This window comes from Hylaeus anthracinus, unplaced genomic scaffold, assembly GCF_026225885.1.
Source record: "Hylaeus anthracinus isolate JK02 unplaced genomic scaffold, UHH_iyHylAnth1.0_haploid 12002, whole genome shotgun sequence".
Taxonomy (NCBI): Eukaryota; Metazoa; Arthropoda; class Insecta; order Hymenoptera; family Colletidae; genus Hylaeus; species Hylaeus anthracinus.
In genome coordinates this window covers 15220491-15355453 of record NW_026534349.1, presented here as the reverse complement: position 1 = coordinate 15355453, position 134963 = coordinate 15220491, and the positions used below count along the sequence as shown (strand labels likewise).

Below are 134963 nucleotides of genomic sequence, written 5' to 3'. Positions count from 1 at the left end.
TTAGAAACTGTTAAAGCATTCGGTTTCAATAACTGGAGATTATGAATTCTTTGCAAATTGTTTAAAAGTGTAACTAAATTCATCGACGGTATCAATGCGTTCCAGACCTACGGATAAAAATTACAATATATACGAGATACATCGGATACAAGAATATCAAAGAATTCTTATTTTCATTCTGTAGTTTTACCTCTTTAGACTTTAACAAATGTCCAGGTACATGATCTAACGTTAATTTATATATTTCCAAAAGACCTGCCGCTTGAATTTCGTCTCTACAGTGTTTAAAATCTTCGACGTGTTCAATGTATTCTACTATTTCTGTAAATCTGGAATCTTCTCTGTAAGTTTTTTTTATCTCATCCACACCACGTACTACATACTTGAGGACCACTTCTATCGCTAATTAAAAATATATAAAAAATTCATTAATGGTTAAACGCGACGATCTACTTGACGATTACATCGCGATAAAATACGTACCAGGATTATTGGGTACAGGATGCGACAATTTTATAATATCTTTATGTTTCCATCCATATCTGCCTTTGTACCTTGTCACACATTTTGCTAATTCCATTGGAGTTTTCGATAAATACCAATTATTTACAGCTTTTCTTAAGCCTTGGCCCCATCCATGTTTCGTACTACCAGCTGCATCGAGTTCCTTTTGTTTACTTATTTGGGAAGCAAATTTTATGAACAAAATAAAATGTTGCGGCGATGAACAGATTTTATCTACAGCTGCGTATGCTGCATGTCGTAAACCTTCGCTTTTCATTTGCCTACAGCAAACAGCAAGAGCAAATACTAACGTTTCTGGATTTGGAACAATGTTACTTTCAAATGCCTAAAAAGCAAAATATTACCAATATATATCATTTACATGTAACGTTTTCCATAGATTCTAAAATCTTACCTTCGTGATTATTTGAACTGGTAATAACTGTTTCTCTGTATTTTCGGCTAATTCTTCTATAGACGGAACATTTCTAGCCAAAAAGTAATTGTGAACAAACCAGTTTCCAGGTTGATAATCCGGATATTCTTTCCCAACATAAAGAAACTGTGCTAGTCGTATCTCAGGATCGTTTGGATCCAACTGTACAGCCATTTCTTAATTCACAGTTCTACAAAATATAATTTATAAACTTTGACACAACATGCTTTTATTATTTTGTTCCTATTATTACTATTACTACTGCGTATAAATTTATTCACAGATAGTTAGAACATATTTATTTGAAAAGCAGACCAGGTGTTCATGACCACTTTAAATATATTATTTTAAATCCAAGATCTTTACACGTTCAATTCATAATGGAATATACAAACAGATATCACTGGATGACCTGATAAGGTAACATGAAAATACGGAATACTAATGTACGATCCAGTTTTGTATATCGCACATACAACTACATATCGTGCACAGTTAGAAAAGCCTTTTGTCATCAGTTGTTGTCACGAACAATCGATCCCTATTACCTTTTGTCAATCGAGAGGGGAACAATTTGAAATACAATCATACAAAGCGACGTTTATGACGTGCAAAAACGTACTTGAGCATGTACCGACGGAAGAATTTACACGGTCCGTGAAGATCTCAAGTCAAGTAACAACTGGTAACAACACAAAAGCTCATTGACCCCTAGAAAGCCGTGAATGCTTCGACAACATAAACGCTTTTGAATTCTCAAACAAGATTATATATTTCTCATGTTAGCTGATATTTTGCATCTCGATATCGTTTCTTTTTTCTTCTTTTAGTTGAAATTCGGTTGATCTTTTAAGTACTTTCAAATAACTTTTTTTTTGCCACAGCAGTAACAAGTAACAACAGTCTTTACGATACGTATTCTATTCACCATAAAGCAATAGTGAATATTCGCTACATGCGTATACACGTTTAACGTTCGTGTAGTTACAATGAATATTCAAATGTTACTCTTTTTTTAAGAATTCTTTAAATGACTTCGCGTGTAATACGATAAGATATTTTTTTATGGAAGTATACAATCATAATTACAAGATATTTGTATGTATGAAAGAAAAGTTACCAGGTTCCTACACTTTGGGTGCATCTAGAAAGACCACCGCTCACTGAGCGGCTCAGTGAGCGGGTTTTAATATTAGTGGCGGTAAACAGTGATGGGCAAAACCCTAGACTTCGAATAAATCTGAAGTTTGCCGATATGTTTGTCTCGTTTCCTCTTTTGAACATTTTCCAAAGAAGGAAACGAGACAAACACATCGGCAAACTTCAGATTTATTCAAAGCCTAGGCGACCTAGGGTTTTGCCCATCTCTGGGCGGTAAAAGACTTTCTAGCGGATCTAAAAGAAGAATGTTGAAATAGTTTCAAAGAAAAGGCAATGGAAACAAGGAGAGAGAAGGGAACTCTCTTTATGAGAGAAATAGGACCAAATTACAAGAGAGCAAGATATAAACCTAGGTTTATAAAATACAAAGATAAATTAGATAGACCAACAATAAGAACTATCTCAAGGATCAGGTGTAATCACTATAATTTAAGAGCATCGCTTCCAAGGAAAGAGATAGTAGAAGATTCAACTTGTCCATGCGGCTAGGAATATGAAGATATAGACCACGTCTTATTTGAATGTGGGCTATATAATGTGGAACGAAACATCATATGGACAATATGGACAATATGACAAGAAATTGAGAAAGTGGGGAAGTCAGCAATCGAGTTAATAAAATGACATAAGGTTAAAGTATACAAAACATTGAACACTTTTCTAAAAAGTATCAATAAGACGTTATAAAAAAAAAAACCAACAAACAAAAAAGGAAGAGTATTGGATACTCAAAGAAGCATGAAACTGCCAAACACTACAGAGGAAGCGTGATAAGGGTATACTAAAATAAAAGGAGTAACCAAAGATTAAAAGTACAAAGAAAGTTCCTATTTAAAATTAGTCTTGAAAAACATATATAATAGTAAAATCTAGTAGAAAATTTAAGGCATATACAGTATTATATATGTACATTTAGAATAAAAAAAAAGGAGATCAACATGAAGACTGAATAGTACTAGGTTAAAAGAAAAAGTACATAACTTTACAAAAGATTATATATATACCAATTATATATATATCAATTAGAAAGTAAACCAATTTTATATATATATATTATATTATATAGTAACTTAAATTATGCATATATATATATATATATATACAAAATATATATATATATATATGCATAATTTAATAGAATTTATATATATATATATATATACAAAATAGACAAGTTACTATTCCTATATAAATTCTATTAACATAATATAATAAAGAGTTTGACAACCTCGACTTACAAATTAAAAAGTTTATTGTTTCGTTATTCCTTATTGCGATTAGTTTTGAGAAGTATATCAATTAGAAAGTAAACCAATAAGAATAATGATTAAGTAATATTATTGTAAAAAGTTTAGGAGAAAAAATGTACAAAGAGAGCAGCACATGGTAGTGCAAAGTACTACTCCGAATGTACGCACTTTAATCCAATAAAGTCAATAAACAAACGAACATATCAGTGGCGCCATCGGTGGTAAAACGCCCAAGTTTGTAACGAAAATAGTTTTCACTCTTGCTGCTAGATGGCGTCACAAAATAAAGGGTCGATAATTATTACTAACCAAATAATTGTTTAATAAAACGATCTATTTGACGTATTAACTAATATATTGTAGTGCTATAAAGCAAAGAATCGTAGTAATTATGCATTTACAAGAAGTAAAGAATAATTGATTAAAATGTATCGGTGGCGTCATGTAGCAGCAAGAGTGCCAACTATTTTCCCTACAAGCTTGGGGGTTTTCTCACCGATGGCACCACTGGTACTTTCTTTCTTTCTTTCTTTCCTTCTTTCTTTCTTTCTTTCTTTCTTTCTTTCTTTCTTTCTTTCTTTCTTTCTTTCTTTCTTTCTTTCTTTCTTTCTTTATTTATTTATTTATTTATTTATTTAAGGTGTTCTAGACACTAGGGGTCTATATTACACCACAATGCGGTACAAAATTTCCATCGGTAGTAAAATCTGCTCTCAGATCAGCTAAACGAGCGGTTTTCCTTTTCCAGATGCACCCACTGCAACGCAACATAATGGTGTTGTTTTCTTTCAAAGGAAGACGCTAGGGACGCCGCTAAGTTTGAGAAAATAAATTTGCACACCCGGAAAAAGTGAATAATAGATTAATATAAAATGTATATCAATAATTCTCAGCATAAATACTACTAATAAGAATCCGACGTATGTAATAACAAATCGTACTTTCTCTCGATCGAGACACTTTTGCAATTCCATTTTCGACGTTCGAATGAATCGTAATGCATTCGAACGAAATACGTAGTTTGCGTTTGAAGTTGTAATAAAAACTGTTTAAATAGAATCGATTTTTTGTTCTCATTTTAATGATCGTGTTTTCCGTCTTCGCGCAATAGTATAGAGGGTGTCTCGTGTTGCGTGATTTTCGGCGTTGATTTCCATTGAAAATTGGGTATGTGAAACACAGTTTTTTTAATGGTATTATATATAGTAATATACAGTGGGTGTAGAATGTATTCGTACACCGATCAATTTCCCAAAAAACTTTTGTGTGAAATTGTAGTTTCTTAACTTCTTTTTTTATAATCAATGATATTTTACATATTCTCGGAAGTCTCTAAGATAGATATAGTCCAAACAACATTTACTAGTTGATATAATTTGTAAAATTAACAAAAGAATGCGAAAAGTGGGTAAAAGTATAGAAGCAATCAGTATTTGTACGATTCTTATGACGAACCATTTACAGTAGAGTTTGTAACGTAAACACATTAGTTTATTACTCCGTACGAATTAGAAAACATCAAATTTCCAGTAAAGCATTAGGTTGTCCCGAAAGTTTCTTTCGTTTTATTAATAATTAATATATACATAATATTTTATGTTTTATGTTACATTACTGATTTGTGTATGATTCATTTTGCTTCATTACTGTTACAGCATCAATGTCTAAGCAATTAGATTGTCTATTTATATAAACACTGCCACAGAAAATAATTTAATGTAACTCACGAAAGAAACTTTTGTGACAACCTAATACTTTTAACAATGGCTCTAATAGAGGAATGGTAAAAGATTCCACTTCGAATAACTAATAATTTAGTTAATTTAATGCTTAGAAGAGTTACAATAATTATAAAGTCAAAAGGAAACCCCACGAAGAAAGTATTATATACTTGTAAATTAATGTAAATTTCTTTTTTTTTAATGAAGTTTTAAAAATTAAACAGTTGTGCGAATACTTATTGCTTCAATATTTCTATCGATTAATTGTTTTTTCCTTGTTAATTTCGCAACTTACATAAATAGCTAATTTTTTTTTGTACTCTATCCATTCTAGAGATTTCCGAGAATATGTAGAATGTCATTGTTTATAAAAAATAAGTTAATAAATTACAATTTTACATAGTTTCTTTGGAAATTGATCGGTGTACGAATACTTTCTACACTCACTGTATGCCTTGGTAATTTTCAAGAGAAGTTATCGTTCCGTATATCACATAATATTATATAATTTATTATCTAAATAGTACATAATATGCAATTTTTGTATAAGATTAAATTATTTGTTTTTTCCGTCGAATTTGCTTTAATCGAGTTCGATTTCTCTCCGAACAGGGAATCACTTCCATAGGAACGTAATTTTATAAGGACACCCTTGCGATACGTAAATGCGTAAACTGTCACAGCGTGTATGTCAACCGGGTCACTGTCAGCAAGGATGTGACCACGTCAGTATCGATTCACCCTGGCACCTGCTATGTTGTGCCGTTAGATTCCATCTGCAAACTTGGAATCGTCTCTGTCGCATTACAGTGTAAAAAATACAAATGTAGTCTTGGTTTTCATCGAAGGATGCTCTTCTCCCGCGCTTTACTTGTTGCAACGGTCGTCTGGTTGCAACACTGCACCCGTTGCGTCGATAGTCAAGGTACGCGGTTACTCGAGTTCGCTTTTCAAACGTAAACGATAATTCAACGACGCGTAAAAAAGAAAAGAAAAAAAAAATTACACAAACGAATTAATTCGTTCGTATTTATTCGGCGGTTGTTCGCTCGTAACAATTACACTGGCGAGTAAAAAAGACTTAAAGGCTTATAAGCATCGGGGCTAGATAACGATTCGAGGTGCCGATGATAAGGAAAGCAGAGAGATGGAGAAAGGAACGTATTATTAAATTTAATCGGTCGAGAAAATATTATCAAATTGAAAATAATTTGTTCCTTAAGCATTTGTCGAAATTATTTTAGTATTCGTAGACTGATATTTAAGTCCCCCTCCCCCAAGTCCACAGCCTTACTTATTGTTAATCTATATCTACATTCGTATTCTTGTTCATAATTCGTAGCCATTTTCATCCAGATGAAAAGGAGGGTGTTAAGAAATGGCCATTTTTGGCATCGCCTGGAAATGAAAAATTCATGGAGGATCTTTTAGAGTGTCTCCCAAGGAACAAAAAATGTCGGTATCACTTTCCCGAGAAACGATGGAAAAGTTGTCAAAAATACGTTCAAAGTATGAATGTGATGATAACGGAACTTGCGTATATTTTACATTTCGTCGTCTTCTTCTTCGGATATCGAACCGTCTTCGAAATAAGTATTAAGGAACTCAGCAAATCGAGCAAATCCAAAGTACCATATAATCATGGCTACATGGGAACAGCAACCAACAACGCGTACTCCGACTTTGCATCCACATGAGTGTGCAAGTATGGCTTCCAGTGCGGTTTTACTTTTATCAATTAGTACATGTACAAAGTATTTTAAACTATTTGAATGTCGTGAATGCAGTTTCGTTTGAAGTAAAATGGCGTTAATTGGTTCCACATCAATCTGGTATTTTTTTAAATCAATATTGTACGATGGTACTGCGACTTGAAATTCAAAATCTCCGCTGTCATTTATATGGCCGGCGTAATAACCAGATGCTTGGTTATTCATTTGGTATGTTCCACATGCGTATAAGTATAGATCGTTGTAAGTTAATCTGGGGAAAAACTCTAATTCTGTAACCTCCATATGTTGGAATTGTGCCAAAAAAGAAAACAGATCTGATTATTTTAGTTACAATATCTCTTTTCTCTGATCTTTTCTTTGACAACTTTCATTTAATCCTATTATTTATTTCTTATATTATATATATTTTATTTATTATTATTTATTATTCTTATTAATCATTTTTAAGACGTTTCGATACTCTCGAGTAAGTTACTTTGAACCGGGTGATATTTCCCTTGCGGATCGGTGGCTTTCGATTCTCTGTAGTGGAAACTCGGAAACCATTAACAGTTGAACAAGTTAATGAATTGAAATTCATTAAAAAATATCGATATAATGTCGGAGTAATCGCAGGACGTATAAAAAGTCGTTAAATATTTCGAGGACAGTTCGATATCCGAAGAAGAAGACGACGAAATGTAAAATATACGCAAGTTCCGTTATCATCACATTCATACTTTGAACGTATTTTTGACAACTTTTCCATCGTTTCTCGGGAAAGTGATACCGACATTTTTTGTTCATTGGGAGACACTCTAAAAGATCCTGCATGAATTTTTCATTTCCAGGCGATGCGAAAAATGAGCATTTCTTAACACCCTCCTTTTGTCCGTTCCTGTCATTTCATTTGCAACGCATTTGTTCTTGCACTTTTAAATAATTAGGTAATGTCGCGAACGAGGCGGACGATAAACCAAAGACTCCGATACCGTCGCACGTTACGGTAACGTCCTGGAATGTAAGTTTCGTCGTACGAAAATTGTACAACGACGATCTTTATTTAAATCGATATCGGCGCTGATATTAAGCGAATCTCAAAGTTGTTCTTGTTGCAGGACATGCCGTTCTCAGGGATCGTCGAAGAGAACGGAAAATGGATTGGTAAAGGATACGCATTTTATATCCTCGATTTGCTCAGCTCGAGGTTGAACTTCTCGTACACCATTATTCCGCCAAGAGAGCATATACTTGGCAATGAGAACAGCGGCGTTCTTAGTTTACTGTACGAAAAGGTAACGAACTTCCGACGAAACATCCTCGTTCGTGTAAATCGTCAATATTTTTTTGAATATTCGATAGCTATCGAAGCATCGTATAAAAATCGGCAAATTTAATGAATGTTTCCTTGGAATGGAATGAATGGAGTAATTGCGAAAGAAGTATAGTAAATAACATTACTTTATGAAATAAAAAGAAAAAGAATGTACATTCAATGCCACAATTTTTTTCTTATGTATTTTGGCCCGCTAAACTCGCAAATCGCAATGAAGAATTTTTCTATGGATAGATTTTCGAGATATGAATTTTTGAACTGGAGATATTTGCCCCTAAAATGTGAATCTCCCTCAGAAAAGAATCGAAAAAAGGATTAAAAAATTCATATCTTGAAAACCTATTCGTAGAAAAAATTTTCATTGCGATTTTCGAGTTTGGCGTTCCGAAATACACAAGAAAAAAGATAGCGACATTGAATGTAGATTTTGGCTGCGAACTAGCGTAATTACATAGTTACATTTAAGCAGAAGGTGGACATAGCTGTCGCGTATCTTCCGGTATTGCCGGAAATGCGACGATACTGCACGTTCAGTACTTTCCTGGACGAAATGAAATTAACAGCCTTAATGAAGAGACCACACGAATCGGCTACTGGTTCGGGTCTCTTGGCACCATTCGAAAGGACCGTTTGGATTCTGGTTCTGGCGTCGTTGGTCTTCGTGGGACCGGTTATTTATTTCTTTGCTTATATCAGGTGTTTACCATAAAACTAACGAAAGAAACGAATTTTCGAATCTTCATCTTCAGCGAAATGTGTACCGATCGATCGTTACTATTCGATCTCGTGTTGCAGATCAAAATTATGGCACGATCCAGACTCTGAGAGGTTCAGTTTGACCTCCTGTTTCTGGTTTGTTTACAGTTCCCTTTTGAAACAGGGGACGAACATCGTCGCTACGACAGGTAAAGTACAGTTTGTCGCTGTACAGCGAGTAACTTTAACATTCGGACACTATAACATTTTTACATCATCACATCATAACTTTGTTTCTAACAAAACAAGCAAAAAACATAATCATGTATTATATCAACGTATATGTTTAGTAAACAATAGTATAAGTATTATTTACGTAACTTACCGTAGTTGTTAAATAACACGATTTAAACAAAACATTGTCTGATTTTCGCGTTACTTTAATATTCGGACACTTTTAGAAACTGCAGTGGGTGTAGAATGTATTCGTACACCGATCAATTTCCCAAAAAACTTTTGTGTGAAATTGTAGTCTCTTAACTTCTTTTTTTATAATCAATGATATTTTACATATTCTTGGAAATCTCTGAAATAGATATGGCCCAAACAACATTTACTAGTTAATATAATTTGTGAAATTAACAAAAAAATGCGAAAAGTGAGTACAAATACTTATTGCTTCTATACTTTTACCCACTTTTCGCATTCTTTTGTTAATTTCACAAATTATATCAACTAGTAAATGTTGTTTGGACTATATCTATCTTAGAGACTTCCGAGAATATGTTAAATATCATTGATTATAAAAAAAGAAGTTAAGAAACTACAATTTCACAGAAAAGTTCTTTGGGAAATTGATCGGTATACGAATACATTCTACACCCACTGTACCTTAATATAATACTTGATTATGTTTTTTATTTGTTTGATTAGAAACGAAGTCATTATGTAACAAAGTAAAAATCTCATAGTGTCCGAATATTAAAGTTACTCACTGTAATAACTAAGATTGACACGGTGTCACTTTCGTTAAATTCTAGATTCAACGCGAATGCTCTTTGCTACTTGGTGGATTTTTATATTGATACTGACATCTTTCTATACGGCGAATCTCACGGCGTTCCTTACGAAGCCTCAGTTTACCTTGTCCATTAGTTCTTTACAGGATATCGTTCACAAGGGTTACAGTTGGGTCACTTACAAAGGACGTACAGTTGATTTTCTTCTTTCCCAAGTAAAATCTCGGCCAATGTCTACCGGCAGTAAAGTGTTTCGAATTTTGTCTAATTTTCTTTTCTTTTTTTTTCAGAACCATTACAACGATTTGAGCTTGTTGAATGCGAGCAAACGACAAGGAAAAGGTGTTTTTATATATTACGAGCCGTCAAAGGCCATTTTAAATTCCGTTAGCACGAGTATGTATCGAATATCGAGTTACTCGAACGAGTACGTTCTTTTACTTTCTTTATCTGTTTTTAGAAAGGCTATTCCTGGGAGAAGCACACTATCTGCAAACTTTAATATTCCAAGATTACATAAACAAAACTCGCAGACACTTGGATCATAGCCTGCGCTGCACTTACGTTATAATGCCTGGAAACATCTTGGTGACAAATCGTGCATTTGGATTTCCTCTGAATGGTTCCATCATTGAGAACCATATTAATAAAATGTAAACTCCGCCTACAACTATCAAGAGAGGAGTCTGGTCCAGCTAATGTATTTTTCTAATGCATATAATTTTCAGATATAAGTAATTTTTGTTATTGAAACTTTTTTTTACGTATAAAGGAACTTTCAAAGAAGAAAATTTGACAGTGTAGATTTAATTTGAATGTATTCGTATACAGGGTGTTAAACAAAAAGCATTCAATATTTATATGGTGTATAGGGCACACTGTACTGAGTAAAAAAGCTGTAGCAAACATTTAGTGTCATGATTGACTTACTTGCTTCCATCGCATGCGATGTTTATGTCAGCGTTTATAAATTGCGTTCTGAATGTTTCCATTCAAGTGCCGATAATTTCGTCAATTTCATTTCTTCACTTTCGTGTACAGAAGTGAGCTCTGTATCACTCAAATGAGTTCTCTATCTTCTCAATCATGATACTAGCAAACAAAAATGTTTATATCTCAGAAACGGTTGACCTTTGGACCTATGTTTACTAAAGCTTCTTTACTCGGTCCAGTGTGCCCTATCCACCATATAAATATTGAATGCTTCTTTTTGAACACCCTGTATAGATATAGTAGTCGCAAGGAAAGGATTCGGTCAAAACGGTGGGACGCATAGCTCATCAAATTTTTATCCGATTCACTTGATTCAACGCTTAAATTGAAGGTAATTAAGTTTATATGCTTATGAACCTCGACTCTTAATGAATTATTATTATAGCATAAAGTTATTGCAAAATAACGGCCGACATGTATCGTTCACTTTCATGTTTTTTGCCGCCATTTTTGCAATTAACAATTTTTTTTTGCAAATTGAGGTTCATACGCATTTTACGTACCTACTAATGAAAAACATTTTCTGATTTTACCTATTAGATGTTTTCCCGGTGCTTCACGTATCCCACCGTTTTGACCGAATCCATTCGTTGCGGCTACTACATCTATCTATGTATACATTCAAATTAAATCTACACTGTCAAATTTTCTTCCTTGAACGTGCCTTTATATGTAAAAGAAGTTTCAATAACAAAAATTAATTATATCCGGAAATTATATGCACTAGAAAAATACATTAGCTGGACCAAACTCCCCCCTTAATCGAAGGGATAGTTATTGTAGAAATTTGAATAACCCGTGTATAAAATTAACGAATACCGTCGTATAATACGTTCCTTTCCTAATTTCAGGTTGCTTAGATTAGTAGAGACAGGTATTATACAACACAGACAAGAAGAGGACCTACCGTTAGCAGAAATTTGTCCGGTTGACCTCCGTTCGACCGAAAGACAACTGCGGAACACCGATCTCCTTTTAACGTACAAAGTCGTCGTCGCAGGATACGCGATCGCCTCGATTATTTTTCTGTTTGAAATCATTTTCGCGTTTATATGGAGCCGTATAAAATACAGCAAGCAACGAGACACGCGCAACTCTCTTGCTCTGAGAGTAAAATCGGATCATTCGAAGAAAAATAGTTTGCGTCAAAAGCGGATAACATTCTTAAAGGGTAATACGCCGGACATTTATCAACCCCCAGAAAACATCTTGATGCAAAGAAAGCAAGAATTAATTAACGGAAGAAATTACTATGTAGTCACTGACAGCGCCGGCGATCGAAGATTAATTCCTATAAGGACCCCTTCGGCTATTCTCTTCCAATATGCGAGTTAATTGAACGCAATATTCATATTGATGACAAAAATCTGCTGTTTATAATAATGTTTAATGAAATCTTATATTATCTTCGCCATATGTTAATAAAGAAATAAGGAAAAATGTAATATTCACCTACCTTTCTCTTCGTGTCACCGAGCCGGAAGTCAGCGCCTCTATCGGGAAAACGATCAAGTTTGTCATAAAATAGTTCCTCTTTCTACTGGTAAAACCAAGTCTAAATACCGACATAGGATATTATGGTCTCATTACCCTATTTTGGTATTTGTGGAGTTACACACATTTATCGATTTTTACATGTATAGTTCTTCACACATGTATCACACTTCACACATGTTTCACACTTCAGACATGTTTCATAATTCACATTGATAATTGTTTATAATTGGCTATTGCGTTTGAACGTAGCGGATTTTAATTACGTTTTCTTTTGTCGCGTAATTCATTTTTCCGTTAGTTGCAATTATTTTTAACATTCTACAGTTCAAACGTGTTTCCAACCAGCTCCTTGAATTCAAATTGTTAATCTTATTTTATTGTTCTTGTTTAAATAAATTATCTTGTTGTTAAAGTTCGGTTTTAGTTCATGTTCGGAATTCTTTTATGTAGAATCCCTACATATATAGACCTAGTGGCGCCATCGGTGAGAAAACCCCTAAGCTTGTAGCGAAAATAGTTGCCACTCTTGCTGATAATTGGCGCCACCGATACATTTTAATAAATTATTCTTTACTTTTTATAAATGCATAATTACTACGATTCTTTGTTTTATAGCACTACAATATATTAGTTAATACGTCAAATTGATTGTTTTAGTAAACAATTATTTGGTTAGTAATGATTATCGACCCTTTAGTTTGAGGCGCCATCTAGTAGCAAGAGTGGAATCTATTTTCGTTACAAACTTGGGCGTTTTGCCACCGATGGCGCTACTGATATTAAAACCCGCTCTCTGAGCCGCTCAGTGAGCGATGGTCTTTCTAGATGCGCCCAAAGTGTAGAAACCTGTTAACTTATTTTTCATAGATACAAATATTTTGTAACTTTGATTGTATACATCCATAAAAAACACCTCATCGTATTACATGCGGTCATTTAAAGAATTCTTAAAAAAAGAGTAACATTTGAATATTCATTGTACCAGTATAATTACGCGAACGTTATTTCCTACGTCAAATGTATCATCTATGAATAGTTATAATCAATAAACAACAAGTATTGTAATAGACCCATTAGTTATAACTAATATTACTATAGTAACGCTTCAATTTTAATTTTAAGGATATATTAAATATTAGCTACACAAAACTATCGCCCTCGTAACCTTAAGGTTACTAATTAGTAAGTAGTACTTACATTCTATTCTGAAACAGTATTTTCATTCAACATTATAAATATTAGCCAACAGGACATTATACATTAGTAATTTTTCAGTTATCTCTTTAATTTTACAGCATGTAATCTATGATAATGAGTTAATTGATAAAAAAATATTAGTAAATAAGGAAAAGAAAAAGACAGGATTAAAGTATAGCAATGTTCAATATAGATATAAGATAATTTTACAATAGTTTACAAATGTATATTTATATAGTGTTCTTTTTTGGAGAGATTATATATAACTATAACACTAACTAGTTATAATTATAACTCTTTGCCTTAATTAAGACAAAGATTGTTAATTCGATGTATCTTGACAGTGCAAATTGGAGCTTACCATGCACTTTAATATTGAATTGAACTGAATTTATTTAAAAGATCATAGGCTCTAAGTCGAGCCCATAGACCGAGTACATTTTAAGGATACAAACATATGTTTATATTGTTAAGCTATCACGTGAACTTAGCTTCATGGCATGTAGCGCCACGACGCGGAATAGCTTAAACACTACCGCATGTAGTATATATTTATATTCAAATTAGGAGCGGAATTCAAATGGATTAACGCATTGAATCAACGAACCGCCACGTACATTGTTAAAACATTCAACGTGGGTAATCAAGCGTGGGAAAGTCGAAAGGTCAAGAGAGAAAAGGGAACGTTCGCTGAAAATACTTAATGGATTCATTATAGGCCCTGTCGAATCGCCGTTTCCGTTGGAATGCATTTCTTTAGAATTCGAGTCGAGTTAGCTTTTGTTCCAGCTCGTAATATCCTTGAAAATAATAGACTCGCGCTGTACCTCGGTTCGCGTTTCCGGCGACTTCTTCAAGAGGGTAATAAATTTCCTTAAGGGTTGCTGTGTCTCGCTGGCGCGTTTTCTCTCTCTAGAGCTCCGCGCTTTCCCTTTTCACATGTAGCCTTGCACAAACATGGCCGCGCGACTCCCACCTCCACCCGACTCAGGGGTGGATACGAGATCGATGAAGATCACCGATAGAAGGATTAGGGCGCAACCCCCGGTTGGACCAGGACAACCCCAAGGGAGGATCGAGAATCTTCCGAAGAAACAGCAGATCGAGCAAGGATTTTTCCGGAGAGTTCAATCGTAATCGAACCTCTGTTAACGAACTACGAAACGATTTAAAACCAAACGAGTCGATGGAATAAACGTCTTTGCTTTTTCCTAAAAGTATTTCGAATTTTTTATTTCACGCGCTTCTCCGGGCAGAGCGGTTCAGCGCTCCACGGGCACCTTATACACGTCAGAAAATTCCCTATCACCGCACGACGCGTTCCACAACAATATATATGACATGTATATATTTACATATGCTTACGTGAATATCAGGTTGAATTACTAACAATAATATGCATGATACACGTGCAAGTTCTAAATATGCACTTTAATAAAAAACTGCACTGAACTGAACTAGTTAGTAACGCCATTTAGCGTAAACAGTGCCAACTATTTTTTACTACAAACTTGGTCGTTTTGCCAACGATGGCGCCACCGGTGTTAAAACCCGCTCACTGAGCGGCTCACCGAGCGGTGGCCTTTCCGGATGCACCCAGTGTGTCACGTTCAATTTGGAGGGCGCATCCTCTGACAGTGGTTCTCAATGATAGGTTGAGATGTTAGCTGCATTAATGGTGGACAGAAAAACGACAGTAGCCCGTGCACTGGAATGACAACAAGTGATTGATATTATTGACGACGGTAGAATGTGAGGTGCGAGAGGAAAGATATTTCGGCGCGAACGGGAGCGCACTTTGTTGGTAAGTAGCCCGACAAAGCATCCCGTTCGTGGAAGTGATCGTGCATTCGGGGCTTTCATTCAAGGTGTAGGAAAAATTCGCTACGAATTGCCGTCGGTGAGTGCAGGTTATGTGAGCTACGAAACGCGTCGTCATTAGCCGTTTCCCTCGAATGCTGGCCAGGATGGGCCAGGGTACGGACACCTGCACGGACAGGCCTACCGAAGTCAGCGTCATTAGATTTGTATCGAGGAACCGCACCATCGAGGAAATCGCCCCAAAAAAGGTAAAATCGCCGGAGCCATTTAACGGGTTCAATGACCCCTAACTCAAAACAAATCATACGGCGTTTCTCCACCTTCACCGACCTATCGCACTTCCTTTCTTTAATTATGCCGCTGAATAGCGGATTTTTGAAAATGATCGACTATATTTTTCAGGAAATATATACTTGCAAACAACGAGGTTGCGGTAAAGTATTCACTAATCAAGATGAATACAAAACACACGAGGCTCTTGAAGCCTTAAAAATTAGGTTTATGTAAGTTAATTTCTCGTTTTAGATTACAAGTGTCAAAGACAATTGTTAATTTTGAAGAGCAAAGATCGGAATACGGATCGACTTTAATCGTATAATTATATTCGCGAATACGATGTTTTCATTGATGCGATTCCTATATTTATTTATTTATTTATTTATCTATTTATCTAGCTGTCGGGAACCGGGATGCGGAGAGGAATTGTCCGATCCTGGAAGTATGTGGCGTCATTATCAAGAGTGGCATAATAACGAAACAAATGTATTTATATGTCCGTACACAAACTGTGGATCTTTACATTCAACCAGTAGTAATCTAGAAGAACATATCGAAAGCTGCCACAGACAACCGCCAACACTGCCAACTGAACCAGAAGTAATATGTTTTGAAGACCTTGAAAATGCAATGGACGAAGAAGTCGTACAGAGCACAGAAGATTGCTATGAAAAGAGAACGAGCGAAACATTTGCAATTAAGGGACATCAGTACGACGATAGTAACGAGCAAAGTATTCGTAGAAGCGACATTATACAACAACAAGAAAAGGAGGTCCCTCACGATCGGAATATTCCAAACGATAACTCGAACAAGGAAGACTATTCTTCTACTGGCGAATCCTTGAAAGAATCCGATGGATATCCTATAACTGAAAATCTAATTTTAAATACAGAAAATTTTCTATCCAAGTACGAAGGCAATATGAACAAATGTTCAGAACTACAAGTAGAACATTCCCAAGAAAAAAGTAACGTAGTTTACGTGAATGGTGATATTACCATTACAAAGAATTCAAAGAACGAGGTGTGTAATATAAATTCCAGGAATCAAGACCACAGAATAGAATTGGATAATCTCGAAAGAATCTTCAGAAGCGACCACGATCGCGATTCTTCGAAAAATGAAGAAAATACCTTGGAAACGAATAGTAACTGTTCAGACGACGAAGAGTATACTCCAAAGAAACAACGTATGTCCAGATACAAACAAGAAATCTACAAGTGTGCCACCAACGGCTGTGGGAGAAAATATAAATACATATCCCATTATCGTCATCACCAGGACAGTCATAAATTAGTAGCTAATACAATTAATTCAAATTCTAGCAAACCGATAGTCAAACTAAAACAAGGGAAAGCTTCGACTGTCAGTTTTTTCTTGTAAGTACGAATATTTCTAGTATACTCGTGTTCTAGATCGATTATTTTTTGTTAACTTATCGTCTATTAAATAGATGCAAGATTCCTGGCTGTGGAGCACAAGTGAGTAATGTGACTGGTCTATGGAAACATTACCAGGACAATCATGCTAATTCAAAACTGCCAGTAGTACAAGGAACTAAAAATAACGAAGTATTTCGGTAAGTCTTATGACTGTACATTCAATTCTTACGTTTCATAATTAATACTAAAAAGAAAATAACTGCTATTCTTCCTTATATCATTGATGTGCTAAACTTTTCAGTAACGTTTCTGAATTTGTTACTGTACAACCGTTTTGACACAGCTTTAATAAAAAACATGTTTTAGATGCAAAATTCCAGGATGTGAAACAGAGTTCAGTACAACGGTAATGTTATATAAACACTTCAGTGAAGTGCACTCAAATGGTACTGGCAATAATGCTAGCACAAATACAAAGACTGGAAATGGGAGTAGTTTTCATTATACTGAAATGTTCAAAGATGATGCTACCAGCCCGCAAGTAAACTTTAAGACTGACTTTAAGGCAAAGCATAATATTAATGTAAATGATTGTACGAAAAATACTGATGAACAAAGATTATCGTCAGTCGTTAAAAAGGAAATTCGAGATTGATTCGAGATGAACTAGTGTCTTTAACCGCGATGATAAATAATTGTAGCAGTATAAAGCAGAGTATTTCGCCAGGGTCGTATGTATTCGACTTACAAAACGAATTGTTTTCCTTCCTCTTAATCAACTCGTCTATTCCTTTTTAGTCTTTATCTCGTTGACTAGTCACTCTTTGTTACGTTTTCATTACGATTTTGAATACAATGGCCCTTGTTAGATACTCACATTTTTATGATTCTAACTCTGAATAAAATAGGAAATGCGAACTAAAGAGATCAAACTCAAGGACTGTCTGAATTTTGTTTCCACGAGTTCGAATTATCAAACAAATGATACTATTATATATAGTAAAAGCTTTCTAACTTAATTCACAGAGAATATTTGAACAGTATTCGATTTCTTTTTGTATTTTAAATAACAACAAAAAAAGTATTCAATTTTTAAAAAAGGAATTTACATGCATTTCGTTCTTAAAAGTACAAGAGTTTAAAGGTAACTCTGAACTACCTTAAAAATATGAAATGCAATTCAGACAGTCTCAAGAAGTAAAGTCTTGTACGTACACTCGATGAATGCAAGCATAAATGCAAATACAATTACAATTTCGTAGATTGACAGGCCTGGTTTGGCAAACTTAAAAATAAAGTGCAAAAAAAAAATGAAAGGACTTGCTGCAATAATTTGCGCGCATGTTATATAAAACTCTTAACTTTCCATACTGATTTTTACTATTTTATATTATTGTATCATTTTGATGTAATTTATATTACACATGTCATTGTAGTTATTATACTAGATATTGTAGAATTGTAAGTATTACACAGCATTTTCATTTGTATGTCTGTACGTTGAGAAATAAAGTGCAATAGCGAGATAAAGATATGAGTAAATTTTTAGCTTGTACCTAAAATGATCCATCCAATAAAAAATTAAAATAGTCTTAAGATGCATCGTTCGATCCACTTATTGTTAGTTAAATTCGAACGAAGATGTCTTTCACATAATCGTGATCAATCGCACCGGAGATGTTTCTCATATTTTATCTTGTGATTTCAATTAATTTGTGCATCGCGCAAAAACAAAATTTTCTCTTGATAATCATTGACGATTTGAGAACATCTTTGGGGTGTTACGGCGATGCAAAAGCTTACACACCGAATATAGACCGATTAGCTCGGGAGTCTGCCATTTTTTCCCAAACATTTGTTCAGGTTAGAGGTTAAACAAAGTGGAACACACTTGTATCGGAAAATTAGCAATCAGAATATTAAATGGAATATTAAAATATTATAGACATCTTACAGATGAATACGTAAAATATATTTTAGAAGAAAGTAGTACAAAAATACTTGAATAATAAATTGTTTCAGCAAGCTTTATGTGCACCAAGTAGAAATTCATTTCTAACAAGTAGAAGGCCAGATACGCTCAAACTTTACGACTTTTATAGTTACTGGCGAAGAGATGTTGGCAATTTTACAACATTGCCGCAACATTTAAAAAATAACGGATACATTACTAAATCTATAGGAAAAGTTTTTCATCCAGGTCTCTAGTCCTTACCATCCGTTATAATTATAATTATTCTACATTCTCGTTAATTTTTCACAGGAATTAGTTCGAACTATTCCGACGATAGCCCTTACTCGTGGACAGAAATACCTTTTCATCCGTATACAGAAAGATATAAAGATGCTCCAGTTTGTCAACCAAATTTGCGATTACTACCTGCACAAAATCTTGTAACACTTGACAATTATTTTAACAGACTAATATAATAAAATAGCAAACATATGAAACGACTTGAAATCTACTTTTAGATATGTCCAGTTCAAATTTCATCAATGCCAAATAAAACATTGCCAGACATAGAAATACTCAAAGAAGCTAAACGTTTTATACAAGACCAAGCAAGGAGCTCTAAACCTTTTTTTTTAGCAGTTGGGTTTCAAAAACCACACATACCTTTTAAATACCCTAAAAAATATCTAAGTAAATTTTATTGTAATTACCATTTATGACAATTACAATAATGGAATATAAATACTTGAAAGTCACACTTATAGAAAGAATTTTACAGAATATCATCCGCTACATAAATTTGAGGTACCCACTCCGTATAAATGGCCAAAGGACATTAGTAGCATTGCTTATAATCCATGGATAGATTTGAGAAAAAGAAAAGACATAGAAGCTTTGAATCTTAAATTTCCATGGGAAAAAATACCAAGTACTGTCGAAATTTATCCAGAAGTTAAAAGCATTACACCTCTATCTCTTTGCAATTTTTAGGATCTTTTGGCAAATTAATTATACAATCCTATTATGCAACCGTAACTTATATCGACAAACTAATTGGTAAACTAATAAATCAATTGGAAATTTTATCTATTCGACAAAATACTACTATAATATTAACGTCTGATCATGGTAAGTCAAGCGTTCTTGAATAAGACTTGAAAATAACGGTATACTCTCAAAGTATCAATTAATATTTATTTTACTACTAATCAAAATCTACCAAATTAATACTCGAACAGGATGGTCATTAGGAGAACATGCGGTATGGGCAAAATATAGTAATTTCGACGTTGCGCTAAGAGTACCTCTAATAATATCGATTCCAGGACTTACATTAAATACAAAACATCTAAGAAAAAACAATTCTCTGGAAGAACATTTCCTGTATTCCAAGAGAAAACTGAAAAATATGCAAAGTAAATATGGTATCTTTGATGCACTCGGAAAGCAAATAATTATAGATTCGGTCGTGGAATTAGTCGATCTATTTCCAACCATCGCAGATTTAGCAAACATTTCGATACCTATTTGTTCGAATGAGAAGAATTTTCCTCGTACAGAAACAATTTGTAGCGAAGGAATTTCTCTTGTGCCACTTGTAAGAGCTGCTTTAAACGAAGAGGTAACGGTAATTAAGACTCATTGTTTAGTGACCTTAATCTTTCGTAGTGACATGTATTTAAGTAATTAGATACCATGTTATAAACAGTGTATTAAAAATTTGAATTTTCGATATTTATATTTATCAACTTACAGACCCTAACATGGAAAAAAGCGGCCTTTGGACAGTATCCAAGACCAAGTGTCGAACCTTCGATAAATCCAAACAGCGATGAACCACGTTTGAAACAGATTAAAGCTATGGGATATACTCTCAGGTCAAATAGATATCGTTATACTGCTTGGCTACCGTTTAAACCTGAAACGAAAGCACCAGATTGGAATAACGTTATAGCAGAGGAATTGTACGATCACGAAAAATATGAGTCTGAAATTCGAAATGTCGCAAATTCGCTAAAATACGAACATATAAAAAAAGAATTAAAAATTTTGCTGCAACGTGGCTGGAGAAGCGCTTTACCTGAAATGTTCAAGTATTAAATTATTTTTCGATTTCTTTGTTACATTACTAACATTAATCTATATTAGTATAAAAATCTCTTCTAACCGTTGTAGTAATATATCAAATATTTGCACACTCATAATTACGTACTTTTATATATAATTTTTTTTAACTTAGATATACTTAATAAAAACACAAGGTTTTAGTAATAATACTATATTACAATAATACTGATACTATTCGATATACGTTAAAAATTATTACTATCCTTAGCGATGGTAAAGCTTGTGTAATACATATAATGTCTATGTAAATGAAAAACTCCATTAATAAAAAAACTCATGATCTAGCAACAAAAACTAAATTTTCAATATACATAGAACAATACAACATGACCATTGCGATTATCTAGTTTACTAACATTTATTTTGTTCACGCTGTTCACTCTTCTTGGGTCTTATTTGTCTTACTAACTGCAGTTGAAGTGATCTGAAATTATAGAGTAATTTTTTTAATTGTCACAAATGCAGATAGTTTTTACATACTTTGATCCCTTCTATTCTGTAAATTCTTTCTAAATAGATTTATCCAGAATTTCGTTCGTAGTATCTATATTAAAGATAAGCACGACCAAGTATCGAAATTCGAATAAAAGAATATCAACGCATGAATGTTACCTCTACAACGTCGTCGTCACCATTCCTAGATTTAGGGCCATTACTTTGATTAGTAATCGGAAGCTCATCCCTTGTTTGACCATTGATATTTATTGTATTAAGATTCTGTAAAAGTGGCATTCTACTCAAATTCGGCACTTGTGTTCTCAACTGTGTTGGCATTACTCCTGCGTTCTGTAATTTATGATACTTCAATTAAATATCAATCGAAAGATAATTTAATACTTTTAAATACCTGATAAGTCATTTGATTTGAAGAAGTATTCTGGAAAGTCTGTCGTTCCCAATAATTGTACATGTCCGTTAACGCCTTCGCTGTCATCATTTGTTGAAACTCTGGTGTTGCATTGGGATACTGTAGTGTAAATTACAATGAGATCATACCACATAAAAACGGACAATTTTCGAGAGTAATAAACAATAATAGTATACTTACGTCTTTGCGAATGAGTTCTCTAAACTTTTCGTAATCTGTACCAAGATGTCCCGATGCTGGCAAGCCATAATGATTTAAAAATGCGCTATTTGAAATAGGTGCCACCATTGGATACATTTGCATCGGTTTTCCTTTCTTCTCTTCCTCGTATTCTAACCAAGCTTGCTTTCTCTCTTCTTCGTCTAATTCTTCTTCAGTCTATGTAAAATTAATTTACTTTAGCAAACAAAGTTTTATCGACATTTTATCGATGAAAATATGCCAAGACCTTGTTTTCCAGAAGAGAATCATGTTCATGGTAATTCTCCACGAAATTTTTATATTTCAAAAATATTTCTGCTAGTACTCTGTCTTTCGGTAAATTTAAAGTTGGTTTTTCGCCAGACGTATTCGGTTCGAACTTATACAACTCGCTTAAATCGTTATTGCTATAATGACGTTCTATTTGTTGTTCGTCAACAACTCTGCAGGAAAGCGACAACTTTGTCACTTGTCGATTATATATTTTTTCTTCCATTGTTCCAGCCGCTAAAAACCGATAGATGTAGCACGGTTTTTTCTGCCCGAACCTGTGAATCAAATGTATTATAGAAAATCATTGTAAAGCATTTCTTCGATGAGCTAATACGTCATACCTATATACACGAAATATACTTTGAACGTCGTGGGAAGGATTCCAGCTTGCATCGAATATAATGACACGATTGGCAGCAGTTAAATTGATTCCTAATCCTCCTGCTCGCGTCGATATCAAGAATAATCTGGCTCTTGTGTTCGATGGTTTATTAAATATTTTACACCATCTATTTCTGTTATCGGCAGAGGTTTGACCATCCAGTCGAAAATAATCCAAACCTACCGTCCAACTGTCTCTGTGTCCGTCAAGGTATTCCGAAGATGTATCGTTTTGCGTTGCATCATCGATTTTTTCAAGAAACTGCTCAATTAAAGTCAATGAATATAAAGACTGTGAAAATATCAATCTGAAAGATATTTTTTAAGTAATATACATATATAATTTGTTACATTAAAATTTCTGATTAAGGAAGAATGTTAAAGCAATATATGAAAGACATACACTTTGTCACCTATTTGTCCGCATTCCTTTAAAATACCAAAAAGGAGCATCAATTTAGCAGAAATCCTCATGTCATCGAAATCTTCGGGTTGAGTAAACTGTAACCACCATTCCTCTTCTTTCTTTTCGGGTTCCTCTAGTTTCAAATCTTCTTCAACGTCTGAACATAACAATAGTTTATTTGTTACTCGATGTACAATTGAAGTACTTGTAACAACGAATTGAAACCATACCTATGTTATTATTTCTTGTACTTCTCGTATTTTTTGCCGAATAATTGGAATTGATGCTTTTAACGTCATCGTCCGTCGTATTACTTGAACTACTACTATCAGACTCAGAGTTACTACCATCATCAATGAAATTCCTCAAAGAACCTTCGGTATCAGTCGAAGAATATTTCTTTTCTCTCGCTTTTTCATTCTTTTCTGAGTTTAAACGTAAAACCATGGGATGCGTCCATATTCTTTGTAATACTTGAAAATCTGCAAAAAGTGATCCACCAGCGGCACGTTGTTGTCTAGACAAAATAGCACGTATTAAAAAAAACTTCGATTAAATGTTATAGATTAAAGAAGATTGTCTTACTTACCTCGCAAAGTTATCCAAATAGTGCTGATACATTTTAATTTGTACATCGGTTAAACTCACAAAAATTACATATTCATGTTTCGGTGGTAGAAAGGGCATTAATACAGAGTAATCAAATCTCTGTACACTCCCTTTCAACATTTTGTGCAAAACGTAAGCACGTTTTTTCATTAGTTTAACGTCACTTTCGGTAGAATCATCGAATTGGCCATTGGTTATCGGATTTGCAAATCTGTTTAAAAATTCCTTCTTCGTTCCTAAAAGGTTAGGTTTTATGAATTGTACCATACAATGATCTGTAAAACAAAAATGATTTAGATACATGAATATCGGACGTTCTTCAATTGTGAAGATACTTATTATTCGATATTATTATTAGCTACTTACATTCTATTAAATTGTTCTGCAACGGTGTTCCCGTGAGTACAATTCTTCGTAACGTTTTAATACGCTTGATAGATTTACTAAGAGCGCTATCTTCATTTTTCAATAAATGACCTTCATCGCAAACTATCAAATCTGGACCAGGATCAATCAAACACTGTAGGATTTCTTCTTTCATAGCTTTTCGCATTCTATTATTGGCTCCGCTAAGATTTCTGAACATCTCGTAACCAATAATAAGTACACCACCAGATCTCTGCCAAGATTTTAGTAAAGTTGCTCGTTCTATATTTTGTTTGTATCTGTAACAAAATTATGAACAAATTACTGTAATTGAATATGTACTCATATATTGTATGCAAGTTAATTCCAAAAATTACTTACTTAGTCAATTCAAAAATATCAATGTCCCCGTTATCAACGTCCTTTAGCCATAAATTAAATTCATTGTACCAGTTAAGTACCGTAGATAAGGGACAAACGACCATGATAGTGTTGATACCAGTTTTTTCGTGTGTTAAAAGCGTATGTATTAGAGCAATTACTTGAAGAGTTTTTCCAAGTCCCATGCAATGCGCAATTATACATCCAGATCCTGAAGAAGTTTTCATCCTTTCAAGGGATTCAAAACAGGCGTCCCACATAAACTTTATTCCTTTTGCTTGATGTGGTTTCAAACGCTTTACCAAATCCTTGTGAACACTTAATAGTTCTTCTTTTGTTTCAGGATCAAAATCTAACACCAATTTATCTACTTTTTCCTCGCCAGCCAACCTTGCTTCATACATTTCATTGTACTATATTTGAGAAAAAGAAAGTTAATACTCGTTCTTATACACAAATTCTAGTAAAACTTCGAACTAATTGTGCGCAGTCACAAATACATACTACTTTTTGTCGTTCAGCGATGCGTCTAAGTCTCTCCTCTTCTTCCTTTGCAGCTTGTTTTGTATCGTCTGCAATGTGTTTATCTTTTAGTACTTTCCGAATGTTTTTACGACCTTTCTTCCCAGGTGTTCCTTGAGAGCTCATAAGATCATCGGAATTATCTTCGCTATCGCTGTCCATATTTCTAATACGTTTTCTCTTCTTTTTTGGTCTAAATATGTAAATATGTAAATATAATATTGTTACAAAGGCATTATCAAAAGTCACCGAAGTCCTCCATATTGACATTTCCTCCAAAACGTACCTCTTTTCTACAGGCGAAGAATCCGAATCAGAAGATTTATGTGTTTTACGTTTAGATATCTTGTTTTGTTTTCTTCCTACCGAAAAATCACTGTCCGAAGATTTATTATCTTTCACTATTATTAAACTACTGGAATCTGAATCAGAAGTCACTAACTGTAGGTCTGAATCAGAATCGACAATTTTACGATTTCTTCTTTTACGTTTAATAACCGCGTTCTCGTCCGAAGAATCTCTATTTTAAAAAATTGTTTAATTTATTCAATACGTTATTTTTGTTTAACTAAGAAGCATGTTAAGTAACCCACGTATGATTTTCTTCTTCTTTTTCTCGTAATTTTTGTTTTTTCTTCTCCAACTTCTCCTTTGCAACATCCGAATCGGAATCCGAGAACTTCATTGTCAATATTTTGTTTCGCCTCCATTTCCCTTTTTCTCGTTCCTCTTCGTCATCCTAATTACATCAACACAAAAATCGACATTTTTTCATACGAACAATGGGTGATTTTTTCAAACAACATCAAAATAGTATCGCGTATAAATTCTTACCTCATTGTTCGTCGAACTATTTTGTTTTGTTTTCTTTAATGATTCCTTTTTCTCATCGTTTGTTTTACCATCATTTCCCTCCTGTTCACTATTGTTGCTTTCCGAAGTCTTTTTTTGTTCTTCGAATTGAAAATAAATTATGTCTTAATATAAGCTTATAACCTTACACAAAATATAGTAAGAGTGAATATGAAGTGGCTCCAAATCTAAACAAAATTAATATAGAGGAAGAACTCATTTAAATAATCACCGTTATCCGAATCGGTAGAATCTAAAAGCATTTTTTTTGTAGCCATATCTGCTTCCTTCATTAAATCTTCGTTAGTTTGTATAGTAGCTTTTGCTTTTGTAGATAGATTCGTGCTTTCCAAATCCGAGTCTTCTTTAGAATTGTCAACAAATTCTCCGTTTTCCACTCTCTTTAAATGATCCAATAGAGTCTCTTCGGTTTCCTTTCCTTTAGTCTTTTTTACAAAAGAGGAATGACGCGAGGAATTTTTTTTCTTGATGTCTCTTTTAAGACTCTCTAAATTTGTAAGACTGTAAAAAACGTATTTAAATTTTTATTAAAAAATTATACCAAAAATATACTTACTAAAAATTGAAATATTCTTGAAAAACTTGTTACTAAAATTAATATGGTCATACTTTATATATTTTATACCTTTTTATTTCCTTATTATCTAAATCTTGTCGTGACTTCTCCAATGCACTTGCGTGCTTCTTTAGAATGTGTTTCGGTAATTTTTCAATAACAACATGACAACGCATTTTCAATTTTTTATCATTCTCTAAATCACATTTTAAGCTTAAACGAGTTCGTCTTTTCTTCACCCTTTCGCTGACACTAGTGTCAAATGTCGATATATCTTCAACTTGCAAAGAATTTTTTTTCCTCTCTTCCTTCTGTTTCTTCAAAGACAAATCTACGTTTGTATTTTGTAAACTGCAGTTGCTATCAGAGCTCAAGCTTTCACTGTCCGACGAAGCTAATAACGCTGCCTTTGCATATTTGTCCTTACTACTAGTATCAGAATTGTGAGTTTTATCGGACATTTCTTTTGAAGAAGATGGACTCATAGAATCATCTGAATTCGATTCAAGAAGAGCATGCTTAGCATATAATTCTGCATCTATATCCACATCCTCTTGTTCCATCGACGAATTGTCTTTGTCGCTGGAATTAGCTATTCTTTCATTTGCTTCTTCCTTTCTCGTGGACTTCATTTTCTCAAATTGTACTTTCGATTTATCATTTAGATTACCTTCTGTAGAAATTTGGATAGATTTTTCATTTGGAGATATATCCGAATCTGATTCTAACATTGCTTTTTTAGCTGCTTCTTCATCATTTAGATTATCTAAACTATTATTTTCCTCTCTTTCAATCCCAACTGTTGCAATCGATTCATTGTCGTCCACTTTTGATGTTAACGTTTCTTGAGAAAAAAAGGAGTCGGGTGTATTTGCTTTCACATTATCTACATCTAAATGTTTATCATCAGATTTAACACTCGATTCTTTAGTTTCCGGCAAAGTTTTATCTTCGTTAACGCTGGTTTTTGTAGTTACCATTTCATCGATACCTTTTTCTTGATCACTCTCTTTCTCAGATTCGCTTTTCTTTTCATTTGCAACGTTAACACCATCAACTTTCTCAGTTGATTCTTCAAATATATCTTGTAAAGAATTATTGACGTCAAGATTACTCGAATCTTCTTGATTATCCTCGGAAGTCTCCATGCGTGCCTCAACAATTTTTGATTTATCTTTTACATCTGATTTATCAGACGTTGCCTTTCTCTTTTTATCGACTAAAATAGGAGAAACAACCTGATTATCTTCCGAGGATGACACGTTTTCATTACTGTCACTCGCCGATCGTTCCGATGTTTGATCAGGCATCGAAACTTCCGCTTCCTTATTTTTGTCACCAGTTATTTCAGTACATTTTTTTTCATCACCAGAAAATATTTCTTCGCTATCGCATTCCGAAACTAAACATTCTTCCTCTAAGAATGATTTCTTCTTTGGCAAACTAGATTTTTTTTTAGAGTCTGTTGTTCGCGATACTTCATTTTCATTTGAGAAATTAGATTCGTAATCTACATTTCGTAATTTGCATCTTTTACTCCATTCATCATAGAAATTTACTAAATCTTTCTCTTGTGTATCAAGGTCACTTTTAAATTTCGTAATTACGTTCCTCGATTTAAGTATTACGTTATTTGCAGATGCTTGATTTCCTAAATCCTTTTTTAAATATTTCCATTGTATACGTTCCATAGATAGCTCGTATTCCGAACAGGCTTCCTTAAATCTATTTAAAATTTTAATAACACGAGACTTGAAAAGCAAACTTTGTTCTTTGCTTATTTCGGTTCTACCTTCTGCCTGTTTTTTGAATGTTAAACTTGACTTAGTAGATGACGTATGGTCCCCTTTGCCTTGAAATAACTTTCTCTTGTAACTAGAACTAATATGAGAAAATTTTGATTTCTGGAATTCTTCGCCAGAACTAGAGATGACATCCTCTTTAGAAAAGTTTATGTGTTCTTTTCTTGTTTTCCTAGTTTGCTTTTCATAAGTCTCAACCTCTGAATCGCTACTTTCCGATTCTTCGTTTCTGCTTTTCTGTTGTTTTCCATCGTTTTTAACTTTCATACTTTTTGTATTTTTTTTATGTTTGCTTAATTTTAATTGCTCTTTATGCGACATTTCCTGCTTTTCGCTGTCGCTGTCATTGCAGTCTTCCGACAACGAAACATTTGTCCTGTTTTGTAATTTTTTGATCGTATCATCATCAGTCAATTTAGATTTGTTTCCTTCCTTCGACTTTGAATTACACTCAGTTACAGTTTTGTTTTGTACTTCTTTTATTATTTTCTCATTAGCCAATTTAGATGTTTTTCTTTTCTTAGATTTTGTATTATCATCTGAAATTAATTTAGAATTTTGTTCTGCTGAACTATTACCACTTTCGCTACTGTTTTTTAACTTTGTTTCAGAGTGCTTTCGATTTTCTCTCTTTCTTTTTTGTAAATCCTTCAGGTCTACCATGCATAAATTCACAGAAGAAGGCCTAACTGAAGGTTGCGTCTCTTCAGCAGAACTAGAATCATCGCACACAGTACGGATCAACTTTTGAGTATCTTTCGCTTTATCAAGCTTAATCATTTGTTGTGATTTTGTTTTAATACTTCGTCTGAAATAAAATCGATCCGTTATCCTAATAATACGGTATGCATGAGCTGTATAAATTGAATTCCAATTCAATTAGAGTTCTATTCCGTTCAAATTAATTTTTTCGAATATTTATAAAACCTCTAGTAGAAAATATATATATTTTTAAATAATTACTTACTTGGAACTAGTAGACATAGCGGCTACTAAAATATTTACGAAGTTCTAAGCTGATTTTGTATTAAAAAAAAAACAAAACATTTTCATAGTTTGGCTTAGAAGCCGAAAGTAACAACAGAATTACATTACTCTGTATATGCGACTAGAAAGTAATTCGCATCCTAATAATATTCACATATCCTTAGTTTATACTAAATCACTTTCATTGGTACACCCCAGTGACAATGTTTGTATTGTGTTTTGAAGAATACACCTCAATTTATAGACAGATAACGATGATAGTTGATAGATTCACAAGTTTTCACTTGACGCTTGACGCCATTGTTAATTTTACAGTTCTCCCCTACTCTAATGTCCGGGAGAACGCGTATGCGCACTTCTCTATATTTTTGTATTCCAATTTTCTTACAATTTCCAACCATTTCCTACAGTGTTCTACGTTTAATAATATTTATTAACGCTAATCAATTTTTCGTATGTTTCCTAATGTATTACTTTCATATTTTAAATCTGTTTTTTGTTACAAAAATTTGTATAAAGTTAGGTCATGCTTGATCTCGCTTACAGTGTCTCTTTATACGTGTAATTGTATTAGTTTTTTAAATTTATTTATTTACATTTGTTAAATGGCTTTAAATTGACAGCGACGCGTGCAATACACATACAAGTCTCTACAAGTCTACGTGTTTGTAACATTTATTGGTTTAAAAAAGTGTTTTTAAATAAGTGCTCTTTTCATGCATGCGACATGCGCAGCCCGCCAAAAATGAAAACGGTAACGTACGTATTCAACCTTATGGAGTTTGCATTTATTTTTAAATTAAATATTTTATTTTGAGTTATATATAAAAGTAGCATTATTTTCATACAGTCCTTTACATCAATATTTTACATAAATTATATAACGCTTCGTAATCGCATTTGTACGTGTGTGTAACATTGTAAAGTTTTTATACATACAAATAAAGTCACTTTTAAATTTAAAAATGCATATATATGTATATTTTTGCCTGAGGTGAGATGATTTATCTTAAGATTCATCAGCGATTACCTCAGTTTCTCGATCTTCCAATGTCTCGAAAATAAAATTTTGTGGTCTAGACAAACTCTTCTCTATAGAGACGAAAGATTTCGAGCTTAATACCCGATTATCCTGAAGCACGGGTATATCACAAAAAAGACACCTTGTTTCTTCGAATTCGTGATCTAAACAAGGATGAAAGATTAAATCACATACATGACACATCCTATATCGCACTGTAGTTATTTGTAAAAGAGTAATAGCACATCTAGGTAGTATATGGCCCTGCAGACATTTTGTTACTTTCCAAGAAAGATCGTTTATTATTTCACCGCACAAATTACAAGTCTCGACACCGATCGAACTAAATTGCGATAGTTTTTGTAAAACATCTTTAACACGCTTTGAAAGCAGAGTTGGTTCTTCGTTTTCTTCTCCTGCTAGGTACACTTCCAAGTACATTCTTAATAAGTTTACAGAGAGTTTCTCTTCTTCGAGCAGTGAGGATTTATTTACAAGACATTCGAGATAATTACACGCAGTGTGGACAAAAATTAAAGGTTGTACTTCCGATATTTCTCCTGCTATACTTCCTATTCCTTGAATTACTTTTTTCTTCTCGCAAATTTCTATTATCACCGATACCCACATTGCTATTCGTAACTCGTGTAAAGACAAACATTCCAAATTAGATGGTACTTTTGGCAATACAGTTGAAGGTTCCGCTGCTTTAGTTGCTTTCATCCTAATTACTTCTAAACAGTCCCATAATTGTTCGAACTTCACTCCTTCGCTTTTGTTTATTATAAAAGATGGATCCCAATGTTCACCTTTTAAGCCAAACATACATATCTTGCTTGGTTCTTTTAGTATTAAATGGTCGTATAAACTATTTGGAGAAGTTACATTTACAAATATTACGTAACTTAAAGAGTGAGCTAGACCCAGATATCGTACATGAGCTTGTTGCAATCCATTTTTTACTTCGATTTTCGATAATTTATTTTCTTGTGTATCAATTCCAAACATCGAACTATTTTCTGTTGTAACTAGTGCGTAATCTGCACTTATACAAGTTACTCCTAAAAGTTATTAATTTCATTACATTGGTTATATGTATTTCTACCATTTTTCTATAAAAGAATTACATATCATTTACCTGAAATCATGAATCCTTCTAATTGTACATTTTCTATACTCATTAATGTTCTTTTCATCGTAAAATGTAATAAAAAGACGAAAGTTCCTTTTGAAATAAGAACTTTTATAATTGAATTAACTCGAGGAAATGTTCTTATAGCGCTAACGGGAATGCGATCTGCATAATCGTAATATTTGTCAACCGATTCAAGTTCAACTACTTCGTTGTGACTTTTAATTCTAAGACCATAAATGCGTCCATCGAAGTATCCAACAATAATCATATGTTCTTCTGTGTTAATTGTAATCCAATGCAAAGCATTTATTTTAACATTTTCATTTAGTCGTATTGTACCCGCAATTTTAGGTTCTGGTATTTTATCACAATCCGATATTTTAAAAATTTTATAAATAACTATATCTCCATTGCGATAAGCAACAGAAAGATACGCATGATCTACAAAGAGTATGCTCCAAGTCATGCAAGAAGCATATAGCATGTTAATGCAATCTTTTATTGTTAGACACGAATCATTATTACCGTTAATATTTTCTAGCTTTGTATTAATTTCATTCTCTACAGCTCTATAGCGTATAGAGGATAAGTCATGCGCGGGATACCAATCTGTCGAAATTTTGTGGATAACTGTACAAGCACCCGTCGATGTTAAAATTCCAAGACAGCATTTGCCTGGATGTATTAGATTTTCTGGTGACCACGTTAAATCAACTATTTTCGGTATCATGTCCTTAACGTTAGACATTTTTGGAGTTAGACTCTCTTCTATTAAAAATGAATAAAGATCTTCACGGTCCATGTTCCAGATTTTAGATTCTACTTTATTTATTACAACTTCTGTTGGATAAGTTGTTGGTGAATAAACAAAAGATCGAGAAAATTTTATAATCGAATGAGGAGACGTTGGCGTAGGTATTAATTCCTATATAAACAAAGAACAATACATAATTAATCAGATTTATGATTACAATTTTAAAATAAGATAAATAAAAAGATAATTTACACAAGACTTACAAGAATATGAATTCCCTTCTCTGTAATGATCGATACATGATTGTCTTGAGACCACTGAACTGCAAATCTTGATATAACGGGTGGAGCAAGTGTAAGGCTATAAATTTCCTCTGTCTCCATTGCTCGTAAAATACTCGTACCATATAGTATAATAATTCACAACATGTTGCTTGGCTTTATCTATTGAAGCTTCATATTCTTAAAATAGAATTCTACTAAATAATATCTTAGCTTGTGAAAACATTATATTCTCGTCTTACATATCGACAGTAACGCGAATAAAATATATATGTAATCTTATGAGAAAATTGGTAACGAAAACTAACCTATAATAATCTTTTGTTAAAAATAAACTTTATTTTCACATGTACGATCAATAATTTATTTGCTTTCTATCACGTATAAGGCTAAATTTAAAAAGAAACTAACCTGAAAATTCTAACTACGTCCTTCTTAACCATTGTTACGTTAATAAAAGAAGAAATTTGGCTAAATGACTACATGTTTATATAGTTGACAACATACTTAAAATCTGTTCTCATGGGATTCGTCGGTGAAGTACAAATGTAAATGACATAAAGCTACCGATACGGTTAAATTTGTTTACAAAATACAAAATTCATTGTTCAACGAAATATTTAAGAAAACGAGTAAATATTACGCTTATCAATCGAAGTAAAAATTTCATACAAATTTGAAATTATATGTATAGAGTACTACTACTCTGGATGAAATAAAAACTAGGAAAATATCGCGGTACTTTTTAAGACCGTAATTATCGCGACTAACGTGACCACGACAAATGTGCGTTTAGAAGGCTTTTTCAAATGACGAGCTGGCTCATTTTCTAGATTTAAAGAGTAGACAAAAATGATTTGTCAACGACTTCCACAGTAGGAGCGCAGTTCCTGCGTCGAACATGATTTTACGCAGCATTCCTGATGAATGCCCAGTGAATTCCTTCGGAATCTCAACATTTTCCTAGCGTTCTCGATAGATCTATACGGATGCATATCGTTACCGAGCGCGTAATAATCCATCTCCATTTCTGAAAAAAATTTCAAATCATTTTTTCTCCGATATTTGTTATAGGTCGATATGAATTTTAAATTCTCGTGATTTGAAATTACCTGGAGTATTTTTTTTGAACCGGGAGTTGTACACGCTACCGCAGAGCATTCGCAGGGTGCTCGAAAGACTACTACCGCAATATTTACGAGCGTCATTTTCTGCTTGTCGTTTTAGTCTATATTGAAATACAGCCGATTGCGCGTGCTCGGTATCTGACATTAGAATCGCTATTACGAGTATCAAACTCAAAAGCATGTGTAATCGGTATGCGAACATCTAGAAACAAAGCAATACTTTCAAGGTATCAATTGTTATTCGATCGAATTTGCAGTAATTGCATTCTTTAAAATGGAATAATAATTAATTTAAAAAGAATCAATATAGGGTAACGCTTCCATATTTTTTTTAATTCCGCGATATCCACTAGGTGATTCTTATAGGGTTCCTCGTCCTAAATACGAATCTGAAAGTGAAATTGCTCCATCACCCTTAGTTTTCGAGAAATACGAGATTTTGTAAATACGGTCGATTTTTAGAGAAAACGTAATACTACTTGAAAACTACGAACGCTAGAAAGTTCTATTTAGTATTAAAAGAGAGAGGAGCGTTTCCTGAATATGAAGACGTATTCCTTTAGAATTATCTGCTTTTTTGAATGCCTGTAAATTAACACCGAAGTTTAAAAAGTTGGCGACGCGAGTATTTTTCACGAAATACTTTTGTATTTTTATAAAAAGTTATTCGTCTAGGTCGAATTTACTATCAATTATAGGATTCTGCAAACATTTCTGAAGAGAAAACCACCCGCGGTAAATGTTGGATCGTTTTCTAGTTCGTACAGATCCAGAAAATATTAATTTAGAATGCACGAATTTTGTTTGCCGGCGCGCAGGCTTCGCTCGCTTTGCATCGGTGAATCAGGGCCGTCGTCATGCGTTCTGCACAATCGTCGCCACGCGCTTGAATAATAACCATCAAATTCTCGTAACTTTGTTAAAATTCACCCCACATTGACGAATAGAAAACCATTTTAAAGCTTAATGTTTCTACTTTTCGATACTTTCATCTTTCGTTATTTAAGTTAGTGCTTGGGAGGTAAACTCTGCTCTAAAGAGATATTTTTTATAGGTAGCAATTTTCATTAAAAATTAACAACAAAATATACAATTATAGATTGAATTAATTGTTAAATAATTAAATTTAGATTTAAATAAAGTTTGCTCAATACCAAATTAGCAAAAGTCGAATAATTGAAGATACAAAAACGGGAGATTAATGATTAAAATTTAAACAGTGGACAATTGTCTCCGTTTTGTTGAGTTGCATAAATGAAATATTAAAAATGTAATACAAATGAAATATTAAAAATGTAATACAAATGAAATATTAAAAATGTAATAGAAAAACCGATAGCGTGTCGCACCGATTAGGCGAATCCCATAGCGACGGCCCTGACTGACCGAAACATAGCGAGCAATGGCTGTACAGCGGCAAAACTCTGTTCATGCGTTCCGAGTTGACATTTTGTCGAACCGTATGGATTAGAAACCGTTCCAACATTTGCCGCGAGTGGTTTTCTCTTCAGAAATGTTTGTAGAATCCGATAACGTAATGTAAATTCGACCTAGGTGAATAACTTTTCATTAAAATACAAAAGTATTTGGTGAAAAATTCACGCATCATCACCTTTTTGAAATTCGGTGTTCATTTACAGGCATTCAAAGGTGCAGATAATTCTAAAAGAATATGTCTTCATATTCAGAAAATACTCCTCTATCTTTTAAGACTAAATAGAACTTTCTAGCGTTCGTAGTTTTCAAGTAGTACTACGTTTTCTCTAAAAATCGACCGTTTTTACAAAATCTCGTATTTCTCGAAACCTAAGGGTGATGGAGCAATTTCACTTTCAGATTCGTATTTAGGACGAAGAACCCTATAAGAATCACCTAGTGGATATCGCGGAAAAAAATCGTGTTGGACAGTGTAATAAATTTAAAAAGAATCAATATAGGGCAACACTTCCATAATTGAAGACGATTTGTCGATGCTACAGAGTATTCCGTACTCCTTGAGAGGGCTTCGGAGAACAAAATTATTTAATAAAGTAGAAAAACATTAGCAAATTGAAAATAATATTTTTCTTAAGTTTCTTTTAGTATTATAACAAATAAAGTTTCTCCGGTCTTTAGTACATCTCTGAGTGTCCTGGCGCAAGAAATAATTGTTGGTCACTCTTAGTTTTCAAGATATAATTATTACGATAGCTGTATTATTATCTTGAAAATAGAACGATATTAAGGGGTTTGGAATATCAAAAAATTAAAAAAAATTACTTTTTTTTTTATTAAAATTTAAGCGATTCTGAACAATTCTACGCAAAGAAAATTGAATTTAGGACACTAGAAGTGGTAAATAAAATTTGTTGACAAAAAAAATAGAATTTTTTTTTTACAATATTTCGTTTTTTCTCATAAAAAAAGTTCGACGACACGAACTTAGTAAAAAGAATGCGATAAACCTGTAAAAAATATAAGGAAGTACAACTGACAAACTTCTCGAAGCGAAAACAATGGCACAGTCAAATTTACGGAAGACCGGTGACGCGGTTACCTTGGTTATAACCATAGAGTATTGTTTTTCAGGTTAAAAAAGACGGTGAATGATCAAAATGACAGTGTTTTATCGATTTTGATAAAAAGAAATACGATTAGATAATATTTATATCGATAATCGAGCGAGACACACAAATTTTTTGTTTTTGCCTGTCCTGAAAACCTAGGTTTTTGGTATAACGGTACACTTTTCTCAGAAACGGTTAGTCCGATATGATCCAAATTTTTTACACGTATTTTTTGATAGTTCGGCCTAATTTACACCAAGGATTTATTCAATATTTTAAAATAAATTATAATTACCTATATTCGCGCTTCTTATTTAAGCGTCCCTAGCAACAGGCAACCCGGTGTTCACATGCGTCAGAACTTAGCCGCGTAAAGGCGCGAATACATCCTACATATAATTCAAGATTTTTTAGAATTATATCTTGAAAACTAAGCGTTTCTTTCAATTTGTTATCGAGTCGAGAACACCGTTAGATTAGAAAATTGTTTAAAGATCTTTTTAATTTGAAACGTAGAATGTCGATATTTTGCCAAATGTGTTCTGAATTACTCCATTATCAAAGTAATCGAACGTTTATTTATTTATTCTGAAAAGCACGTTGGGCACGATTGCTGTACGAGTAAATTCGAAAATCAAGCGTCATAAATGGATTCTCGAGTGTGTCTATTTAAATCACTTTCATTAACCTTTATCAGGACTTATCAATAATGATAATGATACCCCATGTTGCTTTCGCATACCAGTCAACCAGTAGCAACCTATTTTTAGATATCATTCGAGTAAATATAAATCTCGCGCTGTAAATCTTCCCTCGATGCAAACAATTTACAATTATCTCACGAATTTTAGACGATTTCTATTCTTTATCGTACAGGTTAAAGCGAAAACAATTTTAGGTATAACACCTTAAAGATGTTGACAAAATTTGGCGAGATACGTATGTATATCAACGCGGTGTATCGTTATTTTTTCAAAGATTACATTTACTTTTATTTTATCCCTTTCTGACTTACATCTATCGTACATTGACAAGCATCGATAAAGCAGAAAACATCAAAGTTTATCCCGTTCGGAAGATATGGGGCGCTAGTTGTTGGTAGATAGTTTTAGCACGAGTTTATAAATAGAGATCTAGGTGGAAAAACTCATACGAGATACGAACTGTACGTTTCACTTTTATAATGTTTACAGAATTATCATTCCGTCGAATGATTCATAACAATTGCTCGTGTATTGCCTTCGATATTCTTTTCTTCGCCCAGATTGATATTGTTTAACTACTATTTCGTGTAAACATTATTTATACGATTTTACGAGTAATTTATGATTCGCTATTCTCAAAGTACCGGTTATTTCAATGATTACTTATTAACTTATATTTATTACTGCAGTTGCTCTCCTATAAGGTAGTTGTAGCATTATATGAAATAGATAAACAATACAATAGTATCGCAATCAAAGAAAATATATGTAAGAGGATCACTTACTTAGTATGCGTCGATAAAACAGAGATCAGCAAATTTCATATATGTACGTATATATCTGTACATCACGATGTACTATCACAGTCTGGTACTTTTCTTTTTTATTTTTATATGTATATTGATCATTACATCAGCCGAAGGATAACATTCCAAGCACTCAAATTTTCGTCGTTGATTTTTATTTAACAATTCGATGAACGAGAACGTGTATTTTCATCGCGTGTAATCGTTCGCGCGACATATGCTCCGAAGAGTAATACAAGTTGAATAATAATCTGTTTGATAAATATGGTGCACAAAAAAAAACACATTATTATAAACATTAAACTTCTCGTGCCTTCTACTTTGATGAACTCTTAAGTTATATTTCAATATTGAAAACAGAATGCAATAAAAACGATAAGAAAGCCATAAAAAACACCGATAAAATAAAGTTAATATCGTAAGCGACAGGAAATTACACTCGAATGGAAAAAAAGTAACTTTATCCACAAATTTTCAAATATTTTTTTTTTTTTTTTTTTTAGACCATATCTGTAAGAAAAAATAACTTGCGTAGATTTGGAAAGTTACCCCTCGGTTAATGTTAACGACGATCGGAGAACTCCTCGGTAAATTCTAACATTAGGATTCTTTCGAGTACATTGGTATCTCGTTCGTAGTCTCTTCACCTTCAGATGCCTTCTCACAAGTTCTAATGTATCACGCCGTGAACAATCAACCGTTCACATTGTTTGTGAATTCGTTCGATTCGGAAAACACAATTAGGATAAAGTTGGAACACCTTCCATTCAATTGTTTGAGATGTGATCTCGTATGTCGAGCGCCACGTTGCTCCTCTTAACATTGGTTACGAAAGGGGCTTTCTGTGTCAGAAACTATTTACGCAAGGAACGAAAAAGCGTTTATAACGATACATCGTTCTTTTTTCCTTTTATTTGTCTTCATTTCATTCGATCAGTCGACACGGCTAGAAACGTTCGTACAGTCATAACTCGTGGATACCGAAAAGCTAAGATTGGCAACAACGATCTCGTACCCTTCGAACTTTTTAATATGTAAAAAATCTGTTACATATTATTGAATGGAACTTATGAGAAGATTTTCGGTGCACTGTATAAACACAACACTTGTTTCGATTACACTTCGTTCGTTAATTTTTCGCGGGAATAAGAGAAAGGCTGCGTAATCGTTTAGGTAGTAGGAGTCGCTGAAAAGATGTGATAAAAAAAAAAAACTATAAAAATGAAGACAAAACGCGAGATCGACACTCGATTCTTCGATGACTGAAGTTGTTCTGGTCCGTTTAAAATCAACAACTTGCATATTACGCGCTCGTTCGACCACTACTTAATGCAAATCGATCACAGAAAGTAAACGCGCGAAAACAGTTCGCACACATCGGCATTGCTCATTTCTCTTTTTCTCTCTTACCGAGTTACGCTCGTATTTCTAACATTATCGCACTACTTCAATATCTGTTATTACCGTTTCTCACTATTATCGTGGTACACGCTATTAACAAGGTTTCCACTTACAGTAACAGAAACGTAAATTTAGTCTTAACTTTAAACGGTGCGTATTATAATTTACAAACGGGGACAGGTTTATTATTTCACCAGAGGAAATCGTAAAGAAAAAGAAAAAGAGAGTTACACATTTTTTAAATATATTTTACAAAACGTTCTATTCGTACAGCATATAAAACAATACTCTGTATTTATTTTATATTCACATATTAGCTCTATACGGCTGTACCACCAATCTCTTTCGTTATACGTAGAATATAACTTTATACAATATTCGGCGGGTTTTAACGTCAGTATTATGAGAGTGCTGTGTCTTTTGTTTGACGCGTGGTTCCAGCGTGATTTCCGCCAAATTTCTCGGAATTAATTGTTTTGGTTGCACGTTCTCGGTCGATTGTCAATTCCGTCGCGTCCGCGCCCATGCTCTTGGTAAAGTCTCTTTCAGAGGAGAGTTCCTGTATATCTTTCGAACTTGAACTTGGGTTCGAAGACTTTTCGTTATCGTCGTATATGTTGTTCACTTCCGCTCTCGCGTCATTCAATGGAAGTCTTCCATGTTTCGACGGACCCTTCAGATGTACTATATTATTATTCAGCGAGTCCGTATTGCTTTTCTTATTCCCTATGTGATTGTGATGATTGGAAAAAACTGAGTCCGTTTGTCCCAGAAATTGGGTATCACTGTTAACCATGTTTCCAGGACCACCTGTGGCAACGGTATTCCCAGCACCATTGCTGCTAGAAATGTCGCCCATGTTAAAATTCCTTTCCTTCGGGCTTACCTGCCAGAAAGAATCGTCAAAGATTTCTGTATCGCGTTGTTCCGGAGGTAATCGATTGATTCGAGCCTTTACGATGGCAAGATGTCTGTGCACATAATCCTGCTGAGGTGCCAATGCTGCTGCGCGTTCTAAACATTGAGCAGCGAGTCCTAACTTGCCACGTTCCACCATTACAACACACAGATTATGTAAACCTTGGATATTTGTTGGATCCAACTGCAATATTCTACGATAACACTATAACCATTTCAAAGTTCTCAATTAATATTTGTATGAGCTATCCAAGACACGAAATAATTTTATTAATTAATTTTTGCTTACATTTTCAGCGGCATCCAAATCTTTTATGTTATTAATATAGATATCTCCTAAAAGGATTAATCCTTTGACGTGGTCCGGGTGAAATCTAACTAACTGGTTCAAGAAAGGTGCTGCTTCGAGAGGACGTTGCTCGTCCGCCAGTAAGAGAGCCAAGTTGAATAACGCGGATCGAAAATCTTCTTTTAAAGCAACCGCGTTACGAAACCAACGTTCCGCGCTTCCGCTGTCATGGTCATCCATAGCCAGCATTCCAAGATTGAAGTGTACTCGTTCGTTATTAGAATCCTATTTCATTTCGAATTAATTACAATATATATGTATACAAGTATTAATTCCGAATAATAACTAGGAAAACAATGTACTTTTCTCAAAAGTTTTAGAAGCCTTTCTCTGGCTACTTTTCGTAATTCCGCGCGTCCTAATTCCTGAAGCAATATGGCTGAATTTAACAATGCTTGTTCGTGTTCCGGATCGAATTCTAACGCTTTATCCAAATATGCCAGAGCTTGCGATGCCTTTCCCTGTTCCAGGAATACAACTCCCAGCTTAAAAAGTAGAAGAATAATTATTAGAAGATTTATATAAAAACAAATGTCAGCGTTGCAACTAAAATTTGTTACCAATACTTACATTGTAGTAGATATCAGGATTGTTACTATCGTAAAAAAGGGCTCGCTCGTAAACTTCCTGAGCTTCTTTCGTACGATTAAGTTTAACTAAGACATCACCGCGATTAATATATGCTTGCGTGTAGTCAGCACGCATACTAATGGCCTGTCTATAAAGTAAATCGGCTTCTTCTAACCTAGTTGCGTTCTTTGCTATTAAATTCGCTAAATTTACAAAAACATTCAAGTGATTCGGTGCTATTCGCGCCTGATAAGATTCTCCGGGTTTTGCTTTAGGTAGCAAAGATTTTGCCTAAACAAACAAGGTATACACTCTTAATTTCAATTATCTTTTATGATTTGCTAATTCGATGCATTCGCAATTTAACTATGTTACTTACTTTTAGGTATGCATCTTCGGCTTCCTTAAACATTTTGAGATGATTGTATGTTCTGCCTACGTTGATGTGTGCACCGATATCGTCGCCTTGAACTTGCACGGCCATGTTAAAGAAGTTCAGTGCTTCTTTAAATCGACCTTGACTCTCCAAGGCATGGCCTACGTTATTAAATAATTTGGCGTTGCGATCGTTTACTTTTAATCCTGACATAAATATAGAGTATTCATCCAACCAATCATAATTTCTCATAAAAGTCTTTGTGGAGTGAGCAGCCAGAAGTGTTATTAGTAAAAATAGCGATAATTTCTTGAACCTGTAAGTTAATAAAAAAGGTGGAATTGTAAAGTAACGAATGTATCTATAAGAATCCAGATATTTAAGAACGTAGAAAGTTTACTTTTTGTTGCATAAAATGCTCCATCCGTATCCAACGAGCATACAGAATCCCATCGATGGAGCATACAATACTCTTTCAGCAATAACGAATCCAACCGGGAAGAAGAGGTTCGAGGCAGGTAAGAATGGTAGTATCATCATAGCCAAACTCTAAACATAAATATTTAAATACAACGATACCACTTATAAAAAGAAATTTTGAAAAAGAACAGGTTATCGACATATATTTAATGCTAACCATTATGAGGATGACGGAAGTTTGTCTATTAGGTGTTAAAATTGCTGTTGCCAACAATCCTAGCACCATCGTATGAGTTGCTACAGTGGCGAAATTGCGAGGGTCTGTAAAACTGTATAGCAATGGTATAGTTCCCATAGTCCAATCACAGCACAAATCGCTTGGAAGAAACAGCAGTCTTAAATTAACTGCTGCGAGGTAATTATACGTAAGCTGCCTTACGGGCGTTGGTGCTACCGATGCAGGATTGTCAAATCTGAAATACGTTTATAGTATTATATTCTACCGTATTTTAACGTACGTTGCCGTAGAATCTTTAGTGAGTACCTGGTGAATACAGGTAACTTTGAGCCCATTACATGTAATCGGAGAATAAGTAAACTAAATGTGACGAGCGTAAGGGCAGTTAGTCGTTTTGTACCTTCGCTGGACCAGGCAAGAGATATTTTCTTTCCACCAAAAGCTCCCTTTAACGTCAGAAAAATATCCATCGCTCTTACCTAACCGAGCAGCATAGCATGCGAGTTCAAACACATATTCAATATCAAATAATTAACGTGTTATTCGTGAGTGGATTTACGAAGATATTTACCTTTTGCACAACAAAAATCTCATACAATACGCAAACTGCGGTAGCCGTTATTCCTTGTTCTTTGCACAACATGGCAGTAAAAACAAAAAACATAGATAATATCAACGATCTCCATTCTGTAAAAATTATAATAAATTTAGCATCTCTTTGTAACGAGTGCCAAAGTAAGGATGTGTCAGAGAATTTTCGGTATCTCACCTGTAGACCTTCTACTTCTGCAACATTTAGTATATGTGATTAAAGCTGCTAGATAAAATAAAGAGGACAATGTTTCCGCTCTTCCGACTACTCCTGTAACCTTAACACATGATTATCCACTGATAACGTATCTAAATACGAACTAGGAACTACGATGCGATCGATCGCTCGACGTCGACCCTTTGAACCTGGGTACAGTATCGAGACATTGTCGGCGAAGGGAAGAACAAAGACTAGAAATAATTATGAAATAGTATTCTTGTATAATTTCAAGGTAACGTCGATCGATTCGATCGATGAGAATACCAATCTTACGACTTACTGCTTCTGTATGTATAGGATGAACAGCGAACAGAAGGGACGATACAAAAGTTGCAGAGTCGGATAGAAACATTAAGCAAGTTCTGCAATAGCAAATAAAATACATTTCGTTAATTGTCGTTATACAAAATGTAACTAAGGAGAGCACTTCTGATGTTTCCAGTTTCATTATAGACGCACCTGAAATATAATAGGCATACTCCAACGTGTAGGACAACGTTAAGCAGGTGATATCCCATGGGATCCAATTGATGAATCAAGTAATTCCATCGAAATGTGAGAACACACAATGGCCTGTACGATTTGTGCGATTGCTCCTGTACAGAAAGATACAGTGTTTGTATTGCTTTGTATACTTGTATTTTTTATGAAAAAAAAGGAATAATAATAATTTGCATCGTTATTTAATATAATAATAAAAGAGAGCTTTCCCCGAATAAGAGAATCCTCTTCATAAATAAATTCGATTAAAGACCATAATGAAATCAAAGAAAATGCAGCTACTCGATGTGATTTACGAATAAATTATGGATTTATGCATAAGAAATTGAAAGAAATCCGCGTGGAAGGAGATCAAGTTAAGTTTGATAAGATTTAATCGAATCGAACCTAAATCGTTTCGGTAGGAAAAGGAGGAGAAGAGTTGAACGGATCAATACACAAGAAGGTAGACATGAGTGAAAAGGAAGGGGAAATCGGAAGCGCCTCTATCGTATCACCCACCTTGTGCATAGGAGTACCCCAAAAATCATTGTAAAAAACATTTTTCAAGGGTGTATGAGGCCTCAAGTCCCGATTATCCTTAATCGCTGAAATATCATCGAAAACGAAGCCACAATTAAGGCTGTTCAGATAGACGGCGAAAGCGCTTATGGCGACGATCGCCGCGAGTGCTCCCCGCGCAGGCACTCCCATCACAAATAAGACATTGATCGGCCGTCTTTTTTTCGCGATTCTTCGATTTCGAAACCCCGTCGAACAGTTTTCGAGTTCTTCCTCACCGTTCCTGTCACTCCCACGTTCTTCTTCTCGCGCTATCTACTTTCTATGGTACGTGTCTAGCTATTCGTCTGACGAGCCGAGAGTTTAACCCCGCGACATCCACAACGGACGCAGGTATCCCATCCCTAAGCACGTAGACATAGATTCGTTACTTTTCGTGCACATCGTGACACCTACGTGTCCAACGCTTCCAGATACGAGAGCGCTTTCCCACAGACCGTTCCCCAAAACTCGATTAAAGGCATATTAGCGGAAAGCGAGTTTTCGATTGCGAAAAACCTTTCCACTCCGAGCGAACGCCCGGCGAACGAACTAAACGATCACCTATTACCCGCGTTAGAATCGAACTGTCAAACGATAGATGTGTATTTACGATCGACAGCAGTGCACGCTACGTATCGTGATTCGAGGCACAACGCAAATACGACACTACGACGGCGACGACGCGGATTTGCTTTAGGCCGAATTCGCATGCGCAATGTTACGATGAGCGCGAACTACGTGCGGCCGACATATGCGTACCCCCGCTGTACCGGTTTCGTCATACTTTGAAACTTTGTTTTATTTCGTTGAATTTCACGTTCCACGCAACATTTACCACCTCTGTTCGTAACGAGGATTCTATTCGAGGAAGTTACAATTTTATTTTTTCATCTATCATCGAATAGAACAAAGAGGACGTGGTGCTATCAATCGAAATTTAACATCTGCCGGTATTTCTTCATTCTTGATGGCAGGGCCGTCGTGACCTTTTGCGGGGCCTGAATTCACATTCAAATCCTGCACTTCAATTTTACAACGAGGAATTATTTATTTACAAATGCTATATATTTTGTATAAGATCAATATTAAATAATAATACTTTGATCATTTTTGTTACTCCTTTCAATTTAATCATCGCTATTAAAAAAATGTCTTGCATCTCAGCAAAAAATTGCTTCCATACAAATTTTAAAACCTAAATACATTTTAATGAATCTTTAAACCTTTGACAATTATGTTTCATAGTATTATTACGTTTCGCTTCACTATTTACCTCATGGTATCTGAAATTAGTCACGTTGATCTATTTATCTTTTCTTTAATTTACGTTGTAATTCTTGTATTATATGACTTTACCAAAAGAATGTCTGCAATATCTAATGTTGAGGTTGTAATAATTCTGAAATAAACAGAAAGATGATTTAAATGTACAACAGAACTTTGTTACATTTGATTGTAGAAGTTATAAGTGTTTTATTCAATTATAAAATTCGCCCAGACAAAACTTTGCACTATTTGTTTTTAGGAAGTATGTAGACTGTAGCCACGTGTAGCCGTTCACGTAGTTTTTGCTTTTAGTTGCTTCTTTGTCAAAATTTAAGAAACATTTATAACCTCTATAATCAAATGTAACAAAGTTCTGTTGTACATTTAAATCATCTTTCTGTTTATTTCAGAATTATTACAACCTCAACATTAGATATTGCAGACATTCTTTTGGTAAAGTCATATAATACAAGAATTACAACGTAAATTAAAGAAAAGATAAATAGATCAACGTGACTAATCTCAGATGTCATGAGGTAAATAGTGAAGCAAAACGTAATAATACTATGAAACATAATTGTCAAAGGTTTAAAGATTCATTAAAATATATTTAGGGTTTGAAATTTGTATGTTTATTTTTTGCCTCAATGTCCAACACTTATGCAGGGTGTCCCAAAAATATTGTAACACCTTGAAAGGGGTGGTTCAGAAGGTGATTTGAAACAAATTTTTCCTTAGCGAAAATATTGTCCGAGGTTTCGTTAAGGAGATATTAAGCGAAAACCCCGACCAATCAGAGTGCGAGTATGCTGGTTGAGCGTAGGCTACGCGATAGGCGGCCGCACTCATACGCTACCGTGGCCGCTCCAACGGTATACGCGCGCTCTGATTGGTCACTGTTTTCCGTTAATATCTCCTCAACGAAGCCTCGGACAATATTTTCGTTAAGGAAAAAGTTGTTTCAAGTCACCTCCCGAACCACCCCTTTCAAGATGTTATAATATTTTTGGGACACCTTATACACAGTGTCGTCCCACTGTGGGCCGGATTCCGGCGAACGCGCTGAACCTGCCTTGCGCCGGCCCTGCTTGATGGTTTCAGGTATTTCAATTCTATATATATGTTTCCTGGTCTTTGCTTCAACTAGATTAAAAAACAAACGAATCCGATTAATATTCGCTACTTAAAAGTGTGAAAAGATGCGTTTTACTCAAATTTGAGTTTCGTTGTGTGGGTAACGTTCAAAACGAAGCGACTGCGCATGATCAGGGCCAGCCAATAGCAGCTTGGCATCGTGTTGTAAACTGTAGTGGAGGAAGACTCGTAGCGGAATCGTAGAACGACAGTCGAGGCAAGTCGAGGTAGGTACGCGGTGCGTTTGGCGTCATCCTTGTCGACATTCACCACTGTTTAAAACCGTTCTCTTCTAAAGCCTAAAATTGTAATTGTGTATCAGTTTTCGATCGATGAAGTGTTCGTTACCGGCAACGTGAACGCGCTCGCCTCGACGCCGCCTAGCCTTTCGAGGGGTTTTCACAACGCGACAGAAGAAATTCCTCCGGAAAATTCGGTGGCGTCCTTCTTCGATACTTCGAAAAGTGTGAGTGTTTACAAATTATTAATTACCCGTTATTCGTTATCATACGATTCGTACAACAAAGAAACAAATTGAACCGAATCGTCGGCGTCGGTGAGCCGATTGCTTCCCACAGAAGCTAAACTGAGCTAAACAAACAATTAAACATTTTTAAGCGTGTGTTTCAGTAGCAGTTGCTAAACGATATTTTATAACACGAGGTAGCAATGAAAAAAATCTGTGAATTCGCCAAATATAAGTAATATCTTTCTCGAATTCGATACGTATCGTCGCAAACAAAGGAAAGGGTAACTTTTCAAAGAATTCTATAACAAAGACGCTTTCCAACAATTAAGTATTTCAGCAAACCATGAGGTATTTCGAGTGAAGAAATTTGAAATAGTAACTAGTTAAGGAGATATCGAAAAGAACGTATTAAATCGTGTACGAACTGCGCCTCGCAAAAGAGAAAGTTGAACGCATTTGTTTCGGAACTGCACCGTAGTACCGATGCGTGAGATATAAATATAATATAAAGGGACCGAGAGCTAAGGGTGGGAGAGGGATAAACAAAAACGATTTTCTTTGCACCTTTAGCGGTAAAATTTGTTCGTTCGAATTTTCACATCGAAGCTTTCTGTCGCGATCTGCTCTATTCGAATACGATTTATTTGAATATTTTTTAATAAGAAGAACCATTATTATAGGCGAGCGAGGAAAATATATTTCGAAAAAGAAACTAGAATCGTTAATTACTTAAATAACCACCTATAGAACGAAACTGCTTAAGTCTATACAGCTTAAATGAAACCGAATGCACTCTATTTTAATGTTAATTTAATTACGGGGTTTAATTGCTCGCAATAATCGTCCATTCATCGATTTGAAGTTATCTCGACTTACACTTTTAATTTCATAAAATTGTATCGTACATTTCTCTGTAAATTAATTTCTTTTTTTTTCTTTCTTCCTTTTCATTTCTATACTTGCAGGCGATTTTTAATCGACGTCTACTTGTATTTACGGATCTATTTATTACGTAACTATTATTTTATTTATCGTATTGTACCAATATATGCGTTTATTTTTATTGTATCCAAAATTATTGTGCCTAGACAACGCTTAACGATACGGCCGTAGTTTTTTTCACTATCGGAAACGGAAAAATATAAGCCAGGTAGCTATGTACGACTAGACTCCTGGAGGCAATAGGCTCAGAGAGCGATGCCATCCGATCGATCGGTTTACGTCTGGGCGTCCCGACGCCAGCTGCAACGCTTATAAGTACAGGGCGATCCACATTGCGGTTTCCGCGCGCGTTTTCCCTGCGGTTCGGGTTTGTTCGAGCTATCGAGTTGGGCACAGCCCCGATGTTGTATTCGAGGTTTATTCGAAACCGAGGGTTTCGCTCACAGATATCCATACCATTTAGAATCGTTTGTACCCACCGGAAACGTGTTTCTTTTCGTTTGTACCTCAATAGTTTTAATTTTATATAGCAATTGTTGATCCGCGTAAGAGTGAAGTTCGTTAATTTTCAACTATTGAGGTACAAACGAAAAGAAAGACGTTTCCGGCGGGTACAAACGATTCTAAAGAATCGGGAAAAAACAGATTTTAAATATCTTAAAAATTAACGAACTTCAACTTCAGTAACGAACCTCTTACGCGGATCAACAATTGCTTGTAAAATTTGAACTATTGAGGTACAAACGAAACGAAAAGCGGTACAAACGGGTACATACGATTCTAAAGAATCGGGAAAAACCGATTTCAAAAATCTCGATGTCGGGTGATGACCATTTTTTTAATTTTTTTTTAATTATTAATTACGTACTAATTTATTTTAATTATTATCGAGGTACAAACGAAACTATTGGAGGTACAATCAAGTACAAACGAAATGCTATCGTTTTCTATAAAAAAAAATTAATTTTTGAAAAGTCAGGTACCAAGTTCACATAGCTTCTCGGAAGTCTCTAAGATAGATATAGTCCAAACAACATTTACTAGTTAATATAATTTGTGAAATTAACAAAAAAAGTGCGAAAAATGGGTAAAAGTATAGAAGCAATTAGTATTTGTACGATTCTTATGATTAGACTGCGGATTTTTATGCAAAATAAAATCTTCGCGAACGTGCCTACAAAAATTGTACCTAGATAAGAATTTATTTTATTCTGCAAATATTATAACATGGCCGTTACTTTTAATCTTTCTTATATTCTTGCATATTGTTTGCATTTTGTACTTTCTTGCACGTTCAAATTTCCTACAAATGCGTAAAGATCTGTAGTCTATTTATGACGAACCATTTAGAGCGGAGTTTGTAACGTAAACACATTAGTTTATTGCTACGTGCGAATTAGAAAACATCAAATTTCCAGGAAAGTACTTTTAAACAATTGTGCGAATACTTATTGCTTCAATATGTCTATCGAGTAATTGTTTTTTTCTTGTTAATTTCGCAACTTACATAAATAGCTATTTTTTTTTTGTAATCTATCTATTCTAGAGATTTCCTAGAACATGTAGAGTGTCATTGTTTATAAAAAATAAGTTAATAAATTACAATTTTACACAGTTTTTTTGGAAATTGATCGGTGTACGAATACTTTCTACACCCACTGTATGATATAACTTGAGATAATAAGCGACCCTAAACGTAAATGCAACTATGAAATCGAAGACATCAATCATGTGATTTGGTAATGCAGACTCTACTACAGTTCAAGGACCAAGCTAATTAAGAAGCTCCAAAATATGAAACTGTGTCTCCCATTTGAGGGGGTATTATTGTCTAGAAACTTCAAAAATTCGATTTTTTTTTCTTTTACATTTTCTTATCATTTGGTGTTTTGAGAAAGTGCCTCTAAAATATTAACTTGAAATTCGTAGAGCTCCCATAGTTACAGAGGCTTAAAGGCTGTTTACCAGTATTAGTGCTAAATGTATAGCAAACTTTAAACGCGTTTTTCTCGAAACGACATTTTCCAAGTCGGGGGTTCGTTTTTCTCGAAAACTATTGGACCGGCTGACTTTTAGTTTTACACACATTTCGAGGGCACCATCGCCTATGGTCTGAACTAGAATTATACCGATAGCTTGAATATTTTAGCCCTGCTCTCATATTTTAGTTGACAATTTTCCGGGATAATTAAACCTTAATTTTCAAACAGCTGCGATTCCGATAAAAAATTTAGTACTTACTTAATTCTAGTTCAGACGGTAACTACATTCATATAGATTGAAAAAAAAAATTTGTTTTTCTGTCTCAGACAACTAGAACCCGCCACGGCCTGTGCGCCCGATTGAACGAGCGTCTCGCGCCACAACCTGCATAACAGCGCATAACTTGTACAGATTTCAATGAAGTAATTCATAAAAATTTATGTTGTTAGTTGAAACGTGTTTTATTATGCATAAAAACGCCTGGTACTGTAGGTTTGATAGTTTTCGCAAAATTAATTCCTAAAAATTACTGAAAAAACAAACTTCTAGACGATAATATCCCCTTAATGTTGAATCGCTTCTTGCGAGACCTAATATTGCAGCTTGTCTATGTATTTTTGGTTTCTTAAAAGAATGTAAACTGCGGATATAATATACACGTAAACTGTACTATACATACCACTGTATGTATGAACCTCATCTGAGGTTCTCAAATAATTAAGTAAAAAAAAAAAGAAAAAGAAACATGTGATATAATTTAAACCGAATTGATCGATTTTTAGCGATAAATCATGAGCCAGGGGGATCAAGAGAAGAGCATGGATAAGAAGGAAATCGCCGAGGAGGAAAGGGAGAAGATGCTGAACACCGAAAATACCAAGCACGCGGTGGCATCGCCCGCGCCAGACTCGGAATCCGAAGAACAAAAGCCTAAAAAGAAAATCCCGATCGGTGGTATCAAGATGCCTGGCTTTTGTCGTACGAAGAGCAAGGAACCTTGCAAAGTAATTGTTTTAACGATCGCCTATTCTTGGTTGTTGATCAACGGTCTTTAACAGTTTAGTTTAGAAGCGACTTCGATTAATCGATACAACCTCTTCGATAACACTGTCCAACAAATTTAAACTTTTTTTAAATTCCGCGATATCCACTAGGTGATTCTTATAGGGTTCCTCGTCCTAAATACGAATCTGAAAGTGAAATTGCTCCATCACCCTTAGTTTTCGAGAAATTCGCGATTTTGTAAAAACGGTCGATTTTTAGAGAAAACGTAATACTACTTGAAAACTACGAACGCTAGAAAGTTCTATTTAGTATTAAAAGAGAGAGGAGCGTTTCCTGAATATGAAGACGTATTCCTTTAGAATTATCTGCTTTTTTGAATGCCTGTAAATTAACACCGAAGTTTAAAAAGTTGGCGACGCGAGTATTTTTCACGAAATACTTTTGTATTTTTATAAAAAGTTATTCGTCTAGGTCGAATTTACTATCAATTATAGGATTCTGCAAACATTTCTGAAGAGAAAACTACCCGCGGTAAATGTTGGATTGTTTTCTAGTTCGTACAGATCCAGAAAATATTAATTTAGAATGCACGAATTCTGTTTGCCGGCGGGCAGGCTTCGCTCGCTTTGCATCGGCGAATCAGGGCCGTCGTCATGCGTTCTGCACAATCGTCGCCACGCGCTTGAATAATAACCATCAAATTCTCGTAACTTTGTTAAAATTCACCCCACATTGACGAATAGAAAACCATTTTAAAGCTTAATGTTTCTACTTTTCGATACTTTCATCTTTCGTTATTTAAGTTAGTGCTTGGGAGGTAAACTCTGCTCTAAAGAGATATTTTTTATAGGTAGCAATTTTCATTAAAAATTAACAACAAAATATACAATTATAGATTGAATTAATTGTTAAATAATTAAATTTAGATTTAAATAAAGTTTGCTCAATACCAAATTAGCAAAAGTCGAATAATTGAAGATACAAAAACGGGAGATTAATGATTAAAATTTAAACAGTGGACAATTGTCTCCGTTTTGTTGAGTTGCAGTATAAATGAAATATTAAAAATGTAATACAAATGAAATATTAAAAATGTAATAGAAAAACCGATAGCGTGTCGCACCGATTAGGCGAATCCCGTAGCGACGGCCCTGACTGACCGAAATATAGCGAGCAATGGCTGTACAGCGGCAAAACACCGTTCATGCGTTCTGAGTTGACATTTTGTCGAACCGTATGGATTAGTAACCGTTCCAACATTTGCCGCGAGTGGTTTTCTCTTCAGAAATGTTTGCAGAATCCGATAACGTAATGTAAATTCGACGTAGGTGAATAACTTTTCATTAAAATACAAAAGTATTTCGTGAAAAATTCACGCATCATCATCTTTTTGAAATTCGGTGTTCATTTACAGGCATTCAAAGGTGCAGATAATTCTAAAGGAATATGTCTTCATATTCAGAAAACACTCCTCTATCTTTTAAGACTAAATAGAACTTTCTAGCGTTCGTAGTTTTCAAGTAGTACTACGTTTTCTCTAAAAATCGACCGTTTTTACAAAATCTCGTATTTCTCGAAAACTAAGGGTGATGGAGCAGTTTCACTTTCAGATTCGTATATAGGACGAGGAACCCTATAAGAATCACCTAGTGGATATCGCGGAAAAAAATCATGTTGGACAGTGTAACTAGTATTCTACAAAGAAATGTTTAGGAAAGGATATAGGGTTGGAAATAGAAATAATGCAAAGATAAGATAATAACTTGGCGGAAACGCGACAAGTAATAATATGCCCGACAGAAATCGACGAAAATTACATTGTCGCGGCTGGAGGGTGGCTCAAACATTGGTTTGAATGTTACTCGTTCCGTGTTGCGTGTCGCGAGTATAATAGCGTGTCCCTTAAAATTGGTATGAGCTGTACATCGGGAATACGCGTAACACACGAAATATAGGAGTACGTAAAAAAGAAATGTTGGTCGTCGCACGTGTTATTTGTCACGCAATCTTTGTCGGAGACAGTGCACCGAGCTTAATCTTAATGAAATACGATGGCCCGAGTTTAAATATTTAATTTGAACGGATGCGAATGAACGAGAGTGTTTCAAATACGCTGTTTCCTTTTGGTTGATTAACATCTGTTTACGACGAGGCGACTCCACTCAAAGAGCACAAGTTCCTGGAGTACCATAGCGTGTTCACGAGGGGTGACCATAGCCCCGTAACGATTTTTTTTTCCAACATTAAACCAATGGATGACGTCAGCTGAACAGTACACCTGGCATTATCGATCACGCGTTTTTAAATAATGACAAGAATCCCTTTGAATATCGATAACAATATTTGTTAGAAATAAATGTACGATCGATTCTATCGAATATCGTACAAAGATCCAGTATACATCGTATATCCTTTCTTTAATGATGATATTGTAACGTGCACGCGTAGGTGTGCAATGCAGGTATTACAGTTTTCCTTTTTATTATTATTATCATTATTATTTTTAGGACGATGAAAGTAAACCCGTTGAATCGAGTGATGGTGAAGTGACCGAGAAAAATGCTAAAGAAAACGAGCAAAATATTTCCTCGGAAAAGACAAACACGCCGAGCAAGGACGCAAAGGAGAAAGAAGCACGAAAGGGAATTCTCGACGCCATAAAGTTACCCTTAGTCTCTGTTTTCCCTCGAAAGAAGAAGGTTGTTCTTTGCATTGTTTATGAAAGCCCTTTAAGTTTCTCTTATGTTATACGTATATATTTTGTAGGGATTCTTAAAAGTTCTCTCGATATTACATACGAGGCTTAAGTGTTGAGATTTATGAAAAATATAGAGATCAATAGCTCGCCGGTACGGTTGCGTTTTACCAAGCGAAACCCTACAGAAACCCTTAACACTCAATTTAGAACACTCGAGCACGCTCAATCTTTCCTCGTAGTATGCTCTTATCTTTCCGGGTGTTACTTTTTCTTGTTTTAACGCATGGAACGCCGTAACAGAAATATATACTTGATAATCCACCGTACAAACAAAAAATAATTCCTATCTTATCTTACATTGAATTTAATTGGAAAAATAATCCATTTTAGGAAGGCGAAGTGGAATTGGGAACAACCGGTGCCGCCGGATTGGCTAGCGTGGAAACACTCGACGATGGTGTAGGTGAGAAAAATCCCATTGCCAACGAAGACGGTATGGAAACTGTTCGTCTCGACGGAGATGCTCCCGATGGTATCGAATCTCCGAAGCAACACTTTCTCGTTGCTTGCATATCCGCTGCAAGGATGAATTTGTTCGTGTTAGGTACGCAGTGGTTAATTTTCTTTATCATCTAATATTAAATTTTAAATATACATAGAGAATAGAATAATCGAATAAGAACAATTTATCTTCCAATAGTAGCGACGCTGTGTATCGTGATATCCGTCATCATCATCATCTGCGTTGCTTCTGTCGGCCCGAGAAAGTCTTCTACGCAATTAGTGAAGGATGGAAACTACGTCGAAACTGTTGCTTCTTGCGGTTCAGTGCAAGGGATATCGGAGGACGGTGCATTTGCATTTCGCGGGATCCCATATGCGATTCCACCGCTGGAAAATCGTCGTTGGCAACCTGCGGAACCATTACGAAGAATCGAACACTGTTGGACGAATACTTTCTTGGCACATAATTCTTCGGATGTCTGTTTGCAGCGAGATGCTTCCGGCGGTGTTATTGGAACCGAGAATTGTTTATACTTAGATGTTTTTACGCCTGAAATCAGATACGATTCTTCGCCTTTGCCGGTAGTCGTTATGATCGGTGCAGAGACCCTTACCAGCGGCTCGCCCGGTGTAATGCAGCCATCTGCGAAGCTGGCGCGTGTTCGCGAGATGGTTTTCGTTAGACCAAACTTCCGGTAAGGGTGAAATGTTTGTTGAATGGGTTATCATTTCCAATTGAAACATTATCGTTATCTCTTTTCACATTTCAGATTAGGAGTCTTTGGTTTCTTAGCTGCGGAACCACTTTCGCGAACAACGCATCCCCCGACATCTGGAAATTACGGACTCTCCGACATTATAGCAGCACTCCAATGGGTTCAACTCAATATCGAACATTTCGGTGGTAACAAGACATCCGTAACCGTATGGGGTCACCGAGCAGGGGGAACCCTTGTTACAACGCTAGTTGGCACTCGCCGAGCAAAGGATTTATTTTCGAAAGTTTGGATATCCAGTGGAAGCGCGATATTTCCTGGCAGAGAACTAGAGTTTTCGGAGAAGCTTAACGAACAGTTCCTGAACTCTGTAAGGTGCACGGACGCTGCCTGTTTGAGAAGTAAAAGCGCCGAGGAATTAATGGACTCTATTCCGGAGACTTGGCATTTGGGAAACGTTGGACTACCCGAGACCAGGGAAGCAACATCGAAAGATAGGAGACACGAGTGGCTCGTCCTTGACCGTGCTATTCTTCAAGAACCGGTTGGTAAGATTTGGGCAAGGGATGAATTTTCAACCAAGATCATGATGGGCAGTACAGCTCACGCTGGAGCTCCGCTTAAATACCTCAATTCGAACACCACCCTCAATTCCACGCAAGTCGAGAAAATTGTACGGGAGTCCTTGCTGGGAACCACTGGTTTAGCCGACATAGCTCTCAGGTTTGTCTAATATCTATTGTAATTTGATATTTTAAATGGTATTAACTCGAGATTAATCGTATCTTTGTTTCCTTTTTTTTTTCACTTTCAGACGTTACAATGCAACATTGAAGGGTTTGCTGAGCATGATTTCGGACATTCGCGTAATATGCCCATTGCTGACGGTTGCTCGAATGAAAACAAACATTCCATTTTACGTAGCGACACAACCACGAGGTCAAATCGCCGACCCGGACAGCGATGCTGCGGCGATACTTGGATCGTTCGCTGCGCGTACGACCGCGGAAACAAGGCATGTCAACGCGATGCAGAAACTCTTTAATCACTTTGTTTGGCAAGGCGTAGCAACTCAGGCGAATGGTGTGAAACGAGTTCTCGTAGTTGGACAAGATACGCTTCCTGAACATGACTATCCGAATTGCGACGTTTGGATAGAAAAAGACATAGTACCGTCTTACGGCCGAGTGGATTAAATTGTTCTTTTCGTTACATGTCTAACGGAGATTTCGGGGTATCTGTCAAGTTCGAGATACTCTTGACAAAGACAATTTGCTTTCGAGTTTCTCAAACTTGACGAGTTGTTCCTGAGACATTCAAGCCGCGAGATACGAATCGGACAAGCGTCGAAAGATCGCATCGACTGTCGATGTCGGATTGAACCGACGAAAAGGGGAGGGATTTCTTTTATGTACGTATGGCTCGTTCTAAAAAATAGAACATTCCGATTTTTGTCTTCTATTTAAATTGAACTGATCTCCTCGTTAAATTCTTAAGCAAGGGAGCGGTAGTCGATCAGGGATTCTGACTTTTACATTTACGTCTTCTCTCGCATCTCGCGTTGCTTTCAAAAAAATCGATATTATTTATTGTACGAAATACTTAATCGATATACTCCACATACGAAGTGGATAAACGCGGAATGATTTTTAACACTGCTAAGATTACGCGATTCCGCACTTAACGCGAGCGATAAATATTTCGACACGGAAAGTATTTATTAACGAGATTTTCGAAGATTTTACCGTTTAAATAATAATACGGTGGGATTTGCCCTCTTCTGCGAGTGTTTCCAACAAACTCAAACTCAGGCGTGAGTTGTTAAAGTTTATCGAGTATCGGGAAACGAAAGCACGTTAAGTTATTTCGCTTTAATGTATTGTTTTATGTACACGAACGAAACAGGTATCGTCGTTTTTAACGAACTGCCAGATATTCACGTAATAAGTATTCAGGTGTCTGTATCGATGGTATTCGTCGATTTTGTCACTGTACATTACCGTTGCTCTCTGTTTTTACTTGAATGTACTTAAATGTATTCCTGCTCCCATCGTATCACGAGCATGGGAAACAGATGTAATTTCTAAACTGTAAGACTGATTTTACAGATTGGCATTTCATTAACGTATGAATGTCTTTTGTATTAGTTTTAACCAAATAGCTTTGTAGTATACAAGACCTGTCCTATAAACAGTTCGTTTGTACTGTAAATTAAGATATGTGCAAAGAATACTTTAATCTCATTATTTCGACGTTGATGTACACTTGTAAAATATGTGATCACGATCACATTTTTGTAACGGAAGATTGCACCGTAGCACACGCATATTCTTTCAACTTTAAAATTTTGCTAGATTTAAGAATACCATTTCTATCTTTCTTACTTAATAATTATCATAGAAATTGCAATTCTCGAAGTCAATTATTTATTAATAAAAGGTGACGTTTGTAACTGTTCTTAAGTCTGGTAAAATTTTAAGAGCTGAAATCATTTTTAGTTCGCTATGCATTCGGATGTTTGTATATGATATTTGAAGCAAAATAAAATAATGTAATTCATCTTTTTTAATCAACAGGCGAAAGATTGTCATCTATCGTAATCGAGTATATAATAAGTATTATTTATTAATATAATCATAACGATCGATGAATTTTAGTGTCGTTATACCATTTTTTATTAGTATTATATTATAGTATCATCGATATACTTTAATGTTCAACATATCTCATCGTACGTACGTATTTGTCTATAAAAAAGAAAATTAGTATTAAACTGGCAAATTTGAAAGAATATATTTTTCATTCGATTTGTTATAAACAAAAAGTATCGCAAAATAATATCGTGTGAATTTATTTAAGAAGACACAGAGGGCTATATAAAGTACATTTCGCCATTCATAACACGTAAAATATAATATTTTTGATTAAATCGTATAATAACGAATTTGACCAAAGTAGGACGCTTGTGCAATTTACTAACATTTATATTAAACAATTATTATCAACCGTAATCGTGTTAACAATAATACTCCTAGAATGTCATGACGTTACTGAAAGTACAGGTAATGACAATAAATTAATGTTAACATTAGCGTTAATATTTTCGAATACGCGCACGCAACATTTCCGTTTAATCTTCTTTGCGGGAGATTTTAAAAATTACTCCTATAATTTACGTTCACTTACTTTCAGAAGTAAGTAAAGTAACATCGTTTCGAATTGTCTTGCTTTTTAACATTATAATTTTGAATGTAGATTGCTGGATAAGCTCTTTTTTTTTCTCTTACTTTTACGTTCAGCATTCATGTACCATGCACCAATAAATCCTACAACCTCTGCTTCCTGAGCACCACTGACGAAGAATGCGAAAGATTGATTAATCGTTTTTTATATACATAGATATTATTGAGAACCACTGTTCGGAATTCCTTGGCTACTTGGTCGACAGTCTTACGTTTTAGAGTTAGTGGAGTAACGATAAGTGCAATGTTATATAGTGTTGGTTTGGTATAGTACAAATAGTTGTTCTCTGAATCAACACAACAGGTATCTTACGGTTTACGACAGAGCATCTTTGAAATTAAACGAGCCACTTTCTTCGAACGTGAATTCGTGAAAAATATATATCGACACGGCTCAAATGGAATCAAAGAAACGGTGAACCGGTGAAAAAAAGTTCTATTTTCGAAAGCGTTCGCGGAGTATACAGATAAATTCCTTGCATTCCAACGTTGGTCCAGGCTCCCGCGGGGCAACATCTAGATGAGAATGTTACTTTTGTGATTACTCATTTAGTGACATCCGAGGAATGTGGTAAGCAAATTCGTTTCCTCCTACGCTTCGCAACACCTTTTTTTTCTCTCATTACGCTTCTATGATTCTATTATCTTTTCTCTCTCTGTTTCAACTATCACGATTTTTCTTTTTCTCTACTTCTCGTTAAAATACTGACACATTTCAACTGACAACCTATTCCCATTTTTATACAGATTTCTATTTTAGAATTCCTGGTCAATTTCACTTATGGTAAAAAACGTTATGGTGTTCGCTTTATCGTAATCTCACCTTTGTATTTCTCGTTGTTGTCATTTATCACATATCGAGAAAGAATAATGATAACCAATGTCACGCGGAGACGCGTATAAGAATCGGTTGATTTGAATTCATATCTATCGATTGCAACCACCTGTTAATTAAATGCTAACTTCACGAGAAACTTAATAATTATTGTTGGAAAAAATAAATAGTAATTTTGTAATAAAAGTACGACAAAAAATATTTAGTTCGCAAAATGTCACCGTTCAACGTTTTTTAATTAAATGCAATTGATATTTTATCTATGTAATAATAAAACCTTTTCGTTATAATAATACATTTTTATTTTCTTACCGTTTTGAGCATATAAGACTGTTAAAACTTCGATTCGAATAATTCACTATGAAATTAATGAAAACAGTTTGATTATTTTTTGTTCTTTTCAATTTTACAGAAAAACTTTTACATCGTGGAATGTGTGGCATAGGTTGACAGAAGGAAAAGGTGCTGGATAATCCAAATGGATAACAAAAGCCCATTATGGCCCAGCATCTCCAGACACAGCATCAGCACGAATTTTTACCGTTGTGCGATGTATTGTTTAACATAATTTCTCTAGCGTCGTACTTCTGCGACGTTGTCTTTGATTTTGCAATGGTATACGCGCTTGCGCATCATTCTGTAGCTCCTCCGATTCTTTTTCCTTTGAGTATTGTTCTTATAGCTACATCGTTAATTATCTCTCAGGTTAGTATTTAATAAAAACTTTAATTCGATTCGATATATATTTAATTTGTGTACGTTCTTTTTTTTTTTTAATTTTAGATCATTAGCGTACGATGGTATTTATGGGGTGCTAGAGGAAGACTAACCGGTAAAAATATTACAGATTGTAATATCGACGAGAAAAAGGAAAATGGAAATTGGGCGATATGGTGCGTTTTATTACTGCATTCGACTCAAGTCGGCGTATTATGGAGATACTTTAAATTATTTATTCCAGTTAATTTAACTTATGTTAAACACGAGGTAAGTACAAATGTTGCTATAGAAGTTCTCTAAATTTTTATTCGCGACACTTACGTCGTTACATGTTATTAGGTGAGAGAACTTTGTGTATTACGTCTTATTCATGCATTCTGCGAAGCTGCTCCGATGTTACTCTTGCAATTATATCTATTATCGATCGGAGTTAGCAACGAGTCAAGCGCAGATGTTGGGAAAGAAAAGGAAAACGAAAACAGAGAGGGCGACAAATTAGCAAAGCTAACCGCGGTATCCGCTGGACTCTCTCTGTGGAGCGTGTGTTGGGCAGTAGCTAGTTTTAGCAAAGGTGCAGCACGTCTGCGTAACTTAGAACGTTTGGTGTTGACATGGCTAGGTGTGCTGGCACAACTAGCGTGGCGGCTAGGGACTGTAAGCGCTAGAGTAGGAGTATTGGTAGCTTATGCTTCGCTCTATGGTGGACAATGGCTGTTAATCGTAATGGCTCTTCATTGGTTGTCGATGTTGATGTGGTTATTACTCACTCCTGATGGTCTTTTTCACGGCGGTGAACATTTGCCTGTGTTAAGAAAAACGTTTCTGGCTTCGCTTCTTGCATTTGTTTACATATTTGCATATGTAAATTTGCATGAAACGAATCATCGTCAAAAAATGGTAAGTTTCGAATACACACTTTTCGAGTATTGGTAGCCTTGCGAATAATCTTAATCTGTCTGTATAGGTAATTTTTTACACGGTAATGTTTTTGGAAAACAGTTTGCTCATCGGTGTATGGATAGTAGGTGTTAATAGAAGCGATCTTCTTCCACATCAACATCATCCGAACCCTGTAACTCTAGTACTCACACTCTTAGCTTTATTTTTTGGTGGTATGTTTTTCATGGGCCTTTATTACAGGTAACTATAAAATTATACAATTTTATTCGTTTGATCTAGGAAACTTCTTTCTCGACTCAACTTCTACGTTTTTATTTCTAGGTTTTTTCATGTAAGAAGATTGAGGTACGAAGCCGGTGGCAGAATGACAGCTTCGAATCTCACGACGTTACCAAATCAGGTACATAATTAAAAATCGTGAAACATATAAACGAAACTAACGTAACAGTTCTCCCAGAAAGATGAGGAACTATACGGTTTAAAAAAAAAATGTTTGTAGGACAATCTGGAGGAGAAACAAATAGAATATACAGAAAACAAAAAAGTAAACATAAGCGTAGGAATGAGAAGAGTGAAATTGAGCAACGGTGGAATACCAGGGGTGTTTAATTGTCGTTTCGCAAATCCAACGGTAGTAAATCCAAATCGAAAAAAGAAAAAGCCAACTACGTTTGTACCTCCTCCGCCACCGCAATCTCAAACAGGAGCGGTAGCAGCTTCTATGAACGCGGTAGGAGACTCGAAACAGTGGCTTGGCATGAACAGTAGTTCACGTCAATTAATACCATTTTGGAAGAAATCCCTAACGTCTAGTGCGATACAGGTAGCAAAATATCTTACTAATTATTATTCCATATATTTAAATTCAAACATTCTTCCATTGACTTACGCTAAACAATTCGTTATTCGAGGTAGAATGATCATCCGAACGAACAAAAGACAGGAGATGCTGGAACTGGTAGTTCTCTAAGCGTTAATCTGATAAGAGAGAAACTTCAAGAAAAAAAACAACAGCAACTAAGAGAATTACAGGCTATACAAGAAGAGATTAAAGAAGGAAAATTATTCCCTCCACCCTCAGCATCAGCGTCGTCGTTTTCGTCGTCGCCTGCGTCAAATCAACAACCACCGCCTAACATGAAGTTGCACACTTCTCCTAGTTCTCCTTTATTCGCGTCTTCTCCATCTGTACTCGATCAAAATGGAGGAGTAACGTTATCCTCATGGCCACCAGTAAAAATGCATTGTCTCTTACCTCCGCCACCATCTTCTTCTTATTATCCAAACGTTCATCCCTCGAATTCTTGGAGGACGACGCAGAGAGAAAGAGCGGATACGCCGGAAATTTTACTTGCGCCACGATGCCTCCCTCATCATTATTCCCATTGGGCACCATCCACCCACGTTAATCACAGGTAATAGAAAATCAAAGTCTAATACACTCGCAGGCTACTCCACGTATTCTGTACGTTGACGTCAGGAATTTGTATGATTTAAATAATAATAAATCGCAGATTACGTTCAAATCAAAACGAAGGAGAAGAGAGTTCTAAGGGCGAGGGAGAAGTAGACGGAGAAATTAGCGATATGGAAGGTAGTCAAGTATCGTTGCCTCGAAGTTATACACTTCCTCGTGAATTTAAGTATAATCATCCAAATAGTGCTGCCAGAGAACGAGAGCGACGTGTAGGAAACAATAAGGTCACAGCCTCGCGTTTCTATTTACCCTCTACCAATAGTTCCGACGGTAGGCATATCTTCAGATTTTTATTATTATTAGAACTCAACTAAATTATTCTTTAAACTTTATACATTTTGTATATGTATATCGATGTTTACTCAGGAGATGTAGATAGTGCGGATAACGAAGATGAGACTGATTCCGAAATGCAGTTTCGTATGAAAAACAATTACGGATATAATAATCATTGTGGGACACAACAACAGCAACAGCAGCAACGATACGCGTTCGAAGATAACACAAACAACAAAACTGAGTTTTTACACTCTAATCCGGATTCTACGGCAGCTACTATAATTTCTGGAAACTCTTACCTAAATAATTCCCAAGGACTGCTGCGACCGAGTCAGTTCTTCAGAAACAGGGTTAAACACGAAACGAAGCTTTGAGACTTTCGTTTCTACTGATATACCCTTCAGAGATTGTATAATAGCTAATCGAAGACTTGAGATCAAAAAGACTGTACATGTTCTATTTTTATAAAATAATTCCTTATTTTACATACATGAAATGTCCTGTAATATACTACATTTGAATTGAGATTCCCGAGATGTAAAGCAGAAATGAACATGGGTATTAGAATTTTGACATATGTATTTAATAACATCGTTTCGCTTATTCCTTACAAAGAATGCTGAAAATACTCTGTTCTGTACAAATTTAACGCATGTCGGATAAACCAAGTACGTGTTTATTTAAATAATTGAGTTTTAGAAATTAAGGATACAGGATTTTATACGAATTTAATATTTCATACATACAAATTTTTCAATAAATTATTGATTTTCTTACTTGTACTTTATTATAAAATACACGGTTAAAAAATCAACACTGACGAAGATATTATTACTTTACGATTACTACCTTTTTACATACCGTTAGAGGACCAATTACGTAAAAATATAGGGTATTCGGATTAATGAATTTATTTCATATTTAAAAAATAAATATTAATATATTTCTTTCTTTACAACAGTTAAAATATTTTTAATCTTTCAGTCTCTTTATCATAGCTATTGCGTGTATGTCCATTTTTGTTTAAATACACATCTTTCCTCATATTACAATTTGATATATACATTATAAATATTTTTTTATAGGATATCGTGTAAATTTGTTCTTTTCGGTAATAAAACATTTTTTAATCAATTTTACCTTATCGATCTCTCAGAATTAAATTTGTACTTAATTTATAAATGCAAATTGTAAAAATATAAATATAGAAATATACATAATATAAACATCAAAAAGCTTTATATATGTATACTTTTTTTTTAGTATACATTAATCATTTACAGGCGACAATTATGTATAATAAAATCTATATAAAACATTTACATTTGTATAAATACTTGATGGCTTTACGTATTGTGCGTTGGTAACAAATTTCTGTATAAAAGAAAAAAAAATAATTGATTTTTGCGTTAAAGTACCCATCTTACAAAATGACAGTTTTTAGTACGTACAATAAAAGTTAACAAGAAAGGAACTGTCTATAAAGCAATTGAACCGAAATAGACCGCTTTCGATTTAATCGTATCAAATGCGGATCGCGGATACCTTAAAGAATAATTTCATTCTTAAAATTCCTTGTAAGCTCTTTGTGCGGTAAAACAATAGAATTCAATAAAATTTTCTCAGCCGCCAAACGTACACTTGTGCCTGCAACGTAAGCGATAGAAGTGTATAATTGTTTCCTTTTATAAAACACCTAATAAGTTAATTACCAAGGATTGTTATAGAAGGGTTTAGCTTCCCATTGGTGTTAAACAGAGGCAAATTTTCCATTTTTGCAAATGGCTTGTCAGGATTGGGGTCGCATGGAGTTCCCTCTATACGCGCCCATTCTCCTACGTAGCTGCTCTTTCCCACTATACTATGTAAAACAATGGAATGTGCTTGAATACGAGCATCTGCTAATATAATTGACTCTTTAATTCTAACGCCACGGGCAATGATAGCGTTCGGACCTATGCTCACATTTGGACCCAACTATAAACAAATAATAACGATAAAACTGTGCTTAATTATTAATAAGAAATAAAAGTACAAACAAAAATTTCTTTACCACTGCTGTTGAGTCTACAGTGGCCGAAGGATGAATGTAAACATCGCCAATAATATGACAAAGTTCGCTAGTTGTAGGAGATAGACGATTTAGATGAGTTTTCTTGTAAAGAGCTAAATAGTGACGGTTAGCATATATGGCGGAACCTGCTGTTTTAACTTGTGACCACCACCTTAGAACAGGCAACGCGAATAAGCGTCCTGTTCCCGCCAATCGTGTTAATATATCTTGCTCGAAAGATATGTAACCTGGGTCTCTACCGTTACCGTTAAATTGACTGTAATGTTCGATTAAAATTATTATGCCTATGAACAATTATTTTAATGATTTAAAAAAAAAAGTAATGTAAGTAATAATTTTTTTAAATATCTTACGTAAAGTTTTCCTGTTGTTGACCAGCGTAAAAAGCATCTGCCATAACTTGGGAGATATCTGGCGAAGCAAGATATATTCCACAGTTGATTAGGGTTGAAACAAATGTCGACGGCTTCTCTACATAGTGAGCGACTTCTCCTTCTTTCCCAAGCACCATACATCCATAATTCAAGGACTGCTGTCTTGTTGCTTCAGTAGCCATAATAGTAAGCAATGCCTGTTTCTTTGTATGAAATTCAACTATTTCTTGCAAAGGAAAATCGGCGCATACATCGCCGTTCATTACAAAAAAGTATGTAGGAGAACCTGATCGTATTTGATCACGGAAATGATAAATCCCCCCTGCGGTTCCTAGTGGCATAAATTCTTGAAGATACCTGATGGTTATACCATACATACTCGTCATTTCTTGAATAAATTGAGACAAATCGCTTGCAAGATATGATCCAATTATTAATATTTCACTAAGATTCTCCACCTTTGAACAAGCTTCTATATGGTGTTGTATCACTGGTAGTCCAGCAACTGGAAACAGTGGCTTCGGTATGTCCAAAGAAAGGGGTCTAAATCTAGTTCCTGGAAAATATACTTTTGGTTTCTTAAACATCGTAAACTTCCTTAATCCTAATTATCAAAAAGGTCAATTTGATTGAATAGCTGTCAGTTGAATAAATCTCAATCTATATACAACTATGTTCGAGACTACATTATACTGATTAAAATCCGTGTTAGGAATGAATATATTACAAGAAAACAAACCTTTTAAAGGACCTCCGATTAATATAACAGATTTCAATATCATTTTTATTTACTATACCACCGAGCTTGTTACGAGCCTTATCAATTTCCTCTATCCACTACAATCCACTGCCACTGTCTGCCACGACGATAGAAACTAAACACACATAATACACCACATCGCGTACTCTACATTGATATACACTCACACAACTAATATTGGGTACAAGTGGCGCCATCGGTGAGAAAACGCCCAAGTTCGTAGTAAAAATAGTTCTTCTTTCTTCTGGTAGATGGCGACTGTAAGGAATGAAAGACAATACTGGTATCACCATCTAACAGCAACAGTAGGAACTATTTTCACTACATACTTGGGCATTTTACCACCGATGGCGCCACTATAAATTATTATGTGGGGACGGGCCTTAAGGGTGCGCAGGACCCAAAACCTAACTCCGAGTTGACTTTAGCGACAGTTGCGGAAAAAGTAAGAAACTCCGGGATAAGGACAGAGAGGGCGATACAAAAATTGCAGGAGAGACGAGGATAGGACGATTAGGCTAGCATGATTTTTTTTCCAGGATATTGAAGCAAAGAAGCAATATTTTCTAATAATTCTGGTTTTAATTTATTCGTTATACTTTGGCGGATGCGACTCCAAGAACTGAATTTGCAATTTCGACCTTATAAACTTTATAAACAATAAAATGTCGATAGCAAACATACTTTTATTGCTTATAAAGTTTTAAGGCCGAAATTGCAAAATCAGGTCTTGGAGTCGCATCTGCTCAAGTGTAACGAATATATTAAAACCAGAATTATTAGAAAATATTGCTTCTTTGCTTCAATATCCTGGAAAAAAAATCATGCTAGTCTAATCGTTCTGTTCTCGTCTCTCCTGCAATTTTTGTATCGCCCTCTCTGTCCTTGTCCCGGAGTTTCCTACTTTTTCCGCAACTGTCATTGAAGTCAACTCGGAGTTTGGCTCTGGGTCCTGTGCACCCTTAAGGCTCTACCCCCACGCCTCCGTTTTCCTTTCGGGATTATGAGAGGGGAGTACGGAGAGGGGAGTACGCTCTGCGCGGGTTTTGCCGGGAAGCCTAGAGAGTTAAGAGAGAAGAGAGAAAAGAGAGTTATCCTGAGTACTGCAAAATCGTTATTTACACCATCCTTCCACGGCTGATCTATCAGGAGTGGGCCTGAACACAGATCCATTATCTGTGATTACCCCACAATTATTATTATTATTATTATCTTTATTATAGTACATGAGTATCTCCCACATTGCACTGTCTTCCAGAACAACTATAAATTCACTCGAATTTGATCATATATAATTATTTTAGATTTCTTCAATTCTTTATACAATATAAATTAAACATAGTTTACACAATTGAAAGTATAGTTTTGAATATAACTTTTATTTACCGTTACAAATAATTGATATAAAAATTAACAAAATAGAGATTCAAAATACATACAAGCTATGTATATGATAACAAATCAATTTCATATAACTATAAGTAAAGATCAGTTACCATAACAGTATCATAGTGTTATTACATTAACTTTTCAATTGTATTCTCTATTTATAATATGACTATTTATACCATCTTTAATCACGAGTAAAACATTGTACCTTTAAAGTATACCATCAATGCGAAATTCATTCAGTGTTAAATATACTAATTGCATCACATTTCCAAAAAAATATAAAAATTCGTATTACAGACTAGGTACCACTAAATTCAAGAAATTCATAGCAACTTCAAATCCAAGGAAACATGCTGCGTTTGCTGGAAAAGCGCGAAGCATCACAGGCGCACATCCTTTGTATAACGCTTTCGGTCCCTCTTCTTTCATTAAAAGTACAAAGACGTCTCGAATTCCACGTTTGTAAGTACCGTCTGGAGCTAAAAACGTGACAAAAAATTAACGTAGCAATTCACGATGACGTACAATTTTGGTAGATTATGTCTAGAACAATTCAGGAGCAATACATACCACTTTGTAGACGGCTTTTTAACACATCAGGTGGCATTCCAACGATCCAATTTGCGATACCAGCACAACCACCAGCTAAAATTGTAGGAACTATTCCGAGTTTTCCTCCCTCCGGAGTCATCCAATTTTTCAAACATTCGTACGTCATAAAGTACATTCCACTGGCAGGAATATCTAAAAGTTTGAGAGAATATAATAGTTTATGATAGTATAGAGAAATAACGTAATACAAGAAATTTAATATAACATCTGCCTAAGAACATTGAAAGATTGAATAGTTTATGATAGTATAGAGAAATAACGTAATACAAGAAATTTAATATAACATCCGCCTAAGAACATTGAATTCTGTATGGATCTATGTAATCCATGCATCTTATGGAAATGTTATTTATAATTATACAGCAAGAATAGTGTGTGTGTGGGTTGCTAGATAGAAAGCATCCTGTTTGATAGGGGACATCAAAGCATATAGATAACAGTTAACAAAATTCAGTTTCCTTCGAACCAGCGTACCATCACTGGTTTTAAGATCCATTTTTCTTCGCTATTCGAATTGTAAACGGATAATGACGGTTACGCTAATTTTTGTTATCACTTTGCTGGTATATAATTCATTTTTCCTTTTTTTTCTATTTAATATAAGTTTTACACGATTTGAACATAATATTGCTTCATGCGAATCTGAGATTATATCTTCCTCGTAGTTGTTTTCAAAGCTGCCTCTTTACGATACAGATTTTCCTAGAAGCGACGTCACGTTTAATTGACACGAGAACAACGCGTGTAGAACTAATCGAACAATGAATTAATGAATAAATATATGTCGTTTAGAACGAGTGCTTTGGGCATGTAATCGATATCGGCGGTGTTTGGGAAGTAAAATGTCCACAAGGATGTTCTTGTGAAGTTCAAAGATTCGCCGATTTGCCTTTACATCGATGGATTCGAACGAGCCAAGACCAGGTACGAAGAGATCCGTTCTTCTCTCTTTAAGACTTAACAAATTTGTTCATCCGCAGAACTTATCCAACGACGCTGATTTCGAGCTTGGTTTAAGTATGGACAATGCTATTTTTACGGAATTTTTGAAAGTAGCAATTTGTGTCGTTGCCGAAGATTACGAAGAACTTTTGGATAAACTTCCCTCGGATATACAGGTCGATATTACCGAATGAAACATAATTTTTTATACGATATCAGGGGTAGGGTATCCGAAATTAACATCTAAATCCATGTTTCAGATTTTTACGATACTAGAATCTGGGATGGGTGATTTTGAGATTCTTTTACAATCTACGACATTCCAGCGTTTCACAGATTTAATATCTTTAGACATACAAGGCATCGATTACGATGAACCTGGACGAAAAGATTTAAGTAACGTGCAAAAAAAACAAGGAGGAATCGTATTATCCGTTGATTCTTTGTATTCGTTAGGTTTAAATTTGTTCTATTTGAATTTGGAACGAGTGAAACTAACCAGTCTGAGTCCAACAAAAATAAACAAAGCCAACCTTGTGATCAAACCGATGAATACACCGACCGACGATCAAAATATAAACGATCAATTGCTAAATACAGGACACAGATTGATATTTTTAAGTCAACAAAATAGCGGAGAAAACGACGACAAGGAAATACTTCCTTACGATATTTATAAACAAGAAATGGAGGGTTACAAAGAAACCGTTGGACTTTTCACTGGTTTAGGAGCTTTAACTCATTTAAGAGTTTATGATTGCGCTTTGAAAGATATATCATGGCACATGTTCGACGGTTTGAACAGTCTTGTTTATCTCTCACTAGAGAAAAACAATCTAAAGTTTATTCCAGAATTTTGTTTTTATGGTACGCCTAACTTAAAAGTGCTTTCGCTCGCTAGTAATCAGTTATTGACGCTTAAGAGCGTTGACTTAGCTGGTTTGCTAATGCTCAAAGATCTCGATTTAAGAGCAAATAATTTAACTTTCTTATCGGAATTATCTTTCCCTCCTTTTCCAATGCTCAAGTTTGCGGATTTCCGAGAAAATCCTCTAGATTCCGTATTTCCAAGGTACTTTAATGTTTTCGATAGTTTCTATTTAATGAGTTAACGCACGAAAATAAATAGGAAGCATACAACGGTAAATAATACTTGAATAAAACATCGTACGCATATCTTTTACTTTTAGTACTTTCGAAATTATGAATACAACGCTGAGACTATATCTGGGCGGCGAGGACTCGAAACTATATTTGCAAAAAAATTCATTTCTGGGACTACATCAACTTCAAGTCCTACATCTTTACAATCTGGAAATACCTGTGTTGGAACGTTTTGTATTTCAAGGAATGCCAGAGTTGCTAGAATTAAAAGCACGTGGAAATATCTCGAGTATAGAATTCGACGCGTTCGTAGATTTAATCAAATTGTCGGATCTCGATTTTAGTCGCTGTCATATTCGTAAGATATCCATGGATGCTTTTTATGGATTAGAAAATGTTAAGCGCATAGATTTGTCTGACAACGAATTAGAATTTATTCCACCTGGCTTATTCGGAGTGCAACAACAGAAGGAGCTTAAGGAAATCATCCTTTCGAGAAATAAGCTAACTTCGCTACCTCTGGACTTTTTCAAAATGTTACGCGTTCCAAATAAACAACCACAATTAACGATCGTAAGATTAGATGGAAATCCATGGGATTGTACTTGTTCCATGGTTACATGGAATCCTCAATTGGTAAGTTTAACGAAATATATTTATTTTTGGTTCGTGTATAACTTATAAAACATAACGAAGCTCGAAGTAATTGTAATTTACTAAAAATAGGTAAATAGATTACGAGAAACAGCGCCGCGATGCTCAACGCCAAAAAAGTTGCGCAACTGGGGAATTTTCCACGCATTGCGTAAAGGTGGTTTGCAATGCAGAACTTTAAAGAAGAAACATGTTAAAAAAGTTTCACTGGAAAGAAGTTATTACAAAGATAACAACATTATCAGTTAGCTAATTTACAAGTAATTAATGTACATGTATAAAAAAAATTAAAGAATATAAGAAATCAATTGCGTTCAGCTTTTAAGAAATGATTGTAAAGAAAATGTATGAATTAATTCTGTATTATAAATTCGTGCACAGATATATAATGATATACAAAAATAAGAAAATTTGAAATAAGACTTACGAAAAATATTGGAAATTAATAAAAAGATGATGTATTAAGATTTATTCGTAATTAAAATAAATTACAAAGATAAATAATAAGTTGATTTCGCATACCTCTTAAGAGAGTGGCACAGGTACCTTTGTAAATATTTCTTATTCCTCCCTCTCTGTAAAGTTGCTTTACGCAATCAGTAGGTCCTTTGTATTTTGGTTTTGCGTCACCTTGTTGTATCTGTAGAAGACATTTTATTCTTTCACCAGGTGCCATTATAAAGGTTGTAAAGATACCGCTGAATGCACCAGCGTAAAATAATTGTAAAGGTGTTAATTGTTCGTCGTCGGTTGTCCTTATTAATTGCTTGCCAAGGCCAAATCCGTAAAAGCTTATAGCAAATATTGGAGCCACACCGCACAAAGGTGCGGCCATACCTGTAGAAAGAAATAGCGAAAATAGTTAGGCAAATTAAGTGTCGTATCTTTCTTTAAATTTTACCCAGAATGTTTTAACAATTCGGGAAAGTCAGTGAAATATATTTTTGTATACATCAGGTCTGTTTTGTACCTTGCAACTCCAATTATAAGACTGTTTATTAAATAAAAAAAGTCTTGTATAAGAGTAATTTTTAAAAACACCATCACATCGTAATATAAATAAAATGTAACAGTCGAACTTGTCCATGTGCGAATTGTAAAAATTTTATCGAGGAGCGAGGATTCCATATAAATTTGATACTTCATGTTCAAAGTGGTCTTAAATCGCAATTTTGTAAGGAGCTGTGCTCATTTTATGTTCCATCAAAGCAATGTAATAATATTCTGAAATATTTCATACATGCCAGATAACACGAAATCAAATGTTTCAAATTATATTTCTGCATGCATTACAAAATCGTATAATTCCAATTGTACAATATATATACCTTTGTATAAACCATGTATTCCTTCCCTTGCTATTGTTTTTTTAGCACAGTCCAGGGTTCCATTATATAAAGCTACCTCGTTTGGACCAGGGAAAGGCATGGTTTGAAGACGAACCTGTAAAACATAATTTCTTTTATTCAAATAATCATTTTAATGCAGAAAGATACTAATTTTAATATGTAAAATACTGAAAAAAGAAAGATGTTTGATATAAAATACGGTGAAAAAATCCTGGAAAAGCCACAAATAAAATTAAAAAATTGATTCTTCTCCCAACTTTACAACTAATTCAATTCCACAATCTCTATAATAATTAAAAATATAAAACTTTCGAAACAATCGACTACAATAAAAAAATAAAATGCTTTAAAAACTGATTTATGTACCAAATTTAATAATGTTAGAACACGCGATGCTTCCTCTACTTAACATTTCCATTAGGAGAGCCAGTCCTCTTCAAGAAAAAGGAGTTTAATCCTAAGTAGGATTTAGTAATCCTACTTGGATTAGATACAGCTGAAAAATGGGGGATGATCTTTTACATCGAACCTTACAGGAGTTTTCATTCTATTCTATATACATCTGTTATTATCGTTTACAATATAAAAAAAGTGTGTTCCTACTCGAATGATTTTAAAAAGTTAAAAACATCGCTAAAAACGATTTTCAATCAATCTTTTATCAATGGATCTCTATTTTTGATACTGTATAATCTGTTGCATTATTTATTAGCTTTATTGTTTTACCAGAAACTGCTTTATCAAAATATAATACGATTTGTGCAAATAAAAATGTATAATATACCGACTTACATGTAGCATAAAAGTGATGCTTTTAATCTATCAGCGATCTTTAAACTTGATTATAATAATATAACCTACTTTTATCGTATCCAAAGGATGTCCTGCGATTACGGTGCATATTCCACCGAATCCTCCGCTCAAGAAATATTTAATTGGACTCTCCTTATCAGACATTTTAATTATTATTTATCTAAAACAAGATTCACAGCAGATTTATAAAACGAACAATCGACGCTTATAGACTCACAGTATATAGCATATCCCTCTATCACGACAATGACCTGGATAAACCTATATAGTTGTGTATGTATATACTTATACTTATATATATTTACTTGTATACTTGCATTGATGCATTAACCTGCGTGAACCTGTGGTGAACCATAATTACCATGAATGATGATATAACGATACAAGAGGAAGTAACGTTATGATGCGTATTATCATAGACGAGATGATATATTCAATATCGCTTTGATAGTTGAAGCAATATCATTATCAATATCAATACAATTTTCTCAGTCCTACCCTCAACCTCGTCATACATCGCAAACATTTAACATGATTTTATTTACTGAAGGTGAAAAACGAACAACATTTTTTTTACAAAATTTGACTCACGACCAAGTGAGATTTTAATTTTGTAAATTATCGATAATGAACATAAACCTCAATGTTACTTGATATTATTTAGTAGTGTCAAATAGTGTGCTCCGGATGCGAAATGAAACGCATTGTCTCTTAAAGTAAATTACGAAGGTTAGTTTCATGTGGTTTCGTGTTTTGAATTCTAATTTGAGAACAGACGAGATCTGAACTTGCGTTAATATTTAACGAAAAATTATCGTTAAATTTTGGAATTATTTGTAATTGTATAGAATTCGAAATTTGTAAAAGCGAGCCTAAATTTGAATTATTTATTAAAAGGTGTAAACAGTGACAAACTGGAATAAAACCACGTGTCAAATTACATGTAATAATTCAGAGTAATACAAATTTCATTTGGTAAATTGATTAATAACAAGAATAACAAAAAAAAAAGAAAGAAATGTCAAGACGACCGGAACATTTAGCTCCGCCCGAAGTGGTAAGAATAATTAATATATTATATTAATTTAATTAATATTGTTTATTTTAATGATTTTTTTTGCACAGTTTTATAATGAATCCGAAGCTCGAAAGTATACACAAAGGTATGATCCTTCATATTTACATATGTATCCTCTGTATTATTTAATCTATAATGACATGTCTTCTAATTTTGCAGCTCTCGGATGATAGAGATACAAGAACAAATGTGCGAACGTGCCATAGAACTTCTTCTATTGCCAGAGGATAGAACTTCTTTAGTTTTAGACATCGGATGCGGTTCTGGTCTAAGCGGCACTGTACTTGGAGAAAATGGGCACGTGTGGATTGGAATTGATATAGCTCCAGCAATGCTTGGTATATATATGAAATTTGTATTATTAAAGCTATATTGTTTATGATCTCTTTCATTATAGGTATAGCTTTGGAAAGAGAAACCGAAGGAGATTTAATTTTGGGAGATATGGGTCAAGGAATGCCATTCAGAGCTGGTACTTTTGACGGAGCGATTAGCATTTCTGCTTTACAGTGGTTGTGCAATGCTGATAAAAGTTCACATAATCCGTCAAAACGTCTATATAAATTCTTCTCGACGTTGTTTTCATGTTTATCAAGATCTGCCAGAGCTGTATTTCAGTTTTATCCTGAAAACAATGAACAAATTGAACTAGTAACTACGCAAGCTACAAAGGCAGGGTTTTATGGAGGTGTGGTTGTTGATTTTCCGAACAGTACCAAGGCAAAGAAATTCTTTTTGGTTCTAATGACGGGTGGACCTGCTGCCCTTCCACAAGCTCTAGGTGTCAGCGACGCTGACGCAGCTATTTCTTATATTGCTAGAAGGTAATTTCCTCTATTAGACTTCTAAAACTTTATTTTTCTTTTGCATCAAGTACATTATGTTATCTCCTTTTAGAGAGCAAATTAAAAAAGCAAGAGGTAAACCATTAAAAAAGAGCAGAGATTGGATTACTGAAAAAAAGGAAAGACGACGTAAGCAGGGAAAAAAGGTTCCAGAAGATTCAAAGTATACTGGAAGAAGAAGATGCGGTAGATTTTAATATGCGATAGATTTTATACTGAACTCAACAAAATCATTTGCATCTTCAAACCTGTACATGTAATATAATAATATGTATATATATTTTCCTAAATGTATATATAAAATGCAAGTTCATTACCTGTTTTGTACACTTGTTTTGATACAAAGTTTTAGATAATTTTAATGCCTTCTTTAACTAGCTTTATAAATAGCCGATACTTCTGGTATTTTTCGTAGTTACATTGCAGCTAGATTCGTTGACGCGAGTAAAGGAAACTACAAAACCACAATTCGTCGTAATTAAAATTGATAATGTTCTTTAAAATTTTTCAACGCATTGTACAATAATTTAATCTGGTATTAAGAATTTGGACAAACTCTTGTAAACATCACTATGGACAGTTTGTTTCAATTCTTCCCTATCTAGCCAACAATGTTTAACATTGGAAGAAATATCACCGCTTATATATTTTGCTAGAAAATAAAAAATTTTTGCTCCTTCTTGTCCTTTGGCTCGTATCTCTTTGGGATATGTATATTTATAAAAGCCAATTGGTGCATTCCCATAAAATTTTACCTTCACATTACTCCCACAAAATTCTTGTACAGTTCTATTTGCAGTCTGAAACAATAGAGATAAATAAGATCCTATTGATACTCTATTCAGAAATCTGTACTATATAGTCTTGCCTCTATCATTGTTTCTTCATCCTTCCTTATACTTTGGGGAGGAATCCAAAAATTGGTGTTCCCTATATTTTGTTCTGTCAATAACATTAAATGTTTATCTAGTTTACGTTCTAATGATGAAACCCCATTGTCTTCTACAATTTGAATAAGCACAATACGAACTTTGTTTTATACATTACAGTATTGAAATAATTTTCAGAAGTAAAACTACAGAGTTATATACCGCTTTCTCTTGGTGCAAATGTAAATTTCTGTAGTTCTTCTTCGGCAGAGTCTAGATAGTCTTGCGTAGTTTGGTGATAGACTATATTTACATCGTCATTCTTAGATGCTTTTTGTTTTTGCTCCTTTTCCTTCTCGACTTTTAACTCAAACTCTGACAATAAACTATTTTCAAATTCTATTTGACGTAATAGCTCCTGATATCTAACTTGTATATCTAGCATTGGTTTTGTAATTATTGGGTGACGTTCTAAACACACAGCGCTCATTAGGTCCCATTTTTTCACAACTTCTGTATTTTGTGATAATGCCCGCAATATAACCTTAGATGTTGACGAAGTACCTGCGTGAAGACTTTTCTATGATTTAAAGAATCTTAATGTCGTTTAGTTTTATGATTCATTTGTAGCTTCTCGCTACGAGAGTGACTGACATTCGATACAATAAATTGAAATCAATTAAATGAACAACTTACCCGGCGTTAAGAAAAATGTACTGTTCGGTGTGGGTAACGTTAAGATTCTCTTCAACATCATTATTTCATACTCTAATAAAAACGATGAAAGAAAACGTTGATTTTTAAGAGATGATAAATACAGATAAACAATGTATGTCAACACTGTATAATTGTAATAATATCCGAATTACAGGCAACAGTCTATGCAGTTCTGAAAATACGTTGAATCTAACGACTATACTGGACTATATATTGTTATAGTGGCTATACTAACCATACATAACGCATATACCCAATGATACGAATTCGTGTCACACGATAAGAAATATATTTCATAGAATTTATACAAATTTCGATGTATACTATCTAATTACATTTCGGTCGTGACGAAGTAAATAAGATATAATATATAGAAATAACAAGTACATAACGAATCCTCTGCATCAGCCTACCAATGAGTTTCTGTTGCAAATCCCGTCGTCTTGTTTACAGAGTTTTCTTCTTGCTGGACGAAGTATAGCAGACGGTTTCTCTAACAGAAATTATTTTAACTTTATGTCAACGCAAGTAAACGTATCGATCAAGACAAATCGACAAATCTAGACAAATCGAAAAACGAATAATACAGAACCAAGTTCTTCTTATTATTCTCGTATTGTTAATTTGTTAATTACGCATTTAATCTATATTTTGTGTGATGTGATTCCGATAAAATTTCAGGCGTAGTACGTGATAAGCATTAGCAGTAATTGATAGTGGTACCTGGGATAGCTGTCTGCGGATATTATTATTTTTTTAACAACGTTCAGAAGTAAACTGGTAAAACACCTGTCAAATAAAATTATTGATATGTTGAAAGGTTGAAGGTGAAAAGATTTTTTGTTTCTTGTCAAGCTTCTTAACATTCCTTGAAAACGTAATTACAATACAAAATTAGAAAAAAAAAACCGAATAACAAGGAAAAAGGAGTAGAAAATCGTTTAAAGCAGGATTAACAATCAATATGGCTGGGCCAGATTTACCAGAGATTCCACCACCTTTAAAAAGTCTACAACAAAGTTTGAAAATAGCATCTACTCACGACCAACGAGATCCTGTTGTTAGTTATTGGTGTATGTATTTGCTTTTGAATTAATCGTAGATCATTAGTTGTTTAAAAAAATGTAATTATAGTTTATTAATACAGGTCGACTGTACGCTCTTCAAAGAGGGTTGAAGCTTTCGACCAAGACACCTGAAGAGACGAATTTTTTGTTAAAATTAATAGATTGGTTGGAAACAACCAAAAAGGAATCGCGAGATAACGAAGCTATTACAAACGATATAGCTGCCCAGGCACATTTAGAAAACTGGGCACTGAAACTCTTTCTCTATGCCGATGAAAATGACAGAGCATCTAACTTTGGCAAGAATGTAGTGCAGAGTTTTTTTACAGCTGGTATACTTTACGATGTCTTGACTGTATTTGGTGAACTAACTGAAGAAGCTGCGCAAAATAGAAAGTACGCCAAATGGAAGGCGGCGTATATTCATAATTGTTTAAAGAATGGCGAAACTCCTGTACCAGGACCAATCGACGATAACACTGAGAACATTGATTCTGGTAAAACCATGGATGAAGGTATATCAATCATGTTTGTTGCTTTTGTAATGCAAAAACTTATTAACTTTTTTTTATTTTTTTAGCAGAGTCAGTTAATACTCCTACCTCACCTAAAACGAAAGAAGGAGAAGAGTTGTTGAATACAAATACAGATGGATCGATCGATAGTTCTAATACTGATTCATTCGATACACCGCGCAATCCAATTAGCACAGGGAACATTGGACAATGGTCTTCCGAACTTAAAGAAGACTACGATGCGAGCACGAGAACGGAAGGTACATCCCGAGTAAATAATTCAATCGATTCGTATGCAATTACTTGAACGATAAGAGTGCATATTTAATAGGAGGAGTTGAATTGTCACTAGAGCAAATGAACAAGGCACAAAAGTTTATTAAATGGGCTGGAAGCGCTTTGAATTACGACGATGTGCCTACAGCCGTGTCAAATCTCCGGAAGGCTTTACATCTTTTAACCACTGGCGAAGAACTCGCATGATTGGAAGCAAGCTTGATTATCGATCAATTTATCAGCTCATCTAGATTAACGATTTATATTTCGCAATAAAATCTACACGCGGTTGATCGACTTCTATTGCTTATCGACAGTAATGTAAATACCAGTGTTTGCAATTCAACTAATATAGAAGTAAAAACGTTAAGTTATTTATTGAAACGTTTACATTATTACAGCTACGCCGAATATTGATGATGTCTTTTGAGTATATAAACTCCGTCTTTGTACGCGTATAAAATCGAAAACGAATCGGCGTTTGTTCTTTTTCGTGGCTGTCACGAAAAAGAAGCGATTCGAAAATTGATAATAGTTATCGGTAAAAATAGAAACAGAACTAATCGCACTGGGTGTTTCCATTGTTATTTAATTCTTATACGCTTATATGTTCAGCGTTATATTATAATTGTATTCGCGCGTACATCCTTTAAGGCGCGTTAAAGTTTGTAAGTGAAGCTAGTTATTAGTACTGTACATATTGGTTTTTTTCGTATTTAAAATATTTCGTGCTGTTCTTACGTACTAAAAATATGAACCACCCAGGGAACGAACAATATTCTTGATTTACGAATGATTTCAAAAAGATTGTACATATACGTTTGTTCATACGTGTGACTGTGCTGTCCTTTTTTCACTTTTATTTTCATGTTACTTTCTCGATAAAATCTTCATCTCCGTCGACACAAAAATTAGAATATTCAAAATAAATACTATTAAATCAGATTACGCGAGCAGAAGGCTAAATTACTTAAGGCCGCAGCTGGATGACATGAACTAAACGGGTTTACTTTTGCTTTACTTTTTGATTGTTTTCACGTTTTTTTTGTCCGTATGGTTTTATCAGGCTCTACAAAAGTGCATGTTCAGGAAGAAGAAGAAGCGGAAAGAAACAAGAAAACAGTGAAAGGAAACGCGCGCGTGCATTACAATGCCAATATCGTTAATTATCATCTAAGGACATGTACATACATACATATATCTTAATACGATATCAAGGAGAACACATTAATTCGAATGGCAGTTAATACCTTGTGTTTGAGCTAATTGTGTTTCATGGCCCTCTGAGGGTGACTAGACTAATATCGTCGATCGTGACGATATTCTTACTCTTCAAAGTTCAAAGTTCAAAGTTCGAGGCTTACGATTCAGAGTTTTAATGGTTGCAATGCTTTCAAAAAGTACGCCTCGCACGCTGAATGAATACGAAACTCGATCGTCGCGTAACCATTCGCAACTAATAAATGAGAAATCGAACATTGATCGAATCCATCGGCGTTCGTGGACCCTTCAGAATTAAAAGGATCGTAATCCTCCCTCGTTTTCTCTTTTATCGGTAATCAATTTAAAGCGAAGTACAGTCTCGACACGTAAGTTCAATCCTGTTTTTTGGTCTTATCGTCGACTCCGTTCGCCGTTACCGGTTGTGCATCCTCTCGTCTTAATTGCCAGTCTATTACCAATCGTCCTGTCAGCATGAAGAAGAACACCTAAAAGAACGGCCGAATTCAAACAGACTTTTGTCACTAGCGTTACAGAATTTTTGAAATTTTCGTACGACTCTCACCAGTGCTGGAGCGATTCTCTCGAATTTATCGTTGACCATGTAGTGGGAGTACACGGCCATCAACATCAGCAATAACAATACCGCGTTCGATGCGTTCTTTACTTTGTCTGAAAAGGTAATAATAAAATGGGACATTTTTGTAAGGTATAAAAAGAAAATGTAGAAATTACGCAAAACGAATTTTTCTACGTAACGAATTATTTTAGTAGAAAGATTAAAAAAATTTTCTTACGGCTGGGCACTATCGCCATCGCAAGTCCACAGATGATCTCGAGGGATCCGACAACTCGTCTGTACCACTTGCTCGGTACTTTAAAGTCCAGGGTACCAGAAAGAGGAAACACCTTTGCATATTTTACGTATTCCTTTCTCTGAAAGCATAGCGATAGAATCGGTTAACGAAATACGACCATAGAGATATTATAATATGACTATAAACGCAACAGAGGGGCAGAGAGTGGATTACTCGAGGCAAGGAAAATTATCACAGTTCCTGGCTAGTAAACATCGCGCGCTGGCATGGCACGCAGACCGATATTTGGCGCGCAACCAAAAGGTTGACGGTTTGCTAGAACTTTGGACATTGGGTAACAACAGCAGACGAAAATAATCTCACGAGGCGCATCGGAGAAAACGAATTACATACATTAAAATTTGATCGCGCTTAGGAAGAAGCTTCGGACGCTTAAACGTCGACGAAACTAAATGATTTTCTATTTTCAGAACGTCAAACGAATACGCGCAAACTTTCGACGAAGAATATCGTTCGATTAATTTCGGATAACGTTGAAATATATTTTAATTAAATTTTACGTTCCGAAAAGTATACGTTGGATGTTTTCATCGAAACAAATATTCAAAGCTGGCCGTTAAAAAGAAAACTGTTGCTCTCTCGCGGACTGTTACCTTTTCGAAATTACTCGGTAATATGAAAATAATAAAGTTGAAATAATAAAGTTGAAAGTCTGCTAATAAAAAGAAGAAACGAGCGGGCGGGCGCGCGCGCGCTTGTGTTTGTACATGTTTACGCATCGACGAGTATTTTTTGATCGAACAGATAACGAGAGAACGCGAACGCGGACGCGTGTTGTACGCATGAAAAACGGAACGGCGAGAAAAGCGGAGGACAACCACGAACGCGGTAAAGCTGAAGAGGGAAAGAATGATTGGTTAAAGGTGACAGCTAGCACACGTCACGGTGGATCTACGATTAACCGATTAAGACGGAGGAAAAGGTAGGGAAGGAAATACTCGTAGCGCGAGAGCGACGTTAATCAGTGACAAAGGCAAAGTAGGAGAACGACGGGCCGTGGGGCGACTTCGATGATCGAACATGCGAAGAAAGAAGATTGCGCGGTGAAAACGCGGTTCGTGAGATGGGGTGAATTTCTGTTACATAATTACGCGAAGAGCAGGCTGTGACTCACCAAGTCCTTGTGGAGATCCTTGCTGATATGGGAAGTCAGCTTCATCGTACCGACGAAAACAAAAAAAATACCGAGTAGGACTGAGAGAGATTTTAGAACGATCGAGCCCATATTTCGACAACGTGAAACCGTTGGTGACGCGAACGCTGGTCGTACAGAAGAATCGATTCGGAATCTGGGCTGGACGGACGACGAGCTGTAGCCGCGAATTCGGGGTGTTGCGCGAGCTGGGTACGCTCGGTAAAACCGTCCGTCTCTTACCTATACATATCTACAGATTTTCAAAATTTATTCTCTCGCGAGCGTCCTTAGGAATTATTCGAATCTTACAAATGACGGCTATGGCTATGGACACGATATATCGTTGTTCATACTTCCTCTTTTCCTTCTCTCTCGGTTTTGCTCGGCCTATTCCGACTGCGACAGCGCAGAGCGCGCGCGACGCTAGGACGCCGTGCGTCGCCGTCGCGTTACCTTCTGTCCTGTAACGTAATTGGTGGGGTTTCTAGAGACGAGTTAGCCGTCGTAGTATTTGTCGTAATTCTAACATATGTATACATCTCGACCGGGGTCTCTTCGAGATCGAAAGAAGCGAGAAGCTCGGGTCACTTACCTTTCAAAGACCTCGCTACTGCTCGCTACGTTAACGCTTTACCGACTGGTAACGAAGGGACGTATAATTCAATAATTATTTTACCCATTACAATCTTCTAATAGTTTTCTGATTATTATATATAATAATCGTTCGTACAACGTTAAAGCATAAAGTACTATCTCGATAACAGGTGACGAGGTGTCGGTTATCCTAACAAGTCTATCAACTATCCCGGTCGGTAAAGCGTTAACCTAATCCATCGTAACCGCAAATTAAAAGCGACAGGAAAGTTATTTTATGGTATTATTTATTCGAATGAAACATCGAAAGAAATGTTTGAGAGGTCGTTGAGGACAGAGAGATAGTACGGTGACAATGTTATTTTATTAGGTGTAGAAATTAATTCTGTGCCTCTGTATTCGATTATCTAAAGTTGTAAATAATTGAATATAAAGGAATAGAATTAATTTCTACCCCTAATATTACTTAAAGTTAAAAGGCTTAAACATAGATTAAACAAAATAGCACGCAACCCTCTGTAAACTATACGCGAGGAGTTTTAAGGTACCATTCTCTACTGTTCGACTGTTGTATATTATGTACACGTGTTATTTACATACTTTTACATAATTTCTTTTTAATTTCTTCTAATGCGTGGCTAACAGTCGTGAACAGAGTTGTTTCGATCATCCAGTACCATCGCATTCTCGGTCGAGTTTTATACTTTACTGACACTTAAAATGCAAAAACTGTTAATTAAACCCTCGTGTTCCCTTACAGACTTCATCTTTCGATAGATTCTTGTTGCTCAAGTACCAACTACATCGCTATTATCTTGTTGGAAACGTCTGCAAGTTCTTAACTTTAAAGAAGAATCACTCGCATCCAGCGAATTCATACTACTATCACTGGTGTTATTTATGACAATAGTCATATTTGCGTTGTTATTCGCTAAGCATACTGGTTTCTTGCGGCGCGCGAATAAAACTACTTTTCCATGGATGTTAGCCGGCGCAATCTTCGCGTTTGTAATATTGGACTTGCCAAGTGATATATTTAACTCGTGTACGTCTGCATTTTTTACCGTGCTTTCTCCTTTCGAATCGTTCTCGGGACCATTTCGAATAACGTTATCGTCGTTGCAATTGTCCAAGTTATCATTACCAGTTTCCGAATCTCTGCAGACTTCCTTATCTCCGTTATCGTTGACGTTACATTCATTATCGGGCAATTCAAGGTCAATCGTGGTATTCTTCGAAAGTCCCTTTAGTTTTAAACACCCCGACGACACTTTCTCTACCGTGTTAACGAATAAACAATCGTGGTGCGACAACTCGGTGGAGTTTATTAGCTCACATTCGATTCCTTCCGCTTTCTTCACAGGAGTTGCTAACCCTAGTTGCATCTCTATACGATCTTTATCGAGAGATGTATCGCGCGATTCAGCCGTAAGGAGTTTCGCGTTCGTTTCTTGTTCTGCGTGGAGAGTAAGTGATTGTTCAACGTTGGACTCAGGCAGGTGAATTTTTTCAGAATTTTTCTGTTCGCCGTTCGTCAACGGGTATTCCTTTGCGTACTTAGTGATGATTTCTCCGTTTTCTCTTTCGGCATGTTCCGCGAGAACGACACCAGGCGACGATTGCGTCTTCTCGTGAGTCTCACTGTCGGAAGCATAATCGCGAATAAATTTTTCAATATTCTCAAGATTTTCGTTTTCGATACTTTCATTATTTTCCGAGCATTGTTTGTTCGGTGACGAAGCAGTTACGATAGGTGGACACGATGAAACATCATTGGTAGATGCGTCCGATTTTTCGACAAATTCATTTTGTACTTGTACTCCTTCGTCGTCTTTAAGTTTCTCTTCTCCTATATTCGCTAAGGGAGACACAGTTTGTTCGTCGTTATCGTTTCCGCGATTTCCAGATTCGTTGCATTCGTTGTCCTCGTTTAGGTTAATATTCAACGCCGTTGGACTAATCTCACCGTCTTGGAACTCATTCGAATCTTGTATTAGATCGACGTAGTTCTGCGAGCTCAAGTTCACTTGGTGGGGCCTTGGCGGAGGTTGATTTTGTCTTTCTTCGACGCTTTTTTCTCCATTCTTTTCGTTGCTTTTTTCTCCACACTTTTCGCGGCTTTTCTCTCGATTCTTCTCGCGTTTCGATACTTCGCAATGCTTTGAACGTGTAGTAGATTTGACTACGCCAGACTTTCGACGCGGCCAGCCGCTGTTCTCGTCTTGCTTCTTTCTATCGTCGTTCTTCAATTTACGAGACCCATAATCGTCGTAACGACTGCTAATCTGCGAGTTACCCATCTTCCTGTCCATCGAGGAACGTCCCGTCGTGTTTCTCGGACTTCGCGTTTCTCTGTTGAAGAATTTCGTTTTATCCACGCTGGTACTTCGGAAATTGTAATGCTTTTCAACTTTGTCTCCATAATTTTCTCCGTAACCATGCTTTTCAAACCTTTCTCCGTAGCCATGTTTGTTGTGTTTATGTTTGATGTATTTTTCTTCCCGACAGGATTTGTACGAGGTCGACCTCGCGCGCGATCGATGATCGTCCGTACCAGTCACGCGACGATCTTCTTTGTGTTTAGCTCGATGATGTTCAACATTGTTGGTTCGATAATCGTCTTTCCACGCTATCGCGTTGGAACGATGACCCGCGCTCCATTCCTCTAATCCGAGCTTGTGATGCCGTTTCAAGGAATGTTCTTTCGCGACTTTTTTATCACACGATATATCATTCTCGTCTTTAATATATTTTCTCTCTTCCCTTTTAACTGTACCACCATTACGATAACCATATTTTTTAACTTCTGTATTCAATTTGCGACTAGATTCTATATCTGAACTTTTTGCGGTGAGTCTAACTTCGGTAAAGTTATCGAAATGCTCAATTTTTGTAAGTTTTAAGGAATCGTGCTTTTTGTCGGGTTCAACGGCAATCCTGTCGTTTCCTTCTGTATTTACCGTTTCTGTGAGATACTCTTCGCTCTCGAATTTGATTCGTTTCAAAGTAACAGGTGTACTTGTATCGTCGTTTGTTCTTTTCCCTGTATGATTTACCTTTTCTGGTTCATTTTTATCCCTTGTAATAACTTTCGATATTATCAAAAGGTTCTTTGTTGGTTCGCTTTCAGAATATTGAGAACCTACGAGGGACTGGACTTCCTTCGTGTTACAAGAATTAGTATCATGCAGAGAACCATTTTCCTTGTCGCTTTCAGCTACGTAACCCTCATTGTGCACACCACTGTTACCATTAACGGTAAACTTGCTCGACTGTTTCTCCATCCTTTCCAAGTACTGCTCATCCGCGATCCTCTTACGTAACCGTTCGCCAAAGAGCGTGATAGGCGTTAAAGTGGATTTGCTTAAGTTAGGATCTTTGGTTGGATTATGCATCAAATCTGGTTCAAATGACTCCTCTTTGATTTCGTTAACAGATACAGGAAAATCAGAAGGCTTGCAATAGATATTCACAACAGCTTCGCGGAAATTCGATTTACGGTACTCGTTTGTCTTAGCATACTTGGCCCTCCTAAATGTTACATCGTCGAGCCTATAATTATTATATGTTTATCAAGAAAATATCGTAACGAGAGTAAGAAGAAAAACATCTACTTACTTTTTTCTTAACTCATCGATCATCTTATCCTTCCGTGCGATTTCAGCTTTGGCGGTTTTCAATAAGGAGACCATATTAACCTCCAAATTTTTGTTAATCTTTCGGGAATTTTCCAACTGTACTGTGAGTTCTTTTACTTGTTTCTCTAATGTTATGCGATCGGGCGTAACATTTTCTTCATTTTTTGACGCGAGCTGTGGGTATCATATGATTCCGTGATATTAAACTTAACCTAACTTTGTAAAAAACGAAGTACTGCTTCACGATACTCACTTTCTCGCCATATTTTAATTCGAAACTTGGCAAATCTCCGTAAATATCGGTATCATCTTCCATCTTTTTTATTCTCCTAGACGTAAATTTAAATAAAAAACTGTCATTCTGCCGCTTCTATACACTACTCGTTCTCACCCATTTTCATCACGCAACGGCCTTACGTCAGTGTGTAGAGCTATAAAGCAGACTTTATGGAAGTGTGTAGTGTGTAGTATTACATCTTCCCATCCACTTCTATGTGTTACGCATAATAGTGGAATGCTTTAATTGATAATATTGATACCATATTAAATAACATTCGTAGAAACGTGGCTGCAAACAACCGAATCCGATAAAAAATCTGTTAACGTTTAATATCTATTCATATCTAGGTTGTCAAGTGCCTACCACTGTGCCTATTAGCATTAGCAGTTATATGTATACTGTGATTGTGATAACTGGAATTAAATAAACGATTTGACAAAGGATGAGAAGAAGAATATTTTCTTTAATTTACTTTGAATCCATTATATTTTATTCTCACTACATTTCTAACATGTTTATTGTAATTGTTACTAAAAATATCTCTCAAATGTTGTTGGTGGCTGATAACAAAAAGTACATATTGAATTTGAAGATTTACTACTATCACATAAACACGACGAAGCGACACCTGTTGGAATTGGCGATTCCAATTAAACTGTAGCGATCTTAGAAACTGAACTGCAAATTTCCCTTCGACACCTTACTTTCATTCATCGTTTTTTCTGTAAGATAATCTGTGCAAAATTATACAATATTACGCAAAGTAGATGTTCTAAGAATGCAGTTTTTCTAGTGTAACTTGTACACTTTTCCAATTGCGATGTACAGTCGAGTGTCAGTCGATATGAATCACTTGATACAAAACATCTACGAAAAAATATTCGTGCAACTGGCACCTGCTTTTGAAAGAGTGCAAGATAAACGACGAAAGTTGTGAAGGAATTCTAAGGATCTCGGCGTACCTGAAGTAAGTAAAAAGTTACAGAATCTTTTAGAAAAGTAAAAGCAATCAGAAACAAGTAAGAAGTAAATAGGTATGTAGACTGTCGACTAGACGGGTCAACTCTTAGGCCGATCGTACACGGCGCAACCGATCAGTTTCAAACTTTGACCATATATACATGGACTGCTCAAGCCTACTCTTTATCTTCGACCATACATACATGGACTGCTCAAGCTATAGTATAGTCCGTAACCAACATCTCCCATGCCAAAGTTACGAGTAAGCAGTTGTGCGCAAGCGCTATAGTCAATGGGCGATAGCAGTGGGGAAAGGCGCGAATTGAAATTTTGGACGGTTTGTCGAACTACTCTTTGAGTATATAGAAATGTATATTGAGTATATGTCTATCTACTCAAAGGAACTACTCTTCGACCATTGGTCAAAGCTGCAGTCAGCCTGTCATCGAGATGGAATTTTTGCTATAGTTCTCGAATTCGACGCATGCGCATTAACGTGAAGTCTCACTTTTGGTATGGAGATGTTGGTTACGCTCTGCTTAGTGTATAAAGAGTAGGCTTGAGCAGTCCGTGTATACAGGGTGTCCCAAAAATGTTGTAACACCTTGAAAGAGGTGGTCCGGGAGGTGATTTGAGACAACTTTTTCCTTAGCGAAAATGTTGTTCGAGGCTTCGTTGAGGAGATATTAACGGAAAACATTGATCAATCAGAGCGCGCGTATACCGTTGGAGCGGTCGCGGTAGCAAATGAGCGCAGCCGCCTAGCGCGTTGCCTACGCTCAACCGGCATACTCGCGCTCTGATTGGTCAGTGTTTTCCGTTAATATCTCCTTAACGAAGCCTCGGACATTTTCGCCAAGGAAAAAGTTGTTTCAAATCACCTCCCGAACCACACCTTTCAAGGCGTTACAACATTTTTAGGACACCCTATACTCATGAAACGACAGACACTACCCGGTCGCGTTATATCGTTGCGCCCAGTTGCGTCGTCCCTGGCAGGAACGTGTCGCGCATGCGCATTTCGTAATTCAGTCAGTGGTTCTCTGACGCGTTAGTATGCGACACGCGGTGGTATAGGACGGTACGTTCGCAATGGTTTCGCGTCGGAACTTACGAAAAGTTTGTTAGAGCAGTTACAAAGTTTGAAAACGCGTGTTCGTATGCGTGGACGAGAAAAAACAGGTTTTCGTCGCCTAGGAGTCATTCTTAGCAATCGTAATATCGGCTTTTTCGATCGTTGTGTCAGCTGGCAACGGCGAGAGTGTGTGAGGGCCGGTCTTGGGTAGAATCGCGTATCGTTTACATGTGTGCGTGTTTATAGCGTTTGCATTCGCGCGAACATACGCGCGCTTGCGCTTGCGCGCGCGCGCGCGCGAGAACATGCTTTGCGAGACCGTTGTTCGTAATAATCGCGCATTTATGTTTGGATTATCGTTATCGAAATCCTGTCGTGAATTGAAGTGTCTGTGCCTCGAGTACACTTATAAAAAGAGCGGTGGGTAATGTATGCTCGTCGAATGGAAGTACTTACTCGCGATGTCAATGAAATAGAGACCACGAGGAGTGATGCACGTATAGACGCCAAAATTTTATTCTATTTTCCAAGAGGAAGGAACGATTCGTTTGACAGAGGTACGTTGTAATCGGCCAACAGAATTAATGCTAAAAAAATGTATGTAATATTTGTATCCCATAAGTAAGTAGTAGAATTGATTTTTCTCTTTAATTACGTGCATTGCGCACTTTGAAATGCGTGGATCCAGACGTCAAGTTTTTCATTTATTACAAATTTGGTACGTAGTTCACGACCGGTATCGTTGTACATATTACGTTTTTTTTTAAAAATAGGAACTGATTAGTGGGTATTGAAGAGTAAAATGGCAATGCTAGCAGAGACATCAAAGAGAAGAAAAGAAAGGAACGTGTCTCGCGTGTCACGATGACCGCATGAAAAGCCTTCGTACGGCTTTCATGAACTTTTCCCAAGCTCATCTTTTCGGTGTAGCTGTGAAAAGAGTTCTTCCGAACCTAAAGGTTTCGTTTCTAAAGGTTGCTTCAATAATAAAACAGATCGAGCGCCCAGACGTTGAGACGTCGACCGGCGTGCATACACTCGCAAACAACCGTCCTCGGAACTCGTTTCTTCGGCGTGGTACTTGGACTTTCGTTTGTCGGTTTTCATCGTAAAAGCTTTTAAGAACGAGTTATACGCTCGAGGCAGACGAGGCTCGAAGCTTTTCGAATAAACCGTAGGTGCAAAGTAAATGCGTGCATACGTATTCGTTTGACATATTCGTGTGAACGAAATAATCAGGAAGCGGTTAGTTAAGGGCAATAAACAGATCGTCAGGCATCCACCCTCGACACAACTCTGGTAACTCGATGGCGTAATGTTATTACTTATTACGTAGTTAAATGCGTTGCACGAGGACCATTTTGCAGTTAGATTTTCTAGATCTCGCGTGTCACGTGTAGCGACCGATACCCCAAACGAACGTTCTCTAAAAAATGAAAAAGGGTCAAATATAGAACGAGCGGGATCATCAAAGTTGTCGGATATCATTACCTTGGACGTTTCCCGATTTGAGGGTACGGAATGCTACGAGTTCGTTTGGCGACTAATGATGCAATACGTAATGAAGTTACGAAGGAAGCCCTACGGTGAAAATTGGATACGTTTTCTCCCGTATCGATATAGACGAGACCGAATGATATTTCATAAATATAAAAACATGTAGTTCGATTATTGAATTTACTATCGTTACTATTAAGGGGGTATCCTGAATTAGGAGGTCTAAAAAAAACGGTTTTTCGTGAATTTTCTTAGGATGGAAAAAAATTATTAATTCTATAGAACTTTTTATCCTATTTTCATACATACTTGAGTAGTCTGTAGAAATTTTTTCAACAAGAAATATTCAAATTGAGTCCACTGTGACGCACATTTGTAGACCACCTCACAATTAAAACCTCCTACACTGTCCGACAAATTTAAACTTTTTTTTAAATTCTGCGATATCCACTAGGTGATTCTTATAGGATTCCTCGTCCTGAATACGAATCTGAAAGTGAAATTGCTCCATCACACTTAGTTTTCGAGAAATTCGCGATTTTGTAAATACGGTCGATTTTTAGAGAAAACGTAGTACTACTTGAAAACTACGAACGCTAGAAAGTTCTATTTAGTCTTAAAAGATAGAGGAGCGTTTCCTGAATATGAAGACGTATTCCTTTAGAATTATCTGCTTTTTTGAATGCCTGTAAATTAACACCGAAGTTTAAAAAGTTGGCGACGCGAGTACTTTTCCCGAAATACTTTTGTATTTTTATAAAAAGTTATTCGTCTAGGTCGAATTTACTATCAATTATAGGATTCTGCAAACATTTCTGAAGAGAAAACCATCCGCGGTAAATGTTGGATCGTTTTCTAGTTCGTACAGATCCAGAAAATATTAATTTAGAATGCACGAATTCTGTTTGCCGGCGCGCAGGCTTCGCTCGCTTTACATCGGTGAATCAGGACCGTCGTCATGAGTTCTGCACAATCGTCGCCACGTGCTTGAATAATAACCATCAAATTCTCGTAACATATTGACGAATAGAAAACCATTTTAAAGCTTAATGTTTCTACTTTTCGATACTTTCATCTTTTGTTATTTAAGTTAGTGTTTGGGGGGGGGGGGGGTAAACTTTTATAGGTAGCAGTTTTCATTAAAAATTAACAACAAAATATACAATTATAGATTGAATTAATTGTGAAATAATTCAATTTAGATTTAAATAAAGTTTGCTCATTACCAAATTTGCAAAAGTCGAATAATTGAAGATACAAAAACGGGAAATTAGTGATTAAAATTCAAGCAGTGGACAATTGTCTCCGTTTTGTTGAGTTGCAGTATAAATGAAATATTAAAAATGTAATACAAATGAAATATTAAAAATGTAATAGAAAAACCGATAGCGTGTGGCACCGATTAGGCGAATCCCGTAGCGACGGTCCTGACTGACCGAAACATAGCAAGCAATGGCTGTGCAGCGGCAAAACTCTGTTCATGCGTTCCGAGTTGACATTTTGTCGAACCGTATGGATTAGAAACCGTTCCAACATTTGCCGCGAGTGGTTTTCTCTTCAGAAATGTTTGCAGAATCCGATAACGTAGTGTAAAATCGACCTAGGTGAATAACTCTTCATTAAAATACAAAAGTATTTCGTGAAAAATTCACGCATCATCACCTTTTTGAAATTCGCTGTTCATTTACAGGCATTCAAAAGAGCAGATAATTCTAAAGGAATATGTCTTCATATTTAGAAAACACTCCTCTATCTTTTAAGACTAAATAGAACTTTCTAGGGTTCGTAGTTTTCAAGTAGTACTACGTTTTCTCTAAAAATCGACCGTTTTTACAAAATCTCGTATTTCTCGAAAACTAAGGGTGATGGAGCAATTCCACTTTCAGATTCGTATTTAGGACGAGGAACCCTATAAGAATCGCTTAGTGGATATCGCGGAATTTAAAAAATCGTGTTGGACAGTGTTATTATCGTTAGTGTATCCACTATTTCTCCTTAGCGGAAATTCAAGAAACTACAAATGAGTCAAATTTAAATTGTATTAAAATTATATTAACATTGCTTTTAGACCATATTATAATACATATATAACCTAAGAACAACATAATTCGTGAAAAGTGAAAAGAATGTTCTGTACCAATCAGAAGCGACCACGAAGAATCACGAATCACTGTGAAAAATCATCGTGATTGAGAATGAACGTGATTGAATCACTCGTGATTCAAAAGTAGCAGTCCACGCCATCTTTAGAGTACAGCAGTACAGGTATAGTCTACAGCGTACAGTACAGAGTACAGGGAAAGGGAAAGTAGGGGTAGAGAATGAGCAGGAGGAGAAGGGGGCAACCGGAGAGGGAGTAGGATCGGTGGAGAAGGGCTGTAGCAAGACTAACAAGACGTAACGTTCTCCCACTCTTGGGGCCCCAAGCTCTACCAAGTCCGTTCGCGTCGGTCAGTTCGTTAGTAATTATGTGAAGAGAGATACGTTTGGGTTGGGTATCGTAGCACTCGGTTGTGTTCGAGTACTGTTTGGGTGTGGCGTTGTTTTTCAAATATCTGGTGTAAAATTATTATTAATTTTTCTCGTAGAGACCCGTTAAACCATCGTAAACGAAGGTAAAGTGGAATTCACAGTCGCGTTCGCAAGGTGGACTAAGCCTACGGACTTAAAAGTGTTCCCGCTAACGTGGTGCGTAGCGTTGGAGCCATTAAATGCCTGCTCTCTTCCCAAAGCGGAAAAATGCTGGAACTCGGACAGATTTCGAGAAATGCATTTTCCTACTGTCAAGTTAATTCAACGGGAAGATTGTTCACGTGCATGCCCGGAGCAACAGAATACGTCGTAAAAGCTACTACGATGAACGACAGCCGAGCGAAACTACGAGCGTAGCGAAGATTTTTCATGCACGCAACCTTTCCTCTACAGCTCTGAGGATTCTCGAAGCCGGATCACGTTGTTTTCAATACTCTCGATGCAAGCCAGTATTCTCTTTGTAAATCGACAACGACAAAACCTCCGTCGCGTTTTTCTTCGTGGCGTCAAGTTTCGTTCGAATCGTTGTACGTCTCTTGGATCCGCCGTATTTCGCTCGACCGCATCAGGAGAATGACAGTCTCGGAAGAGTAAGTACGATGACGCATCCAAGTACTTCCTGTCCTTTTTTTTGTTTCTTTCTTTCCTTTCGATTGGTCGGTTTCCATTCGTTTCCAGTTTTAACAGTATTCGGGGCACGTTACTTTCTACTTCACCATTTCATTAAATTCGATACGATTTATTTCTTCGAGTAACCGATGTTTAACGATTGTTTTCATGGTATGGTCACCTGGCATCGTTGAAAACGGTAAAACGTTCGTTTTTAGAAAACTATGCAACGCACGAAAGCTGCCCCTTTAACCACGTTTATTATTGTTACTTTTCCTCCTCGGTATTGTTTGTGTGACAACTATTCTCCTGACCTACATATCGCGAATGAACAAGAAATTCGCTCGTAGAATGGGAAAAGAAGAAGCGAAAAACTCGAATATCAATTTTCTATCTCGACTGCCAAGTAATGGAGTCGAAAGCTTATCGGGAACCACGGTATTACTAATGCTTTTACGTCATTAGGAGGATAGTAATCTTACAATTAACATTGATGAATCAGCTGTCAAACTTGTTTAGAAACCAACAAATTATCATCGTTATCATTACTATTATTATTAAACATTTTTACGCATTGGTACAGTATACGTATATAAGTATACGTATACGATAAATCGTTTATACAAATGGGAGATACAACAAGTGGCTGTTTCCCAACCTAACCTCAATTTGTGACAAAAACAGGGGGTAATCTTGCGATTAGTATTGACGAATCGACTGTCCAACTCATTTAGAATTAACTCGTTTAGAAACCGTAATATTGCTATTAAACGTTTTTATTGTACAGATGGGTACAGTATACGTATACGTATCGATAAATCGTTTATACAAATGGGAGATACAACAAGTGGCTCTTAGGCCCAACGTAACCTCAATTTGTGACAAAAACAGGGGGTAATCTTGCGATTAGCATTGACGAATCGACTGTCCAACTCATTTAGAATTAACTCGTTTAGAAACCGTAGTATTACTATTAAACGTTTTTATTGTACAGATTGGTATACGGATACGTAGAGATAAATGATTCGTATAAAGGTGCGCGACAGTCAGTGGTCGCTTTCCAACCTAACCTCAATTTGCGACAAAAATTGGATTACGAAAGACGGCGGGAAAAAGGAATAAAATGCGAAATGCAACGAGATCGCGTAGGCGTGTTCCTCGGGGTGGGATTTCGCGCCAAGAACGATCGGCTGTCGGTCAGACGTGAGTCTGATGTAGGTGGGCAATGGGATGATCGCGAATCGCAAGGGTGGTTGTATCGTGCTGTCGTCCTATCGTGCAGAGGGTACTCGAGCGTGTTCGAGTTACTCGAGCGCGCTTTTAAGGTTTTAAGACCGAACGCCGTCGAATGAGATAGGAATGCATGGTATGCGACTTGTTCGCTGCGACGCGTTCCACTCCGAGTGTCGAGTCGGCCGTGTTCGATTCGACGTACGCAGCCGAGAATTACCGAGTCGAGACGATCGCGACCGATCCGAACCGATCCCTTTCCTGCCGACTGCGACAAAAGTCCCTTTGCTTTGTTGCTCGGTTGCAATTTCTCGAACGCTTCGCGACTCTGATTTACCGATCGTTCGGAGACCATGTCCGTTCCATCATGCATTTTCCCCCGCTCTCTCGGTTAGATGCGCAAAAGACACGCGTCATTGGGGAGATTTCTCGGTAAGCTTCTCTCTTTCGTCTCTAGCTTCTTATGCCACGCGTAATTCCGAGTAAACACACCGAGGGTAAATAAAAAAAGCCCGGAGAAAACGCGACTATCCTCGAATCGTCGTCGGGTTTTTAAGTCTACAGATAAGAAACGATAATGGGAATGAAAATATCCGTAAGACGGGTGCGCCGCACGCCTGCCAGCGAATCGCGGTGAAATTGAGAAGCATCGATGTGTAACGGTGCATCCTTTTTACACGAGTGACAAGACGTATGACGTACCGTCGTTGCTCGCCTCGCGCGTATTTTACTCGAGATTTAGACTGTCCAATAACGACTGATTGTAAACCGAGGCTGACACTGGTGATTTTTGACGTCGGCGAGACGATCGATCCAGATCGATCGTTACAGGTCGTCGATCCACGACGTAGTTGTAATAGTCGCCGCGTAAAAAAGTATATTTAAAGAAGTTACCGTTGAAACACTGATACAAGAAATGCCACTGTTATACGTACCCGACAAAGGTCAGCGAAGCGACGCTTATTATCGTCGGGACATTGGGAAGCTCGAACGTTTATTTACATTGGATATTTGTATTGTTCTTGATTCGTTTTCATTTTTCCAGAATGGCCACGGAGTTGGCAAGTAAGAAGGCCGAACGCGAGGCACTGCGTGGCGTGATTCAACAATGGAATGCCAATCGCTTGGATCTGTTCGAGCTCTCGGAACCGAACGAAGTGAGTTCTCGTCCTGTTTCTAGACACCTTTTAATCAAAGTCACGAAATAATCAGAGAATAAATATCGTTCACCTTCGCTTGCCCTGATCAAAGGAAAACTCTACCTGCTTCTGTTTTCGATCAAGATTTATTTTCTAACGTTTGCCCGATTTTTCAGGACTTGGAGTTTCACGGAGTAATGAGATTTTACTTTCAAGACAGCGGTCAGAAAGTCGCGACCAAGTGCATCAGAGTAGCATCAGACGCGACCAGTCAAGCGGTGATCGAAACTCTTATCGAAAAATTCCGTCCAGATATGCGAATGCTTTCGGTTCCAGAGTACGCTCTCTACGAGATTCATGAGAACGGTGGTGAGTAGGTATAAATTAGAGATCACGGTTTTGAACGGAACACGTGTACCGTGTATTAAGGGATTACGAACACGGATATTTTTAATACACGGATACCCGGGTATTGAAATACGGCGACACCCGGATATCTAAATACACGGATATCCAGGTACGTACACGTGCATCGAAATATACGGACACGCATACATCGAATTATTCGGGTACAGTATCCAATTATTCTTATATACAAACTTTTATGTAACAAAAGCTTTTATTCTAAAATAATGATCCTTATTAATTTTGAAAAAATTGACAAGCAGTAAATCAAATAAATAAAACAAATATAAACATAAGAAGAATGAAGAAATATAACAGAATACATTTTTCAATGTAATTTGTAAAACTTTATTTATTAGTTAAAATAACTGTTCAAGTCAATGTGCGTACCCGTGTTTTTGATGTACGTGTACGTACCTGGATATCCGGATGTTGGCGGATTTCGATACGTACCCGTGTATTAAAAATACACGGATTAAAACACGGATCCATTAATTACCCGTGTACCCGGATATTTCGATACACGTGAAGTAGGGAACTCTAGTATAAATGTATACGCGATTAACGTGCTCGCGCTCCTATCCCTGCTTTTTTTTCTTCACATCTTTTACTCTTCTTTTCGCTCGTGTTTTAAACAGAAAACAGAACACGAGCGCTACATCGATCTCGATCGAGCGCCACGCACCAGCTAAAGCTCCCTTTTGGACGTTACAGAAAATTAAGAAATTAAGATTTTACGCGTCGTTACTCAACGTAGTATTAATAATATATCTACACAGAAGAAATCTGGGCTGTACTTTACTTTGACGGACCGAAAATTTGTAAGTTTCTGTTACATAATCCTGTAGATTTTGTCGAGAAAAATCCGGAAATGCTAATTTTAAGGCGAATAATCCACTAGTTCAGAAGTTACGAGCAGTTAAAAGTGGCATTTTATCGTATTTGACTGACACTTTCGACGTCATATTGTTTTGTAACCATACCCTGTCGGTGAAACAAATTCTCGATGGTGGCGGATTACATTATGTACTACTTTTATATTGTTATGCCTATTTTTGAAAACTGCCATATTTCGAATTAACACGTTGACTGCCAGGATAATACTCTCGACAATTTCTACTGTGATTAAATTTTGTTTGCAGCCTTTTGAAAACTACGTAATCAAACATTTATTGTGGTATTTATATTTGTAACTTGATAGAAATTCAAGGATTTTGTTAAAATTTATTTTCTTTGACACTCAACATTCAGAATTAATTTTGTTAGTTCTTCAGCAAAAAGCACTGTCACCCATGTATGGGTGACGTGGCGATTAACATGTTAACAGAGTTGGTTTGGGCCTATTATCTCGGGGACGGCACGCCCTAGAGTACGAATTCAACTTTTAAATTGCCTGACAAATACGGTAAAAAGATTCACCTTTAACTCTTCATAACTTCTGAACCAGTGGATTCCTCGCCCAAAAACTAGCATTTTTGTATTCCACTTGCCGAAATCTACAGGCTTATGTAAAAAAAAAAACTTAAAAATTGTTGGTCCGCCAAAGTAAAGTTTAACCGAAATCTGCATCTTTAGCTTATACATGTATATTTTTATGCACATACAGAATCCTAAGCTCTGATTTACCGGCTAAATTGCGATTCGTTTACAGAAGAACGGAAACTTGGGCTCGACGAGAAACCGTTGCTGGTGCAATTGAACTGGCACATCGACGACCGCGAAGGACGTTTTCTTTTAAGAAGAATCGACGACAAAACCAATGCTCAAGGCGTTGGTTTTTCCTGTTCAGACGGATCCAGCTTTCGCAGAAAGCTGAGTAAACGCGAGAAGAAGCAGATGAAGAAGCAAGAGAAGCTCAGTCGACTGAAGAGCCTTGAACAGGATGAAAACGCGGTGCCAGTAGATCAGAATGGAGTAGCGGAGAAACTTTACACTGGTAAGCACGTGTGTGCGTGCACACACCGTATTGTTATAGGTACGACGAACGGCTTGCGATTCAAGCCTGTTTGATGATTATCGATCGGATCCTGCTTGTTGCCGCGTCGTTGAGACGGTTTAGAGGGATGTTTGAAACGATAAGCGTTGGTAAGGAAACGTTGCTTGCTATTTCAGAGCTACCCGAAACCAGTTTTACCAGAAGCATTTCGAATCCGGAAGCTGTGATGAGAAGGCGACGTCAACAAAAGCTGGAGAGAAAATTGCAGCAGTTTCGCAGTAAAGACGGCGGCCCCGATACCGGTGGAACGTTGAAGATTTACGGCGAGGCGCTCTGCAAAGACGTCCCGTACAAAACGTTGCTTTTGAGCGTTCGGGATTCGGCGGTTCAGGTCGTACGGGAAATGCTCTCGAAATACGGTCTGGAGAAGGTCGATCCGCAACAATATTGTCTCGTGCAGGTTGGTTTGAATTCCTTCAACGGATTCCTGTGCAACGTAATCGTAGATTGATTCCTTTTATCACTCTGTACATAAAAGTATCGCTATATGATGTAACACTTTGAGATATTTCATATTTCTTTGTTGGAATATCACGTTACGTCAGCAACCGTTCAAACGTGTACAGTTATATTCGAGTAATTGCTTTCGGTTTTATTTTTGAAGTGTCGTACGTTAGTTGAAAATTGAACGTTCCAAATCCTCATTACTTTGTTTTATGTATGTCGCACAGGTGAACAGCGAGAACGTGAGCGGAGGAACGCAGCAGGAATATATATTGGACGACGACGAATGTCCTCTGGCCATTCTTATGAATCATCCGTCCGCACGGGGTAAGTTGATTTAAAGTCCCAACATTTAAGAAGTATGGAATTTGTACGACGACTGCTCCAGTTAAAGAAATCGAACGCTATTAGCGTTCGTCGGAGGGATAAGCTTGTTAATGAGCGGTATTGGGTGTCGACAGTCGTGGAACTCTTCTAACGCTCGTTTAGCTCGGATATTTTAAAGAAAGTCCGACTATTCGATTGGGAATGGAATCGACTGAGTATTGAAAAAAATATCGAAGAGATCGTTGAAATTGATTCAACGAAGAACGATGAAACAGCGTACCGACTACACGGCAACGTGGTCGCGTTTCTACCGACTTAGCTTGATCGACAAGTGTCGTACGTATGTGATATGTACGCATATGTAGAGTATGGTATATGGTACAATTTTGCCGGACAAGTAGGAAACACCCCGTATCCATGCATACAGTGACCGACAAAAGTGTAAACACGCTGATCTCGCGATCGAAGCTATACAAATTTCGTTCCGTTAAAGGATGTCCACTGTGAACAATCGCACAACTCCAAGTGAGATACGCGGTTGTTAAAAAAAGACTCCTATTCGTTTTTGATAGTTAAACAGATATTATACGAGATATTATTTTAACTGATATCCTCTTGGAATACTTCCTGTATCGTTACTATAAGCGAAACTTTGGTACAACATTTTTTACGAGACATTTATCGCTTTATCGCAATCGCTTCATCGGGAGATTATCGTCGCGTGTTTACACTTTGGTCGTTCCTGTATATATCGACAGGTGTACGCGCCTGCGCTAGTTCCTCAGTCCGTTCATACGATCCAACGACTGGCCGACCACCCTCGTTTCCATCTGCAATGCTCAAGTTCAGTCGCGCAACATTGTGACGTAATGCAACATTACTTCTGTCAGTCGTGATTCGAGCTTGGTCGCGACGCAAGCTTTGCTGCAAGTGCGACGAGAGAAAGGAAAGGAAAAGGGTTTGCATTTACCTTGGCCAGTAATTTGGATTTCCAGCAATTCCCTGCGATTAATCGTCGCGATGCCTCGAAATCAGTTGATCGGCGGACAGGATGGTACGGTATCGCGCGTGAAAGAAAATCACCGCAGGCCGTGGTGCAGTGTGTCGAATAGTACACGATAGAGTGTCGAAATATCGAGACGATCGCCCTCGACTACGATACATTTCGAAATGGGGTGATCCTTAACGTCCTTCTCATCGCAACCTGCCCGGGTGTGAAAACGCGCCGCTCATCCTAATCGAAGACGTTCGAGTCGAAGAAAATTAAAGGAGAAACGAGGGCAGACAGCGATATCATCCCGGGCAGAGGAGAATCAAATCACCAAGGGAAACAATATTATTTTTCACGACCAAGCTCTTTGTACAAGCTTTTGTAAATCGAAGAAAGGGAAGACGAACGCCGTATATTTCTCGCGTCGCGCTTTTCCGTATATTTTCTCGAATATATTTCCTCGCCTTAAAGGAGCGACCGTGAAACGTAGAGGACCAAAATTCTGACGCGTCATCGTCCATCCTAAAGGGGACCACACCAAGCAATCAGGGACCACGATTGAAAAATCGGCGCGTTTTACGCAAGATGATGGATTGGGGAATCAGACGTAAGAATCTCGCCTCTCGTGTCCAATAATAAATGACCCTGAGTCGTCGTCGAGTACGCGTATCCTCGACAACTGGAACAAAGTTGACGATCATGGTGTACACTGTATGTACGCACGTAACCGTTGTATAGGTAGATCGATTCGATCGACGATGTTCTTCGCGTTCGTGTATATCAACTAAAGCAGTGCAGACCGTTCGCGTAAATGTAATTCAACATCGATCCTATGTCAGCTGAAAGTAACTCCATTCGAATGTCCTTTAAACTATTCTCTCCTTGCAAACAAAGTTTCTCGTTTAGATTCCATGCTTGAGAAATAGCAAAAGATTGCTATTTCTTTCGTGTAACAACAATGGTTGTATTATAGTAGCTGCAAATTCAAAGAATTTAAAAAAAGACCTCTTCGGCAAAGTGCGGCTTCTGATTGTCCGTGTTCTTTCCGTCCGGGTTCTTTGTATTTGCGGTGCTTTCAGATTCTCGACAATGGGAAGCATCGTTCGACGGGTCGGTGTATCGATCGTAGGAAATGGAAGTAAAAAGGTGCGCTTGTGTCGACGCACGTGGACTATGTAGGTCAGTTGGGCACGCAATGTCTAAGATGTCACGACGACTTGGCGTCGATATCGACAACAAATTCGAAACGGTCGTTGCTTTCGATCGACGAGCTTGAGTCTATAGCGGATACCGAATGCTCTCGATATTTTTTAATAAAATAAAATCTAAGCGAATCTTTCCCTTTGCTTTTAGGTTCAATTATGTTCCACGTGCGTAGAAGACCTGCGGATTACGTGCCTCGGAAACGCAAGAAAAAACCTAGCGGCAAATGGAACGAGTTCGACCACAGGTTCGTAAAGGAAGCAGAAGGTGATCTTTAAGGCAAGACAGATTTGATTCGATTCGAGTATGGGCATGGTTCGCAAATTCTTCTTATCATCTCGATTGGAAGGCGCGTGCTCGTGCATGTGGCTGGTCTATAATGTGCAAAGTATGAACGCGGTTGTTACTTAACCCTTTAACTTATAAGTACGTGCGAGACTCGTAGTCTTGTATTCGGGACAATTGCAAATATTACGGTCTTGGCCCGTAGTACATCGGTCGCGCCAATTGTAAACATTACGGGCATGGCCCGTAGTACGACGGTCGCGATTTGTAATGTGATTACAATCAGGTACATGTTATTCTTGGTCGCTAATTTTTTATTATTGATTTTTGTATAAATACTAATTATGTTTTTGATTTATGTTATATTTTATTAATTGATACTAAATCTTTTGTAGTATTATATCTACCACAATTATTATTATACATCAGGTTGTAATTACTTATTAAATATTTCATAAGATTATACCAGTTGTACGAGGGTTGTTCAGAAAGCAAGTTTAACGGTCTAATTACGCTGTGAAAGAGTGGTCAAAACACAAAAACAAGGTCATTTAACAAATTTTCAGACAATTTTTTATTTTTCTACGTAATCGCCACATCTTTCAATACATTTCGTATAACGAGTAACAAGCTTTTGAATTCCCAAGGCGTAATGACTTTCGTCCACTTTGGCGCTCTTCATCGTGCAACTTTTCGCGGCCATTTAGGAACGCTGTTCGCCAACGCGTAACCATCTGCAGGCTCACGCATTTATCGCCGTAAACAGAACATAATTCTCGATAAATTTCTGTGGCTGTGAAGTTTTTACCGGTAAAAAAACGTATTATACTACGCGGTTCACACTTGGACGCAAATTTTAACGGAATCGCCATTATAAAATGTTACAAAACACGCGACAATCGACCGACCAGAGTCTACGACACACGAAACTGATCAAAATAAATGAGAGAACATTTTCCTAAAATTTTGTAGTTCTACCTTCTCACCAAGACCAGCGCTAACATCGTTAAACTTACTTTCTGAACGACCCTCGTATATTACACATACAGTAGTGCGCAAATGGTACAACTTAGGTCCGATTTGCCGAACCGCGGAATGGCTCGAAGGCTGAGCGATCTTGTTTACGTTTTGGGCTCAGACTGTTGGAACGTAAATCGTAGGTTAAGGGGTTAAAATTGGAGAAATAAGGATCGTAGGGGGACCGTTTAGCATAGTAGTTAGTCGAAGCAGTCGTACAGTTGAACGAATTGTTACGAAAAATGTTTATTGTTGTGTCAGGTACGAGGACGAGAGACTACCGTTTTTACTCGAACTGAATCCCGATGGAAGCGACGTTCCAAATGGAGCCGGTACGCGGCACCGATTGCAGCCTAATGTGACGGAGGTGGGGTCCGAAAGGCCTATAGGTCCGCAGGCAGTACAAGCTCAAACCCTCACTTTGACGGGGCCAACAGTTATGCCAAGGCATTGCGTGATCGCTTTTACCGAAAATATCGTTACCCTTACACCATGCTCCAGAGACGCTCATACATACGTTAACAATCAAAGGATACATCAGACGACGATACTTCAGGTAACGATACCTCCGATACCCGAGAACCTCCAATTTTCCAGTGGTATCGCATAAGAATGGAACATAATATTAGGAAGTTGCATTAAAAGCCGCTATTTATATATACGTGGATTTTACTGCGAATACCGTAGGCAGTGAGAGCCGTAGTACATTATGAATTGTTAAAGCCACATGAAACAGTTACCGCGGAACGTTATTGCCAACAATTGAAGCGTTTACACGATAATTTGATAGAAAAACGACCATCAATTGCATTAAATCGCCAAAAAGTGATCATTCTCCACAACAATGCTCGGCCTCATGTTGCTAGAACTATAAAAGAAACACTGATGGAGTTCGAATGGGAGATTCTCTCTCACTCAGCCTACTCTCCAGATCTGGTCCCGAGTGATTATCATTTGTTCAGATCGATGCAACATGGTTTGGAAGACACGCGTTTCCGTAATTACGAAGGAGTTGAACATTGGCTTGCTGAATGGATAAACTCGGAAGATAAACCGTTCTTTCGTCGCGGAATTCAACTTTTGCCAGAAAAGTGGAAAAAAGTAGTAGCTTTTGAGGGCCAATATTTCAATTGATACTTTTACATACTTTACTATTGAAATAAATGCAGAAAAAACACGAAAAAACAGCGGCTTTCAATGCAATCTCCTAACACATCTAAAATACCCTAACTTTTCACTTCTTCATCTGGATTCATAGAACGGAGCGATAGTCAAGTTCGGCCGACTGCATACCTTTAGATTCATCGACCCAGCACCCGAAGAACGGATCAGACAACGACACGATTCTGGGAGACAAATCGAATACGGCTACGATCGGTGAGTGCGTTGGCTACAGTTAGAAAATAACAGTCTCGCTTGTTCGTTGTTCCGCTCGGAATGAACATAATAGGATACACAGTACAAGACGCACGACGCACGGTAGAAATGCACCAGTGGTGCATTATCCTTGAAGCGAACAAGACTTATACCTAAAACTTCGATCAGAGGAGGTTTCCAAAATCGGCGTACAACGAGAAAGTTTGTTCGATCAATTTTCTTGCGACAAACAAATGTCGATAACCTCGACTTTTAAAGTACATTCACGCAATATACGGTTAAGTATTTCTACGAGGGATAGACGAATAGCATCGAATTTAAAAATATTTCCTTTAAATATTTTCTGTAGATGGGCGTCTCCAAATCTTATTTTGCCTGGAGCCCCGTGAAGGTATAACGTGCCACTGGGTGGAACAACGAATAAACGAGTAGACGGTTAGACGCGTAGAAACGACACGTAGCGACTCGTGAATGAACAAGACGAATTAGGGAGTAGGTTAGAAATGAAAGTTAAATGAAAAGTGGGAAAACTCCAGGGGAACTGTCTGCGCTTGAAGTATCAGGTGAGAGAGTATAAGGATGTAGCCAGTAGACGAGACTATTCGCGTTTCGAATAGTCAGCACGCTTTTTACATTATTCGTGAGGTTGGTGTTCCGGTGAGCGGTCGCGAGCGAGCGCGGTCGACGGAGGAGCCATCGAATGGCTCCCAGCATCTTCGAGTATCTTTCGTTTTTTTCCGTTTATTGGTTTCGCTTCTTTTTCTCTTGCACGCGGCCTGCTTTTGTACCGTAGACACTCCCCAGACTTGACCAATCAAGAGACGAACGCGGAAAGGTACGGGTCTGCATCCGGAACTCCGAACGGGGGGCAGATTCAAGTTCAAGGACAGGGTCAACCGGGTCAAGAGCAACCGTCCCATCCGTCTAGTCCGAGCAAATCCACCGCGTCCGCCTCCGCCGCTGTTTGCCTCGCTCGAAGCCCGAATCACGCGCCGGAATCCACGCACAATTACGAAACTACCTTCGATCTCGATGGGAACGTTGAGACTGCCAGTCTCACCAGCAGCAGGGACGGTAACAGGTAACGAGCAGTGGTTTATCGTTGGACAAAAAGCTTCGCTTTTGTCTCGAAGAAAGTGGATACGCGCACAGAGATGCGTGCTTCCGTGAATGGATGGCTGTCTGTGTGCCAGAGATGATGCAAAATTTCATTTGAATAACAAACGATGGGTCGAATTCAATTATCATCTCGAGTTACTTGAAATTTGTCTCAGAATAAGAATTTTGTCCATCTCTGGCAGCACGAATATTGGCATGAATGCGATGAGGAGGGGAGAAGGTGAGATACGAGAATCTCTAATAAAAGAGCGACTCCGGTCCAGAGAATCCTCGTAACGAGGGTGAATTTCACTCGGGATGGAGAAACGAATTCAAGCAAAGAATAACATCGATATTTTTCCCTGTTTCGATAGAACGTTGCAAAACGATCGACAACCACGCGGGACAGATCCGATTTTGCCAGCTGTGCTAGAGTTTCTCGAGGAAACGGAAGAGACCTTTTTCCACGCGGTGATCACGGACGTGGAGCCGTCGGCGCCGCAGTTCAAACTTGCGCCAACGTATACGCTTTACTTGGCGGCGAGATATCGCGCGAGCACGCATTACAGACCGGAGTTACAACCTACGGAGAGAGCGCACAGATTGACGGTGATGTTGGCGAATGTCGCCGGTATGATACAGCGAGTGATACAGGTAACGGTTAAGGAGAAGGAGAAGGAGAAGGTCGCGTGTTCTTGTAACGAGTTTCCGTTTTAATGATAAAAGTATACCCATGATTCGAGTGTTTTTTTTTTTTCTTTTTCAATGACTTGGACGTGTCGATAGGAACGGTACATGGACGCATCCTCTTTGGCTCTTTGGCTAGCAAACGGATCGGAACTTCTGCACATGCTGAAAAACGATCGGCACGTTGGGGCGTTTTCGACGAGGGCTCAGGACATTTTGACGGAGGCGGTTCACGCGACATTCGCGTCATTGGTGCGCTGCATATCGCTCGAACTTGCACCGGCGATGTCGCAGTTTATGGCCGACGCTGACGAGCCCGCGAAGGAAGCCGGAGTTCTGCAAATATTTTCGAGTACGATGGCCCTGCTGAGGCGGTGCAGAGTGAACGCTGCTCTCACGATTCAGTTGTTCAGTCATCTGTTCCACACGATAAACGCAACCGCGTTTAACGCGTTGGTTTCGAATACGAACTTGTGCGTGAGATGGTTCGGTCGTCGACTGAAAGCGAGATTGAACGCTCTTGAGACTTGGGCCGAGAGGCAGGGCCTCGAGCTCGCGAGTCAGTGTCACTTGGCGACGATCATGCAAGCGACGCATCTCCTTCAAGCGCCGAAATATAACGCGGAGGAGCTCGCCACATTGAGCTCCACCTGTTTTAAGCTAAACTCCCTTCAAGTCAGGGCGTTGTTGCAAAAATATCAGCCAGCCGCGGACGAACCGAGACTTCCGGCAGAGCTAATAGAAAACGTAGTCAGAGTAAGTCGCGAACAAATCCGTTAATCTCTCTTTATTTCTTGTTTTCTTTTTCTTTTATCGCATTACGTTACATAATGTTACGTTATCGTACGTTGGGTTACGTTACACGTTACGTTGCGTTACGCTCCGTTACGTTTCATTGCGCCGCGTTACATGGAATGAAAATTGCAGGTGGCGGAAAGCGTGGCCGATACGCTCGCGCGTGCCGATGGAAGAGAGATTCGACTGGAGGAGGAACCTACGCTTGCATTGGCTCTCCTTCTTCCGGAGGACGGATACAGCTGTGAAGTAATACGCGGAGTACCACCTGGATTGGCTGAATTTTTAGCTCCTTTGCAACGGGATGGTCTGTGTCGAATGGCGCCGCAGCCTACGAGTAGCGGATACTGGACTATATACATGATAGACCATCATAATAACGTGAGTCGATTTCTCTACTCCTTCGGTTAGTAACTATGTACTTTACCAAATGGCAATGACTTTGAAGCATATCGGAGTAAAAGACGCTGCTGGAAAAGTATCATTTGATTTCGAAAAACCCCTATTTTACTTGGTCGAGACGTTTGATCGACTTTTATTACAGTTCCGTAGCCCCAGCGCGATGAGCAACAGGTCCGGAGGGTATTCTTGTCACACAGGGTCCAATCCAGTACAACCAGAGATTCACGTAATAAAGTTACATAAATCGACCAATGGAATGGGTTTGAGCATCGTCGCGGCAAAGGTACGAATGCGATTTGAAAATCCTTTCTAGAGCTTGACACAGGATCGTTATACCTAAAATTCGATGAAACGGTTTCGTTCTTGTTTTGCAGGGCGCTGGTCAAGACAGGCTCGGGATATACATAAAGAGCGTTGTTGCAGGCGGTGCAGCCGATGCTGTGAGTACAGTTATATAGTTATACATAGAATGTTTAAAAAATGTTTAAACTTATCAGGATCAATTCCCCTTACTAATGTAAATCAGGAATTCTCCGTCATTTTATTGATACTTTCCTTTTCTGTTTCATTGCGTAGGATGGGAGATTGACGGCTGGCGATCAGTTGCTCAAGGTGGACGGACAAAGCTTAGTCGGAATTACTCAGGAAAAGTGAGTACTCGGTAGAGACGACCAGCGACGATTTAATCGTAATTTTCACCTGTGTTCGTTTCTTGTTCAGGGCTGCCGAATATCTGGTACGTACTGGGCCTGTGGTAACTCTCGAGGTTGCCAAACAGGGGGCCATATACCATGGCTTGGCCACTCTGCTGTCCCAGCCTTCACCTGTTATGACCAGAGGTTCGTAAACTTTTTTTGAGAGGGGAATCGCGGTTTCTTTGGGAGAATATTATATCGATCGAAGCGCGTATCGCGAGTCGAGCAACGAGCTCGATAGAGAAAAGTGACGCAAACCCGCGACAAGATCGATCGACACTCGTTACGTCCAATGACCATGTTTTCTTCTGTAATTGCTCGAGGAGAAATGTTCGGCGCTTTCTCTAATCGTTCTCACTCGCGTTATGAAGGATTTTTACACATGCGAAGATTATTGGCGCCAATTTCCTTGCACATGGAAGCGAATTCACCGCAACTGGCACCATTAAAACGGGTCTAATTTTCGTTTCCCTTTACTTCGTTTACAAACTGCTATCGCTAATGTTGGAATCGTTAAACCGACGCATTCCCGTGGCCAATAATCATTGCACGTAGAAAGCCTGCATGACGGATTGCATTCTGGCTCGCGCGAAACCACGGGATGCGGATAATTGCTTGACTAACGCTTTACTAACTGATTCTTCCCGAGCAGCGCACAAGATTCGACCCAAGTCCGAGCACTTGGAAGCTTCGAAGGTGCAGGAAACGAACGAGCAGCCGCCTACGTCGCATTCGATGGGTAATTTGTTGAGCGTACCAAGGCACGTAATCGATTCGGGCCGTGCTATCGATCCAGTACCACCAGGTGCGACTATCACCCCGATTTTCGAGGGTCAATCTTACACGTTTGATCCGTTTAATTCCACCTGTCGCTCGAATCGAGTAGGCGACTCGTGGCCCGTTCCATCAGAAGATTCGCGACCGTGTTTGTCAGACGAGAATTCGTGGGGTTTCGTGGATCGCGCACCGACTTCGGTAAAACTAGTTTGTCCGTTACGAGAAGAAGAAACTTCGGTTCACACGGCTCTGTGCTCGTCCCACGGGACTCCGTCTTCGTGTACTCGAGGTCATTCCAATCTTTCGCTCGATAACCCGTGTCGTTGGACCGATCGTCTTCCATCGGGTGCGAACAATCAACGAATCTGTCCACCCGTTCAGGTCGCGAGTAACCCTCAGCTGTCGATCGCGACGGATTCGATGATCGCGAACGAACCCTCGGCTGCGGAAATCAAAATCGACATTTTCTCCCTCGACTCTATACCTTACATCGATCAGACGGATGATTGGTTGGACGAATCGAACGATAGTACGAACGACCATGGCACGATCGACGTTTCACGGTCCTATTCCATCGAGTCGCTGCGCCGATTCGACGCAAAAGCGAGTTACAAGGAAAAACCAACGACGACGATGGAGCAGCAACTCGAGCAATCAACTATGCTACTGGAAACAAAGGAAACGGACACTGATTCAACGTTGGAGAAAATGGAGATGGAAATGGAAATAGAAATGGAAATACCAACGTCAACGAGCAGTTCGTTAGAAGAAAGGGAACCGACGGAACGCGAGGCGAAAGAAAGAAACCAAGCGATTTCGAAAATGTATACCACGATCCCTGAGTTAAATCTCGACTTGTCCGGCCTTGACAGTGATACGTCCAGCGAAGTGTCGAGCTTCGACAAATGCTGGAAATCACCGGAAGAGGTGCGTCTCGGTTGCGGTCGGGTGGCAGCCCTGACTAAACATTTTTCCAAGCTTGGAAACGCTGAGACGATCGCGTCGAGGTCGAACGTGATCGATCGAGGACTCCGAGGTGGTTCTAGAAGATTCGCGTCGGAACCGAATTTCGTTTCGCCTAAAGTATACCATCGGTTCTCCGGAAAAGAATATCTATCCGAGTTGGATTTGCGAAGGGATGCCGAGGAGTACGCGCGAAACGTCAGCGCGCTCGAAGATAAGTTGACCAAAAAAGAGGAGAATCGCACGAGCAGCAAAGAGAAGTTGTCGTTGTCGGAGCAACGGGAAATAATAGAGCAGCTCGAGGAAATGTCCAATCTCGACGACACGAGCGCCCATCCTTGCTCGTCGACTGAAAACGTCCAGTCGTCGTCGAACGACGTTCTCTATGAAAGTTCGAATCGCGTTCCATGGTGGACGACGGATCTGTTTACGAAGAAAAAGTTGATCGATACTCGGCTACTGAAACAATTTTCGAGTTCCTATCCATGCTTGGAGAAAACGGGCCTACCAACGGATGAGCCGCACAAGATAGAGCGACGTTCGCAAAGTTCTTTCGTGGATGGCGAATCCTCGAATGGGAACATCGGAGACAGACACCATGCGGGCGACTCGGAATTCTATTGGATTATTCATAAGTGGAGAGATGGTTTGATCGGTGAATCGGAAGAAAGTAAGAACGATGAACCTTGGAACGTTAATTGGTCGAAAGGTAGCAGTCTCGTCGTCGAAGGTACCTCGTCTCGAGGCTCGAGGTCGAGCATCCTGCAAAAGGAGACGAGCAACGACGAAGAAGAATCTCCGATGATTCGTAGCGATGGCTCGACCCACGAATCGGATGTACATTCGAAGGAATTAGTTGACGGAACGATTCATATGAGATCCGATCAAGCTTGTCTAGAAGTCGATTCTCTTTTACGTAAGCAACGTAACCGAATGTCTGCCTGCTGAGTATGGAAATGATCGTTGTATGCAACACGCCTGAACAGCCACATCCAACGATACGAATATACACGTTGACAAATTTGTTCCGTCTGGCCATCGTTTTTTTTACCACGCATGCCGAGGTTTTTTTCGTTGAGCGTTTTCGTTAATCATCCGTCACGACGCGAAAACGTTGTCCGTTTTGATCGCGATCGTATATGCACCCGCCAAGTTTTTGTTTCTCTCTTTAGTTGGCGATTCACACGCGACCGACACCTACAATCAGGAGAACTTGAGAACATTTTAGCGTAGAAAAAATGCGAATGACGACCCGTAGTTGTACGCTCCATAGGTTTCTCCTCTTGTATTATATCATCGTTTTAATGGGGAAATTTGAACTTGCGAACATTTAGCAAGTATTTAGATGTTTCTTTTTTTTCTGATAATCGTGTTCAGCGATACAAATATAGCTCCAGATAATTTTGGATAACGCTTCGCCGATACTATGTCTCGTAACGGTAAAAGTCAAATATCTGCGTTCCCAAAAATAAATTTACTCGTTTTGACGTTGCCAATGTTTTATCTAATCCACGCGAAACAATTTCTACATTTGTAATTATCACGCGTGTATATAGTGTCTTAATTCGCAAGTTACAAAATACTTGATTTCTATCGTACAAGTGGAATAGTCGTTATTGCACGACTTTCGTTTTTAGGAAAATTATCAATTTCGACTATAGTATACTAATAGTCTAGATGATCCTGGTTGCGTAATCCACCCTGTACGTTATCTTTGACAATTCGATTGCTGATTACGAGTCCGAGCGTGTTTTAAGCGCAGACAAGAACATTGAAAAATTTTGCGTTCGCCTCGCTTATGCTGTTCGTTTGTCATGCGTCTTCTTCCGTGTTCTTATTTCTGTTCATTTTCGTACACTCGGTATACGCACTGCGCACACGTTGCATGCTCTATGTTGTTTTGCTCACGCTAACTCTAAATGTTCTATTCTTGTACGAGAAACTCGCAATAAAGATGGACAAAATTTTATTCTACTAAACTGACGTATAGCAATTTATACGCGGTTCAAAGTCTAAGTCTATTCGACGCGTAAGGAATAAATAATCCTATGCGAGAATTTTGTCCATCTTTAACCTACAGAAATGTGTTTTTGCATCTTGTGCTTATCGCAGGACCTCGTCGCATGAGTGAACGAGATTTACCGTCACGGCTTGGACGCGACGCAACCGCTCCTCAGCAACAAATACATACCAGCAAGTCCGTGCCAGCGTTGCACAGTAAGTAACAGAACGGCGTTGCCCTGTCGATTTCCTCTTACACATTCGCAATTCGTCGTTGCTACCGCCTTTTACTCGTTCGTCCATCGCTGCTCCGATTCAACCACGTTCACTCTGTCAAAAGCTTGCTTTGCGATGCCACAACTCACAGCTTTGTAAACCACCTGTACATCGAACGAGTTTCATCGCGTAATCGCGTCGTAAAGATCATTGCCACCCTCTCGAGTATACAGGATGCATCATAACGCGTGGAAGTTCCCCGTTAATATTCAGAACTTTCTCGTAGATGAATGTCTCGTTGTAATTCGTTTAATTCACCTCTGAGGTGACTTCCGCGAGTTACGGTACACGTTTCATTGAACGTGTTCAGATTGTTTGGAAATAAAAGTAGTCAACGATTAAGATAAAGGGAATTACGGTGTACTTGTGATTTTTTGCAGACGTTGGCACCGATGGTAAACAGCAACACGAAGTATTCAATCCTGGTTACAGCAGAGCATCGTCCAGCAACAGTGTTACACCACCCGTTACGCAACCACCATCGATGACCGCGATCAACGGCACGACATCGCTGCGTTCTCGGTAAATATCGACCATTTTTTTACCTAAAGTTACTGTCTTCTGTTTTCAAGAATGTACAATTTAATGCAACGTTGTCTTTCTCGTCCTTTGAAACAGCTCGAGTCATAATTTGCATGACTCGATAAGGATCGGAACGTTGCCGCCGAGCGGACTTGTGAGTAGACAGCAGTCGTCGCCGAATTTAAATCCAGGTCAGACAACCATGAGTAGCAATGGTTCGTCGACTGCTATCGGAACAGGCCCCGCGAATCTTCAAAGTAACGAGGCCGAAAGATTTTATCAAAATCTGAGCGTTTACAGAAATCAAGACGCAGCGGCAAAACAGCGATACAGTCCGTCTCAGCATCCGGAAGATAGGTAAGGTTTTCTCGAGTACTGTCTTACTTTGTATACGTTGTTCTTTGTATATTTGTTTCGTTGCTGACACGTCCAATAATATTTCAGAAATCCACTTCAAATGCAGAAGAGCTCGAGAGGCTCTCAGAACTCTTTAAATCGTCCGGGTGCATTCGAGACGATTCAACCCAGGGATCGACCGATATCTGCTTACGTGTCGCAAGCACAGCAGCAAGCTTATCTTGGTGGTCAATCTCAGCAACAAAGTAACGCCGCACCTCCGAGATCCCAATCCTCTCGGGACATAATACGGCAAGAAGCGAAGCTCCAGGAAATGCAGGAGGAAGTCAGAAGACGCGAGTTACGAGGTGGAGTGCCGGTTCCGCCTAATCAATGTCGACCCACGTACAACATGAAGTCAAACATGACCCAGCAGTCGGCTAATTCGGTTGTTCGACCGACAAAATCGATCGCTGCGCAACCGAATTACGGTTCGAACGCGCCAGTAGCCGTATCCTCGCCAACGATATCAACGGCTGCTCACGCTCCGAGGCAAACTGCCGCTGGAAATTACGGTTACATGGATTCGCATTACGGACCGTACGTAGTGCAATACGGTAAATCTCCGCCTACGCATCAACATCAACATCAACATCAACATCAATATCCACATCAGCACCAACATCAGCATCAACTTCAGCCGCAACCACAAATCCAATCGCAGCATCAACACCAACATCAGCATCAAAATCTGCAGCAACAAAGCATTGGACACGCTCAGTACGGTACGCAACCGTCGAGAGGGAAAACCGATTCGACTCGATTGCAATCGAATGGGATGGTGGCACTCGATTACGGAAGAGATCAAAATGCTCAAGAAATAAATAGACCGTACGCAGAACAGTCTCGACACTTCCCTGCTGGATCGCAGTATTACTTGAACGGAGTTTCGGACGTGCGGAGCGATCAGTATACCGGCGACAATGGTTCGAGCAGAACGCAAACCTTACCGGAAGGAAGTGGGTCCGCTCATCCGAATGAAATTGCTCCGATACGACCCGCGCTTCCAGAAGATGGATTCCGGGAGAGCCCTCCACCGCCACCGCCAACAACGACTCATCCCCTCTACAACAAATCAGATTCGAGGTAATACATGAAATAAGTTTCTCGGTTTTTGTCAGGCAACTAGAACGTAACGCGTTATTAAAAGTATCTTTTTCGTTTCGCGTAGATACACCGCGAGTATGCAAGATCCTCCTCGCGGTGGATATTATCCGGCAAATGGAACTGCTGGAACTACGTTACAGCCGCGACAGTATCAGTATAGCGCCACGAATCCGTGGCAACGAGAAGAGAGAGAAAAGGTAAAGTAGATGAAGATCAATTCATCGTAAAATACTTTCATATTTATTTCATGTGTCTATAACAGCTGTTATAATTGTTGTGTTATTATTATTACTAAATCGTACCATCACGGAGTCTTAAATAATTCTAGTACGATTAATGAACTCGTTATCGCGTTCATTAGCACGCATCTAGCTTATCGCGTGGTTTATGTGACACGCATTTAGTTTATCGTATTATTTATGTAACACTTTAATGTACATTTGAATCCTACGTCAGAGATATATGTCCGCAATGACTTGTCGTTTCATATCATTTTACGGATATATATAATATAATTAAAATATGTTTGAAATAATTGCAGAGATAACGTAAAGAAATTAAGAGAAATTGATTTAACGCGTAAGAAAGAGGATTCAAATAGTTTACCGTTATACATATATTATTTAGGAGCAAGCACTTAGAAGGGAAGCTGCGAGACAGTGGCGAGATCAACAAATAGCGGAGTTGGCCGCGTTACCTCATAGAACCTCGCAACAGGAGGAACAGCTTCGAGCTCTTCAGCTGGAAAGGGATTTTCAGAAAAGAGCCGAGGAAGTTGCTAACCAACAGGACGACGATGAAGAGAGTAACGATATGGATACCGAGAGCGTACAGCGAGTTCAGGGTTTGCTTCGTCCAGCCACGATTCAAGACCGAGGGAATCTGCTGGAACAACACAACCCTAATTTGTCTAGAGTGAACGTTGCCAATCAGTCTGTTCGGGGAAGCCACGCTGTTCAATCTCTCGGACCATCGATGCATTCTACGAGTGTTAACGTCCACGGCATTAGCACCCAGCAAAGCGTTTCGTCCATCTCTTTGAGCCAACCAGAAAACTCTGGCTCACACTTGTCCCAAAATTTGCAACACGAACAAATCAATCAAATGCAAAACAATGTCGGGCAGATACCGATGTCATCGTTGATTCAATTGGCCGCTTCTCAAAAGTCCTCTTCTCTTGGCGTTCCCCAATCCACCGAAGACAAAGAGATACAACGTAGGCAGGACGAGATTAAAAGAAAGCAAATCGAATTCGATGAAACTTTGAAAAGGAAGGAAGAAGAGGCTAAACACCAGCAAATATATCAACAGCAGCAGCAGCACCACCACCACCATCACCACCACCAGTATTTACAACAGACCCAACCTCATCTTAAGAATCAGCAAGTATTACATCCCAGTATGTTGCGGCTAGAGAACTTGGTTATCAATGGACCGAGTACACCTTGTAAGTACGCTCTGTATACGGTGGATTAAAACATATGAAACAATCGAATCGTATAAAACATCTTGTGTAATTATTTTACAGCAAATCAAAGTGGTAACAATGACGCACCTCTGCCACCGGAACGGGGTTCTAGTTACGCGGTGATGTCGCAACAGGGTGCACTCAGATCGAATACCGTAAATGCATCCAATATGATGCCGTTGACCCATTCTCAACAGTCGACGTCCATTAAGAGAGTCTCGTTTCACGACTCGAATGCAAACGCAGCGGAATCTATGCAACGGAATGTTTCGACTGGAAATTTGAGCACGCCTCCATCTACAACCATGGATATTATTTCGGAAGATCCAAATGTAAGATTCTCGAAATGTTTCTATTTTAATGTTCGACTAGTTTGGTTGAATCTTTATCTCTAGAAAAATGGTTGCTTTTATTTGATCGTAATCGCACGTATATCGCCTAATTTTAGAATTTTATTAACGATGCGGAAAGTTTATTGGCATCTCCGAAGACGCCGGAAGGATCCAGTATGTCGATTACCGGCAGCACACCTGGCGTGATAGGTGCTCAGGAAGTTTACAAGTAATGTCACGTTTTAGCTAGTGCACTGTATGTAAATTGACCGACAGGTAACTGATAAAAATGTTCAATGTGTTCAGGGATCCCAGACAAAGACGACTGGCTGAAAAGCAAAAATTGCAACAGAATTCTCAAATTGGGTCGGTACCTGAGAAGCTCAGCTTTAAAGAAAAAATGAAAATGTTTGCAATGGAAACAGGTGAGGATGGCACTCCTCGGGATAAAGTGAAGATTTCACGCGCCCAACGCGAAATCGATAACATAGGTAATCCTACCACTCTAAACAGTAATAACAGTAGCGGCAACACTAACAACAATAACAACACCGGCAGCAATACTTCCATCAACAACAACAACAACAATAGGAATTAAGACTGAAAGCCTAAATCAATCTCCTTCGTAATCTCGTAGTATCGTTACCGACCCGAATAGACGAGGTCGCGCGTAAAAAATCATTCCCAACCGACGTTTGCAAAGTTTCTGGTCAAAGCTATGTGCCGAGAAAGAACGCAAGCGTAAAACGATTAGCGACAAGAATTATTTAAGGCGAACGTATTCTTACCGTCGAATTATTTCTTGTCTTTGTGGTAGTTGACGTTCGATGTTCTCGATTCATCGTCTTGTTCTCTTGGGCCAATTTAACGTTAACGTTGAAATTTTTACACGCAACGAACATAGCTTACGAGAAATGCCGCTCCGGAACTCGGAACTTTTACGTTAACTTTAGCGAGACAGCATACGATAAAGATTATATTTTATGAATGTACATAGATGGTATTAGTTTAATTTTTAGAACTATTTTTTGTTATTTACAATGTTGTTTCATATTTATATTTGATATCGCACGTATCGTACCGAGTACGGAGTGTCTCGATGTCACGCGTATGCACGTTTTCGTTATTCAGCCGAACGACACGAAAAGCTTTTATGCGAATCGTTCGATAGAACGTGCGCGCGCGCGAACTAATCAAACAGGCAGCTTTAACGTAAGACTATACAAGTAGAAAAAAATGATACACGTCCAGTCTAAGGCAGTTTAACAATTTGCGACTACGATCGACTGTTGCGCGTCGTAGGTCTAACGCGTCAATAGTTGTCCAACTTTCACGCTCGTTCCATTCCGTTCCAGTTAAGTTGATTCTATCGGTAGTCAAACGTCGTTTTATTCCATGTCTATTCTTATCGACGGCTTATTGATGACCAACCGGGTAATTAGTTTTCTTAAGGAATTCGAAGAAGAAACACTCGAAGGAAAAACATAAAATGTTTCGATATTAATTGAAAAAAATAAGACATACTTAAACCTCGCGATGCGCGCGATGAGGTAACAGCGTAGTTGTTATGTTTTTCCAGCAGTTTTTTTTCCGTCGCATTGGTCTTGTTAATATGCGGAGCAAAAGCGGACGATTGTGACACGTGTAGCAAAAGTATCCTCTCTGTTGTCTATAACGAGCATATGGTATACCTGCACTATATTTTTTCTAATGTACTTGACGTTCCGTCGAAACGAAATCGAGTTCGTTGGCGACACGATTAGAGTACTCTGCGACTGTAAACCTTATTATCAAGTATTGTCACGATCTAATATCCTATACATTATCGATTATATTTTTAAAGATTACATATTTTTTAATTATTGTAAAAGAAGTACGATGCGAATGAGAAATACAAGCGTCCCTTGTAATTCCGAAAGCGGTGGAAAAGCTATGCTAGACGAATTTAAAGTTATTCGTCCATTGTATTTCGGCGGTATGTATGTATGGGTGTGTCTGTAAACGCAACGAAAATTTTGCGTCACATGGACTAGAAGCGGTAACAAAGTCTTTGAACGAGATGTAACGTAAAGGGAACAATCTTTATTAGAAAATCAAAAGTGTATTTGGTTTAGCGTACATAGAGGAAAAGAAGTATTCGTACACCCTTTGGTAAATTCGTAAAAGTAGTAATAAATAAATGCAGCTCGTGTATCGTCCATTAGCGATTAGAGTCGAAGCGTTGGTCGATCTCCTAGGAGAGACTAAACGAAACGATCGGTCTTTGGTTTCGTATACGTCCATTCTGTGGTCGAACGAGGAATCTTTTAAATCGTCGTTATTAAAAATTTTATATTTTCTATGTAGATATAGTTACCGAATGATTCTAACATCTGTATAAAATATAACGAGCGAATAAATTTAATTTGTCTAGTGTGCAACTACCATTTTCATCGACGTGTATATATACCTGGAAAATATTTTTACAGTCAACCATGTTCCCACATTGATGATAAATGTACTAAAAGTTTGCAATGTTTCCTTTAGACTCGAGTTCACTGGAGAGCAAGCAATTTTGGACACAGTTCAGTGGCCATCGTTGATTTGATATCACGCTCAACGGTCGTGCAGTCAGTCAATTGAGCAGCGTTCGACTTACCGACGTCTTTTGCCTTTCGTTATCTGGAAGTACGAGATAGAGAGCGCAGATGCGTGGTAACGGTATAGTCGTGTTTAGTTGACATTGACTGGAAATTTGCCGAGGGAGGCGGCATTGTCGTCTCGTGTCGCGTCGGTCGGAACGAAGAAATTCCTCGGCGTTCGATTCGCGAAGTACGGTGGGGCGTCTTGATCCAAATTTAGTCAAACCGTGGCAATTGATCCGAATGCATCGAGAGAGACTGCGCGATTTATCCGAGTTCGTAATATTTGCAACAGTGAATTGTACGAAATAACTTCGTAAGCCAAGGCACCTTCTACACGTTTTCTCATCGATACGTTTACGGGTTAATTTATGAAAACAAAACTAGGAAACGTTCTTTCGCCACAGATACCTTCTATTAAAAAATATCTCGAGTCGTGTGTGTCGGAGTTGAGCACCGGTTAGAAAGGTAAAGGAAGGTCTACTAGGACGGAAACGTAAAAAGTGGAAACATCGATAAATAAACCGAAATAATTGATAATTTTGTAAAAATAATCAAACTGTAGAACCAGCGTGCACGCTCGCGTGCTATTATCACCGACACAACTCTAAAGGTAAATGTTCTTTTTATTATTTTCCATGTTTCATCTATGGAAACATAGTTTAACGCAGTTTATCGTTGATATTTCCACAAGTATTTCTCTAAAACTGTCTACGTTAGTCTGATAAATTTACTTTCAAAGAAATTCGACGAGACCGTGTAATTCTTGGAATGTGTAGGTCCTGTTTACGTAGCATGCATACAAACACCGGTCGAGCATCGTTAATTTTTACGCGTGAACAATTTTGTTTAACACCTTAACATCGACGAGGAATCTGTAGTTGTGTGCAGTCGTTATACATTTAATTTGCAAATTTCAAGGTTTCGTTACCATGCTATTCCTTTCACAGATTCATTTTCCTTGGAATTAACAAAAATGTGGATTAAAAGCACAGACTGCGTTTATTTTTAATCCTTGTGACGAACGTTGTCGGTGTTAGGATCAAAAGTCAATGCATTATCTTAATTAAATCGCATGCTATGTAAACATATCCACTCTTGCACTCAATGGGAGTTTCCGCGTAGTATTATCAGATTTTTGCGATAAAAATTCGGCGTATCATACTTGGGAAATTCGAGGGATTGTTGAGTAAACGATGACATACGATAAGCATTTCACGAATCGATCGAGTGAAATTTAACATTGTACGGATAAGGAAACAATCTTAACTGATTATTCGGAGAAACCTGAACGCTATACATATACAAGGTGTTCCAAAAATGTTGTAACACCTTGAAATGAATGGTTCGGAAGGTGATTTGAAACAATTTTTTTCTTTAGCGAAAATGTTGTCTGAGGCTTCGTTAAGGAGATATTAAAGGAAAACACTGACCAATCAGATTGCGAGTATGCCGATGGAGCGCTCGCGATAACGTATGAGCGCTGCCGTCTGTCGCGTAGCCGTAGCCTACGTTCAACCGGCACACTCGCGCTTTGATTGGTCAGTGCTCTCCGTTAATATCTCCTTAACGAAACCTCGGACAACATTTACGCCAAGGAAAAAGTTGTTTCAAATCACCTCCCGAACCACCTCTTTCAAGGTGTTACAACATTTTTGGGACACCCTGTAGAATAACCACGGTTAAAAAAATAAATGTTCTATGTAATTTTCGTTGACGTAGAAAATTTCAAAGTCATTGGTATTTTCGACGGCTTGCATACGCGGCAAGAATTCTTGATTGCGAGAACTTCGCTTTACAGTTCGATACCATCGAAGGAAAACTACGCGCTACCGAACAGGCAGTAGCGCAGAATTTGTACAGCGATAATAGCCCAAAGTTGTTATCAATGAGCTTCGCGTTACCAAAATAGAAATGTATTTTAAGGGAAACCTAGAGTTTTCCAGGTCCTGTCGACTTTATGGCATCGGGCCAAATATTGCCGCCAGGCCAATCTACCGAGTTGCCGAGTAAGTGGAACACATGAACGATGTATCGATTGGTCGTCGAAATCTGCAAACTCGAGCAGACCAGTTTTTTTTTCCTTTTCAAACGACTAGGAAAATTGAAAAGGAAGGAAATAGACGATGTCGATCAGCAAAGGAGTGGTTCCTTTACTTCGCTTCGCGGCTTCCTGACATTTGTACTTAGGAATCTCTCGAATGGTGACCCCACTATAAGCATTTATGCTATACGTAGACAAAATACGTAACAAAGCTTCGATACATGACCTCGAAAAGTGTGTTTTATAGAAACTTATTTCGCCCAAAATTCACCGTCTTATCATACATTCTTTTGGCCGCTACTCGTTATACAGGGTGTCCCAAAAATATTGTAACACCTTGGAAGGGGTGGTTCAGGAGGTGATTTCAAACAACTTTTTCCTTAGCGAAAATGTTGTCCGAGGCTTCGTTAAGGAGATATTAACGGAAAACACTGACCAATCAGAGCGCGAGTATGCCGATGGAGCGCTCGCGGTATGAGCGCGGCCGTCTATCGCGTAGCCTATGCTCAACCGGCATACTCGCGTTCTGATTGATCAGTGTTTTTCGTTAATATCTCCTCAACGAAGCCTCGGACAACATTTTCACTAAGGAAAAACTTGTTTCAAATCACCTTCCGAACCATCCATTTCAAGGTATTACAACATTTTTGGGACACCCTGTATACTAAAACAACGAGTGTTAGCGATCTCTTCATAACGTAAAAGCTCTTTCCCATTGGAAATCTAATTTACATTTTTAAGTAAATAATTTCTTTAACCATTACAAGTAAATTAGCGATATTTTTAATTAAGTTGCCCCTTACATTTAAACACATTTGGCTAAATTATCTGTACAATTATTTCTTCAGCTTAATCTACACAATTATTTCCCCGTACATAAATTACACCGTAGATAATACGTAACGGCTTAATCTTCTAAGCGGAAAAAGCTGGCGTTTTGAATGATACGGTCGACGGGTTTCGATACATTATCAGTTCGTTCATTCTCAGTCTGCGTGGGTCCGTGAATCGAAACTTGCACAGGCGATAGTCCAAGTCTTCCACGACAGCGTATCTTGGGTAACGATCAGCGGCGCATTTAAGCTTATCAGGGCTTCGAGTTAATCACCTCGGGGGCTACTTTCATTTTAATGAAACGGTTTACGAAAGGAAACTGACGGCATCAAAGTACAGGGTGTCCCAAAAATGTTGTAACACCTTGAATGGGGTGATTCGGGAGCAGAGATGGGCAAAATTCTAGACTTTGAATAAATCTGAAGATTGCCGATATGTTTGTCTCGTTTCCTCTTTTAAACATTTTACAAAGAAGGAAACGAGACAAACACATCCGCAAACTTCAAATTTATTCGAAACCTAGGGATGGGCCTTTTACCCATCTCTGTTCGGGAGGTGATTTGAAATAACTTTTTCCTTAGCGAAAATGTTGTCCGAGACTTCGTTTAGCAGATATTAACAAAAAACACCCGGACCAATCAGAGCGCGCGTATACCGTTGAAGCGGCCGCGGTAGCGTATGAACGCGGCCGCCTAGCGCGTAGCCTACGCTCAACCGGCATACTCGCGCTCTGATTGGTCGGGGTTTTCGCTTAATATCTCCTTAACGAAACCTCGGACAACATTTTCGTTAGGGAAAAAGTTGTTTCAAATCACTTCCTGAACCACCCCTTTCAGGGTGTTACAACATCTTTGGGACACCCTGTATATCGATTTCCTACTAATCTCATATTAACTCTTTCCTCCGAATGATTCATCGCACAGATTCGCGACGTCAATCACAATTGATAAATTAATGATAGCTAATGAGACGATTATTGGGTATTAAACTAGTCACCTGTTTTTATAGCGTTAATATATCCATCTATACTAATATCGGATATTCTCATCGATATTATACGCTAACAAAAATAAGTAGGATAATGTTAGTGTAAATTTATTTAAACAAACAAAAAAAGTTACGGTATAGTTGTGCGAGGCCCTTGAGGCGCCGCCTGTTTCGCCTCGTAGGGCCGCCACTGGCCCTTGGCAACGACATTTCCGTAAAGACAATAAAATAGGTATCTTAATGAAATTTTTATTACGCGGTAGGCACTCGGTGTTGTTTTGGTAATGGAATTCGTAAAAGGTTCCGCGAACGTTCGTTAGAGCGATAAACAGAGTTAGATTAGGCGAAGCATTGGTTACAGAACGAATGCAATCGGTGGAAACGCGGCGGGGACAGTGGCGGCGAGCAGGAGGGGGAAGGTGGAGCGAAGCTAAGGAAAGCTCGATGGATCGATCGGGATACCGTGATACGAAGCGAGACGGAACGAGAAACGAGTATCGAAGGGGAGTCTGGTCGAGACGAGTCGAAATCCAGCGTTGATACGTAGTAAATCAAGTAAAATAACCAAAGACTCGCGACGGGACGTGACGGGACAATATAGAACACGACAGAACGAGACTAGAGGGAAACGTGGAACCGTCATGTAGATCCGAGTTATCGGTGGGGATAAAATACGACGCGAGTCGCGAAAAAATTGAACGGGAGACCATAGAGAGGGTAAATGGCAGAAGGGAAGGGAAGATGAAACACGAGCGAGAAAGAAGAACGGTAGTAGGCCGGAAGCTTTTTAGCAACAGTCAAAGGGTCAGGAAATCAGTTGATGCTCGAGATTTCGAGAGGTCGGTGTTTCTTTGAATTACCTGGCGATCGAAGTAACGCGAGTCGAACGAAAACAAACTGTGTGTCGACGTCTGTGTATCGGGGGTAAGCATGTACGATTAATTACCGTAACGCGGTAGTCATAATTTGCGAGCCACGCGACGCGCTGTACCGTAAAAACGTCTCTCTAAGAAGAGCTGGCTGGCAGCCATCTTCCGAGAAACCACATGTCCCATCTCCAAATTTCTGTACTCTCCGTGTTGTTGTGTACGCAACCAATTTTTCGGATAACAATTATTTCCTTTGAAGGGTTGCCACCTCGTCCTAGTAATTTTTGGTCATTTTTTTGTAACTAGACTGCGGATTTTATGTATTCACAATATACAATAACATAGAAGACATTCATAAAATATACACATAATGTACGTTGAATATATTCCACAATTATTATAATAATATTATTTCATTTCTTCTAAGTGGATATAACTTTTGGTTATGCTTAACATGTGTTTATTATGTTAGTTTACATCATACATGCATAAAATCCGCAGTCTAGCAGAGATGGGCAAAACCCTAAGCTTTGAATAAATCTGAAGTTTGCCGATATGTCTCGTTTCCTCTTTTGAACATTTTACAAAGAAGGAAACAAGACAAACAGATCGGCAAACTTCAAATTTATTCAAAACCTAGGCTTTTGCCCATCTCTGCAGTCTAGTTATAACAGAAGACAGCCAACAGAAATAGGAGTTAGACGGTAGATCAAACTTCTACAAAGAAAATCTTTTTATTAAAATAAAAGTGTCGATATATCTAGTAACGGATATGAAACGATTAGCATACCGACCAATGTTTATATTACCACTTTTTTCAATCTGTTTTGTTCATTCACGTATACGTTACTTGGAATATTTCGCGGCAGATGGCGTTGTAATCATTATTTGTAAACTTCCGAGAATTTCTTCAGAGTGGTAAAAATGAAGGTGGCCACCGTGCTCTACTCTTGTATTTTTATAATAACAATTTTCGGTTGGCAGTTTCTGTTCTACATACATACATTGGAATAAACGACGAACGATTTGCTGGTGATCCAAGTCTGACGTAACCACCACGCAATATGATAGTTGTCAAGTGCTCATTAATGTATTTTACAGTCTTATCGTAATGTTCTTTTGCGTTTTACTTTTACGTTGTTTAATAGATGTTGCATCTAATCTACGAGTAGTCATTGCAATGACAAGGTTTCAGTCCTCGAGTTCAGAGGCCAGGGGATACGAGATAAGAGGAGAGGGGGATCGAATGCTGAAAAATTGTAATACAACTTTGACCAAGAAAAACGTAAACAGTTTTTTTTTTTTTTTACATCAAAGAAGGTTTGAATGTTAACGCAGCATTTACAGTTTTCACGGTAATAAATGTCATGACTTTTAATATCGGTACTATGAAAACGGATTATGCTGCGTAATTACGTTTGCAACATTAACGAAATGCATAAGGATTTCGTTAGACATATTTAACGCATCTACAAGCGTAAAAGCATCGTTAATATAATCGATAGCGATGGGGTAGGTGAAATACGCCAAGACGGTGGCGAACGTCTTATTTTTCACAAAAGTAACGATCCAAAGAACAGTGGTAAATTTAGACTAATCTGAAGGTAGTTGCCTCGAGGGGAAAACTTTCCAACGGAATGTTTGAGAATATGAAACCATGTTTGGTAAAAAATTATATTTATTCGCTAAATCTTGTAGATACAAATCTTGTACATCCTTATCGTTAACAATAAGTTCACGATAATTAAAATATTATCTACACGAATACGAATTGCGCCAGGTCTCAAGGACAAAAAGTTTCTCCTATTCATTCGAGTAATAGTTAGATTGAACTATCCATTAATAACGAGCCTTGAGAGTTGAGAGTCTCTTCTACGGGGAGGCCCGAAGCTAAAATTGTAAATCCCCCCGCCCTTGCCAGTGACGTACTCGACTCTGCTGCATAGGTGACGCTATCTTCGAGGGGTGCACGAGGCCCACCCGGTCTCTTCCTCGATATATTTACTATACTACCGATTCTATGCGATACGAAACGCGCAATAACTGGGTCTAGTTTCTCGCCTGCTCGAACTCGACCGCAGAGGTGACCCCCGTCGTTAACGATATCGATTGTTTTCCGGATCGAGTTCGCGACACATCGTATTTCACCGTGCGCATTTTCTGAGAGCAATAAAGGCTACACCGGCTATAGATACAAGAAACCAGATGGAAATGTTCACGTAATCCCTTTTGCCCCCCGCTATTCATCTCGGCTACCGTTTCCTATACGATCCAGTGCCGTCTAACTCATGGGTACGCTTGGGCCCTTCAGAGTCTGAAGTTCAGACTAAGGCCGAACGTACACGGGCGCAACCGATTTGAAATTAGTGTTGCAATCCGTTAGCGCTCTTTGTTTTACTTACTCCACTACCTTTATTTTACCTAGATCCACGGTCGCATGCAACTAGTTTCAGAGTGGTTTGAAAAAACTGATCAGTTGCGTCCGTGTGGGATCGGCCTAATGAGCCCCATGCTAATCCGTGTTGAACACATCTGTGGCGCAAATACATATACTCGTGAAAACGGTGGGCTCTCATTTCTTTTTTTTTTATTCGGCAGTATTTAAATGTAATAAGGGGCCCAGCGGTGTGATTCGTCCGAAGGCCCAGAATGCTGTCAAGACGGTCCTGACATGATCGTTATCCTCTGTGTAGCTCGTTGCGTACCTTACTTTACGTACATGCAAACGATACAAAGCATTAAGCTTCTCGAAAAAAAAAAGGAAAATTATTTAAACCGATACGGGAAATGTAATTATTATATCGAAGCGTAGTTTCCTACGCCAACTAATAAAGTAGATAATTGTAATACTCCTAATGAGCTTTCAAATTTGCAAGTTTAAACACGACGATTAAATTGAAATTTGCGTCAAGGCGTTAAGAGCCGTATCGTCGGCCCTGTTTGTATATAAAGACGCGATCGACCATTCGAAGTGTTTCTCTCGCGTCTTGAAACAATTAAATTTGCGTATAACCGATACATGCGGAACGTAACACTTGTGTCGTCGTTACCGCCGTGACTCCCCTCTTTTAGTTGTTCACAGTCTGTCTTGCTGGATACGGTTTATCTATTGCATTAGGTGATTAAGTACGCGCACGACTTTACGTAATAAACGGCCACGGTCTAGTGCCGCCTCTAGCGATAGGCCAAGTATACATATACAGGGTATCCCAAAAATGTTGTAACACCTTGAAAGGGGTGGTTCAGGAGGTGATTTGAAACAACTTTTTCCTTAGTGAAAATGTTGTTCGAGGGTTTGTTAAGGAGATATTAAACGAAAACCCCGACCAATCAAAGCACGAGTATGGCGGTTGAGCGTAGGCTACGCGCTAGATGGTTGCGCTCATACGCTACCGCGAGTGCTCCATCGGCATACTCGCACTCTGATTGGTCAGTGTTTTCCGTTAATATCTCCACAACGAAGCCTCGGACAACATTTTCGCTAAGGAAAAAGTTGTTTCAAATCACCTTCCGAACCATCCATTTTAAGGTGGTACAACATTTTTGGAACACCTTGTATGTATAGATGTCAAGCTTTGGGAGCTTGGCGCCGATTGTATTCATTTTCGAAGCACCAATTGAAATCGATCAATTTTTGTTCGTTTTATCCCGTACGATATACAAGAGAACATGTAACAAAAAGCCACAAGCTGAATAAGTAAACACAGCAGAGTATTTAGGCGTGCTTAAGAGTACTCGAACAAATCCGATTGTACTTTTAAAGAAATACAAATCATAGCATTTAGGGGAGGGGGAAAGGGGTGCCATTCGACGTCAACCACCACCCCCCTTGAGCCGACCCTGTGTTGATTCGGCGCGCGCCTGCGCACCTGCACGGATTCGATTCGATTTTCAACGATGCATAGTGCATCCATGCAGGTTCGTTTAGTTCAGTGCAAACTGGTGCGAACAGGACGTCAGGGTGTAAAACACAGGATCGCCTAGCGTTCGCTTATCCGTGCTTCCTTTATCGTTGGTTCCCTTGCAAAAAAGGATATCGAATTCCGTTTGATAAAAAGAACCCTCCTACATCGTAACCTGTTTCAGATTGAAAATATGAACGTAGCCGAGCCTTGGTCTTTACCACCGAAACAGGCTCTTTACGACCCAATTCTCGAGAAGGATGCTTGCGGCGTTGGATTTATCGTCTCCATAGATGGAAAGAAATCGCACAAGGTGAGTCGTTGACACCGATGCTTTTTTTCCTCCGTCAAGTTCGACAACTGAAGCCTATAATGTAGGTAGGAGTATCTTTCAAACCCCGTTGTATAACGAAAAATTATCACGACTTCGGTTGTCGACTTTATCCTGAGCTTCTCATCGGCAGTGACGGGCAAAACCCTAGGTTTCGAATAAATCTGAAGTTTGCCGATATGTTTGTCTCGTTTCCTTCTTTGTAAAATGTTCAAAAGAGGAAACGAGACAAACATATCGGCAAACTTCAGATCTATTCGAAGCCTAAGGTTTTGCCCATCTCTGCTCATCGATTTAGCAGGAAGGTCTACCTAGGACAAACAAGGTTCATGCTCGTGAATAAAATAATAAAATTTCTGTTTGACCCCCAAAAAAATAATTAGGCACCCTTTTTCAGATCGTTCTAGAGTCCCGATTGAAACTAAACGCGATGTTTGTTTTATCTATAACATACCACTGAATCAATTATGATTATATGAATGCCTTTTGCGTGTTCTGTTTTGCAGATTGTTCGCGATGCGGAGAATCTATCGGCACGCATGAACCATCGCGGTGCTTGTGCCTGTGACAACGACACCGGTGACGGCGCCGGTGTACTTTGCGCTATTCCGCACGAGTATTACGCCGAAGAAATTCGGTAAGATGCGGTCGAAGTAGCGAAGATTTCCCTATCGTAATCATTTACAAAATGGGTTTACCAAGCCTCATCGAATCGAATTAATTTATCATAATTTACGTTTTAAACCATTGTCAGATACTTCCAGTTTCGTATTCTTTGGACTGTATGGTATTATTAAAAAATCCTCGTTACATTTCCCTTCGGGTGAAACAATGCTGGTGAAAGTATATAAGTTTCAGCCGTTCTAAATTTATAATCTTAATAATTTCCAATTTCTTTTTTAACGCTAAATACGCTAACTAAATAAAGTTTTTTATCTAAAAAAAAAAAAAACTAAATAAAGCTAACGCTGAATACTTCCAGTTTCGTATTCTTTGGACTGTATGATATTATTAAAAAATCCTCGTTACATTTCCCTTCGGGTGAAACAATGCTGGTGAAAGTATACAAGTTTCAGCCGTTCTAAATTTATAATCTTAATAATTTCCAATTTCTTTTTTAACGCTAAACCTATCGAGATTTCGTTAATGTGTTTCGCGTTTACGACTGAGCGATTGTCACCGAGTGTTTCCTATAAAGATTAAGTACTACGGACATTAGTCTGACTGATGCGAGAAATACTGATTCAACGTATTGCTGGTATCAGCGCATCCGATTTCATAATCCTTGTGGGTTGACTGCGTTGCTTGTAGGCTATCGTGTTACGCGCGAACGTCACTTAACGTACAGAAATATTGCGTGTTTACCCTCTTATCACCATTATCATTAGCGAACAATCTATCACTGCACAATCAGTATTACGTGTTTACCCTTCGTCTCATCCTATTTCTTGTTTTTCGCTGTATCACGTTCTTGTTCTCGTTCCTCGTATTCATGCATTCGCAGCGTGTTGCTAATAATAGTTTAAGCAGCGTCAAGCAAAATGTTAATTAAACGCATGACAACGTACGACTGCGTTAATTGTTAATCTTCCGTAACGGTTGGCGATAACATTAATCGCTAATTGGTCTATACAACCGACGTTGAAAGTAATTGCCTCCAATTTCTTGCGATCATAAGACGAGTACTTATTATTTAAATTGAATATTTGAAATAGCTGAAATTGCGTAATTGCGTCAGTGTTAATTCTGTAATTAACCAGTTTTTAAGTATACGTATGTTGAAAAAGTTGTAATTTAATTTCCTAAAAAAAATTAGCTTTGATCGATTAATTGGGAATGCCGAGCTTAAATGCGTTGGCGAACGTAAAGGGAGATAAAGCGGGGTATACGGAAGACGTCACTAAATGGATATGTACCATGTGTATAGTACCGGATATTAATTCTACTGATAAGGAGAACCAACACCATCGATTACGTTCATCGAGAAAACATCTGTGCATTGATAATCGTTGCTGAAAATCACACAAGTTGCAGCTGTCTCCGTTTATCATTCTATGTTTCTAGAAGAAAGAAAAAAGAAATGTCAAGTTCAGGCAGTCCGAAGTCTAATTAACCGCCCCTCCCCCCCTCCCCTCCCCCCCTTTCGACACTTATCAACGTTTGAGTAATCGCGCGTGCAATTGTACGCGATTCGACCAAATAGTACGTCAGAGAGATAGGCAAAATTTGTATCCGAATAACAAGATAACCAACTATTTATTCGTTACGCATTAAATAAAATCTAGAATTCGAATTATAGGTGATACATTTCACGATGGATCTATCCAAACAAAGAAATGTTTATACATAGATTTCATTTATTCGTCATCCTATTATTAACGCAGATTACAAACCATTCTGAATTTATTTTTCAGCGAGGGAAAAAATATCGAATTGCCGAAATTTGGCCGTTACGCTACCGGTATTCTGTTTCTCGATAAAAATACCCACGAAGAAGCTGAGGCTGCGTTTGAAAGATTAGCCGAGGAATGCAACTTGAAGGTAAGACGTCGTCCACGTTTTTGCACTCGCGCGCGTCCGCGTTTCATCCTTTTAAATAGATATTTTGTTCCGCAGGTAATTTGTTGGCGGGATGTTCCCACCGACAACTCACGGATTGGCCAAGTGGCGAGAAAATGCGAACCTTACATGCGTCAAGTCTTTGTAACAGGTGATCAGGATGACGTCAGTCTCGAACGGCAGGTAAACATTATTATTATAAATAGGAAGACCCTTTTGAAACGAAGGTCTACGAAGTTAAAATGCTCTCCAAGCCAACACCTATTATTTTTAATTGCAGGTTTTCGTCTTGAGGAAACGATCGTCCCATTGTATACCACGACCAGGATTCAGATACTACATATGCTCGCTCTCCGTACGGACGATCGTTTACAAAGGCCAATTAACGGCAGACCAGCTGTGGCTTTATTTTTTAGATTTAAAGGTGACTAAAATCTGTTGAAATAGTATAATAGTTTATTGGTACATTTGTCTGTTACCAACGCGTTTGTTTTCGTTGCAGTCACCAAAATTCGAGACATACTTGGCGTTAGTTCATACAAGATTCTCCACGAATACATTTCCAAGTTGGGAAAGGGCACACCCTCTTCGGTAAGCGGTTGCAGCGAAAAACAAATCGACATTATTCTCCGAACGATCGATTAATCGCACGACGAATGATGAATCGTTTTTCGCAGGTTGTTGGCGCACAATGGCGAAATCAACACTTTACGAGGAAACGTGAACTTCATGAAAGCTCGCGAGGGAGTGATGAGCTGCAAAATTTTCGGAGACCAATTAAAAGATCTCTATCCCGTAGTTGAACCGAATCTGTCGGATTCAGGAGCTGCCGATTGCGTCCTGGAATTCTTGGTGATGGCGGGACAACGATCTTTACCAGAGGTATGTTATATAAAGTCGATTGTCCGAGTGGTGTATTCAAATTTTGAAACTTGCATCCGTTATAAATAATTCAGGCGGTGATGACGATGGTACCGGAAGCTTGGCAAAACGATTTAACGATGGCAACGGAAAAGCGCCACTTTTATCATTGGGCCGCTTGCGCGATGGAACCTTGGGATGGCCCTGCATTGTTAACTTTTACAGATGGACGTTACGTTGGAGCTATTCTCGACAGGTAGAAACTAACGTTTTTTATCTCGCGCGATTCGAGACGAGAGTTCACTTTTTACCCGTTTTCGTGCATCTCTGCTCTCGTAGACATACACAGCCATTTTGAAAAAGAGTCGCAATGGAAGTTGGAATGCGGCTCGCATATTCTTTATTTGCTACTCAAAGTCTTTATCTAAATTAGACTTTCGAGGTGCTGATCGAAAGAGATTGTTACGAAAACGGTGTACGAATCGAATACAATGACTGCACGTTAGAGAAATGTTACGTGCGAGTGTATATGCCCTTCCGTACTCGCGTACATGCATATACGCTTTCGCGAAGCGTAACCTTTGCGTACCTACGCGTGTAACCAGAGAATCGACGAGCCTATATGTGTACTCTGTGTTATATACGTGTAACGGGACTCGAGTAAGTCGAACGTATACAAATGGGTAAACATGGATTATCGAGGTTTTGGAGGGAAGCAGGTAGGAGCGTCAAAGATTTGCTTACAACGTGGAATGTCGAAAGGTAGGAAAAAATTCGATAAGCGTTTCCAGAGGATATAAGGTCGTTATAAGAGCGAATTCGCTTCCCTCCGAGGCTCGTAGGCAGAGGAGCGCGCGGAAACTCTCACTCGTATCCAGTGCCTACAGAATCGATGTTTACAGAAACATAGATACTCATCCTTCTTTCAAGGTTGAGTGGCTAACGAGTGCGAAAGGTAAATGGGCAAAGTGCGGACAAAGAGAGCGAATGTATGTGTGTATGTAAGTATGCACGCCTAGAAGCATGTATACATATATATATATATATATTAGCGAATGCCAACAGGAAGGCAATGCGAGAAAACGAACAAGAATATAGTCACAGTTGATAATAGCGTGCGAGACTGAGGTGGTAATACAAAAGACTTTTTTGAATTTTTGTTTGGCAGAAACGGCCTGCGCCCGTCGCGCTTCTACGTCACTAAGGATAACATGATGGTGATGGCGTCCGAAGTGGGCGTCTATGATACTCCACCCAGCAATGTAGCCCTGAAGGTAAACGAGGATATAAACGCATCACCGGGCTGGCCTACCCTCTGGATAAGTTTCCCAGCCGAACAAGCTCTTGACGAGCGATCGTCCCCGTCTATATGATGCTCCTTCTGTGTATTGTGTTCGACATAGACAATTTCAGCTCTAGGGGGAAGACTACGCATGGAGGAAACCTTTTTTTCGAACACGGCCGGAGAGCGATAAGCGCTGATCTGAACTCGGACAGAGCCATCGAGGACGCGCGATCAAACACACCGGGTGCTCTCGATAATTCTTATATCCTGTGCTCTCATACGCTTCATTCCTTCCATCCATACTTCATTCGCGATCCTCGTTCATTTTTTCACGTCGTCTTTCTTACGCTTACTTTTCAACGGATCTATGGGTCGAACGAAAGTGCTGTTCGCTAACGGTATTACCCAACGCTCGCGACGAATTCGTATTGCGCAATTCTGGTTTCGCCACGAAGGTACCAGAGATCAACTCGAGAAACAGCTTACGAATCGAACGAGCGTTGCGTGTACCAAATGTTTACACCTTTCTATCGAATTAATGTTGTAGGTGAGGTATCTCTCTGTAAAAACGAACGATCCGATTCACCGTCCAATTCAGCCATGTCGCCCATTCTGTCTCATCTCTTTCGTTCTACGTATTCGCTTTAGTTTTTACGCATATAGACGATCATATTGTATTTTATTTATTTTTGAACATGTCATATGTGATGTATAATTTGTCATTTAGGAAGTAGGTTTGTATAGAGTCGTAGGATCGTCATCCAGAGCCGCCTTGTGAACGTTGAACGGTCTTAGATACTGTTCAACAATTGTTATCTGCGTTTTGTTTTATTTCCAGAGCCGTTTGAAACCAGGAAGAATGCTGCTTGTCGATACTCACGAACAGAGGATCATTCAAGACGTTGAACTGAAGATGGAGATTGCTAGAAGCAGACCACACTCGCAGTGGCTGAAAGATCAGGTATTCTTCGCGTTTCATTATTCGCCATTACGACGTAACGATACCTTCGTTACTTATCAGAATCATATTGTGCTTTATACATTTGTTTGCTCCAAGCCATTTACTCCGCCTGCCTACTCGTATCGTACACATACCATCCCTAGTATCGTGTAGAAAATCCAAGTAATCCACCATCCATGTCGATACGTTTAATACAAAAAGGATTTGTCTTTCTTTTCCAATCTTACCTACGCGCGGTCATCGTGCTGTATCGCGCGCAGATGGTGAGTCTTGTCGCATATCACTTGCCGCTTTTACCGTCTACGCAGAGTTCGTGCATGTGTATCGCATGTACATATTCTATTTTCGAAAAGTTAATCGTGCTTGTCAAATTTTTTCGAATAAAAAACGATGTACCCGTGACCGAACAAGCTATACGTTTGTATAGATTGTTCGCATAGTAATAATCGCAGAAATAGAAAGTAGATACATATATAGGTACATGGTTTTTATTCGGCATTCAATTTCAACAATTTTTACAGCGATCATTTACTTACTCTGTCGTATCCGTGCGCGGTGATTTCGGAATAGCGGACGCAATCATACGCAAAGCGTGCTTTTGTTAATTCGAATTTGCTTTCACCCGCTCAGATCACGATGGAAGAGTTGCGAGCTGCCGACACTGGTCGCGCAGAGACGCCATCCGAAAACGGCTCGACGATAAACGAAGACACGATCAGAAGAAACGCAGCAAACGACACGAATCCCATATCTGCTGTGAATCGAGTTTGGGGAGGCGATAAGAGACTATCCCTCTATGGATACACGCTAGAAACCATTAATATGTTGCTTTTACCAATGATGCAGTCCAAGTACGTGCCATATTTTGTTTATCCGACTTTATCGTTTGGTACACGTTAACAAACTTACGTATTTTTTTATTTAGGAAAGAAGCGCTGGGCTCCATGGGCAACGACGCACCGCTTGCTTGCCTATCTCAGTTTCAGCCACTCATCTACGAGTATTTTAAACAATTGTTTGCCCAGGTAAAACTTCCGCTGTAACGAAAAATTTTGTATTAATTATCGCTAATAATAAAGGTTGATTTATACCATCCGCACAGACGCGGAACGGTTCCGTATCGGCTCCGTTCCGACACAGACACGCGTGTTTATATTATATGTTCGTCGATCGGTGGTACCGATCAGTCAGTTAATAGAAAGCGTTTCGTGAAGGCACGTAATAGCACAAACAGGACAAATGTTTTCACATTTAAGTATGCGAGATTTGGCTGTAATAGCTATACTATTAGATGCAAACGAAGTTGTAAAAAAGAGATGCCGCCGTTTTGGTGTGCACAAGTGCTTGAGAAGAAGAAAAGTTGAAGGAGAATATTGGACACTCTACAAAAAACTAACAGACGACGAAAAAAAGTTTTTTTCAATATTTTAGAATGTCGGAATATAGTTTCAATTTTGTGTCTGAAGTCTAAATGGAACCGAAACATATATTGACGATCCGATACGTTCAGACACGTTTCGTATCCGATAAAGTATTCTTCTCGAGAATCCCGGATGGTCGGACCGATGTCGGAGGGTGTCTGTCCTGATACGATACGATATTTATAAACACCTATATACAAATTGCATTATTACATACTTTTCTGATCAGTGCTCAACGGATACGTTCCGGGTCTGTGCAGATGGTATAAATCGATCTTAAATTGTGCCTCGTGTTCCCGATCTCTCATCCTGTAACATTCTTCAGGTTACGAATCCTCCGATAGATCCGTTCAGAGAGAAGATCGTAATGTCGATGCTTTGCCCGATCGGTCCCGAGAGTAACATCTTGGAGCCTAGCGCTTTGCAAGTGCATAGACTATTTTTACCGCAACCGATACTGTCCTTGGAAGACCTGGAGATAATTCGTCGAACGAAATTTCGCGGATGGAAGGCCAAAACGATCGATACGACGTACCCCGTGGAAGAAGGACCACCTGGATTGTTGCGTACGTTAGACCGTGTTAACAGCGAGGCGGATAAGGCAGCGAGAGAGGGTTACCAGTTCATTATCCTTTCCGATCGACAGGGTGGTCCGGAAAGGTGAGCGAATGCGTGTATCGCAACGTACAACGTCTTAAGCCGGCAAATGACTTACAACAAAACAATATAATGTAACGCGAGCATTCGATGTCTGGATGGACTAGCGAGCGACGAACCGAGCCGCTCTTGCGCTTGGTTCGCGCTCGACCGTGCTCCACTGGTCTGTCGGTTTTTTGACGAACCTCTTTGATCGTCTACTTTTCACTGAATTGAGTAGGAAGCATTGAAAGAGAATTCAGCCAAGAGTTCGAAGCGAGCATTCGTGATTCCAAAAAGGACCTTGTAATGTAACGTTGGTGTTGAACCGTAAAATTCGTGCCGAGCAATTACATTACAGCGTTCTGTTGCAAGTCAGTCGCCGGCTTTACGATCTATAGTACAGCGGCGCAACAACTGATCGTTCTTATTTTGCGCTCTTCGTTAGAGTACCTGTGAGCAGTTTGCTAACGTTGGGCGCTGTGCATCACCATCTGATCGAAGAACGGCAGCGTATGAAGGTTGGTCTTATCGTCGAAACCGCCGAAGCCAGGGAAGTACATCACATTTGTTTGCTGCTCGGTTACGGAGCAGATGCCATTTGTCCATATTTGGTATTTGAGATGGCAAGAAATCTTCGAGCAGACGGTGTGCTAGATTCCTCCTTAACAGATAACTCTTTGTGTGCGGTAAGTTAGAAATGTTGCGATTCGTTGTCATTGAATAATGGAGCGACTGTCGGGGTTTGACCAACACTTTTTGCAAATGTTACAGAATTATGCGGAAGCAATGGAGAGAGGTATAGGGAAGGTAATGGCAAAAATGGGAATTTCCACGTTGCAATCGTACAAGGGAGCTCAAATATTCGAAGCTGTGGGTTTGTCTGATGAGGTCGTTGAGAAATGTTTCAAGGTATATTAATAGTTTTACTTAGTTTTAGAACCGTTATTCAATGAAATTCGATGAAAGTACGCGTGATTAGAAACTGGATCCAATTCATGAAAGGTGTTCCGTGATTAACAATTTTCTTATGATGTACTATCATCGTCGCGCAGTTGGGTGCGTTTAGTTGCGACTTCAGCGGAACGATACTTGCCAATCTTGCCATTTTTAAATTTCGCAGGGTACTCAGTCTCGTATAGGTGGAGTCACCTTCGACATTTTGGCTAAAGAAGCTTTCGAAAGGCATCAGATAACGTATTGGAACAAACCTATGGATATGCTCGTCATTCGCAATCCAGGTACTTATCACTGGCGTTCCGGGGGAGAGAAACATATAAACGATCCCGACAGCATCGCAAATCTGCAGGTAATTTAGCGCGTCACATCTTCGTCGAAGAGATATCCTTCTTCCGTTGATAGACAGCAAGAATCTAAAAATAAGTCTCGTCTCGTAGGACTATGTCAATTCAAAGAACATGAGCGCTTACGACAAGTACCGAAAAACAACGATGGAAATGGTAAGGGCTTGCACGTTACGAGGTCAACTGGAATTCGTAGACAAGACCGAGAATTCTATACCCATCGAAGAAGTTGAACCAGCATCTGAGATTGTAAAGCGATTCGCAACTGGAGCCATGAGTTTTGGAAGTATCTCGATAGAAGCGCACACGACACTAGCGATCGCGATGAATCGTATCGGAGGTAAATCGAACACCGGCGAAGGTGGTGAAAATTCTTACAGGTGAGTACACACCGATAGGTATACATCAACTCGGAAAAACTGCAGAGTAAAGATGGCGAAATATTCTCTCTGGTTTAGATACATCGACCAGGATCCAGAATTTAATAAACGATCAGCCATTAAGCAAGTTGCCAGTGGTCGTTTCGGCGTAACCTCGAGTTACTTAGCAAACGCTGACGACCTTCAAATTAAAA

The 134963-nt window shown here is 37.9% G+C and overlaps 19 protein-coding genes across 59 annotated transcripts in view; 10 read left to right on the top strand and 9 right to left on the bottom strand.

Annotated features, from left to right (window-relative positions):
• The window catches only part of LOC128892178 (RNA-binding protein RO60-like), a 7646-nt gene extending 5610 nt beyond the window's left edge, over nt 1–2036 (bottom strand). For 2 of the 6 annotated variants that reach the window (XM_054152370.1, XM_054152371.1), the window contains exons 1-5: nt 1489–2036; nt 920–1130; nt 484–850; nt 191–402; nt 1–107 (exon numbers count right to left, since the gene is read on the bottom strand). The exon at nt 1–107 is cut by the window's left edge and continues 99 nt beyond it. In XM_054152370.1, the coding sequence (XP_054008345.1) occupies nt 1–107; nt 191–402; nt 484–850; nt 920–1114 (881 nt within the window). In that variant the 5' untranslated portion in view covers nt 1115–1130; nt 1489–2036. Of the gene's footprint in view, nt 108–190; nt 403–483; nt 851–919; nt 1131–1255; nt 1375–1488 lie in introns of those variants that run through there. The other 4 variants (XM_054152366.1, XM_054152367.1, XM_054152369.1 and 1 more) reach the window with 4 other exon arrangements.
• A 3114-nt stretch (nt 2037–5150) lies between these two features.
• LOC128892177 (glutamate receptor ionotropic, delta-2) lies at nt 5151–12251 on the top strand. Of its 4 annotated transcripts, none has more exons than XM_054152365.1 (9): nt 5151–5997; nt 7732–7805; nt 7903–8079; nt 8590–8816; nt 8916–9025; nt 9857–10050; nt 10126–10231; nt 10296–10488; nt 11680–12251. In XM_054152365.1, exons 1-9 carry the CDS (start codon nt 5922–5924, stop codon nt 12161–12163), a joined length of 1641 nt encoding a protein of 546 aa, XP_054008340.1. In that variant the 5' UTR covers nt 5151–5921; the 3' UTR covers nt 12164–12251. The 4 variants fall into 4 exon arrangements, with proteins under 4 accessions (XP_054008340.1, XP_054008338.1, XP_054008337.1 ...); XM_054152363.1 differs by having other exon boundaries at nt 8587–8816; XM_054152362.1 differs by having other exon boundaries at nt 9857–10231.
• Nucleotides 12252–14940: 2689 nt separating this feature from the next.
• Nucleotides 14941–17659, top strand: LOC128892246 (uncharacterized). Of its 3 annotated transcripts, none has more exons than XM_054152519.1 (6): nt 14941–15330; nt 15391–15591; nt 15746–15846; nt 16018–17001; nt 17076–17201; nt 17371–17659. In XM_054152519.1, exons 2-6 carry the CDS (start codon nt 15478–15480, stop codon nt 17657–17659), a joined length of 1614 nt encoding a protein of 537 aa, XP_054008494.1. In that variant the 5' UTR covers nt 14941–15330; nt 15391–15477. The 3 variants fall into 3 exon arrangements, with proteins under 3 accessions (XP_054008494.1, XP_054008493.1, XP_054008492.1); XM_054152517.1 differs by having other exon boundaries at nt 14942–15326; XM_054152518.1 differs by having other exon boundaries at nt 14941–15591.
• A 1022-nt stretch (nt 17660–18681) lies between these two features.
• On the top strand, nt 18682–21082 carry LOC128892243 (iduronate 2-sulfatase). 2 transcript variants are annotated; one of them, XM_054152516.1, is made up of 8 exons: nt 18682–18867; nt 19027–19204; nt 19268–19398; nt 19477–19648; nt 19737–19886; nt 19949–20086; nt 20197–20579; nt 20714–21082. In XM_054152516.1, the coding sequence occupies exons 1-8, from the start codon at nt 18682–18684 to the stop codon at nt 21056–21058; spliced, it is 1683 nt and encodes a 560-aa protein (XP_054008491.1). In that variant the 3' UTR covers nt 21059–21082. The 2 variants fall into 2 exon arrangements, with proteins under 2 accessions (XP_054008491.1, XP_054008489.1); XM_054152514.1 differs by having other exon boundaries at nt 20197–20585.
• On the bottom strand, nt 20600–29649 carry LOC128892240 (transcriptional regulator ATRX homolog). Of its 4 annotated transcripts, none has more exons than XR_008461030.1 (19): nt 29291–29649; nt 26591–29131; nt 26177–26466; nt 25927–26045; nt 25686–25831; nt 25379–25612; nt 25075–25285; nt 24571–24983; nt 24190–24488; nt 23804–24098; nt 23445–23731; nt 23212–23371; nt 22769–23116; nt 22402–22702; nt 22134–22331; nt 21933–22052; nt 21698–21871; nt 21397–21509; nt 20600–20876 (listed from the first exon to the last, which is right to left on the bottom strand). XR_008461030.1 is itself a non-coding variant. In XM_054152508.1 (19 exons), the coding sequence occupies exons 1-18, from the start codon at nt 29305–29307 to the stop codon at nt 21462–21464; spliced, it is 6201 nt and encodes a 2066-aa protein (XP_054008483.1). In that variant the 5' UTR covers nt 29308–29649; the 3' UTR covers nt 20600–20876; nt 21442–21461. The 4 variants fall into 4 exon arrangements, 3 of the variants coding, with proteins under 3 accessions (XP_054008483.1, XP_054008484.1, XP_054008482.1); XM_054152508.1 differs by having other exon boundaries at nt 21442–21509; XM_054152509.1 differs by lacking the exon at nt 21397–21509.
• A 183-nt stretch (nt 29650–29832) lies between these two features.
• On the bottom strand, nt 29833–33351 carry LOC128892242 (uncharacterized). 3 transcript variants are annotated; one of them, XM_054152512.1, is made up of 4 exons: nt 32913–33351; nt 32484–32663; nt 31470–32391; nt 29833–31392 (listed from the first exon to the last, which is right to left on the bottom strand). In XM_054152512.1, exons 2-4 carry the CDS (start codon nt 32601–32603, stop codon nt 30320–30322), a joined length of 2115 nt encoding a protein of 704 aa, XP_054008487.1. In that variant the 5' UTR covers nt 32604–32663; nt 32913–33351; the 3' UTR covers nt 29833–30319. The 3 variants fall into 3 exon arrangements, with proteins under 3 accessions (XP_054008487.1, XP_054008486.1, XP_054008488.1); XM_054152511.1 differs by having other exon boundaries at nt 29834–31392; nt 32484–32681; XM_054152513.1 differs by having other exon boundaries at nt 29834–31392; nt 32484–32681; nt 33009–33351.
• Nucleotides 33352–39288: 5937 nt separating this feature from the next.
• On the bottom strand, nt 39289–44484 carry LOC128892241 (protein O-mannosyl-transferase Tmtc3-like). Its single transcript, XM_054152510.1, has 13 exons — nt 43770–44484; nt 43227–43363; nt 43048–43129; nt 42726–42825; nt 42528–42643; nt 42263–42435; nt 41936–42191; nt 41699–41847; nt 41302–41614; nt 40923–41213; nt 40655–40837; nt 40293–40577; nt 39289–40208 (listed from the first exon to the last, which is right to left on the bottom strand). The coding sequence occupies exons 1-13, from the start codon at nt 43959–43961 to the stop codon at nt 39486–39488; spliced, it is 3000 nt and encodes a 999-aa protein (XP_054008485.1). The 5' UTR covers nt 43962–44484; the 3' UTR covers nt 39289–39485.
• A 1896-nt stretch (nt 44485–46380) lies between these two features.
• LOC128892426 (neurotactin) lies at nt 46381–58341 on the top strand. 3 transcript variants are annotated; one of them, XM_054152846.1, is made up of 8 exons: nt 46381–46438; nt 46534–46677; nt 50388–50609; nt 53118–53309; nt 53699–53912; nt 54009–54507; nt 54583–55251; nt 55343–58341. In XM_054152846.1, exons 3-8 carry the CDS (start codon nt 50397–50399, stop codon nt 55722–55724), a joined length of 2169 nt encoding a protein of 722 aa, XP_054008821.1. In that variant the 5' UTR covers nt 46381–46438; nt 46534–46677; nt 50388–50396; the 3' UTR covers nt 55725–58341. The 3 variants fall into 3 exon arrangements, with proteins under 3 accessions (XP_054008821.1, XP_054008822.1, XP_054008823.1); XM_054152847.1 differs by lacking the exons at nt 46381–46438; nt 46534–46677 and having other exon boundaries at nt 49448–50609; XM_054152848.1 differs by lacking the exons at nt 46381–46438; nt 46534–46677; nt 50388–50609; nt 53118–53309 and adding an exon at nt 53320–53459.
• On the top strand, nt 58202–62554 carry LOC128892425 (uncharacterized). The gene is made up of 10 exons (XM_054152845.1): nt 58202–58341; nt 59018–59310; nt 59389–59592; nt 59665–60222; nt 60290–60465; nt 60547–60625; nt 60725–61048; nt 61141–61640; nt 61740–61972; nt 62069–62554. The coding sequence occupies exons 2-10, from the start codon at nt 59104–59106 to the stop codon at nt 62353–62355; spliced, it is 2568 nt and encodes an 855-aa protein (XP_054008820.1). The 5' UTR covers nt 58202–58341; nt 59018–59103; the 3' UTR covers nt 62356–62554.
• Nucleotides 62555–62902: 348 nt separating this feature from the next.
• Nucleotides 62903–65310, bottom strand: LOC128892427 (mannose-1-phosphate guanyltransferase alpha-A). Its single transcript, XM_054152849.1, has 5 exons — nt 65169–65310; nt 64409–64985; nt 64035–64311; nt 63694–63958; nt 62903–63628 (listed from the first exon to the last, which is right to left on the bottom strand). The coding sequence occupies exons 1-5, from the start codon at nt 65209–65211 to the stop codon at nt 63528–63530; spliced, it is 1263 nt and encodes a 420-aa protein (XP_054008824.1). The 5' UTR covers nt 65212–65310; the 3' UTR covers nt 62903–63527.
• Nucleotides 65311–66547: 1237 nt separating this feature from the next.
• LOC128892309 (congested-like trachea protein) lies at nt 66548–72471 on the bottom strand. Of its 4 annotated transcripts, none has more exons than XM_054152644.1 (6): nt 72361–72471; nt 72104–72215; nt 71222–71336; nt 70416–70730; nt 67152–67325; nt 66548–67060 (listed from the first exon to the last, which is right to left on the bottom strand). In XM_054152644.1, exons 2-6 carry the CDS (start codon nt 72197–72199, stop codon nt 66873–66875), a joined length of 888 nt encoding a protein of 295 aa, XP_054008619.1. In that variant the 5' UTR covers nt 72200–72215; nt 72361–72471; the 3' UTR covers nt 66548–66872. The 4 variants fall into 4 exon arrangements, with proteins under 4 accessions (XP_054008619.1, XP_054008621.1, XP_054008617.1 ...); XM_054152646.1 differs by lacking the exon at nt 72361–72471 and adding an exon at nt 71609–71738 and having other exon boundaries at nt 72104–72208; XM_054152642.1 differs by lacking the exon at nt 72361–72471 and having other exon boundaries at nt 72104–72300.
• Nucleotides 67663–70407, top strand: LOC128892306 (carboxypeptidase N subunit 2-like). The gene is made up of 6 exons (XM_054152638.1): nt 67663–67756; nt 67986–68117; nt 68174–68311; nt 68396–69207; nt 69326–69875; nt 69966–70407. Exons 1-6 carry the CDS (start codon nt 67721–67723, stop codon nt 70140–70142), a joined length of 1845 nt encoding a protein of 614 aa, XP_054008613.1. The 5' UTR covers nt 67663–67720; the 3' UTR covers nt 70143–70407.
• LOC128892310 (probable 18S rRNA (guanine-N(7))-methyltransferase) lies at nt 72313–74303 on the top strand. 2 transcript variants are annotated; one of them, XM_054152648.1, is made up of 6 exons: nt 72313–72328; nt 72953–73112; nt 73181–73218; nt 73293–73471; nt 73531–73957; nt 74031–74303. In XM_054152648.1, the coding sequence occupies exons 2-6, from the start codon at nt 73074–73076 to the stop codon at nt 74173–74175; spliced, it is 828 nt and encodes a 275-aa protein (XP_054008623.1). In that variant the 5' UTR covers nt 72313–72328; nt 72953–73073; the 3' UTR covers nt 74176–74303. The 2 variants fall into 2 exon arrangements, with proteins under 2 accessions (XP_054008623.1, XP_054008622.1); XM_054152647.1 differs by lacking the exon at nt 72313–72328 and adding an exon at nt 72631–72784.
• On the bottom strand, nt 74236–75957 carry LOC128892312 (39S ribosomal protein L46, mitochondrial). Its single transcript, XM_054152650.1, has 4 exons — nt 75544–75957; nt 75070–75411; nt 74847–74980; nt 74236–74778 (listed from the first exon to the last, which is right to left on the bottom strand). Exons 1-4 carry the CDS (start codon nt 75602–75604, stop codon nt 74506–74508), a joined length of 810 nt encoding a protein of 269 aa, XP_054008625.1. The 5' UTR covers nt 75605–75957; the 3' UTR covers nt 74236–74505.
• A 79-nt stretch (nt 75958–76036) lies between these two features.
• On the top strand, nt 76037–78367 carry LOC128892307 (vacuolar protein sorting-associated protein VTA1 homolog). 4 transcript variants are annotated; one of them, XR_008461043.1, is made up of 5 exons: nt 76043–76637; nt 76712–77146; nt 77215–77406; nt 77478–77743; nt 77824–78367. XR_008461043.1 is itself a non-coding variant. In XM_054152640.1 (5 exons), exons 2-5 carry the CDS (start codon nt 76529–76531, stop codon nt 77627–77629), a joined length of 888 nt encoding a protein of 295 aa, XP_054008615.1. In that variant the 5' UTR covers nt 76044–76344; nt 76420–76528; the 3' UTR covers nt 77630–78367. The 4 variants fall into 4 exon arrangements, 3 of the variants coding, with proteins under 3 accessions (XP_054008616.1, XP_054008615.1, XP_054008614.1); XM_054152640.1 differs by having other exon boundaries at nt 76044–76344; nt 76420–76637; nt 77478–78367; XM_054152641.1 differs by having other exon boundaries at nt 76037–76637; nt 77499–78367.
• On the bottom strand, nt 77775–81380 carry LOC128892311 (novel acetylcholine receptor chaperone). The gene is made up of 4 exons (XM_054152649.1): nt 80636–81380; nt 79441–79579; nt 79209–79315; nt 77775–79131 (listed from the first exon to the last, which is right to left on the bottom strand). The coding sequence occupies exons 1-4, from the start codon at nt 80744–80746 to the stop codon at nt 79018–79020; spliced, it is 471 nt and encodes a 156-aa protein (XP_054008624.1). The 5' UTR covers nt 80747–81380; the 3' UTR covers nt 77775–79017.
• A 140-nt stretch (nt 81381–81520) lies between these two features.
• Nucleotides 81521–85590, bottom strand: LOC128892305 (histone-lysine N-methyltransferase, H3 lysine-79 specific). 2 transcript variants are annotated; one of them, XM_054152637.1, is made up of 3 exons: nt 85142–85590; nt 84869–85062; nt 81521–84781 (listed from the first exon to the last, which is right to left on the bottom strand). In XM_054152637.1, the coding sequence occupies exons 1-3, from the start codon at nt 85202–85204 to the stop codon at nt 82039–82041; spliced, it is 3000 nt and encodes a 999-aa protein (XP_054008612.1). In that variant the 5' UTR covers nt 85205–85590; the 3' UTR covers nt 81521–82038. The 2 variants fall into 2 exon arrangements, with proteins under 2 accessions (XP_054008612.1, XP_054008611.1); XM_054152636.1 differs by having other exon boundaries at nt 81521–84802; nt 85142–85589.
• Nucleotides 85591–87187: 1597 nt separating this feature from the next.
• On the top strand, nt 87188–114441 carry LOC128891904 (afadin). Of its 11 annotated transcripts, XM_054151838.1 has the most exons (28): nt 87188–87760; nt 91289–91822; nt 94117–94228; nt 94387–94579; nt 96267–96551; nt 96728–97011; nt 97283–97382; nt 99727–99823; nt 101140–101434; nt 102137–102255; nt 103049–103336; nt 103728–104007; nt 104140–104796; nt 104968–105216; nt 105380–105520; nt 105612–105677; nt 105814–105887; nt 105958–106076; nt 106585–108588; nt 109785–109889; nt 110330–110471; nt 110568–110828; nt 110916–111953; nt 112039–112171; nt 112602–113421; nt 113503–113774; nt 113891–114003; nt 114081–114441. In XM_054151838.1, exons 2-28 carry the CDS (start codon nt 91806–91808, stop codon nt 114370–114372), a joined length of 8556 nt encoding a protein of 2851 aa, XP_054007813.1. In that variant the 5' UTR covers nt 87188–87760; nt 91289–91805; the 3' UTR covers nt 114373–114441. The 11 variants fall into 11 exon arrangements, with proteins under 11 accessions (XP_054007813.1, XP_054007817.1, XP_054007812.1 ...); XM_054151842.1 differs by lacking the exon at nt 91289–91822; XM_054151837.1 differs by lacking the exon at nt 87188–87760 and having other exon boundaries at nt 91003–91822.
• Nucleotides 114442–116552: 2111 nt separating this feature from the next.
• LOC128891905 (uncharacterized) overlaps nt 116553–134963 on the top strand; it is a 26559-nt gene continuing 8148 nt past the window's right edge. The window contains exons 1-19 of one of the 5 annotated variants that reach the window (XM_054151848.1): nt 116553–117008; nt 125216–125344; nt 125869–125999; nt 127777–127903; nt 127979–128104; nt 128202–128345; nt 128424–128512; nt 128599–128803; nt 128878–129038; nt 129951–130056; nt 130906–131028; nt 131659–131879; nt 131954–132053; nt 132775–133109; nt 133534–133774; nt 133860–133997; nt 134209–134394; nt 134483–134769; nt 134848–134963. The exon at nt 134848–134963 is cut by the window's right edge and continues 50 nt beyond it. In XM_054151848.1, the coding sequence (XP_054007823.1) occupies nt 125225–125344; nt 125869–125999; nt 127777–127903; nt 127979–128104; nt 128202–128345; nt 128424–128512; nt 128599–128803; nt 128878–129038; nt 129951–130056; nt 130906–131028; nt 131659–131879; nt 131954–132053; nt 132775–133109; nt 133534–133774; nt 133860–133997; nt 134209–134394; nt 134483–134769; nt 134848–134963 (2956 nt within the window). In that variant the 5' untranslated portion in view covers nt 116553–117008; nt 125216–125224. Of the gene's footprint in view, nt 117009–120855; nt 121185–125038; nt 125345–125868; nt 126000–127776; nt 127904–127978; nt 128105–128201; nt 128346–128423; nt 128513–128598; nt 128804–128877; nt 129039–129950; nt 130057–130905; nt 131029–131658; nt 131880–131953; nt 132054–132774; nt 133110–133533; nt 133775–133859; nt 133998–134208; nt 134395–134482; nt 134770–134847 lie in introns of those variants that run through there. The other 4 variants (XM_054151849.1, XM_054151851.1, XM_054151853.1 and 1 more) reach the window with 4 other exon arrangements.

What these genes read in the sequence shown, in the direction of transcription:
- LOC128892177 (XM_054152361.1), top strand. Translation starts at nt 5,922, where the DNA reads ATGCTCTTCTCCCGCGCTTTACTTGTTGCAACGGTCGTCTGGTTGCAA. An exon ending in CCGTTGCGTCGATAGTCAAG is followed by an intron (nt 5,998 to 7,731) that starts GTACGCGGTTAC and finishes TTAAATAATTAG; the next exon opens with GTAATGTCGCGAACGAGGCG. An exon ending in TATTTCTTTGCTTATATCAG is followed by an intron (nt 8,817 to 8,915) that starts GTGTTTACCATA and finishes CTCGTGTTGCAG; the next exon opens with ATCAAAATTATGGCACGATC.
- LOC128892246 (XM_054152519.1), top strand. Translation starts at nt 15,478, where the DNA reads ATGCTGGCCAGGATGGGCCAGGGTACGGACACCTGCACGGACAGGCCT. An exon ending in TCGACTGTCAGTTTTTTCTT is followed by an intron (nt 17,002 to 17,075) that starts GTAAGTACGAAT and finishes TCTATTAAATAG; the next exon opens with ATGCAAGATTCCTGGCTGTG. An exon ending in AAAAATAACGAAGTATTTCG is followed by an intron (nt 17,202 to 17,370) that starts GTAAGTCTTATG and finishes AACATGTTTTAG; the next exon opens with ATGCAAAATTCCAGGATGTG.
- LOC128892243 (XM_054152514.1), top strand. Translation starts at nt 18,682, where the DNA reads ATGTTTCTCATATTTTATCTTGTGATTTCAATTAATTTGTGCATCGCG. An exon ending in AGGAAAAGTTTTTCATCCAG is followed by an intron (nt 19,205 to 19,267) that starts GTCTCTAGTCCT and finishes AATTTTTCACAG; the next exon opens with GAATTAGTTCGAACTATTCC. An exon ending in ATACCCTAAAAAATATCTAA is followed by an intron (nt 19,649 to 19,736) that starts GTAAATTTTATT and finishes AGAATTTTACAG; the next exon opens with AATATCATCCGCTACATAAA.
- LOC128892240 (XM_054152508.1), bottom strand. An exon ending in AAAGAAGAAGAAAATCATAC is followed by an intron (nt 25,613 to 25,685) that starts GTGGGTTACTTA and finishes TTTTTAAAATAG; the next exon opens with AGATTCTTCGGACGAGAACG. An exon ending in GGACAAATAGGTGACAAAGT is followed by an intron (nt 23,117 to 23,211) that starts GTATGTCTTTCA and finishes AATATCTTTCAG; the next exon opens with ATTGATATTTTCACAGTCTT.
- LOC128892242 (XM_054152512.1), bottom strand. Translation starts at nt 32,603, where the DNA reads ATGGAGACAGAGGAAATTTATAGCCTTACACTTGCTCCACCCGTTATA. An exon ending in AGAAGGGAATTCATATTCTT is followed by an intron (nt 32,392 to 32,483) that starts GTAAGTCTTGTG and finishes TTGTTTATATAG; the next exon opens with GAATTAATACCTACGCCAAC. An exon ending in AGAAGGATTCATGATTTCAG is followed by an intron (nt 31,393 to 31,469) that starts GTAAATGATATG and finishes AATAACTTTTAG; the next exon opens with GAGTAACTTGTATAAGTGCA.
- LOC128892241 (XM_054152510.1), bottom strand. Translation starts at nt 43,961, where the DNA reads ATGGGAGTGCCTGCGCGGGGAGCACTCGCGGCGATCGTCGCCATAAGC. An exon ending in CTTCCGTCATCCTCATAATG is followed by an intron (nt 41,848 to 41,935) that starts GTTAGCATTAAA and finishes ATTTATGTTTAG; the next exon opens with AGTTTGGCTATGATGATACT. An exon ending in CCGAAGATGCATACCTAAAA is followed by an intron (nt 41,214 to 41,301) that starts GTAAGTAACATA and finishes TTGTTTGTTTAG; the next exon opens with GCAAAATCTTTGCTACCTAA.
- LOC128892426 (XM_054152846.1), top strand. Translation starts at nt 50,397, where the DNA reads ATGAGCCAGGGGGATCAAGAGAAGAGCATGGATAAGAAGGAAATCGCC. An exon ending in GATGAATTTGTTCGTGTTAG is followed by an intron (nt 53,913 to 54,008) that starts GTACGCAGTGGT and finishes ATCTTCCAATAG; the next exon opens with TAGCGACGCTGTGTATCGTG. An exon ending in TTCGTTAGACCAAACTTCCG is followed by an intron (nt 54,508 to 54,582) that starts GTAAGGGTGAAA and finishes TTCACATTTCAG; the next exon opens with ATTAGGAGTCTTTGGTTTCT.
- LOC128892425 (XM_054152845.1), top strand. Translation starts at nt 59,104, where the DNA reads ATGGCCCAGCATCTCCAGACACAGCATCAGCACGAATTTTTACCGTTG. An exon ending in TAACTTATGTTAAACACGAG is followed by an intron (nt 59,593 to 59,664) that starts GTAAGTACAAAT and finishes ACATGTTATTAG; the next exon opens with GTGAGAGAACTTTGTGTATT. An exon ending in TTCATGGGCCTTTATTACAG is followed by an intron (nt 60,466 to 60,546) that starts GTAACTATAAAA and finishes TTTTATTTCTAG; the next exon opens with GTTTTTTCATGTAAGAAGAT.
- LOC128892427 (XM_054152849.1), bottom strand. Translation starts at nt 65,211, where the DNA reads ATGATATTGAAATCTGTTATATTAATCGGAGGTCCTTTAAAAG. An exon ending in CTGTAGACTCAACAGCAGTG is followed by an intron (nt 63,959 to 64,034) that starts GTAAAGAAATTT and finishes ATTTGTTTATAG; the next exon opens with TTGGGTCCAAATGTGAGCAT. An exon ending in CCCTTCTATAACAATCCTTG is followed by an intron (nt 63,629 to 63,693) that starts GTAATTAACTTA and finishes CTTACGTTGCAG; the next exon opens with GCACAAGTGTACGTTTGGCG.
- LOC128892306 (XM_054152638.1), top strand. Translation starts at nt 67,721, where the DNA reads ATGACGGTTACGCTAATTTTTGTTATCACTTTGCTG. An exon ending in TTTTTGTTATCACTTTGCTG is followed by an intron (nt 67,757 to 67,985) that starts GTATATAATTCA and finishes TATGTCGTTTAG; the next exon opens with AACGAGTGCTTTGGGCATGT. An exon ending in AACTTCCCTCGGATATACAG is followed by an intron (nt 68,312 to 68,395) that starts GTCGATATTACC and finishes TCCATGTTTCAG; the next exon opens with ATTTTTACGATACTAGAATC.
- LOC128892309 (XM_054152644.1), bottom strand. Translation starts at nt 72,199, where the DNA reads ATGTCTGATAAGGAGAGTCCAATTAAATATTTCTTGAGCGGAGGATTC. An exon ending in AATACATGGTTTATACAAAG is followed by an intron (nt 70,731 to 71,221) that starts GTATATATATTG and finishes TTCTTTCTACAG; the next exon opens with GTATGGCCGCACCTTTGTGC. An exon ending in AAAAAGCCGTCTACAAAGTG is followed by an intron (nt 67,061 to 67,151) that starts GTATGTATTGCT and finishes TCACGTTTTTAG; the next exon opens with CTCCAGACGGTACTTACAAA.
- LOC128892310 (XM_054152648.1), top strand. Translation starts at nt 73,074, where the DNA reads ATGTCAAGACGACCGGAACATTTAGCTCCGCCCGAAGTG. An exon ending in ATTTAGCTCCGCCCGAAGTG is followed by an intron (nt 73,113 to 73,180) that starts GTAAGAATAATT and finishes TTTTTTGCACAG; the next exon opens with TTTTATAATGAATCCGAAGC. An exon ending in TATAGCTCCAGCAATGCTTG is followed by an intron (nt 73,472 to 73,530) that starts GTATATATATGA and finishes CTTTCATTATAG; the next exon opens with GTATAGCTTTGGAAAGAGAA.
- LOC128892312 (XM_054152650.1), bottom strand. Translation starts at nt 75,604, where the DNA reads ATGATGTTGAAGAGAATCTTAACGTTACCCACACCGAACAGTACATTT. An exon ending in TACATTTTTCTTAACGCCGG is followed by an intron (nt 75,412 to 75,543) that starts GTAAGTTGTTCA and finishes GTCTTCACGCAG; the next exon opens with GTACTTCGTCAACATCTAAG. An exon ending in ATGAAGAAACAATGATAGAG is followed by an intron (nt 74,779 to 74,846) that starts GCAAGACTATAT and finishes CTATTGTTTCAG; the next exon opens with ACTGCAAATAGAACTGTACA.
- LOC128892307 (XM_054152640.1), top strand. Translation starts at nt 76,529, where the DNA reads ATGGCTGGGCCAGATTTACCAGAGATTCCACCACCTTTAAAAAGTCTA. An exon ending in TGGTAAAACCATGGATGAAG is followed by an intron (nt 77,147 to 77,214) that starts GTATATCAATCA and finishes TTTTTTTAGCAG; the next exon opens with AGTCAGTTAATACTCCTACC. An exon ending in TGCGAGCACGAGAACGGAAG is followed by an intron (nt 77,407 to 77,477) that starts GTACATCCCGAG and finishes CATATTTAATAG; the next exon opens with GAGGAGTTGAATTGTCACTA.
- LOC128892311 (XM_054152649.1), bottom strand. Translation starts at nt 80,746, where the DNA reads ATGGGCTCGATCGTTCTAAAATCTCTCTCAGTCCTACTCGGTATTTTT. An exon ending in AGGATCTCCACAAGGACTTG is followed by an intron (nt 79,580 to 80,635) that starts GTGAGTCACAGC and finishes CTATGCTTTCAG; the next exon opens with AGAAAGGAATACGTAAAATA. An exon ending in AGAGAATCGCTCCAGCACTG is followed by an intron (nt 79,132 to 79,208) that starts GTGAGAGTCGTA and finishes CCGTTCTTTTAG; the next exon opens with GTGTTCTTCTTCATGCTGAC.
- LOC128892305 (XM_054152636.1), bottom strand. Translation starts at nt 85,204, where the DNA reads ATGGAAGATGATACCGATATTTACGGAGATTTGCCAAGTTTCGAATTA. An exon ending in AATTAAAATATGGCGAGAAA is followed by an intron (nt 85,063 to 85,141) that starts GTGAGTATCGTG and finishes TGATACCCACAG; the next exon opens with CTCGCGTCAAAAAATGAAGA. An exon ending in ATCGATGAGTTAAGAAAAAA is followed by an intron (nt 84,803 to 84,868) that starts GTAAGTAGATGT and finishes TAATAATTATAG; the next exon opens with GCTCGACGATGTAACATTTA.
- LOC128891904 (XM_054151835.1), top strand. Translation starts at nt 93,439, where the DNA reads ATGCATTTTCCCCCGCTCTCTCGGTTAGATGCGCAAAAGACACGCGTC. An exon ending in AGCGGAGAAACTTTACACTG is followed by an intron (nt 96,552 to 96,727) that starts GTAAGCACGTGT and finishes TTGCTATTTCAG; the next exon opens with AGCTACCCGAAACCAGTTTT. An exon ending in AGCAGCAGGGACGGTAACAG is followed by an intron (nt 103,337 to 103,727) that starts GTAACGAGCAGT and finishes CTGTTTCGATAG; the next exon opens with AACGTTGCAAAACGATCGAC.